General features: G+C 35.7%; 1 pseudogene; it reads left to right on the top strand.

Annotated features, from left to right (window-relative positions):
• Positions 1–24352: 24352 nt before the first annotated feature.
• LOC118975714 (U2 small nuclear ribonucleoprotein A'-like) lies at positions 24353–136219 on the top strand (annotated as a pseudogene).
• Positions 136220–144179: the final 7960 nt, after the last annotated feature.

Here is a 144179-nt window from a genome sequence, read left to right as displayed (position 1 = left end):
TGAATTAGTGGCATTATGCTATGAGGATTCTTAAGCATTTATTATTGAACTAGTTACTGATGACTATTCTGCACAATATTTCAGACAAAAATATGAAATGAGAAACAGAATAAACAATTTTCACATCTAGATACAAATTGTCCTTGGAATTTATTTAACCATTGTATTAGTGTAAGTCATTTCATAGCTTTTCTGTGTCTAAAGTTCCTTATACCTATCTGTGGTCCCCAGAGGATACTCAAAGAAACACTGAATACAGCTGAGGAAAGTTAGGAAAATATCTGTCCCAATAAACTGCTCACTTTTTCCGAAAGGGACAGTCCATGAGCTCGAATCAAAACAATCAAAGGAAAAGAACGCAGGTATGTAGTAACGTGAAATACTTCTTTTCTTCTCCTAATTTCCCTTTCTGTAGAGACAAAATCCCTTTCTTTAATATTCTGACCTCTTCTAGCTCCTTCTTCATTCCTCAGAGAAAGGGGTTTATTGAATTCACCCATTTAGGAATAAGTACTGAATCCATCCTCTTCCTCTTGAAATTGAGCTCCTTCAGCCCTGGCTGGTGTAGCTCAGTGGATTGAACGCGGGCCTGCAAACCCCACGATGACAGTTCGATTCCCAGTCGGTGCACATGCCTTGGTTGCAGGCCAGTTCCTGGCAGGGGACTCACTAGAGGCAACCATACATTGATGTTTCTTTCCTTCTCTCCTTCCCTTCCCCTCTAAAGATAAATAAATAAAATCTTAAAAAAAAAAAAAGAAATTGAGCTTCCTTCAGAGACTAGGCATCCAACACCACTGCTTCCAGGAGGCAGCCTCTTAAACTGCTCTGCCTGGTGGGTATCAGCAAGCCAATCGGACTAAATGAGTTAAGTCCATGTTCTATTTGGGCCTTTATTACTAATTAAAGAGAACATCAGTCACTCTTTGAGTCTTTTCTCACCTTTTTCAGAAAGAAGATGGGGAAAATTATATTATTTTTATATGTCTTTCACTTTTCATATTTCCTGCACTATGTATCAATAAAGCAAAGGAGACACAGAATCTCTCGTGGACTGTTGATGCAGTATTAGGGGATACAGCCATTTGGGAAAACAACACAAAAGCAACTAGTACACTTATATTTCATTCCCTAGGGATTCAAATAATAAGAATAGTCTAGAGAAACATTTATAGGTCCATAAAAGGACACAAATAAGATTTTTTATCACAGCATTGTTTGTATTAATGAATTTCTGCGGATTATTCAGTGTCTATTTCAAATGAAATGCACTCACATTCATTGATGCAATGCTTTTTAGAGGCCATAAGTAAAAATATTAGAGAGTATACAGCTATTTGGGTAGATCTCAAAAATGATATGTAATAAGAATAGTAAGAAATATAGTGTTATATTATATTAATATATTATTATATTAATAAATATCAGTATACTAATAAATATAAATAAATAACATTTTATTTATATTAAAAGAAAATTAAATAACATTAAATAAATAAATTTTTGTAAAATTAAAATATGTACCTTTTAAGAGTGTAACTATATAGTGGTGTGTTTTAAACAACTGAAGTAGATATATAGTAGTCCACCTTTATCTGAGATTTCACTTTCTGTATTTTCAGTTTCCAGTGGTCAACTCAGGTATGAAAACATTCAATGGAAAATTTCAGAAATAAACAATTCATAAGTTTTAAATTATGCACCATTCTGAGTAGAGTGATGAAATCATCAGGTCAACAGTAGCCTAAGTCTACGCAGCAATTCCTGTGTCATTCACCTCATGTCATCTCATCACACAGGTATTGTACCATCTCCCCTGTCACAAGAAGGAGGTGAGCACAGTACAAGTAGATATTTTGAGAAAAGAGACCACATTCACATAACTTTTGTTATAGTATATTATTATATTATTCCATTTTATTATTAGTTATTGTTGTTAATCTAATTTATAATTTAAACTTCATCATAAACTTTATAGGTAAGTATGCATGAACAGGAAAAAACATAGTATATATAAGACTTGGTACCATCTGCAGTTTATAGGCATCCACTGGGGGTCTTTGAACATATTACCCACAGATAAGAAGGGACTAGTATACATGGAGAGTAGGTCCATATGAGATGAAAGATTGCAAGAGTGTCAGTTTACAAAACAGATCCCTGTACTTCACACTGAGATACATATTTAATTGCATTATGACTAGAAGGGTCTAGTCAAGGAACAGGTATAGATGACCCATGGACAAGGATTGACTGTAGGAGCTGATTGGGGGAGGGGGCACAGAGCAGAAGAGAGCAACAGGGGAAAATAGGAACAACTGAAATAGAACAACAATTAAAAAAAGAAAACATACCAATGAAAAAAGACTGAAATTTAGAAATAAGCATTTTTGTCAAATATATTTAATAGTTTCATGAACTTTCTTAGACTGGGAATGATGATAAATAGATTGTTCAATTAGGAAGCTGAGTTCTTCAAATTACTCAAGATTTCATACTACTGCTTAATATACCTTTCAATATCTCTTTTCAAGTGAAATTTTACCCATTCCTCAAAAGAAAGCTCAAGACTATCTCATCCATGAAGCCAGCATCACTTTTCCCAATTTAAGGGGGAATTGCTACCTCCTACCTTTCAACTCTAACTGAAATTCTAGAATATTCTCTTATGACACATTTCACATTTTCAATTAATTTTATTTGTCCCAAGTCTTTCTAATTTTCTTAATAGGAAGCTTATTAAAAGAAGAAAATCACTTCAATATCCAGCTTCTACAATACTTTAAACATATTAGTTGTTCAACAACTGTTTATTGAACAGATTAATGAATTCACTAATGCCTATATGTGGTGCCTAAACATATTGCTTTGGTATTTTAGTCCTCTAAAAAATTACTTGCTACTGACAGTGAGTAGGAAATAATTTGTGTTATTTAGTATTTTGTTTGTTTGGTTTGCTATTAAATATGTTATCCTAAAAATGCCAAATTTAAGTATGCATACTTTGAAATAAAATCACTTATTTTCAACTAAATATCAATCTAAATAATTTATATGTGAAACGTTTATATTTTTTCTTAAAAACATAGAGAACAGGCTGACAGTGACCAGAGGGGAGAGGGGAGAGAGGAGGGGATTTCAGGGGAAATAGGGGAGGGATTTAGAGGAACATATATATAAAGGATACATGGACAACAACTGAGAAGGGTGGAAATGGGAGGGAGGGGGGAACATGGGAGGGTCGGATGGGATGGGAGTAATAGACAGAAAACTGTACTTGAAAAATAATTAAGTAAGTTTTAAAAAATCATATGCTCCTTGTACTGCCTTTTTTTAAGGAAGAAAATACATTTATTCACAAAGGCAGTAGTAAAGATATTAACATAAATAGAAACTATGAGAAAAAATGGAAATTGCTTCACAATTGAAAGACACAATTAAAAAATAGGGAGAACAACATTTAGAAAACTTAGTTTGGTTATAATTTGAAGTAATGTTCAAATATTTAAATAATGGAATGACACAGGTAGAAATCAATCAGAATGAGGTCAGTCCACAGCACTGAGTCCAGATCTTGAAGCCTTTTACTGTGCTTGGCATTAATGTAGTGTGAATTCGTGTATTGGTCAAACCCCGGTTTGACCCAAGCAGGACCCAATGGAGGAAACAGAGATCAGACCAGTGGCTATTTACCAATTGGTATAAACAAATGCCCTTATTTGAATCATTTGTATTGCTTACTAGCGAACATGGGCTAAAGAGTAAAACCTGTTATGATTAATAATATATTTTCATGGTGGAGCTAAAATATTACAAATACCATATGATGTCACTCATATGTGGAATCTAATGGAGAAACTGAACTAACAAGCAGAATAGAGACAGACTCAGATGGAGAGCAGGATGACAGCTAAGGACTGGGGGAACGGTTGGGGGAAGGATTTAGCAAAAAGCAAAAAACATTAAATTCTTAAATATTTTACAATCACATTGTTGCAAGGTTAGTGAAATTTTGGGATAAGCCTCTTCGGATTGCACTCTTCCAATCTGTTCACTCCCAGCTGCTGTTTCATAACACTTTATGGTTCTTGACTACTTTGAATTATCTATCTTTAGGGTCTTTATTCGGTATCTGACTGGGAATTCTAGTCAAATGTCAGTCAGTCCAAGAATTTTTCTGTTACTGGCCATCCATTTTTTTTCAGCTCAAAATACGTGGGGAAAATCAGCTTAAAATATACTGGGGACATAGATACTCACCTCCTATCATTCAAACTCCCAAGATGAATTTGTTCTTCTATCACCCCACATCTTACCCACGTCACTTCTCTGGGAATATATGGACTTCAGCCACCACTCTGGGTAATGGAGTCTGGGCAAGGAATGGCAGCCGATCAATAATAGCTTTTTCTACATTCATATTACTGTGGGGATGGTGGCTAGACAGTACACTGAGCCCTTGTGCTTAAATGATACTCTGAGTTAAAAACCTGACCTGACATCATGGTATAAAATAAAGAACATAGTTAGAATGGAGACTGGTGTCCTGCCTAACATTATCAATTTGAGAATGACATTTAAAGTCTGTATACTTTAGCTTCCTCATTTACAAAATAATGAATTTGAATAGCAAAATCCCCAAGGCTTTTTTTTAATACCAAAATATTATTATTTATATGATTATTGTTACAATACTAAAAATAACTACTTGTTTTTTATCTTAGTTGCACAGCACAACTAAATGTATTTTAGTGGACTAAGATAAATAATTAAATTTATATTTATAATACATATAAATGTAAATTTATTTATATTTAAATTTCTCTAGTTAGATAATCTTTTTTAAAAAGATTTTATTTATTTATTTATTTATTTATTTATCTTTAGAGGGGAAGGAGAGGGAGAGAAACATCAGTGTATGGTTGCCTTTCGTGCGTCCCCTGCTGGAAGTTGGCCTGCAGGGAACAGACCTGCAACCTAGGCATGTGCCCTGACTGGGAATCGAACTGTGCTACACCAGCCAGGGCCTAGTTAGATAATCTTAAAATCTGCACTATTGCCTTTTTTTAATGATTTGTAATATTATTATTATTATTTTCTTTAAATTGCTTTCAGTAAAACTACTGCAGGTCACTTTGCCACCTTTGAAACATTAAGGAAAGACAATTCAACAGTAATAAAAACTACATCCAAAATATTATATTTTGAACTAATCATTTCATCTATGTAAATTTTCTCCAGACATTAAACCCACCAAATTATAGCTTGTCATATTGCTGACCAGAAAAATGATTATTTCTCTGCTTCACTAATCTCTAAAGATGGCCAATGAAATAGAACCCCAAATCATCCAGGCAACTTCCAAGTGGTAACTGATGTTGGGGAAGCATCACGCTTTCCTCTCTTACCATCTCTGGGGGATGAGATGCAGACATGCCTTGAAGTTTCCTTAAGTCACATGGATAAGAATGACACCCTAGGACAGTTGAGGTGCAAGACAAAAGAAGATTAGATCTATAATAAATTTACAGAATCTCCATGTCATTCATAGGCTTAATATGAGAGAGAGAATGAAACTTGGCATTTCAATGTCGATTGCCTTTTAAATAGTTTTTATTTACTGAGCACTGAGCTGAATTCATGAGTGTGGTGTATCTGGAATAAGTTGCAGATTGTGTGTGGCAAGTGTTAAGATAGAGACAAACACTGTGGATAAGATATGATCCACCGTCAACAATGGGGAAATGACATTTAGAATGAGGGGAGACAGCAGCCTCAGTGAAGATTGTTTTCTGCAGAGCACTTTGGAAATGTCAACTTTCCTTGGAGCAAATCTGAAAAGGAAGGTCTATAATATATTTTGGAGGTTTCTTTGTTTGTTTTAGTATTTAAAATTCATCTATTTTATGTTATTAAATATTTCTAAGAAATCATTTAAATCATTTCATTTTGATATTTAGCACACATTACATATAGCCAAAATAGAATACTTTTTATAAGATTGTGATGTACTACAATCAGAAAAAAAAGTGACTTTTCTAATGCATTTTGGTATTTAAGAACTGGGTGGCGTTACAGAACCAAATGTGGATTGAATTAATATTACAGTGACTTATCCTCCTAAGTCTTTTCAAAATCTTTTCCTCTCTTCATATATCTACTTCAGACTTTTGTTCCTTGGGTCAGAAGAATCTGGGCTAGATTTTATGCTTTGTCTGGAGAGTGGCTGTACCCCTTCTCCAGGTCTGCACTAAACCCAAGAAGCCTTCTGTCTTCAACCATTCCCTCAACCATTCCCTCAAATTTTTCCCTCAATTTTTCTGGTTCTACTGGGTGTTCACCCCAGTAGAACCAGAAAATTGGTAGAGTCTGAAAATTGGTGAGATATCTTCTTGTGTTAGTGGATCAGAGATTCTATACTGTACTGTGCGCCCTACATTCATTCTTTAACAATTCACTGAAGATTTTAGCAAAGTCCCTACCCACTAGCACAGTGGTTTCGCCCTCCTCCCATGCTGGCTATGGTAAGTCAATATTCACAACTTGCTCTCCTTGGAGAAGTCTGACTTCCTGTGTATTCTAGCCAGTGGCTTCTCCCAAAATTTCAGCTCTCTATGGAGTTTAATAAAGATTTAGTTTTATAGATCATCTGACTTCATATTATTATTAGGTTGACATGTTAGATTTTCAGCCTTCTATGTCCAAGGCAGCAGATGGAAATTTCTGTAAGTCATTGTTTAAGATATTGTTGATTGCATGCTTCAGCTATTATGAAGTAATTTGGACATATAAATAATTTGAGAGGGATTTTTTCATATCAGAAACTTTTATATTTTTAAGAAAAAGAAAATCTGTCTCAATCATTAATTGCATTATACCATTAAAAACTAACCTGTCCCTGCAGCCATTTACTAATTTTAACCATTTATTTTACATGCATTCATGAGGCAGCAATGAACTTAGAATTGTGTACCGTCGTGTAAGCCCAGAACGTGCACGCATGCTCATCCAGTCACAAACTTCACTTTCACGTGCATCCATTCTGTATGAACGGAGTTGTTTTATTATTCTAGTTTCTACTAAGAGTTGATCATTTCACTACAATGAAGCCTTATTTTAAAAACCAAGACCACTCAGCTGGAGCTCTGCCTTCGTGCCTAGCATATATCCGTTACTTTTCCCTCAGAGTAAAACACAGTTCTCAGATCATCTCTCTGAGATTATAATCATTTAGTATTCTTCCTCAGATCATGGATAATTCGTCTCTCTTAATTTAAGCATCACTTCATACTACATACCACTTTGGACATGTTTAACCCAGTATATATGATTGCTTTGATACCAGTTTTGGCTAAGAGGGTGTCTTCATTACTGTGTATCATTCAGTATTGAATTCTTTTGCCACCTATGATAGGAGCACAGCAAAACCCACCATTTGGGTTAGTCTCACTTTTAGGGACATTTCAAAAACACTTCTGGAGCATGCGTATGAGACTTTTACAGTACGTACGGGTTTTATGGTGGTGCTGGGAAGCTAACAGCAGGGCTCTCTGAGTCGTCCCACTTCACGCATCTTCAGCCCCTGTGTAATCAAAACAAATTATTTTACAATAATATTTAACTCAGATCTTTTACATCTGTGTTTATGATTTCTAATGTTACCTTAGTCATGGAGGGGTGCAAAATGTTTTTTTTTCCTCCAAACTTTAAAACTCTGGTTGAGTTTATATTCTACTTTTCCTGCATTCAAAAAATACTTATTTCAGTAATAAAACCTTCGAAATGTATTGATTTCTCTTTGCTTTTTCTGCAAAGAGACACGTTAAAACTTGAAATTCAAAAAAAATTAAATAAAAATACACTAACTTATAAGGACAAATTACTAATATTACATAGTAGCACTATTTGTTCTCTCACCTTAAATTATAATATTTCTTAAATTAATGGCTTTGATGTATGATAAACTTTCATACTCAAACCACCTCATTTCCCTTAAGTATTTAAAAATTTATTTCTCTATAACTTATTTCCCCCAAAACATACCAATTAATCTTTTTTCTCAATTAATTTCTTCATTCATCAAGAATGTGTTAAGAGCAAATATAAAATATGGTAACTAGAATGAACTGTACACAGCAGTCTACTTGACTTTATACAGTAGTATAATCTCAGTTGTATCTAAAAGTAAATGTGAAAATAAGTATGCTTTATTTTAAACTTCCCCAATTTAAACTATATATTTGAATATGAGAGATCCATAGTAGTATTAGCTTGTTGATCAGACTTTAAATCTAGTTTTCAGTGCCCAAAACACATGAATAAAATGATTACTGATGGACCAAATCCACCACATTACAGAATATTTGTCACATATCTTCCATGTATAGTTTTTCAGAAGAGTTAAGAATTATGTGAACTTTTAAATCTTTGCATAATGCTTGACATCTTGTCCATTTCTCTCTCTTAATAAAGGTGTTAAACATCACTGTCCCAACTGTTATATTTCTCATTAAACTAGAAGTATGATATTATTTGCTACTTATTTTATGTTTGTAACTTGAGTTTTACCACCTAAGTATAATGCTTACATGTTGATTTCTACAATAAATATTTTTGTTAGGAAAAAAAGAACATAGTAAGTGGTTAATATACACCAAGCCCTGGGAAATGTTCAAATGCACAGTGTGAGGAAAATATACATTGCCCTTGCCCTTATGGTACTTACAAACTGTTAATGGGAGAAACAAGGAGACATTATTAGACGGCACATTTTTTCCATCTTTCTACTTCCATAGGATGAAGTCTATTCTTCATGCCTTGTGTGATTAGTGTGTTTAGGAGAAGAGCTTAGCATGTTCCACTCAATTCTTTTCTTTCTTTTTTAGGGACTGCATTATTTACAACAAGTTAAGAATTTCTGCTTCTACGTGTTGTCAATCTGGCAAGGGTTGACCTTTGTGGAAGAAGCCCATAATAGAGTAATATGGCCTATTATTCTATAAGCAATTTTGTCTAATTGAGGAGCAAAATGTTAGCACACCCTCTTGGTCACAGACTAAGTGATCTTCATGTACATCTATCAGCAATAATGTTAACACTTTTATATCCATCTCTCAATTATCTCTCAATTGGTTTTATATAGAAGATAAGAACATTTTCTTTCATTATTTGAATACTCCATGAACAATACTATTGTTTCATCCACTAAAAAATTTACAAAATGTTCAAGAAATAGAACTTAAAAAAAATTGAAAGGCCAGCTTGGGTGACCTTAGTCACTAGATTTTCACTAGGAGGTTGCCTTAACTACAGGAAGCTGCAGGAGAGTTTAGAAAGGAGACAGTTGCACGTCTACTTTGCAATATACATAGAACTCACAAGGATTAGATATCTCCCGAATAAAGGCTCACCAGGAGCTAAGCAGAACTTCAGTAACAATTCTCTTTTTCTCTTACTGTTTTTTTAGTCAGTTCTACATACCAGACCAAAACTTTTTAAAATTTAAAAACTAACTGTCTTCTCTGGGTGATCCATAGGCCCAGTAAATACCTAGTTTTAAATTGTTAAAGATAAGTATACGGCATGCAGTAGAAACACACCTTCTTCAGGTTCTGCTTTCCTTTCTAATGTTTTGAATTGAAATCCCCATTCTGTCCAACCAGCAGCAGTGATTTTGTTTTCAAAGTGACTGCCAAACTTACAAAGCACAATAAACTTCACTGGTGTGAAGTTTACTTACCATCGGTGTTTTTTTAAAAAAAACATAGGAAACACAGTATGCAATACTGGTAGGATAGTGATAGCACAGTGAAGGTCATAATAATAGTTTCTGACTATGCCCAAGTCACTTCATTCTTAGAATACCTGTGTTACAGAAAGCAGGAATGACTTGGCATGGACCAATATCACTTCCGGGGTTTTTTGGTGTTTATTTACACTTGGCTAGTCATTTGCTGCTTCAAGGATATCTCCCAGTCTCCAGTGCAGCTGTACCTCATTGATTACATGTTAATAATTAGAAACAGGTTATCAGTAAACAGTTTTGACAAGTATATATCCTTGTTTTAATATACAGTATTTATCTTGGACACAGTATATTTCTATAAAGCCCTTGAATTAGTCTTGCAAGGTTTTGATATAGCGTTTATTAATATATAATATTTGAACGTAACCTAAGGCTTCAAAGATTTGAAATTATGGTATATTGACATTTATATTTAGTAGTAATTGAACAAAATATTTTGGAAGTTTGTTATAAAAATATGCCATCAAAGATCAACAAATAAAAACTAAGAAGAACAAAAATGCAGTGAATTATCTCAAACCCAAAGGAGCAGAAGATACAATAAAATGCTTATGAGAGGATCACCATATCTATAGAAAATAAAGTTTTATTTTCAGGTAAAAAATGAAGAAGTGGCATGATTTGAAATGTACTTTAGTCTCCAGTTCTTATTATCAAAGGAGAAGTGTTGGCAAATTGAAATGAAAGAAGGCAATCCGGTTACGTTGAATAAAGAAAGATTTCCCCAGGGGAATGATTGAGATCTTACAAGAGAGAGTAAATACATGTGAAGGTCAAATGATTTTGAAAGTGAGGATAAAGTAGATATAAAAGTACAAAAATGTACTAAGTCTAGTTGTTCTTAAAATAGGCCTTAGGAAATGGGGAGGCACTTTAGTGATTATCAGATCACAGTGATGATTAACAGAAACCTGACAGGGCTGACAAAGATCACAGAAAGGGGTCTGGAAGGACCCTCTGAGAAAGCCAATATTCTGAAAAGGTTGAGATGTGACCTTTTAGAACTCTGGACGGAGTCCATTCTAAGAGCAATTGAGGAGCTACTCAATAGATTAAAACAGCTATTCTAAGATGTTAATGACACTGTGTAGGTTTGAGATACAAATACTGGAAGACTTATGTAAGATCTTCCAAAAAGTTTCAGTGTGATCTTAAAAATAACATAATTTTTTTAATGGGGGCACTGTGTTCTTCGAAAGCATAGGTCTCAAAATTTATGTAACCAAGGCTCTACTTAAGGACAACACAAGACAGAGAAGCTACAGGGGGAAAACTTGAGACAATCAGAGAACAAGGTTGGATTAAATGCCACTTTAGTGGAAAACATAATCCAGAAAGAATTATCTAACTCGGCATGGAGATGTGCAATATTTGTTATAAAGCTTTGGCGACATGGAGTATTTCTTCATTTGCTGGCTCTCCTTATGAGAAAACCAACAAGACAAAATTGAGAGATTATGCTAAGTCAAATGTTTGGATCAGGAAAGCAGAAGGTACTCATTTATAGCAAATGAGGAACTGAATTTAGCTTAAAGAATGCAGTTAGGCTGTTACAAACACAACAAAGCCCTGTCTTAAAAAAAGAAAAGAAAATACTAGTAAATGAATGAACACTAGAGTCTTACTTTATTTTGCTACTGATGTGAAAGAATGACAGAAATTTTACCCCAGGCCTAGAAACTCAAAAGCTGATAAAAGAGGATGCTTTCTTTTAGGCATTTAGTAGAACAATCTTTAGTAGAATTAAGGAGGCACACCCATTAGAGACAATAACTGTAACTTCAGTTTCCTTTAAACAACGATGGGCCTCAGTTGTACCAAAGATGTATGGTAGAGGCAGGTTTCACTGGTTTAAGCAATTCATAGGAAAAAGCAAATTTCCAAAAGAGCTGCTAGGGTACAGAGTTTTTAAATGTTCAATGAAAAAGAAGGTGTATAAGACTAGATAAGAGTTGATTTTCAAAATACCACTAAAGTATCAAAACACAGGGTTCAAAGGAAAATAAAAATTAGATTTTACTCAGAACGAATGAAAAAGGGGGCCCATCAAATAAAACTTGGTGATGAGTACCACTGTTGCCTATTTTTTTCTAGACAAGAAAATCCTGTGTTAAGGGTCTTACTCTGAGACAAGATACAGTAGCTCTAGATGTTCTCTCACCCCATTGGAAGAAACCATGACAACTTTGGAAGTGAGGGGCATTTCTATCATGAATATTTAAGTTCAAAAGTAGTAAAAACTGGAGAGCTGGCATTGACCTGTTAAGACTTAAACAAGTATGATTTCTCCCTACAATTTCTTTTCCTTAGAAATTGTTGAGTTAATGCTATAAATTTTTGACAATATTAAGTACTTACTTTGAGGTACTATACTTTCATTAGGGGTAAATTTTAGGGGCTAGAGATCAACTTTTAATTTGTTAAATACAGACCTAGTGGTATGGGCATCTGCTGAGTATCATGAACTAGTTTGGATCTTTAAAAAGTAAAGCACATCAGACTTCGTATGCATAGTGCTAGCAAAAAAAAAATTAGACTGTAGTTTTAAAAGTGAAGGACAGTTTATTTAAGCAAAAGAGAGGGTTGCAGTAATGGGGAACACAGATTCAAGACCAAAGTTTAACTGCACTCTGGGAAGAACAAGAAAGGCCAGGTTTAAGGGCTAGGGCTTCCTGAGCTGTTCTCAATTCAATCCTCTTTATGCAAATGCAAGATTCTGTTAAATTAGTAGAGGTTGTTCAAGCTCAATCAATACTCAGATGAAAGATGCTGGTCAGCAAATCAAGTTGGCTAATTTCAAATAAAAATAAAATTAAAATAATAAAATGAAGCTGCCTGATTGTCTTGGTGAGGAAGAGATAAAATTCAGGCACAGCTCAAAGTTTCAAAAGTTCATGGAGAAAAGTGCTGGATGGAACCTGGGTAAGGCAAACTTCTTAGCTTCCTTGTTTCCTTTTGTTGTTCCTTTGACATAAATGACTCCACTTTCACAACCTTGGCTCTCTAGAATCAGCATTCTGGTAGATAGCCACAGAGGTTAGACACTTTTATTCTTTCTAAGTATGGAGATCCCAGATTGCTGAAAATCCATAGCAAAAAATAGGAAAGGAAAGGAAAAATTTGTATTTAATTTAAGCAGAAGAATTTTATTTCGAACTTTAATTTATTTGGATTTTTAAGTTGTAATATCTCCTCAGGAAATTAATGATATGAATGTCTCCCTAGGAAATTAATAATGCATAAAGCTTATAATCAATTTAGAGAATTTATACATTATATATATATTTTACTGGTGTATCTCATTGTCGCTGTTCAGTCTCATTACAAAACCTCTGCTAAGTCATTTTGTGTATAGTAGCAGAATATCATTTGGGTTGACATAGAGAATAAGAAATGGATTTTCAGACTATGGTACAGAGTAGTAATGAAGTTTATTTGATGAACATTTAATATTCTGATCCAATTCATCAGTTATTTGGGTGATAAAATCAAGAGCACTTGGAGTTGGATTGGAGATGAGCTATGAGAAAATTGAGGTAATAATGATACACCTCATCTCTGAGTTCTCTGATATGCAGAAACGAATGGATGTGAATGATCTGAAAGAGAATGTGATTTTGGACAAAAGTCTTGAGTTGCATTCACTTTATGAAAAATTTAAGAGATATCCAAGTTAAATTGTTCAGGAAAAAGTTGGGTATGACTTCGGGAGCTCAGGTCTGAGTCCTTTGATGGAAATACTTAGAAGTTTTGGGTATGTAAGTAAGCATAAAAATTTTGTAAAATATGTATGCTTAAGGGACATTTCTGGCCAAGATGGAGGTATAGGTAGACATACTTTGCTCCTTCTCACAACAAAAAGAAGGATCACAACTAACTTCAAAACTAGAAACAACCAGAATTGCTAGAATGTCCAACTGTATGGAAGTCTGACAACCAAGGACTTAAATATTCATCCTGATGGGTAGGAGGGGTGAAGACAAGGGGCCTGGGTGAAGAGGATATATGTGGCAGTGGCAAGGCAGTGTGGGTGAGGCATTGGTGGTGACAGCCCTAGGAATGGGTGGTCCCACTTTCACATGTGGCAGATTAAAAAGAGGAAGGACACCTGAGGAGAGGGCAATCCCAGCTTGAGGCCAGACTGCGCAGTCCAAGGTTCCTGTGCTGGGAAAATAGAGTCAAAACTCTGGCTGTAAAAACAAATGAAGATTGGGGCAGTGGAAGAAACTGCTGGTCTCTCAGAAGAGTCCATTTAAAGGACTCCCATAGTCCTAGAATATATGCAAACCCACCCACTCTGGGATTCAGCACCAGGGTAGCAGCCAGAAGAGCACCAGATGCATCTAGGAAGTGGGTAAAGTGACTGATTATGGGGCAAAGGTGAAGCAAGTGGCACTGTTTCCTCTCCAACCTACCCCCTGCATACATTGCCGTAAAAGCAACCAAGTGGGTTGAACTGCCCTGGTGAATACCTAAAACTTTGCCTTTTACAAACTAACAGGTGCACCAAGGCAGGAAGTAAAAGCAACTCTACCTAATACACAAAAATAAATACAGGGAGGCTGCCAAATTGAAGAGACAAAGAAACATGGTCCAAATGAAAGAACAGATCAAAACTCCAGAAAAAGAACTAAGTAAAATGGATGTAGCCAACCTATTATTTGGAGAGTTAGAAACACTGGTGATAAGGATGCTCAGAGAACTCATTGAGTATGGCAAATGCATAAGGGGAGAATTAAAGGCTCCACTAAGTGAAATAAAGAAAACCCCAAAGAGAACCAACAGTGAAGGGAAGGCAGCTGGCATTCAAATCAATAATTTGGAACATAAGGAAGAAATCAACAGTCAACCAGTACAGAATGAAGAAAGAAGTATTCAAAAAATGTGGCAATAATAAGAAGATTCTGGGAGATCTCAAAATGTGCCAACATTTGAATCTTAGGGATGCCGGAAGGAGAAAAGGAAGAGCAAGGAATTGAAAACCCATTTAAAAAAATAATGAAAGAAAATGTCCTTAATTTGGCAAAGGAAATAGATATACAAGTCCAGGAAGCACAGAGTCCCAAACAAGTTGGCCCCAAGGAGGAACACATGGAGATGCATCATAATTAAAATGCAGAAGGTTAAGGATAAAGAGAACCTTAAAAGCATCAAGAGAAAAGAAGAGAGTTACCTACAAAGGAGTTCCCATAAGATCATCAGCTGATTTCTAAAAAGAAACTTTGTGGGCAAAAAGGGAGTAGTAAGAAGTATTCAAAGTGATGAAAAACAAGGACTAAAAACCAAGATTATCTGGCAAAACTACCATTTAGAATGGAAGGACAGACAAAGTGCTTCCCAGACAAGGTAAAGCTAAAGGACGAGCTCATCATCACCAAGCCCTTATTATATGAGATGTTAAAGGGACTTATCTAAGAAAAAGAAGGTTAAGGCTACGAAGAGTAAAATGATAACAAACTCACAGCTATCAACAACCGAATCTAAAAAACAAAAACAAACTAAGCAAACAACTAGAACTGGAACAGAATCATAGAAGTGGACATCACATGGAAGATTATCAGTGGGGAGAGGAAAGGGGGACAATAGGGAAAAATTAAAGGGATTTAAAAGCACAATTGTTAGGTACAAAGTAAACAGGGGGGTGTTAAGAATAACGTAGTCAATGGAGAAGCCAAACGTGTATGCATGACCAATGAACATGAACTAAGGCTGGGGTTTGCTGGAGGGAAAGGGGGTATGAGGTAGAGGGGGGCAAAGGGGAAAAAATGGGACAACTGTAATAGCATAATCAATAAAATATATATGTTTAAAGTATGTTAAAATATATACTTAAAGCATGTTAAAAAGTTTTTAAAAAGCAACAACTTAAGACTAAGAAAAATAAGCATTTAAAAATGAGTTAGTAAAGCTTCCAGAAAGAGAGAGAGAGGGAGAGAGAGAGAGAAGGAAAGAGAGATGGAAGAGAGGAGTTTAAAAAGAGAGAATGGTTTAAGAGGAATGGGTGAAAGTGCTACATACTTTAAGAGATCAAGTGCAATGAAACTATTAAACTCTCTTCTGATGTAAAGAGATAGGCTTCATAGGTCACCTGTGTAGGAGTCATGTAAATATACTTACAGTAAATTTAGACTTAATTAATGAGTTTGGGGGAGTTGAGGTAATTAAGATTGATGATTTTTTGAAAAGTTTGGTTGTGAAAGAGTAAGAATTTTGAAATATTAATCAATTTATTAAATGTAACTAGGAGAAGTAAAAAGAAAAAAGATAAATAAATGAGTCCTCTTAACCCCATATATAATTGAAAAACACATGCAAATAGTGATGGCAATGCTGAAAATGAGAAGAAAATGTTCATAATACAAAATAATGGGTAAGAAATAATGTAAATGTTTTGTAAATGTTCATAATAGAGAAGGAGTAAGAAGTAATATAAAGTTTGCAAGAATAGAAAAATTAAATATATTAATTTTAGCAAGTGATAACAGATTAATAAGTTGATTTTTAATAACATTCTCATTTTGTTTATTTTTAATGTTTTATCGTTTATGGTATTACAGTTGTCCCCATTTTTCTTCTTTCTCCAGCCAGCCTTTCCCCCACTTCCATAATCAGTCCCCCCACCATTGTCCACGTCCATGGGTCCTTCATATATGTTCTTTGACTAATTCCTTCACCTTCTATCAGTTAGTCCTCAGTCTTTTGCTAAGATCAAGTGTAGTGCCTGTTCTTTCAGTTTAATTAAATTTCTATTTTAAATGTAGCTCTCTTTAGAAAAAAAATCCTAAAATAGTATCTCAATTGTTACTTTAGGATTTGGTTGCTGATCAGTGAGGAAAACAGTGAAGGTTAGAGACAGCATAGAGAACCACTTGAATTATACTCTGTAAATTGTCTTCCATGAAAGTAGCCAAAGATGGCTTTTATTGTTCTTCCCCATTTTAGGCTGCATTTTCTCCCCCTCAGTACCTCTAATTTAACATGTTCCTTGATTGGTTTATATTGCAGCTGTAAACCTAAACTTATTGCATCATAAACAGGCTAAAGTACATCTTTTCAGTATGCTATTAATGCAATAAATATGGAAGATACTACTAAATAATTATATTAATTTTGTGTCAGTTGTTAAAAACTATAATTTGCTAAACTGATAGAAAATTTAATTTATTTAATTATTTTACTCATATGTTCATATTAAATGTTTAGTGTAATTTCTCCATTTACTTATTTGAAAAGTAGACAATTTGAAAGGACAAAATTAAAAGAATATATGTAACCTGTTTTGTGACGACACTTAACATTTTAACTAGGTTGTTTGTATACACCCCGGTACTGTCAAAATCATCTTCAAACAAACAAAGCTATTAATCACACAATATTTTTGTACAATGGATAGTTGGATATTTTTACCTTTTTTAAGAAAGATGGGCACACTGATTATCAAATTTAAGAGACTTGCCTAGCACTTCCTGTTAATGAATAGGGAAGCCAAAATTAAGAATTTAGTCTTAGGGATCCACAAGGTAGACTTATGGTAAGCTAAATGTATAATGTGTTTACCTTCTTTCTTTATAATTTTAAAATAATTATCTATTATTTTATTGCTGAAGGTGTGGGTATACTGGTTTTTAAAAATAAAGGTAAAAAATCATTAATGATATCCTTTAGGGGAAGATTTAAGTGTACATTTAGGCAGTCACCATACCAGTTGCTCTTTGAACTCTAGGGACACAGATCTATGACAAAAGTACAAGATACTAAAGATCAACACCTCAAACATCAACATTGAAATCCTCAATTTAACTTAGGAAAAATTTACTTAGTAACATTCCATTTTACTCAGGAAAATTCTAGCTCCTTAATATTACCAATAAAACTCTTTATTTCAGATGCCTGCATACCTGTATTAATTAGACTTAGCTTTGGCACTTACAACAGAAAATCACAAAGTATTATAGCAATGATTTTAATAAATTAAAAAGTGTTTATCTCACTTAAAAATATCAAGATAGGTAGCACAAGGTTGGAATTACAGATGTACACATTTATTGGCAACTCCTGTTTTTTCTAACTCCCATCTCCACCACCTCTTTATAAGGCCTTCAGTGTAAGGGCCCAAGAGGGCTGTCAGAGTTCTTTTTTTTTCTTTTTTTAATACAGTAGAGTGAAATAATTAGTCAAGAAAAATCTTGGAATTCTGTCACTAGATGAGAATAAGACTGTTTGAGGGCAACTAGCACTCTACGTTCTCCACTTGTATTAACCACCTATATCATCTACCGATACTTTTTCCTAACCATTCTGTCCTTATTTGGTTCTTTGAACACATTCAGAAACATTTTGCCTTGGCTTTTCTAGCACTACATAAAAATATGTTTCATAGTTAGGGCTTATTTTTGTTTATCATTTTTAATATCAGCAAAAGTATTATTTTTAATGTTTTATATCATGTTTGATATATTTTATATTATTCTGATATTTGACATTTAATGTAACATCACCTGCCACCCAGTCATTCACTTTTGATCATCTTGTTTTTATTTTTTACAGTATTTATTTATATTTATTTTTATATACACACATATATCTGCATATATATTTATCCATAGGTGTGGACAGAAATACAGATAGGTATAAAGATGTTACGTAAAGAGCTTAAGTCAGTTGTGAGAAAATCTGGCTCATTATTCTCTCTCCATCTGTCCCTCTTTTTTTTCTGAAGGAGTTTAAGTAAAGAGAATTAATATCTGTGTGTGATCGTAAACATATACACACATACACAATTGCTTAGTTATAGAATAGAGTATCAGATTTCTCCACCAGTTCACTGAACCTTGATTTTCTCAGGACAAAGTAATACCAACAAAGTGATATTTGAATATGCAGTAAATCGTATGACAAAAAGGAATCCCGGCCTTAAGGAGTCTATATCTTTTGTAACAAACAGTAAGCACGTCTGACCTTTGGGGTGCCCGACCTTTTGGCGTCCCTGGGGCACATACCTCCTGCATAGAAGAAGAAGGGTTGTCTTGGGAAACACATTAAATACACAAACACTAATGAAAATCAGTGAGAAAAAAAAGGTTGTAAGTAAACTTAAAATTTTGTGTTGGGCTGCATTCATAGCCATTCTGGGCCTCATGTGGCCCATGGGCTGTGGGTTGGATGACCCTGTGTAGAGGGAGACCTTTCCCTCATTATGCCATCCAGTTATCATGCCTTCGCCTTCCTGCAAGACTGTCCACCCTTTGGCACCCCTGGGCCATATGGGAAGAAGAAGAGCTGTCTTGGGCCACATATTAAATATATTGCAACATACAATCTCAAAAAATTCTCATAATGTTTTAAGTAAATTTACAGTTTTGTGGAGGGCTGCATTCACAGCCATCCTGGGCTACATGCAGCCTGCAGGCCACCCCAGGTTGGACACCCCTGCTTTAAGGAGAGATAGTCTCTCTTCCTTGGCTGTTTAATATACTGATATCCTTGAAAAATAATTTGTATCAGAGGGCAATCAATGTCTCCTTCATAAGGTGTGCAAAAATAGGAGAACTAGAAGAGAATTATCTAACAGTAATATATAAAGGTAATTAGTAAAATATTGAGATAAGCATAAATATTATGTATTAAAATAAATCAAATAACTGAATTTGAAAAATATCTAAATTGAGGAGCTTATTTAAAAAAAAATGAAAGAAGTTACAGACAATGAGGACTAGGGGTCAGATACTTCCTTTTACGGAAAACAATGTAGGAGACAGTTTACAGGATTAGCAGAAAATCTTTTCTTTGTCTACCTAACTGACACCACTGGGATTTTAGTCCCTTCCTTCTCATCTTTCATTTACAGCCACATGTCAGTCAAAAAAGCTGTCATGTTTTTATATGACTCCTCACTACTGGGCTATAGATGATTGTCATAAGCATGGTAGTCTAGGCTAAGTTGAAATAATCACTTCTCCCAAAGAACTCCTCTAGTTCAAGGATACCCATTAAGACCCAAAACAGAGAACTATTTACTGTAAAGAAGTGTGTCCTGAAGGAATAATGAGAACTAACTCTGAGCATTTGGATGTGTCAATTAGAAATTTCCCAGTTCTATAGGAAAAACTGCTTAGTAGGTAGTGTAGGTCTGACTCCATGTTCCAAGTTTGACTGCTGACAGCTTGTGGGTCTCATTCCTGGCCCACAATTGCATTTCGGGGTAAGCTGCATCTTGAAATCTGATAGAAAAGCCATTCCTTCATTTCATAAAGTCATCGAGGATTCTTAGCCTCAGAAATGCTAGCCGCATGAGAACCCTAATACCAACAACTACTGCACTCTAATTATATTTAAAAACAAAATGACTCTTCTTTCACTCAAAGCACAAGTTGCCTGCTTTGGTCCTCCTCACTCCACAAGAACATCTCAGGGTTATCTTTTTTAACTCTCTTGGTGTGTGGGTGATGTCACCAGTCTGAACATCTGAACCAATTTTGAGTGGTTAGGTGATCCTGTCTTCCTCCTAGCAACAGTGAGATGAAAGCCACATTACTAGTGAAGAGGTAAAGAGAATTCTGGAAATAAAACTTGAAGTGCATGATAGAAGTAGCTATCTTACAGGGATCTGTTTTAAGATAGAGGGAATTATAAAGACAGACCTTCATCAAAAACAGTAATTTCAAAAGCTATTTCTGAATGTGACATTTAATAGATCTTTAAATGTCATTATTTTCTATCTAAAATCCTTTTAAAAATGCAAAAAAAATTATCCATAGAAAATGTTGGTGGTGATGGTAGGTTTTTCAGTAGAAGTGTCTGGTGTAGGGTTTATCCTTTTGTGTGAGAAATAATCACTTGTAGCAAGTTTCACATGCTAAAACTCTCCACATAGTTATTTTTTTGTCATTGTTTTGGGTTGTATTTTGATTGCTTGCATGATTGGGTGGGGTTTTTTGGCTTTTAAGAAGTGTTCAAAAATAATCCATTTCTATGGTTTCTGTAGATTTCCTCCACTAATATTTGCTTTCTTGTGTACAATATTTTACAGGCATTTTTTACTCACTCAGCCACTACATGCCTGCAGAGCATTTCCATAAGCTGAACTCTTTCTGAAATCAGTGGGAATTAAACATCTCTAGTGCAGCTGCAGGCATGTGAGAGTGTATAATTTTAGTGATCATAATTTTCACAATCCTTTTGTATTCATATTTTTCATAGGATAATTCTTAATTGACTGTCATTGTGAAAGTGTCATCTTAAATGACACCTAGATAAAGAATTATGTTAAGACAAAATGATGAATGGGCTCATTGTGATTGTTGGTAATAAAATCTTTTATTCGGTTATCTTTTAAATCACTCTTGTATAATGCCTGAAAAAGAAAAGAAAATCTTTGGTTTAGTGTGGCAGACTCTGGCCAACAGCATCCACCTGTTGTGGCTTACCATGCGAATGAATGCACAGGCGACAACAAGCCTGTGGAGAAAAAGGGAACAGGCACTCCCCTGTTCCCTCTCAAGGGGAGAGTGCCTATGGATGCCTCGGGCACTCCCTCAAGAGGAGAGCGCCTTGACCCTTGCTTAGACAGGCTTTTATTGTTTTCCTTGGGCCTTACATCAGAGAAAGATTTATTACCTATTACATAGAATATTATAGTCTACATTTTAGGTACAATAAAGGAAATAAAAATAACATGCAGAGAGGAATGGCAATGAGCTGATTAGCTCTGTCCTTGGGAGAGCTCACACAGGCTTTGGAAATTACCTTGAAGATAGATAATACACATTTGTTGCTTTAGACCAGGGTGAGGGAGTTTTAGCAAGAGCAAGCCATAACAATATGTAAGCGTTTTCTAGGCCTGATTCCCACAGGAAAACTCAGTTTGAACGTCTGGCTCTTGCCCACCACTTCGATTCTGTAGGTTTTCCATACAGAACTGAGTCACATTTGCCAGACCAAAACAAACCAGTCCCCTGCAGTTTAGTATTTTGAAATAATGAGAGTGACATTGTATTTTGGACTTTTGAGACTAAAGAAAAACATCAAGACGGTTTTAAATTAGCATCCCTAAAACATAAAGATAGTAGCTTATTTATGAATTCTATGACCTTATAGCTATAAGATAATTAAAAATCATGAATATTACGTTTTGCTTTGATCAGGTCAGGTTAAGATTATGTTTCTGTACATTTTAGGATGTTTCAATAGACTACCAGGGAACTGAAAAAAGGCAACTGATCAAAATTAGTAAGCGTGGTTTTTCAAATGTTACAAACCAATGACAGGGGGAATATTATTAAGCAGCATTTTAAATCTAATGGATGCAAATTATTCTCCAGAGGCCATTAAGCTATTTCTAGAATATAAGATTTTACAGTGAACTTTGTGGTGAAAATCATAAAAAAGTTGATTCAATTGATACAGGGTGCAGCCAAGGGGGGGCCTAGAAAAGATTTGGAATGGTGTCCAGAACTCAAAGTGTACAGAAATATTGGAGGAAATATTAGGATGTCCTCACCCCCCCCCCAGGTGTCAGTTGGGGGAAGGGACGAATGGAGCAGGGCCATTGAGAGCTGTTTTGCATAGCAACAGTTTTGCAGCTAACCTCTGGAATGGTATTTAACATATCTATAACCTTTAACTGGTTTCATAGATATGTTAAATAGCTGTGGCCAAGTTTTGGGCCAGGGAGAAGTGAGTGGCTGCTACCCAGGCTAGAATTGGGAGCTGCTTCTCTGAGAGAGGGCCTGCTTGAGAGCCATGTGGCTTTAGCAGAGTGGGGGCTAACCAGGCTGGAATTGAAAGCTGCTTCTCGGAGAGAGTGCCTGCGAGAGAGGCATGTGGCTTTAGCAGAGTGAGGACCACCCCCCTTGGCCAGGGGAGGGGGAGAGCCATGCTGTTTTGGAAAGATGTAGACCCCTGTAGCCATTAGGAGGGAGAGACACGAGGTTTCAGCAGAGTGCAGACCCCCTCTTGGCCAGGTGAAAGGGAAAACCACGCAGCTTTGCCAGAATGAAGATCCCTGCGGCCAGGTGAAGAAGAAAGACGCGATTTCGGTGGAGTGCGGCTTTGGTAGAAGAGGCCCACGCAGCTTTGGCGTGCTCCCTTTGGCCGAGTGGCCTGGAAAGCAGGAGAGACTTTGACTAGGACTTGGTACAAAGAACGCTTGCTGGTGAAAGGTGCCGCATGACTTTGGATTACTTGGAGATCCTGCCTGGACAGGCAGGCGACACAGCTCACGTGCCAGCGACCTGAAAAACGGATGTGTGCTCTTTTCCTGATTTACGGTACCCGGAGTTGGGACAGTGGGAGAAGGGAGCGCTGTGCGTGTGTGTGTAGGTGTATACCCTTAAAGACTTTAATATTTTAAGGAAGGCATTAGGCCTGAATAGCATTAAATAAACATTTTGTTTCCTTTTCACAAATCTCTGGCATTGAGAGATGTGTTTCCAATTGGCGGCGGACAGAAGAGCCCTATAGATATTAGTGTATCGTCCTTGGGAGGGGCCCCTGTTTTCTGCAGCAGTTTTTGGGCCAAGTATTGCCCCCCCCCTTGGACCCTTTGTTCGGTAACACAATGTTACCACATGCCAGAGTTAATTTTTAATCACTTTTATCAGTGGATAAGGGTCTTAGAAATAATAGATGCAAATTCAAAATGATAAATAACATACATAAAGAAAAATAATGCAGACATTAAGGTGAGAGCAATGAGTTTCTGAAAAATTGTTATAAATTTTGTTTTAAAGGGTATTCAGATATCAATTAGGATTTGAAGAAGATGATTACTCTCATAAATTATATAATTGCATAATATGGGTGTGTTCAGTTTGATAGAGAGAGAACTGACAAACAAATATGGAGAAAGTAGAAAGCTGGATATTAATGATTTTCTGTGAGCAGTATAAGATGATTTGAAAATAGAAACAGTGCAAGAAAATTCAGAGTATATAGCTACCTTCAATGATACATGATCTAGATAGGAACTTAAAAAATAGTGCTTTTGTTGCATCTGGGGTTTATTTAATTTCTTCCTGAGAAGATTTAATAATTTCTGATGAGACGAAGAGCCACATGCTCCGTGTTGAATGGCTGTAGCCACCGGTCTTCTCTAAGGAGTCTAGAGTATATTTCCTTAGGGTTTGCGGATCTTGAACACAGTCCTTTTGGAACTCTGCTCTGTTCATTGTTTCTGGTAACACTGGTCATTAATAACTCAGATGGTTATTAAGCACCTGCTATCTACTAGAAGGTTCAGTGGTCATGCAGTTGCCTAGCATGAACTTTTGGGAACCAGCAGGCTGACTCTTCCCTGAAAAAGCACTGGTTTTCTTCTATATATCATTAGCACCAGGAAATTGAGAAAAAAACCTATAAATAAATCAATAAGTGTTTCCTGTTCTTAACTGGGATTAAGCTACTGATGAAACTGTAAAACTCATCGGAAAATTGGGGCATTTTAAAATTGTATGCTCAGTCTCAAGTCCCTGGGAAAAATAGTATCTAACATGAGCTTTAATAATAAATAACCAAGAGCAAACAGATTATCTTTTAAACAAAGTGAAAATGGTCCTCAGCCTTTACCTGTCTTCACTACCTGCACAGATACAGGCACAGAGGAACACGGATCCAGGTTCACACAGAGCCAGTCACTCGGATCATTCAACGGATGTCAATAAAACACTCTCCCGAGGGAAGCCCCGTCAGCGGAGTGTCACAGCTGCCGACAGCTGTCTAAGTAATCCAAAGGTTACAGGTAAAAATGCAGTTTGCTCAAGAATTCACTATTAAAATAAGGCAAATAAACTAAAACCTCAGTAGGAAATCTGAGCAAAGCATAAAAAGAAAATTTCAAGTGTCTTTTTATCTATTTCTAAACAAAAGAAGTTGCAAGGAAAGAAGTCGCAGAGCTAGTTTCATTGTTGAGTTCTAGCTGGGCATCTAAACCTGTCATCAGCTTCAAAAGTGGAGACAGAAAGATTATATAAAGTGTATTTTTCTAATAAGTGAAATAGACAAGGGAGTAGTCCAGGGAAGTCTGATCTGAGCTCTATGTAGTTCCGAAACAATACTGTTTCAATGCCCAGGATAAAGCCAATTTACAAAATTATTTTAAGAGTCAAGTCTCCAATTTCTAATTAAGAGACCTGAAACAGGATGTCTTAAAAACTAGTGTATTTCATTTTGGCAAGAAGTTGTTATGGAATGTGTGAAAATATTACACAATTTCCTGGGCCAGGTAAATTGAAGCAAGCATTTAAATAGGTGACTATTGTATTTTCTTAGCCTCCATTTAATACAATTTCTAGTTTATGAACTTCAGAAATGTACTTCGTTGTTTGTGGGTTGTGTAAAATAAATGTATGCATGTTCTGTTTTTGTTTAGTAAGTGATGATACTTACAACAGGAGGTTCCAAACTAGCAGTGCAAGCATAGAGACTGGACACAGAAATCAAGGATTTAATAAGCCCCTGAGTAACTCTGAAGGGGGTTGCCCCTACACCACATCTGAAGAAATATTGTTTATAGGTTTGAGATTTTTAGATTAAGCTGTTTTTATTTTCACTTTACAAATGAGGAAGCATTTATTTTTCTCTTGCAATATTTCCGGCACAGACTCATCACATAATGCTCAGAATTTCAGTTTAGATTTGTCATCAGTTTTTCATTTATTCACCCAATAAGCACATTTGGAGAATCTATTATATTTCAGGAACAGTGACAGGCACTGAAAATTCTGTGATGAACAAGAGAAGTTACCCGTACATTTGCTAAGAGTAAAATGTAATTTAAACTGGTAAGATAATAAAGGTTAAAATACAATAAAATAGCTAATATCAATCCAGAGCTCTGTTAAGGATCAATAGTATTAATTTACAGCAGAATAAATTAGATTATTAAAAACATAACTACTTAAAGTAACAAATAAATCTAAGAAAATATGTGTAAGACATCTGTGGAGAAAATAATACAACTCTATTGAAAAATATTCCGGAAAACCTAAATAAATGGAGATGTATACCATGTTCATTAATTAGAAAACTCAGGATGTCAATTTACACCAAATGAAAATACAGCTATATTGCACAAACTGTGAAAATCTCTATGGAGTTTCAAGACAATGTTTATCCAATTTCATTTCAAGTGAAATTTATTACTCAATCAAATACCTATCATATGTTATTTCCCACCTATTTAATATCAGAAACATTTTCCAATTACAAGAAAACTCAAAATATATTTTTGTATATTTTGGGAAAACTCAAAATATATTTTGGTCAATCTTCAAATAATATTTGTTCTCAAAGCCTCATAGATATGAGAGGTGGACCCAGAAAAAGAGGAATTATCTTCTGAAGGGGGCGTCCCTTGTAGTGTAGGCTTCCCCACTAGGTGAGTGTTCTAGGAACCCATCTGTATCAGTGTACCAGCTGGTGCTGTTTTGAGAGGCTGCATTAGCCTTCAGTGATTTTTTTTTTTTTTAATTTGAAGACTCTTACTGCTGTAGGAGACCGTTCTGCATGGTGTGGGCCCAGCTCCCACTCGGAGATGTACCAGACCCACTAATACATATTATTCCCATGGGTAATCAGGTCTGCAATGTACTGTGCCACTTTGAGACTTGCTTTTGCTAAAATTCCCTCACCCTGAATTGAGGCAGAAACATTTACTGCAAAGTAACTTCCTAAAATCCATTCTAAACCTTCCAAGGATGAATGTAACCAGTCCAACCACTTTTCCTTTTGCATTTGCAAATATCCTTCTTCTGTGATGTGATTAGCAGCATTGGCTCCTTCGTTTTCCATAAAAGGTAACCACCTAAAGCAAACTTGTGCATAATAAAAGAGGACCATCATGTAAAGTGCCCAGAAAAGAAATAAAGGCCTGTCATGGCGGAGACCGCAGGTTTTTCTCCCCTTGAGAGAAAAACCATGCCATCTCTTTAGCTCCCCAGGACTCAGGAGTCCGTGTGAATTTCTCATATGTCATCCACAATGTGACAGACCCCAGGAGCCAGGATCCAAGTCATAGTGCATTTGCCCATTTCATGATGGGTGACTTACGAGTGCACCTGCCCATAGTGTGCTGAGTGTTCAGCAGTTTTTGACCAAAAACTGCCTTACTCTCATGCCCCACCTTTCCTATTCACCTGATCTCACAGCAAGTGACTTTTTTCTTTTGTCTGTTTCTCAGGATGAAAAAAGCTCTCAAAGAGAAATGTTTTGCCAATGTAGAGGAGATGAAACAAAAAATGGCAGAAGCACTAAAAGGCATACAAATTGACAAGTTGAAAAACTGTTTTGAGCAGTAGAAAAAAATCTCAATAGGTGTATTGCATCAAATGGAGAGTACTTTGATGTTTAAAGTACTGAAGTTTAAATATGTAAGAATAAATATATACTATTTTATAAATAAATTCCATTTTAGGATGTTTCCCCCCTCAAATCTTGCCATCACCATTTGTGACTTCCAATATTAATATTATTTAATCCTATTCTCAGAAAATATATCAATTCTATCTGTAATAGATGTTGAGTAGCTTGACTCAGCATAGTAATTAATGATGAATATGATAGACATCTGATAAAAATTAAACCTATAAGTATAATATAATTTGATGATTGTTAAATTGTTCTTAGTTTTTCACTGCATACCCAGTTAAGAGAACAACTTTTAGAAAACCCAGTGGAAATTTAAACACATTAAACTAATGTTATTCAGTGTGGTATGAATATAACCTTATTAGCAATTGGACCTTTCATTTATTCATTCATTTATTCACCAATCAAATATTTCTTCAAAGTTTTTAATGTGCTTGACACTGTTCTAGGAATTGTGGATACCGAAATTAATCAACATAAAAGTCTCTTCTCATGAAATTTATTATTCTATTTATGAAAGACAAGGAAAAAACAATTACAGGATATATCATAAGGTGATAATTGCAATGAGAAAAATGTTAAAGTGTACAAGGCACAAAGAGTGGTGGGAGAGTGTATTTTAAGTAATGAGTTCATAGAAGGTAATAGCATTTAAGCAAAAGTTTTCATCAAGGTGAGTAGGTTATAGTAAGTTAAAGAAAAACTTAAGTTATGTAATTTGTGAGACACTGCAGACAAAGAAGCCAAATGTTCATACTGGAGGAATGGCATATCAAAAACAATAATAAAAAATGAAACTCGAGCACCAACTTACATCATACACCAAAATAAATTCAAGGTGGATAAAAGACTTAAATATAAGCCATGACACCATTAAAGTCCTAGAGGAGAACATAGGCAGGAAAATCTCAGATATTTCACGCAGCAACATTTTTACTGATATGTCCCCTAGAGCAAGGACTATAAAGGAAAGAATAAACAAATGGGATCTCATCAAAATAAAAAGCTTCTGCGCAGCTAAAGAAAACAGCATTAAAATAAAAAGACAACCAACTGTATGGGAAAACATATTTGCCAATGATACCTCAGACAAAGGTTTAATCTCCAAAATATACAAAGAACTCACACAACTTCACTCTAAGAAGACAACTAACCCAATTAAAAAATGGGGAAAGGACTTGAACAGACACTTCTGCAAGGAGGACATACAGAGGATCCAGAGACACATGAAAAGATGCTCGATATCGCTAGCTATCAGAGATGCAAATTAAAACTACAATGAGATACCACCTTACACCAGTGAGAATGGCTATCATAAACAAAGCAATAAAAAACAAATGTTGGAGAGGTTGTGGGGAAAAGGGGACTCTGGTCCACTGTTGGTAGGATTGCAGACTGGTACAACCATTATGGAAAACAGTATGGAATTTTCTCAGAAAACTAAAATTGGACCTGCCTTTTGACCCAGCAATTCCACTGCTGGGATTGTATCCTAAGAACCCTAAAACACCAATCCCAAAGAACCTATGCACCCCAATGTTCATAGCAGCACAATTTACAATAGCCAAGAGTTGGAAGCAACCTAGGTGCCCGTCAGTAAATGAATGGATCAAAAAACTATGGTACATATACACAATGGAATTTTATGCTGCAGAAAGAAAGAAGGAGCTCCTACCTTTTGCAACAACATGGATGGAACTGGAAAGCATTATGCTGAGTGAAATAAGCCAGGTGTTGAAGGACAAATACCATATGATCTCACCTCTAACAGGAAGCTAAACAACAAAACAAACAAGCAAGCAAAATATAACCAAAGACACTGAAATAGAGAACAGGCTGACAGTGACCAGAGGGGAGAGGGGAGGGAATTTCAGGGGAAATAAGGGAGGGATTTAGAGGAACTTATATAAAGGATACATGGACAACAACTGAGAAGGGTGGAAATGGGAGGGACGGGGGAGGATGGGGATGGGATGGGAGTAGTAGATTCAAGGGTGGAAATGGGAGGATGGGGATGGGATGGGATGGGAGTAATAGACAGAAAACTGTACTTGAAAAATAATTAAATAAAAAAATTGGAAAAAAAATTTATAAGAACCAAGAAAAATTAAGCCCTGCTGAAAGAGACACACAAGGTATTTTAAAGACCTTGAAAACAGCAAATTACAAATACTAAGGACTATTATATTGTATATATTTTATTCTTTATTAACTCAATAATTAGAATACTGCTTTTCAGAGTTTACATAATCTCTTCTTCCCATCATGAGAACTTCATAATCCTGAATATGTTATTCAAGTATTAAAGTTTAAATTTTATAGTTTTGAACATATATATTCTAATAATCCAGGCCTATAACATCATGTATTATAAGAATTAAGGTGATAAACTTAGGAAATATCCTTTCTTTGAATATTGACACAATTAATGAGCAAAAAAACTGTCATCTACTTACTTCTCATGTCTAAGGATAAATGATCCTATTGATTTAGCTTTTAATTTAACAGTGTTTTTATTTGTAAAATAAGAAATGTATAGAAAATTTCACTAGATTATTTATCACATTTTTTAAAAATTTTCACATTTTTAAAATTTCAATGTTTTATTGTTTATGCTTTTACAGTTATCTGAATTTTCCCCTTTGCCTACCTCCACCCAGCCAGCCCCCATTCACAGTCAGTCCCCCACACTGTGACCCATGTCCATGGGTCATGCAAACATGTTCTTTGACTAATCCCTTCACTTTCTATTAATCAGTTCCCACCACTCTTCTCCTCTCTTGCAGCTGTCAGTCCATTCCATGTTTCTGTTCCTCTTGTTTTATTTTGTCTACTAGTTTATTTTGTTTGTTAGATTCCACTTATAAGTAAGATCATATGGTATTTGTCTTTCACCAACTAGCTCATTTCGCTTAGTGTAATCCTTTCCAGTTCCATTCATGCTCTTGTGAAAGGTAAGAATTCCTTCTTTTTATTGCTGTGTGGTACTCCAGTGTATAAATGTATAACAGTTTTTTTATCCACTTGTCTACTGTGGGCACTTAGGCTATTTCCAAACCTTGGCTGCGTAAATAATGCTGCTTTGAGCATAGGGGTGCATATATTCTTTTGAGTTGGTGTTTTGGGATTTATAGGCTATATTCCCAGCAGTGGAACTGCTGGGTCAAAAGGCAATTCCATTTTTAATATTTTGAGGAAATTATGTACTGTTTTTCATGGCAACTGTACCAGTCTGCAATCCCACCAACAGTGCACTAGGGTTTTCTTTTCTCCACATCCTCATCAGCACTTGTCCTTTGTTGATTTATTAATGATAGCCATTCTGACAGGTGTGAGATTATATCGGTTGTGGTTTTAATTTGCATCTCTCTAAAGCCTAGTGATGTTGATCATTTTTTCATATATGTATAGACCCTCTGAATTTCCTCTTTGGAGAAGTGTCTGTTCAGGAACTTTTTTGCTCATTTTTAAAAAATTGGATTGTTTGTCTTCCTGCTGTTGAGTCATTTAAGTTCTTTATATATTTTGGAGATTAAATCCTTATCCCATGTGTCATTGGCAAATATGCTCTCCCATCAATGGGTTCCCTTTCTGTTTTGATGATGGTTCCTTTAGCTGTGCATAAGCTTTTTAATTTGATGTAGTCCCATTTGTTTTTTCCTGTATTACCCTTGCCCTAAGAGATGCATCAGCAAAAAATATTGCTATACAAGATATCTGAAATGTTATTGCTTATGCTTCCTCTAAAATTTTTATGGTATTATAAATTGTATTTAAGTCTTTTATCAGTCTCTAGTTTATTCCAGTGTATTGTGTAAGTTGGTGGTCAAGTTTCTTTTTTTTTTTTTTTGAGCATGTTCCAGTCCAGTTCTCCCAACACCATTTACTGAAGAGACAATCTTTACCCTGTTGTGTACACTTGTTACCTTCATCAAATATTTATTGACCATAAAGACGTGAGTTAATTTCTTGGCTCTCTATTCTGTTTCACTGATGTATTTGTCTGTTCTTATGCCAGTTCTAAAATTTTTTTATACAGTGTCATTTTAGTATATTTTGATGACAGGTATTGTGATACCTCTAACTTTGTTCTTCTCTCTCAAGATTGCTGAGTCTTTTCAGGGATTTTTTTGATTCTATATACATTTTTGCAATACTTATTATAGCTCTGTGTAATATGCTATTGGTGTTTTAATAGGAATCATGTTGAATCTATAGCTTGCTTTGGGTAGTATGGACAATATAATGATGTTAATTCTTCCAACCCACAAACACAGTATGTTTCTACTTATTTGTATCTTCCTTATTATTTTCTTTCTCCAATGTCCTGTGTTTGTCCAAGTACAGGCCTTTTACCTTTTTGGTTAAATTAATTCCCAGGTACCTTTTTTGTTGCTGTTGCTGTTGTTGTTGCAATAATAAATGGCATTGTTTTCTTAGTTTCTCTTTCTGATAGTTCATCTGAGTATTGACTTTTTATCCCACTATTTTGCCAAAATCCTTTATTAAGCCTACTAAGTTTTTGGTAGAGCCTATAGGGTTTTCTATGTACAATATCATGTAGTCTGTGAATAATAACAGTTTTCCTTTCTCTTTTCCAATTCCAGTGCTTTTTGTTTTTTCTTCTCCTCTGATCGCCATGGGCGTGACTTCCAGTACTATGTTGAATACAAGGGGTGGACGCAGACATTCCTTTCTTGGTCCTGATTTTACAGGAAACTCTTTTAGTATTTGCCCACTGAGCATGATGTTGGGTGTAGGTTTTTCTTAAATGGCCTTTATCACTTTGTGGTATGATCCCTCTATTCTCACTTTGCTGGAGTTTTTATCATAAGTGGGTGCTGGCCTTGCATCCCTGGGATAAATCCCACTTGGTCGTGGTGTATGATCTTTTTAATGTAGTGCTGGAATTAGTTTGCTGATACTATGTTTAGAATTTTAGCATCTATGTTTATCAGGGATATTGGCCTGTACTTTTTTCTTTGTTGTGTCTTTACCTGGTTTTGGCATTCCGATAATACTGGCCTCATAAATGAGCTCTCCCATGAGGGGGAAGTGCCAAGGTCGTGTGGAATGCCTGCACCCTAAACCCAGTCTCTAACACCTGCTGAGTCTGTGCATGTTGCTGTCTCCTCAGCAAGGGTTAAGATGCAGGATAGGGAAAGAGAAGGGAAAAAAAAGATGCAGGGTGTGGAGAGCAGGATTCGAGAGTGTAGAGGGAACAGTATCCCACAGGTGGGGTAATTGATTTTCCCCTGGGCGGTGATTGATCTTCTCAAGAAAGACACCTGTATTGAGGTACAGTATTGAGGTATGTCCAGGCACAGAAATCCCTGAAGCTGTTCCCCTACATTTCTCCCCAATGCCTGCCACTCCACACTTAGCCCCTCCCGGACTCCACTCCACTCTGCCCTTCCTTTGCTGAAGCCCTAGGTGAGTTTCTTTGAATTAGTAACATGTGCTTTGGTCCCTTTAAAAAGAAAAAAATAGTGGTTTTGTCTCTAGTGGGATCCAGCTTTTCCTGATAGACAAAAACCCCGTGGCTTTTACTCACTGAATGCTATGTGGGTGGCCCATCCTGGCCCTGGCACCCTGGGCCTGATAGCTTGTTCTACCTATGGGCTTCACTGGGGCAGACTCCCACTGCAGTGCTGCAACCTCGGCCCACTGCGCGTATGAATTGGGCCATCTTCTTTTGCGTTCCCGCCCATCCTTCCAGTCTTGAGTTGGTTTCTGCCTGTCCTTGGCCAAAAGTCTCTACTTCAGTCAGTCTTTGTCTATTTCAGATGGCTGTTCCCCTCTTTATGTTTACTTCCGGTTTGGTTCTGGAAGGAGGTGCGAGAAAGATCCTCCTACTTCACCACCATTTGGTGATCCCCACAAATCTGATGTTCTATGTCAGTGACCCAGTGACCCAGGTTACGCAACACTCCAAGAGGACCACTTTGTTTCGTCCCAATTACAAAGCCCCCCTATTCCCCAGAATTCACCATCTTGCTACTTCTATGGTAATCACTCCTTTGAATTAGTTTATACTTTTAGTAGCTAAATATGTTTTCTAGACACCATAGCAATGTCTTTTTTAAATATATAAATGGAATTATAGAGTATGTTAATTTGCATATATATTCTCTTATCTTAAACATTGTAAGATTAAACCATATTGTTGCTTGTAGCTGTACTTCATTTATTTCTATTGCTAGTGTTCCTTGTATAAATATACCACAATTCATTAATTTATTCTAGTATTTATATTTATATTATAGTTTTTAGTTGTTTGTTATTATTGTTGTAAATATGTAAATCTTCTTGTAAAAATACACCTAGGAATGGATACTATCAACTTTTAAAAATTATGAGCAGTATGTAGTGGTATACATTAGGAATTAAATTGGTATTTTTCTAGTTATTATTGAAGTGGAGCACTTTTTACAGCATAGTTGGAAAAACTTTTTGTATGAAATTACAATCAATTCATTTAGATACTTTTTGGGGTTATTTGTCTCTTATTTTTAATAATTATATTTTAATGTATTGCTTTGACTGCTAATTGCTTTTTAACACAAATTTTCTCAAAAAAAGTTTTAAAATGCTCTTTTGTGGCCCCCTGAATTTCCCTTGAAATTTCACAGTGTTCCCAAAATCACTCCTGTTAAACTATGATTTTAGGTGAGATCAAATATAATCATTTTAGAAAGAATTACATCTTTATGGTATTTAATATTCTAATAAACAAATTAAACCACAAATTTATATATTTATATTTATCTTTTCAATGTTTGCCATGATACTGTCTAATGAGTATTTTTAATGATTTTTAGAGAGATAGAGGAAGGGAAAGAGAGAAAGAACCATTGATTTATTATTCCACTTATTTATGCATTGGTTGTTGATTCTTGCATGGCCCCTGACTGGAGAGCAAACCTGCAGACTTGGTGTACCATGCTCTAACCAATGCTCTAACCAACTGAGCTAACTGGCCAGAGCCTCCACTGAGTCTTAATGTTAATAAGATCATAGAAATACCTATACAAAATCATCAGCATAAATTGACTTCCAAAGGCATAGTTTAATGTACTGACGTATAGATATCCAGTAACTCAGTCTTATCTTTAAAATAATGATGAAGGTGAATAAAATATACAAACTTCAGATATAAAATAAATTAGTTGTGGGAATGTAACATACAGAAGAGTAGGTGTAATTGATAATATCATAATTTTGTGTAGTGACAGATGGTTGTTATACTTATGGTGGTGATCATATCATAAGGTACATAAATTCAAATCACTATGTTGTATACTTGAGGCAAATGTAGTATTGTATGTCTATATCTCAATAAAATAAATATGTAAATAATACAACTTTGGTTCATTATTTGCATGAATCAGGCATTTGACATGTATTTAAATGTTTTATACATATGACTTAAAAACTATGTGGACCTTATAACTGATGTTGCATATTTATTCAATAACTAAATTGGTAATGTAGCTTCATTATTTCCCAAAGAAAAGAGATTTTTTTGCAATTAAAAATAGCCTTTCTATTGAAAAAATTTACCTTTAGAAAGAATTACATAGTATTTTATATGTACTTTGGTACAAAACTTAAAATTTTTTAAAGTGCTGCAATTCAAGTGCAAAAGTTATCTCAAGTTGAGAAGTTATGGTGCAGGATTTGCAAGAGATTTTTTTTTAAACTTCTTCGAGGCACATTTATTCTAGAATCATTTTTCAAATTTTTATTTATACTTGTAAAAATAAAATTCTCTGAATTTTTAATGAGCTTCAGATAAGAGGGATTTCAATCATTTCATTTTGACAGATGTTTATTAAACACTGAGCAAAGCACTGTGCTGGAGATATTGAAGAAAACATAAAGGTTAAAAAACAAAGCTCTGCTGTAACAGACTTTTGTAGAAATGAGAGAAACTAGCTAATTTAAGAAAAACTAAGCAGGAAGTGTTTCTCATATAATATTAACTACTCATAATTTATCGACTTGCTTTCCTCACCCCACCCCTTATTTCAATAAAATGTCAAATAGTAAAGCCTCTGGCAATGTAGTTGGATCAAACTTTTCCCCAGAAACTGTATTCTAAGCCAGACAATCATAAATTTAATCATCTGTCACAAATGTTTTACTTCTAAAAATTACATGTGAAATATTTTATAATTATTGCATCCTTAACATAATTTTTATTACTTTCACATAATTCAGAAGATCATTTAGAAAAATTATATAGATGGAGTTGTATATCTTGTTTTATTACTTTGTTTTATTTAAGATTTTTTCAATTACTTTTGACATCCACTGTCATACGAGCTTTAGGTGTAAAACATAGTAATTAGAAATGTATACAATCTATGAAGTGAACACCCCAATAAAACTAGTACCACCTGCCACCCCACGTAGTTATTACAATGTTATTGGCTGTATCTCCTGTGCTGTACTTTACATCTCTGTGGCTCTTTTTATTACTGGCAATTTGTACATCCTCTCTGTCTTACACCCATCCCTCTACCCTTATTTTATTTTTTTTAGATTCCACATGTAAGTGAAATCATGTAATATTTGTCTTTCTCTCTCTGATTTATTTAACTTACCATAAAACCTTCTAAGTAAAATATAATCTAATTCCATTTTATAAACTATTCTAATGATATAATCACAGATGTAATAAAATTTATGCTGTGATAGTTATGACAATGAAATTTAATTTACTAAATATTGGAAATAATATGTATGCCAATTATATGTCAACATAGTATTGATATCCTAGTGCACTTTTATTCTATAAAAACTAGCATTACCATGTACTAAAATATTCTGCAGTCTTTAAATTCATATATTCAAAAATAATTTAATATTATGTGAAGTATTCATGATATAATTTTAAATATGAAAATAATGAGAAGTTTGATGATAATCTTTATAGGTTTTCTTCTTTTCCCTGGCTGCCCTGACAATTCTTTCTTTGTCATTAATATTTGATGGTTTTAATACAAGGTACCTTGAAAAAGGCTTTTTCAGATTGAAGTAATTAGGTGTTCAGCTGGCTTTTTGAATTTGAGAATCTAATTTTTTCCTCAGGTTTCAGAAGTTCTCATCAACTATTTATTTGAATAGGCTCTTTGTTACCTTCTTGCTGTCTTCTACAGGTATGCCTGTTACTATATTGCTCTTTCCAATGGGGTCATATAATTCTTGTAGAGTTCTCCCATTTTTTTTTTCACATTGAGGTCTCTCTGTGTCTTTTCTAGATTTCTGTCTTCAATATCAACAATTCTTTCCTCCATCTGGTCAATTCTATTCCTTATGTTTGCTAGTTCATTCTTGAACTCTTTTACTGAGTTCTTCCTCTCCAAAATTTTTATTTGGCTCTTTTTTAAAGTCTCAGCCTTTTTGGTAAAATACTTGTTTTGTGCATTGATTTGGCTTCTGAGTTTATTTAGCTACCTATCTGTGTTTTCTTGCATTTTGTTGAGATTTTTTATAATTGTAATCTTGGATTCTCTATCATTTAAATAATATATTTCCATGTCTTTAGGCTAATTTTCTGGATATTTAAAATCTTTTCTTTGTAAACTGTCTCATTACCTTGACTATCCATATTTGATGAATCTTTTCTCTGTCTAGGCATCTATCTATGAGTAGCTCTTCTCTGGTATATACATTGATAAGAAGTCTCTATTATTTTTCTGTAGGTGGTACAAAATCACAAGTTTTTAGCTCTCTCTCACTTCTCTGACTTTTCAGATCTCCTTGGGGTGGTAGAAAATGTACTGTGTTCCCTGTGAAGGTGGGCACCTTCACTGCGATCTGGTCATTCTGGTCCCAGGGCACCAACCCTACAGAGAAACCCAGTGGAAAATGGGGCTCCAGGTCTGTGAAATCCCAGTGCTGTCCAGACACTGCAACCAGATGCCACTGGCAGTGCGATCTCCATGTGTGGAGTTGGGGAATTGGGGTGACTGGGGGAGCCCAGCAGGCTCCTTTTATCACTTTGCCTTTCCAGCAGTATCAACCTCCACAGCATCCCCTCTGTACTTATCTGTGATGCTGGGATTAGTCACACAGTAAATTAAAAAACAAAACTCAAGAAATATGCATTTCTGTAGTACCAGTTCTCAGGTTCACAGATGACGAGTTTTGGAACCCAACAAGAAGAGTGGGGAGAGGTGAGCTATGTGAGGTAAAAAGAAGGTGGCAAGATTCCATGGCTTTGTTTCTCTGTCTGTGATACCATTGCCAGACAACCATGGCCACACCTCTGTGCTTCACCTATGTTCTAGTCTCTGGGCTCAGCCACAGCTCCCACAGCTCACTAAATCAGTTTGCTCCTCCAGACACAGGGATTGTCAGCCACAACCTGATTCCTCCTCTCTCCGAATGAGCCCTTCAGTAAACTTCCGGAGGAAAGACTCTGTCCATGGCTCCTTTGAGCTCTCCTCCCTTCTCGTCTTCCTGGTTCACTTCCACTTGCCCACCTTTAGATGTTTCAATGCATGGATCTCTCACACGAATTTGTGCATTGAACAGGGTATCCTTTGTTGAATTATAGCTGTTAAAATTGTTGAAACCCAAGAGAAGAGACCAAAGAAATTTTTCACACCACAATTCTTCTGACAAAGTAAAAGTATCACTTTTTTTTGGATGACATGATTCTTTATACAGGGTCCAGCAGGAGTAAAGCCTGCTTGAATATGTTTGGTGAGTAATAATTTATAGTTTTAATTTGAACATTTCAACTAAAGTGTCATATGGTATGCTTGAGTGTGATATTGTAATGTTACAGAATTACATGCTTATGGTTTTGTAATAAAAAGGGGCATTATTTGTGCCAGACCCTGTATATAAAACCCCAAGGATTCTACCAAAACCTATTAGAAACAATAAACAAATATAGCAAACTTGCAGGATACAAAATCAATCTACAAGAATCTACTGTATTCCACTCTGGCTGGTGTGGCTCACTGGATTGAGTGCCAGACTACAAAGCAGAGGGTTGCTGGTTCAATTCCCAGTCAGGGCCCATGCCTGAGTTGCAGGCCAGGTCCCCAGTAGGTGACGCATAAGAGGCAACCACACATTGATGGTTTCCTCCCTTCCTTTCTCCCTTCCTCCTCCTCTCTCTAAATTAAATAAATAATTTTATAAAGAATCTACTGCATTTCTACATACTAAAAATGGAATCTCAGAAAAATAATGAAAAACAATTCCTTTTGTAATTGCAACAAAAAGAATTAAATACCTAGGAATAAACTTAAGAAAGGATGTGAAGGACCTGTATGCTGAAAAGTGCAAAGCATTATGTTTGAAAATTAAAAAGACAAAATAAAATGGAGAGATACTCTGTGTTCTTAGATTTGAAGGATCAACATGGTTAAAATGGCCCTATTACCCTATTACAATCCAGCAATCATCCTCTTAGGTATTTACCTAAAGGAGCAGAAAAGTTCTAGGCTCTTTAGAGCCTGTATATTTAAAATTAAATATACAAAAATTAAAAAGACAAAATAAAATGGAGAGATACTCTGTGTTCTTAGATTTGAAGGATCAACATGGTTAAAATGGCCCTATTATCCTATTACAATCCAGCAATCATCCTCTTAGGTATTTACCTAAAGCAGCAGAAAAGTTCTAGGCTCTTTAGAGCCTGTATATTTACCCAAAGCAATATACAGATTCCATGAAATCCCCATTAAAAATCCCAATGACATTTAAAAAATAACTAAAATTCATCAAATTTGTATGAAACCACAAAAGACCCTGAATAGCCAAAGCAATCTTCTGAATAAAGAATGAAGCCAGCAGTATTCTACTACCTGATGGCAAATTATACTGAAGAGCAACAATAGTCAAAACATCATGATATTGGCAGAAAAAGACACACAGACTAATGTAACAGTACTGAGATCCCACAAATAAAACCACATGTATACATGCAAATAATTTTTGGAAAAAAAGCCAAAAACATACAATGGAGCTTCTTCAACATACAAAAGAAAGCCTCTTCAATAAATGGTGCTGGCAGAATTAGAAAATTGGAAAGTCACATGAAAATGAATGAAACTCAACTACAGTTTGTCCTGGTGGATAAAAATCAATTAAAATGGATCAAAGACTAAATATAACATCTGACATAATAAATTACATAGAAGAAAACATAGGTAATAAACTTATGGTTCTTGGTCTTAGAGAAGATTTTATGAATTTACCCTCAAAGTCAAGGGAAATAAAGGCAAAAAAAATAAACGTATGGGGCTATGTCAAACTGAAAAACTTCTGCACAGCAAAAGAAACCAACAATAGAACAAAAAGGCAATCAACCAAATGGGAGATGTATTTGCAAAAAATACCTCTGACAAGGGGTTAATATCTAAAATACATAAAGGACCCATACAACTGAACACCAACCAAACAATCCAATTAAAAAACTGTCAGAGGACCTGAACAGATACCGTTCCCAGTTGGTCAACAGATATATGAAAAGATGCTCAACTTCACTAGCTATTAGGGAAATGTAAATGAAAAATACAATGAGATACCACCTCATACCAGTTAGAATGGCTATTATCAACAAGACAAGTAATAACTTGTGTTGGAGAGGTTGTGGAGAAAAAGAAATCCTCGTTCTCCCCTGGTGGGAATGTAAACTGGTTCAGCCACGATAAAAACAGCATGGGGTTTCCTCAGAAAAATTAAAAATGGATTTACAATAACACCCAGCAATTCCTCTTCTACAAATCTACCTGGAAAATTCGAAAACATTTATTTGCAAAGATATATGCACTTCTATGTTCATTGCAGCATTATTCACAGTGGCTAAGACATGGAGACAACCAAACTGTCCTTTGATAGATGATTGGATAAGAAGATATGGTACATATGTATAATGAAATAGTACTCAGCCATAAGAAAAGATGACCTATTGTCAACTTTTGCAACATAAATGGATCACGAGAATACCATGCTAAGTAAAATAAGTCAGTCCAAAACAGCTAAGAACCATATAAATTCACTCATAGGTAGGATTAAAATAGAAACCCATAGACACAGGCAACAGTAGGCTTGCTACCAGGAGAGGAGGTGAGGGGACTAGTAAGGGTAAATATAGGGTGACATAAGATAATTGGACTTCTGGGTGGTGAGCACACAATGCAAAACACAGATCATGTATCATAGAAATGTACACTTGAAATCTATATAATTTTATAACCAATATCACCACAATAAATTTAATTTTAATATAATATAAAATGAAAAGAATTAAAAAAATACTAAAACTAAATAGAGAAGATGAAAGAACAGTGATAAATATAGGTGATGATAGCAAGGGCAGATAATTGGCTTTACTTTCTCTGGTTGAGCATCCTATGACTTACAGGAGAAAGAGCAAGAATGTTATATCAGCTTAGATAAACCTATTATCCAGTTTGTTGAGTTCACTGGGGTGCATGGGCTTCATGTTAGTCAACTGGACATACCAAAAGTTATCTGGGTTTGATTGAGTTTGGTTTTAGCTCAGTGACCCCAGCAGCAAAGATTATGGGGTATGGCCCTAGGAGCAGCTGTTAACAGCAGTTAGGGAAGGTCAAGAAAAAGCCAGATAACCCATGTCAGAGAAGTGTGAAGGGCAAAAGCCCTTGTATATATAGCCCACCGAAGAATTAGATGTTCTTTTGACATGTCTCTATCAATTTCCGAGCTCTTCTTCAATTTTTGGCACAAGAAGAGGTTCCCAGTTCACCTTTGTAACTCTCGTGCATCAACCTTGAAATTTGTCATTTTTTCAGGAAGTTCTGTTTACTTTGATTTGAAAAACAAGATGAGGATACAAAAATAGTAGGTGTCTTATTACATTTGAGATTCTATAACAAAAATATCATAGACTGAATGACTTAAAGACAATAGAAATTTGTTTCTCAGTTTTGGGAGCCTGGAAGCACAAGATCAATTGTCAGCAAATTCTATGTCTAGAAAGCACCTGCTTCAGGGTTCATAGGTGGCCATCTCTCACTGCAACCTCACATATTGAAAAGGGTAAGGTGGCTCTCTGAGGCAGGTGTTATACTGGTAATAATCCCATTCATGAGGCTCCACCCTTATAACCTAGTGATCTGCCAAAGACCCCATTTCTACATACCACCGTACTGGGGATTAGGCTTTAACGTATACATTTGGAATTACACAGATGGTACTAGGCACGTTCATTTGTTATGGAGCTATCTTATTTATTGTTCTTTTTGGCAGAAAAAAAGGGAATTAGATGCATAGCTAGATTATTTGTATATATATATATACATTCTATATAATGAGCTTCAGTATAAAATCATTATAAATATATACATATTTACACATACATATATATAATTCACATACATACATATATAATGTATATACACACATATGTATATACTTTATACGTGTGTATGTATATCATATACATATATAATTAATTTATACTGAAACTCTAAATTCCATTTCATTACCTTAAGTTTCTTCCCTTGTAATATTCCCAATACACTTTGTAGGCCCTCCTAGCACACTGAGAATTCTATATGCCTTTGATATCAATGTATTTACTCATGTATGCAAACTATAATGTATAATTATAAAATTGATACATCTATAACATTAAAATCATTCAAGATACTAAATAATGTTCATGACTGTTTTGTAGTTCTTTTAAATTTTATAGGCTGTGTGTATATTCACTTGGATTGGTGAAATTTATTTGTATAAGTTCTACTTTCTCAATGGGTTTGCTGTAATTTGATATATGGTTATATCAATATATTTGTTTTTAGAATTCAAAAGCCATATGAAAAGATATGCTTTAAAAAGTAGCACTCATTTCTCTTAATGATACTATCTACCTACTACTCTAGGCAACCAATTTTGATGGTATTTGTTTCATTCTTTTTTACAAAATAAACACTTTTCCCCTTGTTCCTTACCAAATGACATGTCACTGGCTTTTTAAAAAATAAACCTTATTCCTGGCTGGTGTAGCTCAGTGGATTGAGCGCAGGCTTGCCAACCAAAGCATCGCCGGTTTGATTCCCAGTCAGGGCACATGCCTGGGTTGCAGGCCAGTTCCCAGTATGGGGTGTGCTAGAGGCAACCTTACATTGATGTTTCACTCCCTCTCTTTGTCCCTCCCTCCCCCATCTCTCTAAAATAAATAAATTAAATCTTTTAAAATAAATAAATAAACAAACAAACAAACTTTAGTTTTTAGAGAAATTTAGGTTCAAAGCAAAACTGAATGAAAAGTACAGAGAGTTTCCAGATGGCTCTATCAATATCCTGGACCAGAGTGGAACATCTGTTGCTATTGATGAACCTACATTGACACATCATTATCGCCCAAAATCTAAAGATTACATTAGGGTTTACTCTTGGTGTTGTACCTTCTATGGGTCTTGACAACTGGATTAAAGCATTTTTTACCATTACAGTGTCATACCTAGTAGTTTCACTAACCTTAAAATTCTCCTGTCTCCTGCCTATTTTCCCAACCTCCCACTTCCCCTGAGACAACTATAGATCTTTTTTTATCATTTCCATAGTAGTACCTTTTCCAGAATGGCATATATAATCGTATAGTATGTAGCATTCTTCAGACTGGTTTCTTTCACTTAGTAATATGCATGTAAGTTTCTTCCATGTATTTTCTTCTATATTTTTTCATTGCTTGATAGCTCATTTCTTTTCATCACTGAATAATTTTTCCATTTTCTAAATACACCACAGTTCATTATCCATTTACCTACTGACATTTTGGTTACTTCCAGGCTTGGTAATTATGGATAAAGCTGCTCTAAACATCCATCTACATATATTTTTTCTTGCAGATAGAACTTTTCTGCTGCTTTAGGTAAATACCTAAGAGGATGATTGCTGGATTGTGGTAGGAATATATTAGTTTTGTAAGAAAATGCTCAAGTGTCTTCCAAAGTGGCTGTACCATTTTATATTCCCATCAGTAATGATAGAGCGTTCCTATTCCTCTTAACTTCGCCTTCTTATTTAGCAGTATATTCTGGAAATTACTTCATATCAGCTTTTAGAGATCTATTCTTATTTAATTTTACAGGTACATAATAGTCTATTGTGAATGCACCATAGCTTATGTTTGTTTACCCACTCTAATATAAGTGTGTGCATGTGCGTGTATGTCATATGTAGCAAAGTAAATGAGTTTAAATGCCAGAGAAATGGATAATTGAAGGTACTTATCTTGATATGAGATGAACCTCTCCACAGACTCAAAAGCTACCTGAATCACGAGTTCATTCCAGGAAGATGTTTGTATGTTTCAATTGTGCATCTTCTCCTATTATAATATCTGTAAGACTTTATTGATATTTCTTATTCTATTTCAATCTTCATCAGATGTTTTTTACCATAAGTAACAGTTTTCCTTATATGTTTGAACATTAATATTTCTGTAGATAATTCTGTGTCACTGAAATTATGTTTTCTTTGTCTTTTCATTAGTTGCAGAGACTTATTTTTACACTGATTTAAAGTATTTAACTGATGGCCAGTAATCTGCTGGACTGCACTGCCCTGAATGTGTGGCGTTACCTCTGAGACATGAGGACCTTAGCAACTAGGCTGGGTATTTTTAAGTAGAAAATTAAATATATATTTTATCTACTTTATTATATTTGTTAATTTTGTTATTAGAGTTGTTCAAATATTTCCCCTTTGCCCCCCTCCACCCAGTACCCCACATTACCTCTGCTAATCCCCTTTCCTTAGTTCATGGCCATGGGTCATGCATACAAGTTCTTCAGCTACTCAATTTCCTATACTGTTTTTAACATTCCCCTGCCTATTCTATACCTACTAATTTGTACTTCTTAATCCCTGTACCTTTCCCCCCATTCTCCTTCTTCCCCACCCCAACTAAGAACTCTCCAAATGATATCCATATCTATGATTCTGTTTCTGTTATGCTTTTTTTGCTTAGTTTGTTTTTTAGATTCAATTGTTGGTATAGATAACTTTATTGCCATTTTAATGTTCATAGTTTTGATCTTTTTTTCTTAAATAAGTCCCTTTACATTTCACATAATGATGGATTGGTGATGATTAACTACTTCAGCTTTAACTTGTTTGGGAAGCACTTTATCTGCCCTTCCATTCTATTTTTTTAATTTAATTCTTGTTCAAGCACAGTTTGCTGTCTTATATTCCCAGCCCTGCCCACTCCCCCCAGCAAAGTGCTACCCACCTCCCTTCCATTTCCACCCCCCACCTTAGTTATTGTCTATGTGTCCTTTATTCTTGTTCATGTGAATCTTTCCCCTTTTCCCCTGTGATTCTAAATGATAGCTTTGCTGGATAGAGTAATCTGGATTGTAGGTCTTTGCTTTTCAGCACTTTTAATACTTTTCGCGAGTCTCTTCTAGCCCTACAAAGTTTCTTTTGAGAAATCAGCTGACAATCTTATGGGAAATTGTTTGTAGGTAACTCTGCTTTTCTCTTGCTGCTTTTAAGATTCTCTCTTTATCTTTAACATTGGCATTTTAATTATGATGTGACTTCATGTGGGCCTGTTTGCATCCATCTTGTTTGGGACTCACTACGCTTCCTGAACTTGTATGTCTGTTTCCTTCACCAAATTAGGGAGGTTTTCTATCATTATTTTTTCAAATAAGTTTCCAATTTCTTGTTCTTTCTTTCAGTTTCTAGCACCCTTATGATTTGAATGTTGGTACATTTGAAGTTGTCCCCGAAGCTCCTTACCTCATTCTCATTTTTTAATTCTTTTTTCTTCTTGCTATTCTGATTGGAAGTATTTATCTTTTTTATGTTCCACATCATTGGTTTGATTCTTGACTTCATCTATCCCACTGTCAGTTTCTTGTAAACTTTTCATTATTTCACTTAGTATAAACTCCATTTATGCCTGGTTCTTTATTATGCTGTTGAAGTACCTAATAAGTTCCTTGAGCATCCTGATAATCACCGTTTTAAACTCTGCATCTGATAGTTTGGTTTTCTCCATTTTGTTTAGTTCTTTTTCTGAATTTTTGTTCTGTTCTTTCATTGGGGTCATATTTTGTCATCTCCTCATTTTGGCAGCCTCCTTACATTTGTTTTTTATGCATTAGGTACAGTTACTTTGACTCCCTGTCTTAGTAGTATGGTCTTTTGTAAAAGAGCACAATCATAAGCTAGATGGGGCTTAGCTTTAGATAATCTCCAGGATGAGGGAACCCTGGTGAACCAGGTTGATGGAGTCTCAGATATGGTGCTGCCTCTCTGTGGCTCTGTGTGTGGGAGGGCTCACAAAAGGGACAATGGCTGCTGCCTGGCCTCTGGAGTTCTATACAGGAGGAAGCTGTCTCCTGGCATTCACCCTGATACTAGACACTTCAGTTTCTCCCCATATGCTACTGGTGCTCTTCCAGCTGCTGCCTTGGTGCTGGACCCAGAGGGAGTGAGTCTGAATAAGTCCTAGATCAAGTGCAGGTCCTTTAATAGGAGACACCTGAGACTCCCTAGATTTCTTCTGCCTCTCCTTCTCGCTGTTATTTTACAGCCAAAAGTTATGGGGACTTATTTTCCTGGAACTAAAACCCTGGACTGGGTGATCTTCTGTGGAACTGGAATTCCTCACTCCCGAGGAATCCTTCCTAATTTTTATCCACCACATTTGGGTGTAGGACTGCCCATTCTATGTCTCCACTTCTACCTGTGTTGATGAATGTGACTTTTTAAACTCCTTGATTGTTGGACTTCCACTGAGCTTGATTTTCTGGATGATAATGTTTTTTGTAGTTTAGCTATAATTTTTGCTGTGGTTTGCAAGGAAGTGGGCCATGTTTGTCTACAGCTTTGTCTTGACCAGAAGTGTGAGGCTATTTTTATTGTTTGTTGATTATTTTCCTTTTTTTGTTTCCCTCTTTTGCCTAAGCAAATAAAACATCATCTATAATTTTACTCTCAAAAATATGTTAGTTACATTTAAGACTTGCCTGTCACCTTACATGTGTATTTATCATCATAAACTGCTAAAACTGAATGAAAGGGCGACTTAAATGTCTGCCATTTTCCTAAACAAGATATTGTTTGGTTTGGTCTTAGTTGTTGTTATTTTAGGTGTTGTGCTAGGGGAGCTAATGTGTTTAATTGCTCCAAAATGAAATAATGTGGAAAACAACAAATGATATTATTTGTATTTACTGAATACTGTATATTAGAGTGAGATACTGAAATATATAAAATCTGTCTCCATCCCTTCCTCTCTCCTTCCCTTTCTTCTTTTCTTCCTTTTTCCCTATCTTGCATGTATTCATTATTTACTTTTATTTCCCAAATATATACTATGTACAAGACATTTAATAAAGTAGCTCAATTAGCTAATTTCTACATATGCTGAATTGGGCAGAAGTAAGACTTGCATGGTGGGCATGGGTGTGGTAGGGGGAAGTGGTGGAGGAAAAATGGAGACAACTGTACTTGAAAACAATAAAAATAAAATAAATAAAAATAAAAATTTTAAAGAAGAAGTAAAGCTTGCTTGAGTGTGGTTCTTAGGGTATGTGAATGTCTTGCAAGAGATGGATAGTGATTTGAACATTTCACCTAAAATGTCACATGGTGTGTTTGAGTGTGATATTACTAATTACAGAATTACCTACTTATGATTATGTTACAGAATATATTATGTTACAAAATTACATGCTAAAATAGGGTCTTTCTTTGTGCCAGAACCTGTATTTTAGGCCCCCGTGTTAGATCATTTTCAACATTGAATGAAAGAAGTTTACAGCGCTCTGTTCCTTAGAAGGGTTTAAGTTGAGAATATAACAAATCATATTTATTATCTATTTCAATGAAGTTACAGACTTTGACGTTATAATGGAATTTTTATTTGGCATTATAATGCAGAAGAGTACATGAATTATTAGTGTAAAATTTAGATGCATATATTTCTCACACAATGTATGAACATTTTACTTCAGTGGAAATTTACTATAAAATTAAAATGTATTTCCTGAAATCAAGTTTGTTAAAGCAAGTTCAAATGTGCTTGCTTCGATTTGCATTTATTTTCTTTATGGTACCATCGGCAGCAGGAAAAGAATAGCCTATAGGCACAGGAACATTGCATTAAAAACCTTTCATTGAAAAACCTGTGCCTGCAAAAGGAGGGTCTGGTCTACAATGTGGGTGTCTATGTTGTTAGATGACTGATCTCCAAGTTTTAGTACAGTGAACTTTATATTCTTTATATAGGAATTCAAAACTTTAAAGAAATAGGGAGCACCACAATAAGTCAGAAAAATAATACCGTGAGGCCTGAACAGTTTCCTTCTTACCAGGAGATCAACAAGATTGCGGCGTGGGAGATCGGGTTACACAGAATAGCATAGGCTTTTTCTGCTTCCTATACAGGGTTTTAACCAATTCCCTTTATTTATACCAAGTCACACGCAGACACACACGTGTAAAAGGTTCCAAATGCCACCAAGCTGTATGGTTTAGGGGGACGATACAGTGTAAGTCAGGTTGGTGCTCTGCAGCCCCCTGGACCGCTGCGGAGCCAATTTCCTTGCATCTGTTCCGTCCTTTACCTTCCATTTACCCACTTTCCAGATGTCAAAACTGCTTGGTGGTGTCTCCGCTCCCATTCTGTGTTTCCTTGTAGATTTACGTTTTAATAAATTATTGTCTTATTATTTTGTGGAATTGTTTTAAAGAGAGCAAAGTGGGTGCAGCAGTTTAATCTACTAGCTTTATAAAGAATATAAAGTATCCTATTTGAGTGACATTACTCTAAACAAACAATTTCATTGACCATAGTCCGATGCCAAAAATCAAAATTTGAATTTGAGTTCTTATCTGAATCTAAATTTTATCTTGAATACCCATTCCACTGTGGTGGCAAATCGATAATTTCCATTAATGTAGTGTTTGCACAATCGGTTGAAAGATTTTTACAATTCCTGTTGTTTTTTTTCCCTTTGGTGCTTGAAGGTATCTGCTAATTACTACAATTTCAAGAACTCTAGGGGAACCTAATCCACAAAACAAACAAGCAAGCGAAACACAACCAGACACATTGAAATAAAGAACAATCGGACTGTGATCAGAGAGAAGAAGGGAGAGGGATAATGGTGGGGGGCGGGCATCAAGGAACATGTATGAAGGACATATGGACAAAGCCAAAAAGGGTGGGTTCGAGAATGAGAGGTGGGGATGGGTGGAGTGGTGGGTGTGGTGAGGTGAAAGTGGAGACAAAGGTACTTGAAAAATAAAAAAAACTATTAATGCCACTGTCTCACTATTAACTGCATGGAAAAGTGGTATGCAAGCCCACAGCACTGCGTGAGACAATATGACTAAAACTCTATATAGATACGGGATTTATCTACTGCTTTTACATCATGTTCAAGGGGGGCAAAGATATTGATAGAATCTCTCTAAAATGTAACAATGTCTCAGTTGTTTTCCTACAAACTCAGCAGAGAATCTTTTTGATCTCAGATTTCCATGTCTGTCTGGGTTTCTAACTCTTTTATTCTTTTTCTACTCCTCTTGTCCAGGTATTTTTATTTATCTATGAGGAGAAAGGAGAATGAATTAAGATGGATCCTTGAGTTAGTATGCAATTACCCTAATGTATTATTTAGGTTACAAGCCAAGGGGCCTTTCTTTTCTTGTGTCACTAAGATGAAGATTAGTTTAAATAGACAAGGGCCAAAGTGTAGATTCATATGTATACTAGTGCCCAGATATCTATACAAATCGATATCTGTGTCTAGATATCTATATCCACATCTATATCTATATCTATATCTATTTAACCAAATAAAATTATAGGTTAACTACATGTTTTATTGTTTATACCAAAAAAACTACCATTAACATTCTAATTTGTACACCATAGGTATCAATTTATATAGAATATTTTTTACTTAATATAACATCACTGGCAATTAAATTTTAATCATTATTTTTATTTTCTATTATCATTATTGAATAAATATTCTTAGTTAGAAAAACTATGTATAAAATTTTTGTGAAACTTTTCAAGTATTTTGTTAGCCCAAATTTGTAGATGGGTATTTACTGCATTAAAAGTAAGAGCATATATATTTTTTAAACTAAACAGGACTAAATGATTTCAAGGCAGGTCTCATTCATTTGCACTGAGTGGTTTACAAGAGTCTCTTTTTTTGCTGCTTCCTCACAAAAACTTGTGAGAGTCAGGTAGATAGCTTCAAAGATCAAAACACTTTCTTTGCTTCAGAAAATGTATTGCTTGTCTGATAGAAACAAATTAGACAAATACTAGGAAATTTAAAAATACAAACAACTTGCAGAAATCTTTGTCAATTAGTAAGGCAAAATACAAACAAACAATCCAGAACATGTCTTCTGTCATCAGTCTATGACGAAGAAATAGATAAATGTAAATATTCTATTTTTTGGAGATTTGCTCATGAGATTTAGTAATAAGGACAGATTTTGGTATGTGATTGCTATGGACTGAATGTGGTAAATGAAGTTACTGTGTCTGGCCTAATTGACATTCAAGAAGCTCAATCTTTCCACCCTAACAATATGATTATGGAAGATAAAATTAAGTTTTAATTATCAGCCATCATCTGAGTAAGGTAAAAGAAGGAACTCTGTGAAGTATCTGAGGCAGTTTTAAATGTCATGAGGAGAGTTTGGAGCACAATATCATAAAAAGAGCTTTAAAGTCTTCCTTCTTATTATTCTTTGTCTTCAGTCGTTCATCAGTCTAATAATAAAAGATGATAGAGAGGTGCCTGGGCTACCAGGACAAAAATTAAATAGGGATGGAAACTGATTCTTAAGAATGAGTGTAAAAGGGCAGGGTCTTACTGTGATATAATCCACAAACTGCACCCCAGAGTAGAGATACTTAAAAAAATCCGTGACACCTACTATGACACAAGCATTGTTTTAAGTGCATTACATATGATTAGTCCTACTAATGTTTAAGCTAACCCTATGAGATAGATGGGATTACTATCTTAATCTTATAGATGATGAAAATAAGCACAGAGTAACTTGCCCAAATTCAAAATCTAATGAAATTCCAAAAGGCCTAGGTTATCTTCTCTAAGCAGTCTCTTATGTTGACACATTATAATGATAATGGTAAAATATGTCCCTAAACATGAAAGTGTTTTACAAATTTATGTGTGTTTCCCCAGTGAGATTTCCTCACTAGAATAATGACTACATTGACAGTCGTATTGGCGAACGGGCCTGCACAGATATCTGTCAGGACGGCCTGTACCTTCACAAACCCATGTTGTTTTAACAAGTGACATCCACCTGGCTATGGAACAAGTTTAGGGTTGGAGAGAATTTTTGTCATATGAGTTGTGGGGAGCATTTGATGCCCACACCACGCCATTTCTATTTTGAATCCTCAGCCATTCATAGAAATACATTTTAATGATTGTGAGAACAGATAGTAGAAAAAATTCTAGATTTTTAAAAAACGTATAAAGACTAGTACTGTCTTTCAGCTTTATTCTCTTTTCACAAAAATAGGCTTCAGTTTACTTATCCTACATGTTGTAAGTTCCCTTCAGCCAATCAATACAAATTAGAGCATGTTTAACCAACTAGTCGCTAGAAATATGAGAATCCGCAGGGTCTTTCAGGAAGTTCATCTGAGATGGATGCAGGGGGCCTCTATGTAGGACATTTTTAAGAATTCACTTGAGATGGCGTGGTTAATAGAGAGATTTTAATTTCTAAATTGAAAGAATTCAGTATAGATATAAATGTTTGAGAATGGCTGAGAAATATAAGAGCAAACAAAAATAGAACCAGTCCTTGCAAGAAAGCATTGTGCAAATGCTTTCCCATTGATTGAATTCTAGTAAGTGCAACATCCAACATGAAAGCAGATGAGAGAGAATTGTTTTAAAATAATATCACGCTTGCATACTCATATGCGAAGATTGATTACGTGATTTTTTAAGGTCTCTCGAAGATTTTTTTCTCTAGAGGCTGGAGATGGGCAAAAATGTCCCAAATAAATCATCTAGTTCTAGGTACCATTGGGCTTTACCGCTGGTTAGGAAATAATGAAAGAAGAAAGTCAGAGTATTAATCAGGTCTCTACTCTTAATATATATATTGTTTTAAATAGACCCTAGATTTTTCAAAAAAGATTTAGAGAGTTGTCCTGAAAATGTAGATCTTACTTCATAAAATAACTGAAACTATTCAGAATGTATTTTATTCCAAATTCTTCTTGGCATGAATGATCCTTAGAAAAGAAAAGATCAGAAAAGTAATGCACTAGATTTTATTTATTCTGGATATGTCAAGGTGGAAGGTGATCTTACTTGAAGAAATGTTCAAGGCAAGCTGGGTATATGCGTTTCAGAAGAATGGCTGCGGGCACGGCATGTGCCTTGTGAGCAGCATCCCCTGAGGCCTAGGCTATTGACTGTCCTTTCTAGGTTGCCTCTTGCACATGACTGTCCCTCCAGCTGTTTGCAGAAATACTTCCAAATAAAATGTTTACAAATATCTAACATAATGGAGTTTGAAAAACAAAATTTCTTGTATTGATATTGTGAAATGTCAAGAAAGAATGCAAAAAAAAACACGAAAACTATACACTTTACAGAGAGAATCATTGTTAGCTTTTAGAAAATTAAACCTAAACCTAAACCTAAAGCCTGGTGAAAATTTTGGGCAACCATATTACACCAATATCATAATTCAAAAATATGCTTTGTTGAAACCACTTACAATAAAGAATTGACTCTAATATTATTATTCAGTGATATTTACTAAATCTCCCATTAACATATTTGTGCCCATAAAATATTGAACATTTAAGATTTTTTCTATTTACATTTCCTGTTAAGTAAAAAAATCATATAAGTACCATGTGTTACCAGACCCTATGAAAAGAAATTCAGATATATATTCTAACCTAATCCACAAAACAATCTCATGTGGTAAATGTTATTATTTTTATGTTGCAGTTGAAAAAATGAAACAGAGAGAGCATTGTGAAAGCCTTGAAGGACCAAGGCTCAAAACCATCATGCCAAATTACATAAACCTAAATTGAAAGTGTTTGCTTAAAAGTCCTATGAGTCAATTATTTTGGCTCTGTGTATATGTAGTATAAAATTTTTAGTATAAAGTTTTTATACACAAATTACTCCTTAACAATTTATTTTGTGGCACCCCATTATGATGCCACAATGGTCTTAACAAACATTATGCTATGTACCTCATATTTACTTCATAAAAATATCAGATGCTAGGGAGAAATGTAATTTTTAGATTAGTGATTATGTATAAATTTTAAGTAAAGTCAGGTTAAAGCATTTCAGCTTGGTAGAATCTGTAATGTGGTATAATTAACATAATTTCTTATTATGGTTTCACTTTAATGTCTTCATGACATGTAAATAGTTTAGCTATCATTCTATGCAGATGTTCATGAATTATTGATCTAATCTCTATTTAACCAAAATCACTTTGCTCCACTTTTTCCTTAAAAAGCATACCTTATGTAAAAAATACAAAGAACTCGATTATTCAGAATTAGAATGATGCTTTCAAAATATACCAACATTCCTTAAAATAAAATCAAGCAATGATTAGTGGTATAAGCATTATTTAACTTCTAAAAATATTCACGATGGTATATTAGCCATATTTGGTGACTTAAAACAAGACAATCACTATAGAACAAATAAATTTTGATTACCAATTTAAATAAATCATACTCAGTTATCAGGTATGAGTTGTTATGCTTTCCTTCCAGTTTATCTCTATATAATATTTAAGGTAGAATGGGATGAGTTGGTAGTTCAAAGATTACTGTTCTTTAAAGTAAAATATGCAAATGTTAAAATTCAACTCAAGTAAAATGTTAATTTTGAGCCTTTGCCATAAGTCTATTTTGGGAATGCAAAAATTAGTTTTCTTGTAAACTTTTGTTCCACTTGAAGTCCTCCAGAATATTCAAGGACAAAACTGTGTCTCTTTAATTTAAAAGGATATCTATTTTTTATGCATGTGAAATGTTTCATGCAGCTTTTTTTTTATCTAGTTCCTCAGTATGCTGCAAAAGCAGTTTGAAAATCCTTCTGTCTTCATATCTCACTGAAGGTTGTTTTCAAACAAAACCTCCTAAAAAGCAAATTTAAGCATTCAGGAGAGGAGAAAAGCATTGACTAATTGATTGGATAAGAAATAAGTGTGACACACTGTTCTGTCTTTTTATTTAGATATGCGATTTTAAAAAATGCCATGTACAATACCGGCCACAAATACTGGTGTGTATATTGATGCTTGAAAACACATTTGATGAGAAATTAGGAATTCCCTCCTATTTATTGTGCTGATAAAAATAAGCTTTAAATAGTAATGCAGCTGAGAGAATCTGTGAGGATTAACATTGAGCCTTTGACTTGAAAACCATGAAATGGTGAAAGCAGAGAATACTGAAAAGGGATGAGGACATACAGTGGAGGGGGAGAAAAGAAAGCATGTGAGGAGAGAAAAACCAATTACCCATTACTGAGGAACTGACTTATTCTTGAACGAAAGGATGAAAGAAATTTTAGTAGATTGAATAAACCAGTTTTTAACTGTCCTGCAAATAGTTGACCTGATCACACATATTTTTTATCTTGATTTTTTTATAATGTTTTGCTATTTATGCTGTTATTGTGGTCCCAATTTTCCTTTTCACTCCCTCTGCCCACCTCGCGCCCACTTCCACAGTCAGCCCTCACACCATTTCTATGGATGTGGGGGTTGTACCTTCTTCATGTACCTTCTTTGATGAGTTCCTTTACATTCTTTCAAACTTTCAAACAGTCCCCACCTACCTTCTTATTTTCAAGATTTACTAATGGATTAATTTTTGCATAAAATGTGAATATTTTCAATAAAATATTTTCCTTGAATTATCAAATATTTTTCACTATACCTCACAAAGAATCAAATTGCTTACATTTGTTGGCATTATTGAAAATTGTAATCTCAATGGAAAACTTGTATATGAAGAATAAATGATAGTTTGCTTTTCAACCATCTATTGTTCACAGACTCATTATTTTGCTTTAAACTGTTGTAGAGAATGTAATAGCAATAAAAAAGACTAATAATTACTTGTTTGTAGTTGTCAAGTAGGATTCACACAAACATTTGTAAATGTTCTAAGTCAATTTACTTTGAAAGCTTTAATTTTCTCATCAGTAACATGAAAATAGATTCTGCTTTAGATCCACAGATTTCAGGTGCTTATATATAAAATGTATTCATGATAATGTATGTTAAAAATATGCAATTACTATGCCCTGGCCAGGTGCCTAAGTGGGTTGAGGCATTGTCCCATACACCAAAAAGGTTTGGGGTTCAATTCCTGGTCAGGGCACATACCTAGGTTGCAGTTTTGATCACTGGTTGGGGCATATAGGGGAGATAACCAATTGGTTCTTATCTCACATTGATGTTTCTCTCTCTCCCTCTCTCCCTTCCTCTCTCTTTAAAATGAATAATCATATCTGCAGGAGGATTAACACACACACACACACACACACACACACACATATATATATATATATATAATATATATATACAAGTGTATATATGTTAAGCCTCAACATTGTTAATATAATGACAGTGTTTTTTGTGACACCGATATAGCCTAGCAGCCAAGGAGGATGGACTTGAATGTGCATGCATGAATAATAAAAACTTCACTGTACTAGTCGGTGGGGGTAATAGGTACCAATGAGTGAGCATGTGTACTGTGTGGCCATCACATTCAAAATGACTGAGAGAAATGAATAGAGCAATGAATCCACATAAAAGTTTGCCTTAATCTTGAACATTCCTCTGCAGAACTATTTGGATTACTCCGAAGGCCATAGCTGTGGGTAACTGGTAATTGGCAGCTCCATTAGGACAACACGCCTGCTCCCTGGTTATGTATCATGCACAGTTTTTTGCTGAAACATCAAAGCACCCAGGTGATGTAGCCTCCCTACAGCCCAAATGTGACACCCTGAGACTTCTGGCTTTTCCCGAAACTAAAAATTACCTTTGAAAGGGAAGACATTTCAGACTATCAATGATATTCAGGACAATATGAAGAGGCAAATGACGGAGACTGGGAAAACTGTGTGAGGTGTCAAGGTGTCTACTTTGAAGGGGACTGAGGCATCATTGTCCTATGCACAGTGTTTCTTGTGTCTTATATATTCTTAAACACATATCTCTATTTTTATAGTACACTGTTGGATACTTTCTAGATATCTATATAGTATATAGATATATTATATTATACAATATAATATATTATATAATTATATACAATAATAACATTATAAATAACATTATACAATATACTATAATATAACGTGATATAATGCATATATAACATATATTACTATTGCTATGAATACATTTTACTTTATAAGGAAATAATACTTTACTATATGAAACCAAAAAGAAAAATTATTATTTATAAAATCAGCTTTTTCTTGTGTGTTTGTCTTCATAAAATATAACAATTCTATATCTAAGTCTCTGAAAGAAACGTTGGAGGGAAATATTTTTTCTAAGGTATCTAAAGGTATCTTTTCTGCATGAAGTAAAAAAGAACAAGTTATACTAATAATAATACATGATAAAAATAAACTCCTACTCAGGGTCCAGGGACATATGAAAAGATGCTCAGTATTGCAAGCTATCAGAAAGATGCAAATTAAAACCACAATGAGATACCACCTCACACCAACCAGAACAGCCATCATAAACAAAGCAACAATGAACAAATGTTGGAGAGGTTGTGAGAAAAGGGAACCCTAGTACACTGTCGATGAGATTGCAGACTGGTACAGCCAGAATGGGAAACACGGAATTTCCCCAGAAAACTAAAAATGGATCTGCCTTTTGACCCAGCAATTCTACTACTAGGATTATAAGATTCCACTACTAAGAACCCTGAAACACCAATCCAAAAGAACCTATGCACCCCAATGTTCATAGCAGCACAATTTACAATATCCAAATACTAGAAGCAACCTAGGTGCCTATCAGTAAGTGAATAGATAAAAAATTTATGGTACATTTACACAATGGAATTTTATACAGCCAAAAGAAGAAGGAGCTCCTACCCTTCGGAACAGCATGGAAGAAACTGGAAAGCATTATGCTGAGTGAAATAAGCCAGGTGGTGAAAGACAAATACCATATGATCTCACCTTTAACAAGAACCTAATCAACAAAAGAAACAAACAAGCAAAATATAACCAAAGACATTGAAATTGAGAACAGGCTGACAGTGACCAGAGAGGAGAGGGGAGTGAATTTCAGGGTAAAATGGTGAAGGGTTTGCAGGAACAAGTATAAAGGACACATGGACAATAGCAAGGAGAGGGAGTGGAAATGGGAGGGAGGNGAAGAAACTGGAAAGCATTATGCTGAGTGAAATAAGCCAGGTGGTGAAAGACAAATACCATATGATCTCACCTTTAACAAGAACCTAATCAACAAAACAAACAAACAAGCAAAATATAACCAAAGACATTGAAATTGAGAACAGGCTGACAGTGACCAGAGAGGAGAGGGGAGTGAATTTCAGGGTAAAATGGTGAAGAGTTTGTAGGAACAAGTATAAAGGACACATGGACAATAGCAAGGAGAGGGAGTGGAAATGGGAGGGAGGTGGTGAGGGTTGGGGGTGTGGGCTGGGATGCGGGAAGAGGCAGAAAACTGTACCTGAACAACAATTAAAATTAAAAGGTGAAATGTATAGAAGCACATTAAATAATTAAACATTAAATAATAAAATTGAAAATTAGTACCCAATCAAATTGGTAATTATAGTACTTTAAATATTCTGGGCACTCTGATTAAAACAAAAGATAGATGGATAAAAATACAGTTCATAAATTTAGACAAAAATCTGCATGAATATAGAACTTGGGTAACACAATCAACCAACTTAAATTGAATAATTATAGAACTTCTCACTTAATAACAGAGATCATATATTATTTAAATGTGCATGGGATATTCATTAAGATAAGCTAACTTATTGGCCACATTTAGAAATACTGAAATTTTAAAATACTAAAGAGATATGTTTTTTATCCACAAAGGATGTAACCTAGAAATCAGTGACAAAATGAAGTCATGAAATTCTCACAATGATATTTTGGGCCAAATATCACTGTTAATTGGCATTTGTATAGAGGAAGGAAGGCTAGGACTTTCTATTTTGCCATCTTTCTAAGCATGTAAATTTATAAATTTACATTTAAGCTTTGTTTCAGATGCAACCCACAAATTTGAGTATTTTTTTTATTTTTCTTCAGCTGAAAATATTTTCTACTTTCTAGTACTTTTCATCTCTTGTTTGAATCCTTTTAAAATACGGAGTCTGGCAAAAATAACACCCCTTTTTATTACAAAAATATTTTATTCCAAAATCATTAGCATATAATTCTGTAACATAACAATATTACACTCCAGCACACCATAAGACACTTTAGGTGAAATGTTCAAATTAAGACTATAAATTATTATACCTAACCCTACTAACCACACTCAAACAGGTCTTACTTCTGCTGGAACCTGTATATTATTTAATATCCACTTATTCTGAACTTCATTTTGTCACTGATTTCTAGGTTAGGTAATTTGTGGTTAAAAAAACATATCCCGGAATCCAGTGTTGAAGTTGCAACATCCCAATTGAGCACAAAAATGAGAAGAAGCACTTTGAAATGGGTAAAAAGTGGAGTTTTACTTTATCCATGTCAGCCTCTCTCCAAAGCTGGCACAGCTCAACGTAAAGGGAGATTCACTTGGCCTAGTTTCTTTCTTGGGGGAAAGAGTGAATGAGTGCATTCAGCATTCTTAGGTAGGTCAAAGAGCCCCACTTCTGTCTTAACTCAAATCATTAAAGCAACCAGCTTAGTTAGAACGCCTAGGGGCAGATAAGAGCAAAGAAAGAGGGTGAGGGCTCTCAGTAGCTGCATGGCTCTAAGAGATTAAGTGAAGGGTCATCATCCAGATACTTCAGGCGTGGAGGGTAAGAAGTGGAGCCTGTACCCAAACTCCTGGTACTTCAGTGCTCTACCCCAGGGAAAAGGGGTGGGCAGCTCTTAGTGACCAACCCAGTCCTGCAGGATATAGAGAGGGAACTCCATGAAGAATCTTTTTCAGGAGGAAAAGAGAAGCCCTGGCCAGGTATCTCAGTTGGTTAGAGCATCACCCTGATAAACCAAGGAGGAAAAGAGAGTAGGTATTGCTCCTAGCATTCCAGATTTTCAGTGCACTGCCCTAGAGAAAAGGGACGGGAGGTTTATGGTGATCACACAAGAGAAAGAAAAGGTGCACGCCCCAAGACTTTTCCCTTATGAAGGAGGGAGAGAAGCTAATACAGTGCATCCACTGTCCCAGCCTATTAGTGAACAGCTCTAGGGAAAAGAAGAGGGTTGTTTATGGTGGCCAGCACAGCTCTGTGAGATTAAGAGTTATCATGCAAAAAAAAAAAAAAAAAAAAACCCCTGAAACTTCTCCTCCAGGAGAGACTGAGAGGAACAGAGTGTGGGCATCCACAGAAAACATTAGAGAGCCTCCCAGAACCTCTAGCCGGGATGACTGGTGACAGTCTTTCTCTGTCAGTCAGTTTTAAGAACTACAAATGCTGGCTGTTACTTAAAAAAAAATGTACACGCTTATATAAGCAAAGAGAGGAATAAAAGTAAGTATCTAAATTTTTACCTGATGAGACTAGATGAAAAAATATTAAACCTGTGCTGAGCAACATGAAGCAGGAAATAAAGATAAATAAAATCAATGAAACAGAAAGTTGATCAGCAAAAGAAGACTGAAATAGAAAGTTGTCAAGGGTTTTTGAAAAAACTGAAAATTCATAAACATTTAGCTAGACTGCTGAGGAAAAAAGAGAAAAAATTACCAATTTAAAAATAAATGAATAAATAAATACACATCATTATCCTATAGAAATTAATAAAATGATAAGGTCCTATTAAACAAAACTTTTACTATGGTAGATTAGCTTTGCCTCTTTCAGATATACACTGAATTAAGCGATGTGTGCTTTTTGGTACTCAGCTTATTTGGCTCTAACACTATATCCTAGTTGCCCATCAGTGCTGTTGGTTGTATTGGTAATTTATTTCTTCTTATGGTTGAGTAGTATTCCATTGTATAAATGTCCCACAATTTGGTTACTCATTCTTTATTAAAGGGCATTTTGAATGTCTGGGTTGTTTTCAACAATTATTAAGACAGAGAGAGAGAGAGAGAGAGAGAGATGCTTAGGGACAGTTTTCCCATCATTATTTCAGATGTAGATGTGTAACTGGAGTTTTATCTAGGCATGTGTCCACTCAGTCAGACTACATCTCCAGTTCTGAAGTTACACACTGTCATTGTGACTAGTTTTGAACAACGAATGCACGCAGAATATGTGAGGCATCTTTTGGATGACATATTTATGAACATTTTGCTTGCTCTTACTTATCATTTCTCTTGTTCTTTAATCTGAGACATGAGCATCACTCTAGTGAGCTAGCTCTTGTCATTTGTGCTCCAGAACAGCCCTCCTCCCACACTCAAACCTTGGAACTCTTGTGTCTGGGTTTTTACATAAGAGGAATAAAACGTGTGCCTTTCTTGAGCCTCTGTATTTTTTAAAAGATTTTATTTATTTATCTTTAGAGGGGAAGGGAAGGAGAGAGGGAGAGAAACATCAATGTATGGTTGCCTCTCGTGAGTCCCCTGCTGGGAACTGGCCTGCAACCTAGGCATGTGCCCTGCCTGGGAATCGAACCGCGATCCTCTGGTTCACAGGCCCACACTCAATCCACTGAGCTACACCAGCCAGGCTCAAACTTATACATTTAAAAAGTTTATTTAGGTATCTTTTTAAATAACAGATGAACTTATTTAAAATATGAATTCCATATATATATATACATATATATATATATATATATATGATCATTCCATGTTGGAAGGCTTTTTAAAAAAAGCTATATCTTGTAATAGAGTGACTTACATGCAAAGATACATATAAGAAAGAGAATACTGTATATTTGCAAAAATAAGCAGACACCTAACATAGTTCAGCAGAAAAATGCCAGTGACAGTAAGTGACCTTGTGTGATTGCAAAATTCACAAATTCACTGCACAAATTCAACTCTTCCTAACTTGTTTTACTCAATTCTTGTCATTCTTGTATTTTGATGACCACTTTAACCATGGCATCTATTCCAAACTATACCAATATTTTTTTCTCAGTGCTCAAACCAAAATAATTTGCTTAATTTTTCTTTGCACAGTGGTGACATACTAGGATTTTCAAAAATACTCATTACAAGCTAAGAAGAACACAATGGAGAAAGTTATAGAACCTTCAGATATCGTGGTTCTGTTTCATGTGCTGTTACAAGCTGAATTTTTTCTCCCTTCCCCCATCCATTTGTGGAAGCCCTTATTCCCACTAATTCAGAATAGGAGTCTATTTGGATTAAGGCATTTAAAGAGTTATTAAGTTAAAATAAAGTCCTTAAGGTGGGCACTAATCTAGTATCACTGGTGTCATTATAAGAAGAGAAGCTTAAGAGGCAGATGACACACAGAGTCATCGTGTGAAGACACGGAACAAGACAGCCATCTACAAGACAAGGAGAGAGGTTTTGGAGGAACCTGAACATGCCAGTGCCTTGATCTCAGAGTTCTGGCCTCTAGAATTGTAGGGAAGAAAATCTCCACTCTTTAAACAACTTGCACTGTGATATTTTCTTATGAGAGCACTAGCAAAGTAATACGTGAGCCTAAGAAAAATATTCTCAGCTTCAAAGATCTGATTACATCGCTTGGCATCATCTCAGTTTCCTTCTGCTTTTTATTTTCTGCCACTATACATGCACCACTGCCCTCTTATTTCTACAAACAAATGGTGAATAATTTTACACGTTGTAACTTCTTTCCTTGCAGAAAGATCATGTTCCAAGTACTCAAAGTTTTAGTTCTAAGCTCCAAAAAATCATAGATAATTGGAAACTGGGGTTACATAGTTACCCTGTTTGATTTCAATCTACTTTTGACACATTTCTTGATGTTAGGCTTCAGCTTTTTTAATCTTTAGAATGGTAGTAATAATAGTGCCTACCTAAAATGTTAAAATAAGGTGCAAATAAGATAATAAATATTCGCATATTGAACTGTGTATGCGAATTGTCAGTGGGACCACATAATGTATTGTCCAACCAGAATCCTTTGAGAATGATAAAGTGTGCTCCTCATAATCAGGCCAATAGTCATATACTGGTACCATCTTGGCAAAAGTAAACATAGTAAAAATGCAACAAATATTACTTGTTATTATTATTAATTAACTGAATATTAAGAATGTTAAAATAAATTTAGTTAATGCCACTTTACTTTCTGGTCCAGATATAGGTTTCATTCACTTCTGTATAATTTGATGACACTTCTCACCCATTATGTAACATGATCACGTTTATTTCAAGTTCAATAAAGCGGGTAGTGTGGTGTTTTTCCTAAGTGGCCTTCCTCAAATCAATTTTGTATCACATGACAATACTCACATTGTTCCATAAATGGAACATAGCCATACCTGGAAGGATGGAAGTCTGACCCCCACACCATAAGAGAACAGATTTTCTCTTTCTTGAGGATGTGAAGTTAGATATAAGCTTGTCTGACAGGAGGTATTGGGCCTATAAGATTATGTTTACTCAGGACTAGTATGCATTGTCAGCCTTGAACACACCCAAAGGGGGCCCTGCATTAATACTTGTGTCCTTCGTTTTCTCAAACCTCACGATTAGCCCCATTTAACTGGTGTGATTTTCTTGTATGGTTTGCTTCGTCTTTTAGCCAGGAAGTACCAAAATTACTGATATTAGAACTGTTTCAGCAACAAACAACTAACTAGCACATATTAAGAATAATCATGCATGATGCAAAAGGAAGTTTAATATCAATACATGCAGGCTTAATTATTACACTATATAGGACTGATTGCACATAAAACACTATGGCGATAAACTAGGTAAACATACCTTCTTTGTATGTTACCTTAAAATTTTACTTATTCCCTCACAAAGCTTCCCAATTTAAAAGACAAACAAACAAAAAGGCAAACTTGGCTGGCTTTCAAACTAGATGTAAGAAATAATGCATTTTAAAATACTTTAAAGACACTTAGAAAGGCATGATAAATGTACAAAGAATTAACAGTTCACCTTACTTCCTATTCATTACATTGATGGTTTGTGGATAAGAAAAGATTTAAGCTCATAAATGCTATGCCTCAGTGTTTAGACAATTAATCCTTGCCAAAGCTGACATAAATGTAGATAAATACTGGTTTTTGACATATTTGGATGTGCTTCAGAAACTTTTTGCCAGAAATTGGAACAGGCCAGGTTAAAATATATATTTATTTGTAAAACAACCACCCATACCAAAATTAGACTCCTTTTCAATTTTAGTGCCTGAAAAAAATATGAACCTATAACACCTTTTCCATATTTGCAAGTAATAACCATACAATCTAATCTCCTCAAGTAGTTTTACTTTTATTTTTTCCACAGGCACGGAATGTGTCTGCATAGTAATTTCAATCAGAGGCCTCAGAAACAGTATTTCACGCGGTGAGGTCTCTATTTTATGTGACTGCATAAAATTCAGATCTTGGAAAACAGTTTCAGAAAAATCCGTTTATTTGGAAAAGAGTGTACCCCTCACAAAAAAATCTTTAAATGAATTATCTTTAGCTTTAAATATCTGAATGTTAACAATCAATGATCGCCCTCAAGTGCAATTACGATTTTGACTCATCTTTAAAACCCTCAAAGACATGCCAGTGTATAATTTATATTTTTTCATATGTTCATTGTAAGAAAACTGGCACAAATGACTTCTAATAAAAGTTATGGATGACATTGTGGATAATAATGATAGGTAAGTGATCCGAGAATTTATGCTGTAACAATTGACTTGTTTCTTCCGAGTTCTTCCTGGTACTTTTCTGTAAGTGCCACTTGCAGTGAACAGACGCGATGATGGGTGGATGCGAGTGTCAGGCGTCTTGCTCTTCCTTCAGTCCCCATTTCAAACTGCTAGGAACTAATCCAGTCGTGATTCACTCAGGCGGTTTGAGGACAGGGGGGGAGTGTTTCCATTTGCTTCCTGCTTTTCTACTCATCCCATTTATCATAAATAGTGTTAGATTGTCTGACTCCATTCAGAATAGATGAAAATATTAACTTCAGATATATTTTAAAAATGCAAAAGTCTTTGGTAATAACAGTAGTAACTTCTCAGGAGTCCTCAAGTTTTCGGAAATCTGTTGTCTCTCTTACCATTTAAAAAGCCAGTGTGAGCGCATAAAAACTAGCACAGGTGTCTACACGTGTATATTTTCCCAGCAACCCTGTCTCACTTTTCTAATCCTCTGTCTCATGCTTTACCTTCTGACATCCGTGTTTAAAGAATTTAAGGGCAATTATTTTCTCATAGGTAATAATCCCAACTGACTTCAATGACTTTAAATTGCTCAAAAATAAATTCTTTAGAAAAAGATAAAATACCAACCTTTTTAATCATTAATAATGTTGAGGCGCATAGCTGCTTGGAATCTCTAGCCACTGTCATGCTACGCATTAAGAATTTAGGCACCCGTGTTTGCGGATTTCTCACTGTCAGGGACAGAGGCTACACTGACGATTTTACACTGACGGGAGAGAAGCTTGATTGCTGTGCCAGGAACAGTGCAAAGAAAAGAAAGACAAAGAGACCATAATAGCAACATGTAGTACCTTTGTTGCCCTCAATAGAGAAAAGTGGACCCATGGATGATAAATTCTCAACATCTGATTAATCACTTTTCTCATGGAGGGATAAAGTGCAATGGAATGGAGAGCAGAAACGTTACTCCAAGGTTGGCCCCTTACGGGTATGGAAATGCCTTCGTAAAAACATAAGGGCTGTAGAGAATACAGTTATTTTAAAACTCTGCCATGCACCAGTCAGTGTGATGACCCATCAGTTTCCCTTAACCGGTTCACTGGCCTCGGAATCCAGGTCACCGCTTCCATTTGCGGGCTCTCTGCATTTCACCGTTCATCATGTTTTTAGTGCCGCTTCATTCTTCAGCCTCGATTTCCTCAAATCTGTCTTGGCCCGGGAATCTAAGGCCTAGCAAATGAAGAAGGCATGAATGTGTGTGTGTGTTTTATAATTTTTAATGATTTTTATTATGGCCTTTAGGTCAGCCGCATAACTTGCATGGCCAAGTGCAAATGTAAATGCAGGGGTCTTTGTTCCAGAAACAGAAATACAGTGCCATTAAACATGCTCAAGAAATAGTATAAAGATATGTTCTTATCTACAAATAGCAATAGGTAGTTATAACCAAATATTTTGTTTTGGAATTTTCATTCTTAGTCATATTACCTATACCACTTAAATTTTTCTCAGTGTGTCTCAGTGGTTTGTGGATGGAAGAATTAAACAACTTTTAAAGTATTCCTAAATTTCAAAAATGTATTCAGATTTGATGTGTATTCTGGAAAGTTGTATCAGCTTCTCTGAATCATCTGTATGTTAAACCTTAAATTAGGCATTAGCCCAAATGACTTGGAGCTTGAGACTTACTACAATACATGCACTGGTCTGCCCACCCCTCTGCCAGATTGTGCTGTGGGAGCTGAAGCTCAATGATCAATCATGAAAGTCATCTTTGCTTCCTTATCTTGTTCTTCCTCTGTTGCCTATTAGCTCCAAGAATGATAATAGGCTTCATCCAGTTGTTCAAGCCTGAAACCTAGTGTCTCCCTAAACCCAAGAGACTCAAGATCTCTTCCCAAATCAAATCAATCACATTGCCCTCTCAGTTATACATTATTAAATATCTCTCATGTTTTATTTTAAATTTCTTTGCAGGGTTTACATCTCTGGAAATTCAAGCCCTTGTCTACCAATCCATGCTCAGAATGGACATCCTTCCCAAGCTATTTTTCTTTATCTTTCAGGTTATCTTAAGTTATGTTAGTCCCCTGGAAAACTATCATGATTCTCTAAATTTAGCTGTGTTCATTTAAAATCTGTATTTTTACTATTGAATGCATATACTCTCTTTTAAGTAACATTGACTCAGTAGTGTGTTGGTAAATGTTTAAAGAACTGACTCTGGAAAATAAAGGTAGGATTTCCTGTACTTCTTTGAGTTAGCTAATTTTGGGCTACTGATGTGATATTAACTGACTTGCTAGATTCAACACACCACAAATTCTACACTCTATTTACTTATTGTATCTTCAGTATTTCAGTAATATACTATAATACTATAGTATAATGATAGAGCGAAGAATTATTAAATGTGTATTGACTATAATTTCAGATAAAAATGAGGTAGTGAATGATATTTCCCTTCCATAAATATTTAACAAAATCACAATAAAAAAGAAAGATAATAAAGTAAGAAAGTAAGTTAAGCCCTGGCCAAGTAGCTCAGTTGCTTAGAGCATCCTCCTGATACATCAAGGTTGTAGGTATATCTCCATATATTGTACTCTTTTTTTAAAGTTTGTACAGAAGAAAAATGTAGAAAGGAGCTATAATAAAGCAAGAAAATATATTTACTAAGTCTGAATGACTCTCTCCTCAAGATATCTTTACTTCTTTTACGGAATGTCAGAAATATACTCCACCCCTTATACTTTTCTTGTTATCCCACATTCAAATTGTTAATCGGAGATGGCAAAGAACCAATTGAATATGTCCTCTCATTCTTTGGAAGTCTACTTCTTGTCCCTTCCACGAGTCTTGTTAACAAAATGAGACTTTTATTTACTGCGGTAGGCAACTATGATTTATCTGTCTAAAATTTATGTGGTCTCTTTAGAAAATGAGTCTCCTCTGACTTCAACTTTAGAACTTCAGGTGATATAAGTTATACTGACCCAGATGCAAAATTGGAGAGGAATCTTATATTTTAAAGCATAATACTTGGTCTTACTACATAGGAGACAGATATCAAATACAAGTTGCATCTCCTGGTTGTATTATATTCTTATTTAATTACTGCATCATAATTAAGGAACACTGTAGAAAAATCTATTTCATTAGTAGAATTTGTGTTTCTTGAGTAGGATATCTAAAAATATGTTGAAAAATACAATCACTTTCCTCAGTTACTAAGCTAGTTATAAATGTCATTTTGTTAGAGTTCTTAATCAAGAATAAAACCAAGAGATCAAGAAAATTAATTTAAAATAATTAAAAAATAATATCGCCATCAATGCTCAAATTGACGGATTTTTAAAAATTATTTCTTACATGAATTTACTAATCAATTACATTATCCATCAAGTTAGTTTTTTAGTCTATTTGCAAATAGGGTAGGAAGGGAGAAACTGTATTTCAGGCTAGAGCCTCTGAAAAGAAAACCAAAGTACAGAGTTGTAAACAAACACGCTTGCAAAAAAGCCTTAGTCTTGAAATCTCTAGCAACAAGTCACTGGATTTTTATCTGTCAGGGCACCTGTCAGCTGCCCAGGAATAAACTGACAGGAAGAGGTGCCCACTTGCTGGCAGGGCCCAGCGCACTCTGATCTAGATTGAAATGTTTAAGGTTGATTCTGACCTGGGATACACAGCTATGTCGTGGGTCACTCAGCAACCTCAGATTTCTGAGGGGAAAAAATAAGAAAGGAAAAAAGGAAACAAAAGAAAAACTATACACTTCTTTCACTATGATGACTGATGTAAAAGAAAAAAAGGAAAACTGAAAGCTTGCTCTATCACAGGAATGAGCTGCTGTGATCCATGAAGAACATTCCATGAAGCATGTTTTAAAATCTTGTTATTATAGGATAATAATAAGTTTTGGGGGTGATCATGGTACATTGAAATTCCTGTGATTTCCACTCGACTGCTGTTTTGAACAGTCTGAATGCATGCATTTAAAGCTGAAGGACAGTCTGCCATGGAAAGCCAACATGGGTGCTCAGCAGTGATGAGACCTGGCTACTCCACTGTCAGCTTTAGACACAGTTTGTGCAACAGACGTCTCCATATAACCTTTGGAGAAAGGTTATATGTTTTACAAATGATTCTACTGTCTTATATTAAAAAGGACTTTGGACAGGTGTGCTGTTTTGTCTCCTCTGAGCTCATAGCATGAGGATTTCATAGTTGTTATCAGTAGTGCTAATCCACTGACACAGTATGTGCAAATTCCAGGCGTGGTGACATTGTGTAAGTGTGATCAGATACAACAACTCCTGACAGAAATTGAGAAAACTCACAGAACATTAGACCTGATGACTAATGGTATCTAGTCTATGTTAAGTTTGTATTTTTAACTAATGGAGCATTACAAAGTGAAAAATTAAAATAACAACATTAATGTTTGGACAACGTTGTTTCATTGAAAATGTGTCATTGATATCAAATATATTATCGGTGGATGGTGTAGCTCAGTGGATTGAGTGCGGACCTGCAAACCAAAGGATTGCAGTTCGATTCCCAGTCAGGGCACATACCCGGGTTGCAGGCCAGTTCCCAGCAGGGGACGCACAAGAGGCAACCATACATTGATATTTCTTTCCCTTTCTCCTTCCCTTACCCTCTAAAGATAAATAAATAAAATCTTAAAAAAGATGAAAGATAAGATTAATTTAAAAAGAAAAATAAAATTTATTTGTGCATTTATGGTTTTCTTATTTTTTACATGATTACTTTTATTTCGGCATTGCGTACCTTAATTGAGATATTGCTAATTTACACGTTCTTTTGGATTTAAGTAGCTAGCTATGTACCATGATGTGGTTTGATTCCACCACTGTTTTCCTATAGTCAAAGTATTGTGAGTCATCTACTGATACACGGTGCCAGACATTCAGTTTCGTTTGCTGATGTTGCTGTTATGAACACAAATGCAAATGCTGGCAAGATCTGATAACTACACTTCATTATAGCAGCGGTCATGAAGAAAGAATGCACTTATTTTTTTAGTTAAAAATAAGCACAGAAGTGTTATTTAACCTGAACAACTTATCTACAGAGCTCACTTTGAGATATAAAGAACAAAGACTATCAGAAACTAGTGTCATGGAAACAAACAAGTATGGAGTAAACTGACAGGTCAGTTCATTCAGGGAAAATACTGGTTTGGGCTGCGAATGTTGGGTCAAGAGCCTTAGTGCCAGAATTGAGGGCCAAGTATGTGATAAGAAAAGTAGTTGTGATAACAGAAAAAGGAACAGAATAAAAATGCTGGTTGAAATGACCTAACAGTATTTGTAGGTAATAGAAGTCTGGCTTTAGTGTTTTGTTTTTCAGCTTCACAAATACTGCTTTATTTTTTTAAGTGTATTTTATTGATTATGCTATTATAGTTGTACCACTTTATTCTCCCCATTATCCCCCACTGCCCTGCACCGCGCCCCCACCCCACACACTCTTGCATTTCTTCTCCTTAGTTCATATCTATGGGCTAAAAAGCCAAAGACATATAAGGTCTTATAAGTCTTATATGCCTTATATGTCTTTGACTTCTCCATTTTCCATTCTATTCTTAACCTCCTCCTGTCTATTTTGTGCCCTACCTATTAGGCTTCTTATTCCCTGTACCTTTTCCACCCATTCTACCCCTCCACCTCCCCACTGATAACCCTCCATGTGATCTCCATTTCTGTGATTCTGTTCCTGTTCTAGTTGTTTGCTTAGTTTGGTTTTGTTTTTTAGGTTCAGTTGTTGATAGTTGTGGGCTTGTTGTCATTTTATTCTTCATATTTTTCTTCTCTCTTTTCTTAGATAAGCCCCTTTAACATTTCATATAATAAGGGTTTGGTGATGATGAACTCCTTTAACTTAACTTTATCTGGGAAGCACTTTGTCTGACTTTCCATTCTAAATGACAGCTTTGCTGGATAGAATGATGTTAGATGTATAACATCTGTCTTTTGTGACTACCAATGCTTCTATCTAGCCATTTCTTGCCCACAGGGTTTTTTTTCTTTTTTTGAGAAATTAGCTCATAGTCTTATGGGAACTCCTTTATAGGTAACTCCCTGCTGCTTTTAAGATTTTTTTCATATCTTTATTTTTGGGTAAATTAATTAAGATGCATCTTGGTGTGTTACTTCTTGGATCCAGTTTCTTTGGGACTCCCTGAGCTTCCTGGACTTCCTGGAAATCTATTTTCTTTGCCAGATCGGGGAAGTTTTCCTTCATTATTTGTTCAAATAACTTTTCAATTTCTTGCTCTTCCTCTTCTCCTTCTGGCACCCCTATGATTCAGATATTGAAGAATTTGAAGTTGCCTCAGAAGATCCTTAGCCTCTCCTCATTTTTTTGAATTCTCGTTTTTTCATTCTTTTGTTCCAAATAATTGATTTGAGTCCCAATTTCCTTCCTGTCACTGTTGGTTCCCTATATATTTTCCTTCATTTTACTTTGTATAGACTTTATTTCTTTCTTCATTCATTTTGCAACCAAACTTAATCAATTCTGTGAGCATCCTGATTACCAGTATTGAACTGAGAGGTTGGCTATCTCCTTGTTGCTTAGTGCTTTTTCTGGATTTTTGACCTGTTCTTTCATTTGGGCCATATTGCTTTGTCTCGATGCACCTGTTAAGTTGTATGGCCATATTGCTTTGTTTCAGTGCACCTTAGGTATTCAGCAGGATGGGACAAGCCACTTTGCTGTGCTTGGCACTGTATGTGGGAGAGGGGTCAGAGAGGGCACAAGGCCACTTGCTGGGCTTTCACCAAACGTTCTGCCATTTCCTTTGCTTTCCACAAGTGGACTATGCCCTTCAGTAACTGATTCTCAGGTGGATTGGCTTGTGTATATTCTAGGACCCTGTGGGCCTCTCTGACAGACTCTTCTGTGAGACTGGGAGTTGCTCCAGCCACCACAACCCCCACAGATTTTTACAGTCAGAGGTTTTGAATCTTTAGTTTCCTGTGCTGAAACCCCGAGTTGCGCACTGTCTCACTCTTCAGTTGCTCCTCCCAGCTCACCCATGCGCTAATGTAGGACCACCAGGTCAGCCGGCCCCTGCCTCCCCCACTTGGTCTGCTGCCTTGCTGCATGTCCTCTCTGCCCCAGCTGCATATCTCTGCCCCTCCTACCTACGTGGACAAATGTTTCTTTAACTCCTTGGTTGTCGGAATTCCATGCAGTTTCATTTTATGACAGTTTTGGGGTTTTTTTTTTGTTTTTTAAATTGGTTGTTATCCTTGTTTTGGTTTTGCGAGGAAGAGAAGCATTTCTATCTACACCTCCATCTTGGCTGGATCTCCTCTATTTTTAATTTTAAATCACAGTAAGCATGCAACTGAAACTCTTTAATGTCTTAATGTGACATTGATAGAAGAGACATAAATTCTTATATTTACTTCATCTTTAAAAAACTGAAATATTTTATAAAATTAAATAATAAAGGTTAGTAAAATTCATGGATATTGTTGAATTTTTTTAAATCTATAGATAAATTAATTTTTTCTTTCTGGAAAGTGAATGCACAAAGCAATGGGGTCAAGAATATGGCACCAGGCTAGTCTTTCACTGGCCTCCCACACCATTTCAGACCTGTGCAGCCAATGTCGTGGTGGCTGGTCTGTTTACACTAAACTGACCCCATTACCATTTTTTTCTGACAATAGGATAATATGTAAGGTAATTTTGATGAGCACTGGAAAGAGTTTTTATAAACTACATACTTATTCAAGGTTTAAAAGATAGAATTAGCTACAGGAAATACCAAATGCTCTTGATTGTGATTCTACACTTTCCAAATAAAAACAAAAGTTCTCCATAAAGACATTTAAAAAACACTTCTGAATAAATAATCTCCACTGCAAGTTATTGTTCAATTCAACATTAGGATATTAGTAGTACTAATAAAGTAGTACTTTTGGAAGGAATATGTAAGGCAATTTTACACTTTCAATAGGGAAAATTATTAAGTTTATTAAAAGTAGTATAGTCGGTCATTACTATACTGAATTTTTTACTCCAATGTAGTTCATATATTTAGACATAAAGATTTATTATTTATTTTATGTGATTGTTCAACACGTTTTGCAAAGATTAACTAGGTTTTTATGTACCCAATCATATAATAGATGCTCTGAACAGTAGGCAAAACATTTCATATATTTTTTTTAAATTTCATGCTGCAATTATCAATATCAAAATACTAGCAATCAAAACTTATACTTTCACAAATTATGGAAAATGTATTTATGATAAAGGGTGAAGCAAAAATAGATTTACAGCTGTGTGGAAAATAATACTATAATTAATAAATAATAATATAAGAATAAAGACTGTTTCTCGTATTCACAACAGTAAACTACTTTTTGCCCCACACTATATAAGGAGAATCAGGTTTTGTGACAAATAATTATTTTCTTAAATGACAATCAATTACTTAAAAAATTATCTCTTTTAAAACAAAATCCAAGATAATTTTATTCTCTCCCCTACAGACAGGGAGACAGACACAGTTATGCCTTCCAAAAATTTTATTTCTTTTTTTATATATATTTATATATTTCTTTATCTAAAAATGGTAACAATAAAACTCTAGTTTATATACTGTATAAATTAGCCAAACGTTAGTAAATAGTTAGGCATATGTTACAGAAAAACTCATGGGTATGTGTCTTAACACACAAAAAATCATGCTTAAGATATCTTGGAATTATAAATTAAGTTTTTCTGTAGTTATTAGCATTAACCTCTTCTACCTTGGTGAAACCAAAATATTATGTATTTTTTAAATATATTTTATTTTTAAAATTAATTTAATTATTTTTCAAGTACAGTTTTCTGTTTATTACTCCCATTTTATGCCCCCCCGTGCTCCCCCTCCCTCCCATTTCCACCCTTCTTAGTTGTTGTCCATGTATCCTTTATATTTCTTATAAATAAAAAAATCTAAAAATATGTCTTCTGTTAAGTATTTAAAAATTTACTTGTTCTATAAAATAAAATGTTGACTTGACTAGAGAAGAAAATAGAATATTTTAAAGATTATATAAATAGAACAAAAATTCCCACAGTCTTTCAATGAAAAGGAAATTCAGAATTTTTACCCAGAATTGATACAGTATATGCCTTTTTAAATTCTATTTTGTTTTTCTTGCTTTCTCTGAATAGATATTTATTAATAACTAGGTAGCTGATCAGGAGGGTAAAAATAGATGGAGTATGGGGCTTAGGAAAAGGATAAAGAAACTATATTATCCTCTCAAGTAACTTACTCAAATGGTGAATGATGGTGCAGTGAACAAAAATAAGTCCAACAAGAGGATATATAAATTTGAGGCATAAAAAAAGAATGTAGTTACTTTTGGGTATGTTTAGTTGTGGGATACTCATGTAAGGTTTCTATCAACTCTTGAAAATCTCATTTTGAAATTTTGGATTCAGTAGAATTGAGAGGCCTCCAAACATGCCGACTGTCTAGGAACAAATAACGCCAGCCCACACAAGTCAGCGAAAGAAGAGCACTGGACAATGCTAGTGAACAGTGCTAGGTGGCCCTAACTATTAAAGCAGTGCAGCAGAATTATCTGAGTAGTGTTTTGAAGATACAGGTTCCAGAAACATTCTTCAGATTTGTTTTGGTGACTAGGTTCAGGAATCTGCTTTTTTTTTTAATGGGCATTCCAGGTGATTCAATGTATAATAAATCACCCTTGAGGATCCTTGACTTGATGGGACAACAGAAAACAAGAACAAGAATGAACACAGCATAATATGAAGGTTAGAAGGGATGCCAAGAAAATCATCATGAGTAGCAGGGAAGTAGATCATTGAAACAAGATAATGAGTAGTGGGGTTAATGCTACTCAGAGGTCATATAAAAAATGAGCTAAAATTTTTATACAGGATTCATGAGCTGGCAGTGATTAGTGATCTCCTTACAAGGAGTATCAGTGAAAGAGTTGGGGGATGGAGCAAAAATGCTGAGAATTAAGGGATAAAATCGTGGAGAAGTTGAAACAACAATTAAAAATTCATTTTTCCAGAAATTTTACTATGAAGAAAATATTTAAATAAGATAATATGCAGTGATGTTTTTCTTTTATTTTTAGTGGTGAAAATCATATTCAAGTAAGCCAAATACTATACATTCTTCTTGTCAGTATGAGCCCAAAAATGATAATTAACCAATTTATTACTTTTGTAACTAATGGTTACACACCATGATCTTTTGTTCATAATAATATACTCGAATTAATGTGTAATTTCATCTCATTATATGGGTAGAGACTGTAAGAGATGCAGAAATTTACATATCATTGAAAAACAAAATATTAGAAAGGGCTTAATTTTATAGGATGCTGACAAATATCTAAGCAATCACCACCACCAGTTTCCTGTAAATCGAATAATGGACCAATAATGTTGAGTTTCTGGATGTGTTAGTAAATCCTTATATGAGAGCAAGGTAAGTCTCAGAAAGGTAGCTACAATACAAACATATGTCTGGTGTCTCTTCTTAATGAGGGTAACAATCTCCTATACACATGAGTCTTTTATGAAAGGTTCCACTGAATGCCTTATGCTATTGAATTTTTTGCTCAATACAGACAGTGTGGGAATAAGCAAATAAAAGTTGATGTTGTCTTCAAGTAATCATTTTTCTGGTGCTTTATTCCCTCTGCTACCATGTTTTTATTGTGTTTGGGCATTGAGGGTAGAAACAATTAAAAGAATTTTCATCATCTGTGCTCACTGTGTCTAGAAAGCATCAAATTAATGTTTTAAAAACAAGTGTTTTCAGAGTTCATCTTTTATGGAGAAGCAGGGGAGAGAGGTTTTGTGGGAAGTCTCATTGTATCTATTATCAAAATAATGACAAAGACTCCATTGTTTTGAACACTCGACTCCCCATACTTAAAGTATCAAACATATGCAAGGCTATTTAATCTTGTGGAGAAATACTTTATTTGAGATCTCCATGGAAGTTAATTGAAAGCTTGGCTGGATTAATTATCATACAACATTTTTTTTTGCATTTTTTTATTTAATTCTTGTTCAAGTGCAGGTTTCTGTCTTATATTCCCAACCCTGCCCGCCCCCCGCCCCATGCTCCCCGCCTCCCTCCCATTTCCACCCCCCACCCTTAGTTATTGTCCATGTGTCCTTTATACTTGTTCATGTGAGTCCATCCCCTTTTCCCCTATGATTCTCTCCCCTCTCCCCTCTGGACCCTGTCATACAACATTTTTATATGGATGAAGCCAGGGAAACTAAACTGCTTAAATATGAAGGTTTTTTTCCTTCCTGCAGTTCATTGTATATTTGGCGTTCACTGAAGATTTTGGAAAACTATATTTGCCATGGTGGGATTCTAATGGCCAATAAAGTGAATTTGGTCATCATATATGCTGTAATTGTTAACTGAAAAATGCTTATTAATTTAATTTTATTAGTAGTAGCAGTAGTAGTACAGAAAACTCATGCTTATTGGACAACGCTATTCCTGGTCATTGTGCTAAAATGTTTTGTTTAGTTTTTAATTCTTGCAGCACCCAATTAAATCTTTTGTTTTACTAGTGAACAAACTGAAGAACAAATATGTTAAATAACTTCCCCAAGATACACAGCTAATATCAGGCAGAACAAACTTTGAGACTGATTTTTTTAAAGTTAATCTCTATTGTATTTTTATTACCAATTAGTCTCCTTATACCTCCCTACCTCCAGCAATCAACAAACTGTTGTTCACGTTCATGAGTCCCATTTCCTTTCTGCTCAGTCTCTCTACCTCCTAACCTGTCATCTGCTCTCCATCTATGAGTCTGTCTGTTTTGCTTCTTAGATCAGTTTATTCATTAGATTCCGCATATGAGTGAAGTGACATGATATTTGTCTTTCTCTGACTAGGTTATTTTACTTAGCATAATGTTCTCCAGGTCAGTCCTTATTGTCACAAAGGGTAAAATTTTCTTTTTCTTTCTCTGCAGCCAAATAGAATTTAATTGTGTAAATGTCCCATAGTTACTTTATCCATTCATCTACTGATAGACACTTGGGCTGCTTCCATATCTTTGCAATTGTATATAACTCTGCAATAAACATAGGGATGCTTATGTTCTTTCAAATTAGTGTTTTGTGTTCCTTTGGATTTATTCCCAGAAGTGAGATCACTGGGTCAAAAGGCAGATTCTCATTTAGTTTTCTAAGGTATCTCCGTACTGCTTTCCATAGTGGCTGCACCTACAGTGAGTGCATTCCTACCAACAGCACAAAAAGGTACCTCTTTCTCCACATCCCCACCAGCACTTGTTTTTTTTATTTAATTATTTTTCAAGTACAGTTTTCTGTCTATTACTCCCATCCCATCCCACTCCCGTGCTCCTCCCCTCCCTCCCATTTCCACCCTTCTCAGTTGTTGTCCATGTGTCCTTTATATATGTTCCTCTAAATCCCTCTCCTATTTCCCCTGAAATTCCCTCCCCTCTCCCCTCTGGTCATTGTCATCCTGTTCTCTTTTTCAGTGTCTTTGGTTATATTTTGCTTGCTTCATTGTTTTGTTGTTTAGCTTCCTGTTAAAGGTGAGATCTCAGAAAACTAAAATTGGACTTGCCTTTTGACCCAGCAATTCCACTGCTAGGATTTTATCCTAAGAACCCTAAAACACTAATACCACAGAACACTTGTTTTTAGATTCATTGATGATAGCCATTCTGGCAGGTGTGAGATGGTATCTCATTGTGGTTTTAATTTGCATTTCTCTGACGATTGAGCATCTTTTCATATGACTATTGGACATCTGTATGTCCTCTTTGGAGAAGTGTCTATGCATGTCCTTTGTCCATTTTTAAAGGGATTCTTCATTTTTTTGGTCTTGGGTTTTGTTAGTTCTTTATAACTTTTGGATATTAACCCTTTACCAGATGTATCAGTGAATATGTCCTGCCATTCTGTGGGTTGTCTTTTTATTTTGTTGGCAATTTTCTTTCCTGTGCAAAACCTTTTTAGTTTGATTAACTCCTTTTTGTTTATTTTTTTCTTTTGTTTCCCTTGCCAGGGGAGATATATTAGAAAAATATTGCTACAGGCCATGTTTGAGATTTTGCTGCCTACATTTTCATCTAATTTTTATGGTTTGGGGTCTAACATTTAAGTCTTTGATCCATTTTGAATGTATTCTTGTGAGTGGTGTTAGAATGTGGTCTAGTTTCATTTTTCTGCACCTATCTGTTCAATTTTCCCAACAACATTTATTGAATAAACTTTCTTCATCCCACATTATGTGCTTGCTTCCTTTATCAAACATTAATTGACTATAAAGTTCTGGGTTTATTTCTGGGATCTCTGTTCTGTTTCATTGATCTCTGTGTTTGTTTTAATGCCAGCACCAACCTGTTTTGATTACCAGGGCCTTATAGTACAGTTTGGTATTAGATGGCATGATTCCTCCAACTTTGTTCTTCTTCCTCAGGATCGCTGTTGCTATACAGGGCCTTCCTGGTTTCATATGTATTTTTGAAATATTTGTTCTAGTTCTGTGAAATACTTCATTGGAATCTTGATAGGGATTGCATTGAATCCTATGTTGCTTTAGGTAGAGTACACATTTTAATGATATTAATTCTTCCTATCTCTGAACACAATATGTGCATCCATTTATTTGTATGTTCTTCAATTACTGAAGCAGTAATAAAAAAACTCATAACAAACAAAGCCTTGGACCAGATGGCTTCCCAGGTGAATTTTGCCAAACATTCCAGGAAGAAGTATCATCTTTCCTTGTCAAACTCTTTCACAAAATTCAAGAGGAGGAAGGCTCCCAAACTGATTTTGCAGGGCCATCATTATCCTAATTGCAAAAACACTATAGATAAACAAAACACAAATAAAGAAAATTATAGGCCAGTATTCCTGTGAACATCCATGTTAAAATCCTCAACAAAATGTTAGCAAACTGAATACAGCAATGCATCAAAGTGACCATACACCATGATCAAGTGGGATTTAGTCTGGGAATGCAAGGTTGGTACAACACTCACAGATCAATCACTGTGACTCACCACAGAAACAAAATGAAGGATAAAAACCACATGATCATATAATAGATGTAGAGAAAGTTTTTAATAAGATCTGGGACTAATTTTGCCTCAGATTTGAGCTTGGGCTTACTCCTGATGCTTTCTGTTTCTTATTGTGTGTGGTATAAATTCCAGTCTGGCTTGACCTTGTGAGATGCCTCTACAGGTAGTAATTCAACACCATAGTCTTTTATGTATGACAAGGAACATCGTTAGCTTAGGCTGTTTATAAAAGCTAATGTACTTTTGTGTATATTTGTGTAAAATGTGTGTGTGTCTAAACGCATACAAAGCAGAAGAAGTTTAGCAATTTCTAAGCCATAATTAACAAATATAGACTGATAACAAAAATTAGATAAAAATTAATAACAGTATGTGGATTCAGTTTTCCTGAGAAACTTACATATAACAATGAGTGTGTGTCGAGACCTGGAGCCTCAAGCACAGAGAATAATAGGTATAAAGGTTTTACACTGAGGTGGAAGAAAGAACAGACTCATATCCTGGGTTAATTATCTTATCCCTCAAATTGAAAGTCTAGATTCCATGCTGGGTGGTGTGGCTCAGTGAACCGAATGCCGGCCTGCAAACTGAAGGGTCTCTGGTTTGATTCCCAGTCGGGGCACATGTCTAGGTTGCAGGCCAGGTCCCCAGCTGGGGGGCATGCAAGAGGCAACCACATGTTGATGTTTTTTTCCTCTTTTTCTCCCTTCCTTCCCTTCACTCTAGAAATTAAATAAATAAAACTTTTTAAAACAAAAAAAAATTTAAAAGTCTAGGTTCCTAGCAAGCCATCCACAGCTCAATTAAAAAAAAAAAACAATAAGCAATTAAAATACTGCAACTAACACCAAATGAAGAAGCTTAGTAGAGTATTTTCTTCTAACCTATCACCTGCTTGTATTTGACAGCTGTCATGATTTCTTTGGGCTAATAAAGAAGGGGAAAGTATTCTTGTTTTTAGTCTTTACTTATTCTTCTTTCCTTCCTTTTTTTTTTTGTTATGGAGGAAGGTGGAGTAATTATGCTTAAATTTGCCTTTGTGTAGGATGGATGCAAAAACTGTGTTTAAGAAAAATAAATTACTAAGATAAATCAATTAGTGTTTTGGTATAGGTATCTTCGGAAGTAAAGATTCAAGCAAAAATGGTTTACTTGGGAAACAAAGGAAAACAATAGGAGAGTAGAAAATGAGGCAACATGGAAAAGGTAACATAAAAGTGTTAACAAATCAGCTACCATTGTGGGCACCTGGGGCTTAATCCTGCTGGAAACCTGCAGGAGTAACACATAAAATCTTTGTCTGAGATTTCTCTTACCTGGAGCATGAAGGAACATTTATCCACTAACTTTCTTCAGTTACTGGTTAAAGATTGGAGATGGGGAAAGGTTGAGGGAGGGGCGGGCGTGATGGTATTAATAAAGCTGCATCTATGCTGTCATTCCTGAAGGAGGATTTGTTCCTCACAGGATTTGTTTTGTGATTGCCTTTGTGCATTTTACTTATAAAAACTAAATAAAAAAAAAAAAAAAAAAAAAGAAACACTGGAGATACAATGATTGGTGTCCTCAGCACGAGGCAAAGGAGATCCAGTATCAAGAGAAAGCCTTAGATGAAGGAACGCTAGAGGTAAGAGTTAGGTTTCCAAGTTGCCCTGAGGTAGTAAGGACGGGAGGAGATGGAGCAGGAAACCTCAGTTTCTGTTGCATTTATGTTAAAATGTTATATGCAAAACATTAGTTTATAGGGTAGTTTTTTAATTACAATATGTAATATATGTTAAGAATGTGGAATTTAGAAGGTGATCAATGAATATAGTTTCTTTCATCACCCTTTTTTCCCTCTTAACTCTGCTCTCATAAAAATGAATGTAATTAGCCAACATTTTCCTAATTGATCCCCAATTCCTTACGTCTTTATTCCCTTCTCATTTCCTAACATAAAATAAGCCAGTGTCTAAGAGCTTAGAGAACTGATAACCCAGGCAAATCCTTATACTAATGAGGAAGCTACATCTTTTTTGTGAAGCTCATATTCTCCTCTATTTGTGATTCAAATGAAAACATTATGATAGGAAGATGATGCTAGGAGATTCAATTATGGCAACTATGATTGCATTAATAAAAAAGCAAATAGTCTATTTTTAGTTAACTTATTCTTTTTTATATTGAATATTTTATTTTTTATTGTTCAAGTAAAGTTGTCTCCACTTTAAGTATTAAGAGAATTTACTGTTTAAAATATTATTGCTTTCACATCTTTCCTTTAAAAGTTTATCTTAGAATGTGTTGCATACCAGAAAACACTTGGTGTGACGTTCAAGGGACCAGTGAGTGTAAGGCATTGTGAGGTAAATTGTGCAGGTACCTTTAAGTTACTATAAAAAAGTGAAATGCTATGTAGTTGATCAGGCCTTGTCATACGACCTCTTTGTCTTTGACCCTCAGACAGTCAAATCATCCATGGGGGACATAATATTTTTGTAATGGAATATTGCTTGATGTTTGATCTTTAATCACAATTATGAGACAGTTAAGCTATAGCTATTTCTGCTTAGATAGTGAATATACTGTATACTATATTCTATATTTAAAAGGTAGTTTGGTGGAACCTTTCCAACTAGATTACTTGCTAGTGAAAACTATTTCTACAATGATAACAAAATGTAACATGAAAATGTATTTGTATGAATATATCTTTTCATTTCTTTATCTAAATATTTTCTTCTGATGAAAAAAATGTCCTAATCTGATGTGTGCAACTCTTCTGTTTGTGTGTGTGTGTGTGTGTGTAAAGCAGTCATAGAGCTGCATTCAGGGTAAGAAATCAAGCCTTTTTTGACATACTTGTAAAAGATGCTTTATTTTCCTGTGCTTGGTGTTTTACTGCAAAAATGTGAACGGTTCTATACTATTGTGAACTTAAACTGTGCAGGCAAAGTTGAAGTGCTAGGCTTTTAGTTTATATTTTAGGAGAAACTAAAGGTCAAGAATTAAAACCAAACAGTGGCATCGTTTCCAGTCAAACAATGGCATAGATTCCAGGGGGAAAGGTCAGTGTTTTACTCTTTTATACTCACCCGGTGATCTTGGTATTTAGAAAAACTTTCTTTTTTTGTAATAAAATTGCCTTATAGTGCAAGTGTGGATTAATGGTATTTAATTAAATGTTTTATTGCAATTTAATTAAGTGAGCCATTTCTAATAAAGTCAGCTTTAAATGTTTGAGCATAAGTTAGCAACTCTGAGCTGCACAAACTGGAGCTTTGCATCCTGAGGGGCTCTGGGAATAAAGTAAGCACCCAGTAACTGTGCTCTATAATAACAGTTTAGGTCAGAAATTACTATATTCTAGCACAGGACCCACCTGTACAATGTCTATGCATTTAAAAATCAAATGAATGAATGATGGAACAGTTTTGTTTTGGTTTTAATTTGCCAAAAATGAAAATACTGACTTTTAGGGATTTTTATATTATATATCTCAATAAAAATAACCTTTTGAAATATTCAAATTGCACTTTCCCTAGTTCTGCGTTTTCCTCACCTGTTAGTAAAGAAGCTATGATGAAGATAATTTGGAGTCATAAAGAATCATGGGTTCGTCAGTGAAAGAGCAGCAACTATAAAAGGCAGACAGCAATTTGGTGGAATAGCTAAAATGGCAGACTTTGAAGCTGATCTGGCTTGTGACCCTGAAGATTAATCTATCAGTTGCTGAAAAAATATAATATATATGTATATTTATGACTTTATATGAATGTATAAAAGTATACGAGGCATGTCCAGAAAACGTCCAACCATTGTTAGTATAACCAGAACGGTTTGAGTGACACTGACGTAACCTGGCCCGGCATGCTCATGCACGAACAACGGCGACTTCACTATACTAGTCAGTGGGAATGGTAGATGCCATTGAGTGAGCCTGTGTACTGTGTGGTCATCACATTCAAAATGACTGAGCAAATAGAGCAACGAATCTGCATCAAATTTTGTGTTGAGCGCTCTGGATGGTGTTGCTCAGTGGATTGAGTGCTGGCCTGTGAGCCAGAGGCTCACCAGTTGGATTACCAGTTAGGGCACACGCCTGAGTTGTAGGCCAAGTCCCCAGTAGGGGGCACTCAAAAGGCAACCACACATTGATGTTTTTCTCACTCCTTCCCCCTCTCCAAAAATAAATAAATAAAATCCTTTTTAAAAGTTGCATTAAGCTTGACCATTCCTCCACAGAAACTATTCAGATGATTCAGGAGGCCACAGCTATGGGCAACTGGTGACTGGCAGCTTTATCAGGACAGTGTGCCCACTCATGCATCACATCTCATGCACATGGCTTTGGTGAAACATCAAATCACCCAGATGACTCAAGCCCCCTACAGCCCAGCTTTGGCGCCCTGCAACTTCTGGCTTTTTCCACAACTAAAATCACCTTTGGTAGGAAAAGATTTCAGACCATCTGTAAGATTCAGGAAAATATGACAGGACAGCTGATGGAGATTGGGAGAACTATATGAGGTACCAAGACAACTACGTTGAAGGGGACTGAGGCATCCTTTTTCTATGTACAATATCTCTTGTACCTTTTTCAATAAATGTCTCTCTAGACTATTGCCAGATACTTTCTGGATAGACCTCGTGTACATATACACACATGTATATACACATCTATGTATCTACATATCTTTATTAGAACACATGGTAAGGTGTGAGAACGGTGTTTTGCTTTATTTTGTTTTTCCCCAAATATTTTTTCTATTTATTTCACCCAAATTTTGTCAAGTGCCTTGTTTGTGCCCTCTTAAATGTGTGTTTTGAGAAGATTTCTGTCTTGGCAGAGGGCAGAGGTAGCCCTAGGCTCTTGCATTTCTGGCTTTTGTTTACAAATTGTAGGGCACTGGTTTGTCTTGGCCTGGCAAATGTGACTCAGCTCTGTATGGAAAACCTACAGATTCGAAGTGGAGGGCAGGAGCCAGACCTTCAAACTGAGTTTTCCCGTGGGAATCAGGCCTAGAAAATACTTACAAACTGTTATGGCTTGCTCTTGCTAAAACTCCCTCACCCTGGTCTAAAGCAACAAGTGTATATTGTTTATCCTCAAGGTAACTTCCAAAGCCTGCGTGAGCTCTCCTAAGGACAGAGCTAATGAGCTTATTGCCATCCTCCTCTGCATGCTATTTTTATTTCCTTGATTGTACCTAGAATGTAGACAATAATGTTCTGTGTGATAGATAATAAATCTTTCTATGATGTAAGATCCCAGGAAAACAATAAAAGCCTGTCTAGGCAAGGGTCGGGGTGCTCCCCTCTTGAGGGAGTGGCTGAGGCATGCATAGGCACTCTCCCCTTGAGAGAGTAGTCGTGCCTGTTCCCTTTTTCCACACAGGATTGTTGTCACCTGTGCATTCATTCTCATCGTCAACCACAACAGGCAGATTCTGCTGGACAGAGTCTGCAACAACAAATGTTTAAGCCATTGAGGCGATTGGATCAGGTTTGATTTGTGTTCAAAAACCTAGGAAAATAGATTTTGAGAAACAGAAAAATTTAACGGTTAAAGTAGTATAAAGGAAGAGTAATTCATACCAGATTAAAAATATCCACACGGAGTCGAGATAGAGATAGGATATCTTAGGAATCAGAGGTGGGATGCTAGGATTTAAGGTTCCCAGCAACACCAAAAAAATTTGATGCCTCAATTACTGGTGAACTTGATGGGACCATGTGGGCCAAAACATTTGTGTCCCTAGAAGTTTAATCTGATCATCAATGATTATGAAATTGGAATGGAGAAAAGCGGTCTCAAGTGATGAATGAAGAGAAATTCCCCATATGCTTTTTAAACACCAAATATATATATATATGCATATGTGTGTATACATATATGTGTATGTGTGTATATATATATATATATATATAGAGAGAGAGAGAGAGAGAGAGAGAGAGGGGTTTACAGTCAAATATAATTTCACGAGGATTTTATTTCTGTTCTGTCCTAATAATCTGCTTCTTCCACTCTAGTGAATCACAGTTAGCTGCATACAAACATTTATCTACCATTTTTTATATCTTAATCATTTTTATTTTTCAATGACAGTTGACATAAAATATTATATTAACTAAAGGTGTATTTTGCGGTGCTTGGACATTGTATAACTTTTTAAGTGATCATCCCAATAAATCTCGTACCCACCATGCATAGTGATCAGAACATTGCTGACTATATTCCTTATGCTGTACTTTACATTTCCATAACTATTCTGTAACAACTGATTGGCACCATTTAAAATCTCTTTATTTCTCCCAGTTCCCCAGTTATGTCACTAATTCCATCCAAAACAATATTTTCTAAAAGAATCTCTATTTGTTTTCTTCACAATCCATCTTTCTTTGGGTTGCAACTTACTTCAGTCTGACTCCTGTTCATTACCACTCCTTCACTTTCCACATGTCAGTCACTGGGCGTTTTTTTGTTGACAAATGCAATTTTCAATTCTCTCTTTATCTGAACAGATATCTGAAGTCCATTCAACACATTGAACCCATATCCTTGTTTGAAATACATTGCTTTGTTTGTGGACCAATTTTAAATTCTTTTATTTTACTTATTTATTATTTACTATAAAGTGCATTATTTCTTTTCCCTGTGCACATAGTCCAGATTCAAGTATCAAGAAGGCTCAGTTCCTTACTAAGTAGCAGCTCAACTTTTAAAACTGCCCCAGAATTTTCTACAAATTCAGTCCAGGGGGACAAGGTATCTTCAAAGAATTCACCTGAATCTAATGCATTCAACATGAAGGCAACTTGAAGATGAAAAACTTCAAGGCAAGATCAATGATAAAAACAAACAAGATCCTTAACAAGTGCAATGAAATCATTGACTAGATTAATGAGAACCAGACTGTAGAAAAGGAAGAATTTGGAGGTCATCAGAAAGAGCTGGAAATGTTTGCAAGCCCATCATTATCAAGCAGTACCACAGTGCAGGAGGTATGCCTGGAAGATGCCTGGAGATACCCTGGTGGTAGGGCCCCTCCATCTCTTGGTGCCTCCTGGGCCCACCACTGAAGAGCTTGGTTAAGCTGACCTTGAGCATGGATTTAGCATAGGTCCACACAAAATACTGAAGGGCCCAAACTTGTAGCTTTGCTTGCTTTTTTAACACCAAATACCCCTGGTTTTCTTCCTTTCTACTACATGCCCTCTCAAATTATTTTGTTATTTCTTTGAATTATTGTAATTATTCTTGGGGTTTCTTCATTTTTAAAAATTGTTGAATCATAATACTCTGTTGATATTCTTGTTAAAAGGTATTAGTTCCTGCTTGAAGTACAGTAGAAATATGGACCTTAAGCTATTGCTGCCACCCGACCTCTGCGGGATTATTTTACCTTGTAGCCACTAGGCAAAGAAAGGTGTTACTGTGCCTGATTAGAAAGTGGAAATACAATAGATGTCTAACCTTTGGAACAGAGAGGATTCATTCTAGGCTTCAAGAGTTCTCCTTAAAACTCTTATTCCAGCCCTGGCTGGTGTAGCTCAGTGGATTGAGCGCAGGCCTTCAAACCACACCATCACAGTCAGGGCACATGCCTGGGTTGCAGGCCAGTTCCCAGCAAGGGACTCATGAGAGGCAACCATACATTGATGTTTCTCTCCTTCTCTCCTTCCCTTCCCTTCCTCTCTAAAGATAAATAAATAAATAAATCTTAAAAAAAAAACCTCTTATTCCAGGAAAAGTTATAAAAATATCACATAGCAACCTAATTAGAAAGGATGCTTAATGACTCACACCCTCACATCCTCAGACCTTGTTAGAATGCTAGTATCACTCCAGTAAGACAAACACCCCAAGCACCAGCACCCCAAACACCAGCAGGATCGCCTGACAGCGTCCAAATGCAAATGAGACTGCTATAAGAGCTATGCAATTTTCTTCCTTGACTTTTTATTTGTACTTGAACATATCAAGCAATTTCCCTCTCATCTTCTTTCCTTACTGTTTTATATAGTTGTTCTAATGTTAGTTAAGCTTACAATTTGGTTTTTAAGTTAAAGGATCTCAAGTGGAATTGTGACTAATCTAGTGAAAAATTACTATCATTCAGAGATGTATGCAGTGATTTATAGACCACTTTAGGTCTCCCTATATCCCCCCTTTTTAATAAAAGATTTCATTCATTTTTAGAGAGAGGGGAAGGGAGGGAGACAGAGGGAGAGAAACATCCATATGTGGTTGCCTCTTTCACACCCCCTACTGAGGACCTGGCCCACAACCCAGGCATGTGCCCTGACTGGAAACCAAACCTGTGACCTTTTGGTTCCCAGGCCAGCACTCAAGCCACTGAGCAATGCCAGCCAGGGCAAGCTCCCCTTTTAAGGTTGGGAATATAGTCCTATTTGTTTGTCCAAGAGGTAGCAGCATTATTAGGCTAAGATATTAGATTGTTTCCTTTTCCCTTAGCTTTACAAAGAATGATGTATATAAAGCAAAATTTATTTATTTAAAATATACAATTAACCCATGTTGACAGTTGTACACCTGTATGAAACTCATTGTATATTCTCTAGCCAATGTTTTAAGAAGTTTAATCACAACCAGAATACTTTTCGTGCCTGTTTGCATCAATTTCTCTCTCTGCCCTCGGTTCCAGACAACCATTGATCTGTAATTTGTTGTTATACTTTATTTTAGTTAACATCTTCTAGAAAAATGTAACAATTGAATATATAATTTCTATATCTAACTTTTTTACTTAGCATATAATTTGAAGTTTATCTATGTTCCTGTGTATCAGTAGTTTGTAGTTTTTGTTTCTAAGTTTTTATTTATTTTTTGATGTTTTTTTTTTCTTTCCAGGAAATCACACAATACAATGTATAGATGATGTATTATAGAATTATGCAATTGAAGCCTGTGTAATTTTGTTAAGCATTATTATCCCAATAAATTTAATAAAATTCTTAAAAAGACACATTCCTGACCTCAAAAAAATAAGTAATTGAAAACACATTTGATGCCTTGTCCTAAAGTGATTTTGGTTCTGGGGCTTTGTCTAGAACTAAAGACAAATGGAGTTCTCATCCTGGTAATGATGTTACAGAAACCATCTGTTTTATCTGGAAATTTACATTGTTTTTCTTTAGAAGGTGTTCTGTCATTCCTAAGTGGCATTCTATTGTCTGGATTTTCCACAATTTGTTTTTCTTTGACCTGTTGATCAACATTTATTTCCCAGTCTTTAGCCACTAAAAAAAATTGAATAAAAATTTCTATCAATATTTTGGTATAATTCTATATAATGACGTATGCTTTAATTTCTCTTGGGGTACTTACCAAGAGACTAAAATGTCTCAATCACATGGTAGGTTTATATTAAAACTTCTGAATTTTACAGACATTGTGAGAAGGAATACCAGAAAGAGGGCTCTTTGCTGGAGACTGAATCGACTAACACCGTGCTCATGGACTCCTGGGCCTCCAGAACGGTGAGAAATAAATATCTGTTGTTTAAGTCACAGAGATGATGGCACTTGGTTACAGTAGTCCGAGCAAACGAAAACAGGCGAGGCAGAAGAAAACATTATTTATTGGCAGGCATTATGGACGGGTAGCTGAAATCATTGCTGGCTTTCAGCAGCTGCAAAAAGACTTGAAAATCCTTTCCTTTGGGCATCACCGGTGGGATCCTTGTGGTATCATCCCTAAGCTCTCTGCATTGTCAGATTTCCTGAACGCTGCTTTGCTCTCTTTGTTCTCTCGGCCTTCTCACTGATTAGCTAAGTTTCCATTTGCTCAAATTAAATCTCTTTGTACTGAAAATATCTATGAAATTTAAATCCTCCTTTTTCAGTGACATACTTCTGCAATAAAAGGTAGCTGGAATGTTCCCTGTCTTCCATCAAGCATAAACTTCCTAAATGATATACAAGTTTCAATGTGACAGAGTTCTGAGTCACTTTAAAAGATTCACACCTGGACATCTACAGATGACCTTGATTATGCCTTGTTGGGTATAATTCATCTTTGTTGCTGTTATTTGCTTTGGGAGTAGGGGAAGGGAGAGGCATTTCTAAGTTTCTATCATCTATTAATATAGTGTTTATGTATTAAAATGCAAATTTAGATTATAAATAATGGACTTACACATTTTTTAAAGCATGCTTTTTAAGTAAACTTGAAATAGACTTTTTAATAGTCTAAGTAATGTTTTTGTTGGACTGTTCAGTGCAAACTAATCCAAGTCAGTCTTTCAGGAACCCTTAATTGTACATTATTTCATAATTATTCTTTTTTAAATTAGTTCTAATAATGGTATTGCTCATACTCCCAAACCATAACTGGATTTTAATTCTATAAATACACACAATGTCCAAACTAATTGGCTTGATCAATAAAGTGTTATGTTATTTAATAGTACTTAATCCAACTTAGTTTTTTTCAACTTTTTAAAAATCCCCACCTTTATTTATGTACTCCCAGGTGAAAAAAGTTTTTTTCAACTTTTTTAAAATCCCCACCTTTATTTATGTTCACCCAGGTGAATGGCTGACTAGCATGTCTCCTTATACTTTTTACTCTTCTCTAGCTTTGAGCGATTGCTCATGCTATTTCTCAATATGATATGATCATATCTCAATTCTGCATGTGAAAATTCCACTTACTATTTTTGCTCTAGCATCAAAGCCATCACATTTTCCTCATTTTCACTAAGATGTGATTTATCTTTCTTTTCTCTGAACTCTCACAGCCATTTATCAATCCCTCAGAGAACACTTAGCAGTTTGTATCTTTATTTTTTATATAGGTAAAGGGATGTTACATGTGAATGCCTTCCTGTTATCCTGGCTCAGCTAAGGACCTATAGCTGAGAACCAGTCGAGATACTAGACCATCTACACGTGACTTTCTGTGGGATAATCTCAACTCCTGCCTATCCTCTTTTTGCTCAAGATTGATCAGATAATTTGGACAGGCTAAAATTTTGGAGAGTTGTGAAGGATTTATTCATAATCTCTAGCAGTAAAGATGATAAACAAAGTGTGAGGAGAGCTTTGCCTGATCTAACTACAGGTTTTATGTTTAATAAAATAGGGAATTCTGCTACTTCTATTCTGGTGCTGACAAGTGACTAGAATGGTCCACAGAGAGAGGCTGCTTGAAGGAATCTGACATGTGTACACTGCATTTTTTGGCTTCTGAATACTTGATCCTAACAATAGACTAAAGAAGATGAAAGAAGGGCCAGCTGGAGCCACCCTGATGGGTGGTTGAATAGAGAGGACTACAGCAAAAGAAATTGTATTTCTACTGTTGACAGGTGAAGATGCATGCTTTTTCATGAATAAAGTGGGATTTCAGAAGACAGCACTGGACTAACAAATAAAATAGAGATGGACTCACAGAAAATAGCCAGACCAATTAGGGTGGGAGTTGGGGCAGGGGTAGAACGATCAAGCAAAAAAGAAAAAGCACAAAAGCACTCATGGACATACGCAACAGTATCGAGATTCTGGTGGGGCACGGGTGGGTGGTTGTGGAAGAGAATATGGGGAGAAAATACAAAAAAAGTAGCTTTTTAAAAAAAGGAGAAAAAGATAGCCAGGTTTGAATGGGTTTCAAAAGAACCTCACGGAAGATGTCGTTCTTTAAAGAGTAAAGCATCTCCAGTATATCACAGAGGAACACAACCAATAGGAAATTATTATAAACATATATAGGGATGAGAAAATATAAGTTTACAGTTGTATATCAAACAGAGTACATTCTTTTCTTCTGCATTGAAAATTATATTTATTTCTATATTTTATTTTTTAATTTTGTTTTCCTTTTTAAATAGTTTTATTTTAATTGGTGTTCAAGTACAGTTTTCTGTCTTTTACTCTCATCCCAGCCCACCCACCCATCCCTCCCCACCCCCCTCCCATTTCCACCCCCCTAGCTTTTGTCCATGTGTCTTTCATACTTGTTCCTGTAAACCCTACCCCTTTCCCCTGAAATTCCCTACCCTCGGCCCTCTGGACACTGGGGACATACAGAGGATCCAGAGATACATGAAAAGATGCTCAATATTGCTAGCTATCAGAGAGATGCAAATTAAAACCACAATGAGATACCACTCCACACCAGTCAGAATGGCCATTGTAAACAAAGCAACAAACAACAAGTGTTGGAGAGGATGTGGAGAAAAGGAAACCCTGGTGTGCTGTTGGTGGGATTTCAGACTGGCACAACCAGAGTATATTCTTGTATTATTATTTTCTAATGTTTGCATTACTTATTTGTATTACAACAATAAACCTGCTTTTTTCTACCTTTGTATGGGAGAGTTGTTATAAGCAATGAATTCGCATGCTTGTGGATGCTGAGCTAGTCCGAAGATCTGCTGGTGAGGTGTGCTGACACACTATGGACCCACAAAAGACAGTGCTACTGTATCAGTCGGAGTCTGAAAACTTGAGAACCAGGAGAGCTGATAATGTAGTTCTGGTCCAGAGGCCAACAGGTGAAAGAACCAGGAAGAGTCAATGTTTCAATTCCAGTCTGAAAGCAGAAAAATGTTTAAGTCCTAGTGCAAAGGTCATTAGGCAGGGATGATCATCTCTTATTTTGGAGAAAGACTAACTTTCTCTTATATTCAAACTTTCAATCGATTGGATGAGGCCCACGCACATTAGGGCGAGCAATCTGCTATATTCAGTCCACCCATCCAGGAGTTAATCTCATTCAAAAACACCCTCCCAGAAACATCCAGAGTAATATTTAACCAAATATCTGTTCACCCCAGGGCTCTGCCAAGTTAACACGGAACATTAACAATCATACTCGGTAAGCGGAGAGAAAGGTTTATTTCTGGATGCTGGTACTGACTGGTCAAAGAGTGAGGCATGGCGAGAGACCTCCCAGAGTGTGCTTCAGATTCTTCAAGTCAGAGAGACCCCTCAGAAAACCCAAAGCATGCAATTGGCAAACGAGCAGACATTTAGACATCTGGTGTATTCAGAGAATACCTACACTACATTATAAGTTTAGAGCCAACTAAGAATTGCTCTCCTTTATTCCCTAATGCCATTCTATGCAATTGTGCAAGTACCAGAGGCGGCATTGTCTTGCTTATTTTCAGTATGACTGAGACCCTAGTTGGAAGAAAATAGAGATTTTAAATGAGACAAGGGTAGAAAATATTTCTGATGTCTAGAGTTGTTTGAATCACTGAAAAACCAGACAGTTGAATCACAGAACGAATCTCAGGACAATAGGAAGTCCATTATATAGTGTATTGTATCTAAGTCACCCCAACTTAATAACAATAGCACGTGTTTATTTTTTTCTCATGTTGTGAAGGGTAGGAGTTCCTTCTTTCTTTCTGCTGCATAGCATTCCATTGTGTAAATGTATCACAGTTTTTTGATCCACTTATTTACTAATGGGCACTTAGACCGTTTCCAGCATTTGGGTATTGTAAATGGTGCTGCTATGAACATAGGGGTACATACATTCTTATGAATTGGTGATTAGATATTCTTAAGGTACATTCCCAGCAGCAGAATTGCTGGGTCAAAAGGCAGTTCCATTTTTAGTTTTTTGAGGAAATTCCAAACTGTCTTCTGGCTTCATTCCGCACTAGGCAAGGACTGGAATCATCTGAAGGTGTCTTGCCTAGGGACACACACACATCTGGTCCCTGGATCAGTGGGTGCATCTCAGTCATTCCTCCTTATCTCTATAATATCTCCAGTGTGGCCACTATGCAAGTTATGCAAGGCAAACTTCTTATGTATAGACTCAAGACTCTTAGATACACATCACCAAGAGAGCTAACAAAGCTGTATTGTCTCTCATGGCCCTGCCTCAGAAGACATCAGTGTCACTCTCAGCCTAACCCTCCAGCTTTCTCAGTAAAAATTATAGACCTCACCTCACAGTGGATGAGGTTAATGTCATATTGTAAGAACATGGAGACTGGGATGCTGCACTTGTTAAATGCCATTGGCTACAGGTGCACAGAGAAAAGGGATCTATTTCAGACTAGAGATTATAAGGAAGTTTCCAGCGATAACAGCCAGATATCCCTGGCTGGTGTGGCTCAGTGGATTGAGTAGCAGCCTGAGAACCAAAGGACCCCTGGTTCGATTCCCAGTCAGGGCACATGCCTGGGTTGTGGGCCAGATCCACAGCAGGGGGCACGTGAGAGGCGGTCGCACATTGATGTTTCTCTCCCTTCCTTTCTCCTCCTTTCCCCCTCTGCCTATAAATAAAATATTAAGAAGAAAAAAATCTAGGTACAGGGACCACCTAGATATTCCTGCCTCTAGTCTCTCTGTCCAAAATTTCATTTCTCATGTGGTCTACTAAAAAAATTATCTAAATGCAAAATAGATGGCATCCCCTGTTCTAACACCAAGTACTTATTTCTAAATTTCAAACACCTATACCAGCACCATATATGCCATATAGAACTTATTGTGATAATGAAGATATTTTCTGTGATGTCCATTAAGGTAGCCACTAGCCATTGTAACTATTGAGGATTTAAAATGTGACTATTTCAATTGAAGAACTGAGTATTGAATTTTATTTAATATAAATTAACTTTAAATACCAACATGTTGCTCATGAGTAACATCTTGAAAAGTACAGATAAACTCCAAAGTCCTTAAAGTTATCTTTTAAAATCCTTGAGCATCAAGGTGCTGCATTATGATAGTTTTAAAGTTAATAAAACTGAGGTTAAAAAGAAAAATTTTCTTTTTAAGATGGTACTTTATGTCTTGTATTCTGAAGATGTTATTTCAACCTAGGACAATGTGAGTACAGTATACCTTGTTTTATTGTGCTTTGCTTTACTGTGCTCCACGGATATGCTTTCTAAAAATTGGAGGCAAGACCCTCCACCAGCAAAAAGATCGTGATTTGTTTTATTGGGATACTTGCTTTATCACTGCGGCCGGGAACTGAAACCACACTATCACTAAGGTATGTCTGTATTAGGAACTTCTATGTGCAACATTCAGTGTTATTTCAAAGAAACACTTTTATTGCGATCTGCTTTACGGGCATACTTTCTTGTAATGTGGCATTTTAATACCACACATACTCCAAGAAGTGGACTAAGCATGAAAAAAAGAAAACCAAGATTGGGCTTTAAACCTCTGTGCACTGTTGCTGATCTCTAAATGTTGCTAATTTAATGTCACTGCTGCAGAGCATTATAAGTGATTATATTGTTCATAATCTACGGGTTTTGCCTCACTTGTTAGGCCTGTGCAGTTGGTCTTACGCTCAGTGCAATTTTCAGCACTGTTAATTCTCTTTAGAGAATTTACCTGCTCTAAAAAGGGGGACGCAGCAGTCCCCTTACAAACAAACCTTTAACAATATGGTAATTTATAAATCCTTTCTATGAAACAAACTTAATGGAATTTTTCTCAAAACAAAAACATATGGCAAAATATTTCTAATGGAAAGCAAAAATGTCACATAGACTTTGAGAGTCCTAATATACATACGAAAGATAACATTTATTACAACATCTTAAATTAACAAAAATGAAGATACCCAATTGAGTTAAGAATGGACCTGGAAGAGATCTGAGTGTTCACTTTTAAATACTTAATGTATTCTCTTTTCTATTTTATATAATGTGATCCATACATTTGTCATTTTATTTTCAGTCTATGATTTCCTTTTACATTTTCTAGACGAGGGAAAAAACTGGCAGGCAAGATGAAAGGAGCAATTAAGATTCTGTGTATTCCTGAGCTGTAATGTACAGTCCCTGATGATTAGCAGTGAGTGCTATTTGAAAGGTTGACTATTATTTGGTTGCTTGCTTGCTACACTTAGGACTAGAAAAACTTTTTCAGTGAATGAAAAGTACCCATTTTTAAAGGAGAGAGAGAGATCCTGGTAAAAGCCATAAATCTCAATATTCAAATCTAAATTAGCCGTGCTTTGATGAGTTCCCATTTGTTTATTCTTTCCTTTATATTTCCAAAGACACATGAAGAGAGGCTCAATATCGCTTGCTATCAGAGAGATGCAGATTAAAACCACAATGAGATACCACTTTACACTGGTGAGAATGAGTATCATAAACAAAGCAATAAACAACAAATTTTGGAGAGGGTGTGGGGAAAAGGGGACTCTGGTCCACTGTTGGTGGGATTGCAGACTGGTACAACCATTATGGAAAACAGTATGGAATTTTCTCAGAAAACTAAAATTGGACCTGCCCTTTGACCCAGCAATTCCACTGCTAGGATTGTATCCTAAGAACCCTAAAACACCAATCCCAAAGAACCTATGCACCCCAACGGTCATAGCAGCACAATTTACAATAGCCAAGAGTTGGAAGCAAACCAGCTGCCCATCAGTAAACGAATGGATCAAAAAACTATGGTACATATACACAATGGAATTCTATGCTGCAGAAAGAAAGAAGGAGCTCCTACCTTTTGCAACAGCATGGATGGAACCGGAAAGCATTATGCTGAGTGAAATAAGCCAGGTGTTGAAGGACAAATACCATATGATCTCACCTTTAACAGGAAGCTAAACAATAAAACAAACAAGCAAACAAAATATAACCAGAGACCCTGAAATAGAGAACAGGCTGACAGTGACCAGAGGGAAGAGGGGAGGGAATTTCAAGGGAAATAGGGGAGGGATTTAGAGGAACATGTATAAAGGATACAGGGACAACAACTGAGAAGGGTGGAAATGGGAGGGAGGGGGGAGCACGGAGGGTGGGATGGGATGGGAGTAATAGACAGAAAACTGTACTCGAAAAATAATTAAATAAAAATAAATAAATAAATAAAAATAAAATACAAACCCCCCAAATCTAAATTATTCTGCCATTTGTTTTTCATTAAGAATTTCCCTGTAGAGGGAAACGAAACACACCTGTGGAGGTCAGGCCACCACTTCCATATCCGGATTCTCCAGGTGCCCAGATTCACTGGAGCACTCAGCTCCAAGGGAGAACACAGAGGGAGCCAGAATGTCCTGGCAACCAACAGGGCTGGTGTCTGGAACAGGGTACTGGCTTTCCCTGCTACATCCAGCCTGAGAAAAAAAGGAAGTAGAGCAAGTGAAATATATTTCAGGTAGGTGGAGTTGGTGGGCTGCATGTTGGTTTCTGTATTCTTACTAAGTTGTTTAGTTCATGAAACTGAGTACACACTCTATAAAGTGATAAAAATAAAATTTCCATTCAACTTTGCCACCAACTCTGAGAATTATCCAACACAAGTCAATTCCCCTGGAGCCTTCTATTTGGAATGCATAAAGAAGGAAAAATGTTACCTAAAATATTGGATTGTCTCAAGAAACAAATGGGTAATGCAAGTGAAATCACTTGTTACTTTAAGGTAGTGCTTCTCAAACTGTAGTGAGTACCAGGGTCACCTGGAGAACTTGGTGAAGCAGCCCTTTGCAAGCACTGTATCAATGTCAAGGCTGTCGGACACTTCAGTTGACATCCTTCCAATAGGAAAAGTACAGCCATACCTTGTTTTGTTTTATTGCACTTCACTTCATTGTATCTCACAGGTGTTGCTTTTCTTCTTTTTTTAGAAATTGAAGGAAAAAAGATTATAATCTCCTTATAATCTTTATAAGCTTTAAAGATTATAAAGATACTAGCTTTAGTACAGGAGTCTGAGACAAAACCCTGTCTTAGGTATACCTGTAACACCCACCCCCCACAGGATTCAGTAAACAACTTTTATTAAGAAAAAAATAGATTTGGTAAAAATATTTAGTTTTTCTGAATTTGATAACATAGAAACAATACTTCATAGTATTAGTATAGGTAGTTATAGGACCATTCTGATGTCACTTGATTAAAAATAATGGTTCATATAGCATAATATTTTATATTATCAAGTAGTTTATATTACATAGCTCTTGGTTATGAAATATGGAAGAATTTTTTTCTTTATGAAATCTTAAGAAATAACTGAATGATCTGTTTGTAGACTTTGAAAAATATCATTGTAGTAGATTGAGTCATGTTTCCCCAAAGCTGATGTCCACCCTGGAATCTGAGAATGGATCATATTTGGAAATAAGGTCTTTGTAAATGTAACTGCAAAACAAGACACCATCATAGTAGAGTAGGGCAGACCCTAAACCCAGTGAGTATAACATAAAAGACATAAAAGGATGGAGACACAGAGAAGGTGATGGAGGCAGAGATTAGAGTGTCTACAGGCAAAGGGATGCCAAGATTGCTGGTAATCGCCAAAATCTAGAAGAGAAGCAAGGGAAAGAGTCTCTCTCAGAGCTTCCAGAAGGACCCAACCTTGATTTTGGATTTCTGGTCTATTGAACTGTGAAAGAGTAAATCTGTATTGTTTCAAGCAACTAAGTTTGTAGTGATTAATTATGGCAGCCATAAAAAATGAATATATCACAGTAGAAATGAAATAAACATGTAAAAAGTTTAAAGTGTGTAGCATCTGTTTTTTAAATCAAGTAATGTGTTACATACTAAAATTTTCAGTGTTCTGAATACCCTTGGAAATTGTGCCAGTCCATGCTTCAACTGGTCATCATTTGATCCTGAAAAGATGTTCCAGTTCTCTACATTCAGTTTCCTTTGTCACTTGTGGCTTCCTGTATCTCTTTGGCTGACTCACCTTACCCTTGGATCCTCTGGTCCCTCTTATGCTATCTGCTCTGCCGCTGCTTTGTTAACAACAAGGCTGTACATGCATCTTCCTTTTTCCTTCCATGCTAAGCAGACGGGCCTTTTTATCTCCAGCAGCCAGCACCAGTACTGTGGTTTCTATCTCTGCTCAAGCATGAAAGCAAATCTGCAGGCCAACAGTGGTGGGTGAGAAGTTTGTTAAAAACAGCCAATCTACAAACTACAGATACATATTACATATAATATGTAAATATAATGTACATTATGTATAATATATATATATATACACACACATGTGTATCTTCTACATTCTAAAAAATTGTTTTCACAGTATGCCTGCTTAAATCATATTGTAACAATTTTTTGCTTTTCAAAGTTCCAACGAGAAATCGTTCTCTTTGCACAGATGCTCCCCCAGCAAGAGAATAAAGAAGAGGTGGCTATAACATATGCTAGTCAACATGGTGCTGGTTCAGTGTGGGCTACAAAACAGGCAATGTTACAATTCTGAACTGCTCTACTAAACAGCAATTACTAAACACTTTAAGGTCATATCAAGGCTGTCTTTCCTGGTGGACTGTCAATACAGAGTCCTGTTCGTATCCATCAGAAATGTGTGATTTATGCTATTTCAATTAGCTCATAAATAATTCATAAAAGATGACGCCTGCTAACCAAGATGTGAAAGCTAAATTCCTACAGCTTATATTCATCATTTGCCTCTTCCTTCATTATTTTCCATCCCTTTAAGGAATAAATGACCATTTAAAGAGGGTAGTGTATTCTTGATTTAATCTTCATTTAACTTTGTAATTATGAGTCAGAGCTAAAATTTTTACAAACTGTTATAGAAAAGATAAGATTTATCAGAAAATCATTGATATATCAGAGGCTGCATTATGTTACCTGAGAATAGTTAGACCATTATACCAATGTCTAAAACCCCCAAATTTCCAATGTATTCATTCAGTAATACAAGCATTTGTTTTTCCCTTAAAAAAATCTCTAATTCAGGAGCCTCACATCTGTTTAACATATGGCACTCAACATGCTAATAATCTAGTACAGAAATTGCAAAATGTTGTTTGTGGGTTAAATGAATATGACCTACAGGCCTTTTTGTTTTATTTGCACAGCACTTTTGTTTTTTAAACTCGTATTATGATATTTTTCAAAATTTAACAATTGGCAGTTTTCATGTAATAATTCAGAATTCTGACTTTTCTTGATTAATAAAAATATCCTAAATACTGAGGCTCAGTATAAGTTGTTGATTTATTAAATATGTACTTAAGTTTTGCTCATACCTTTGAGCGTATATATATATAAAATAAACATATATACACACAAATACAGCGATACAATATACTGTATTTTTCAGGCTATAAGACACACTTTTTAAACACTTTTTTTGCTTCAATTTTTTTTCTATTTTCCTCCTCTACAACCTAGGTGTGTCTTATGGTGCAGACCCCTGATGCACCTAAATTTTACAGGAGGAAAATGGGGAAAATTTTGAAGCAAAAAATGTGGTTAAAAAGTGTGTTTTGTAGTCTGAAAATACAGTATCTTTTATAAGGTACTAAGATACCATGCTAATACACTTCAAAGATCTATAAAATTGCTACTCAAATTTGTTTTTTGTGAAAAATAGCCACACTCTACCAACTGTTACTGGTTATAACTCAGGAGCTCCAAATGGGGGAGCTGGACTTGTGTTCATAATATTCCAAAAAGACCACCCAGAGGACCGGCAGACATGGACATGCTGTGGACATGGCATTTAATCCTCACATTATAGGGCAGTGCACTGATGGACGGATTGGTGCCAGACAGACTGCACCCCGTCTCCAGCCTTGGGGCTACTTGTAGGGTTAGGGAGGGGGCAGCGTGTGAAAATTCTACACTTTCGTGATAAACACAACAGCCTTGAGACACAGGGGCCTTGAGAGGCCTGGGACATCCAGACGCAGACTGTTTCTTGCTCCTTGTGGCTGCTGGCCCGGCAGCCACCTGTTCCCTGAGGTCATGGAGGGGCTCTCTGCGCTGAGTTATGCGACATTGTTCTATGTCAAAGTAATATGAAGCGTGTTTATCTAATGGTAATATTTTGAGAATTTGAAAGCCTTTATTTTGTTTATGTATCAGGATGCAGTGGATCAAGGAAGAGACTGGTTCTTACCACAGACAAGGTGGCAAGCATGGATCGAAGCAGTTGCCCTTTTAGGCGTGCAAGTCTGTTAACTCTTCTCTGCAGTATAAATACAATGGGTAATAAATCATGATAACATATTTATATTATGTATTTGACATTAATAATAATATCTGTTAAACATATATCTCTTTTTTAGTTAGGGTGGTCATTCTTTGCATATAGTTTCCTTTGTGTTTCTCTCACGTGTATGAGTTGATAAATGATAAATAATGTAGCATAATTCAACTTTATTATGGAGTAACCCCAGCAGAAGTCTATGAAACTGATAAATAAGGGTATTTCATTGCAATCAGCTAAATTCAATCTATAAACAGTGAGTATTTACCTCTATAGTTACTTGTATTTCCTCAATGGTTATGAACTCACGTCCAGAGTCAGGAACATGTCTGCCATAGATACGGGAGGAAGGAGTAATGGGGCATATTCTTGGATACCATGGTCCCTGCAGTATAGAAAAAGCCGTAACAACTCTTTTTGACTTCCTAAATCCAGGCATTCTTCTGAAAATGTTTGAACAATAGATAGTTGTGCTGTCTCTAAATGACCTGTTTTCAGTATAGATATCCAGGAAAATCTGAATGGTTCAAAAAGACACATCATAATCTCTGGTTATTTGATCATTTTCGTCATGCAAAGGGCTCATCCAGATGATCTCTTGAACCATTTTGCATATGTAAGATGTGCTATTGATTGTTCTAATCAGTCATTTTTATTCTTAAAGCCTTTATAGTTAGTCTAAAAACAGCTAAATAAATAGAGACTATCTATTCATGAGACTATAAATAAGGTAAGAGAGGGATGCGACTTTACAATATACTTTAATGCAATCAAAAGCAGTTAGATGCTGCTGAGTTACTTTATTTTAGTTCAACATAACGACTCCCCTCTTTCACTTCATGAAACTCTCAATCACACAGACCGGGCTTCCATTTCACAGGAATGGACATAGAGACAAAGGTGAGCCAATAAGCTTCCTCCAGGAAAAAAATTTGCTGGAGTAATCAGAGTAAGAAAAAAAAGGCATTCTCTTTTCCACATGATTGCGAGTGTTAAGGATACTGTGTTCTTTATTCACATAAGGACAATATACTTAAATAAAGCCAGGAGAGAATAAGTCAGAGCCAAGAAAAGGGGAAAGAACTTTGAGCTGGAGAATTAGGCACATTTGAGATCTTGGACTTTTTAATTTATGTAAGCCAGTGAATTTTGTAGCTAAGTGAATTTTGTAAGCCAAGTTTTGTGTTACTGTTGTTTGCAATTAAAGTATTTTAACATAGTATATTCCCAGAATATTATTTTATATTCTTAGGAGTTAGAACATGGTTTTTATCTTCTAATGTATATGAATTCCTGATTGAGAAACTTATAAAAGACTTGGAATCCTTAAAAATATGATATGTGTATAAATAGAATATATTCCACATAAAATTAGAGCATTTATAGAAATCAGTTGGAATTTTATGAAACCCCAACAAATAACTAATTCCCTAGGGGGAAAATAGATTTTAAACAATACTAGGAGATTAGTTTCAGACCAGAGAAATTACAGTGGGAGAAGGAATTTTTAAGAAATGGAAATAAAAGCTTGTACCCTGGTTATGAAAAGTATATACATTATTCCATTTTTACCCTTACATCAAGGTATTTGTAATCAGTTTCAGAGAGAGACAGACAGACAGACATCAACCTGAGAGAGAAATATCTGTTGGTTGCCTTCTGTATGCAACATGAGCAGGGATCCAACCTGAAACCCTTTTTTAAATTTTATTTATTTATTTATTTATTTATTGTGTACAGGACAACACTCCAACTAAATGAGCCACCCCACTAGGGCTATACATGTTATTCTTTTTTAAAAATATTTTATTTATTTATCTTTAGAGGGGAAGAGAAGGAGAGAGGAAGAGAAACATCAATGTATGGTTGCTTCTCCTGCATCCCCTGCTGGGAACTGGCCCCTGCCTGGAACTGGCCTGCCACCCAGGCGTGTGCCCTGACTGGGAATGGAACCACGATCACCTGGTTCGCAGGCCCGTGCTCAATCCAGGCAGGGTTATACATGTTATTCTTGAAGGCCGTGTCCTCCAAGTACTATGTGGGCCCCACAGAAAGAATCCCCTTGGAGATCATGCTGACTCCAGAGTGAAACTGCCAATGTAGGATTCACTCTACGGACAATTACATCCCTGAGAGGCATTCTTGGTAAGTCTAATCTCCACTCAGAGATCCATGATTTTGCTATCAACCACTGTGCGATTGACTCAAATTGGGATATAGTAATCTGAGTACTAAACCAGGAGATTTTCTCTACTGGGTTTAACACATAGTTTTCTTTTGCATTTTCCCAGAAGTGTTCTCAGAGTTGCCTGGATTTCCACTTACAATAGACTCCATCATTCTACAAAAAGCAATTAGAAGGGCAGTATCACCTGGGAAAAATCATAAACTTGTACACAGTATTCCATGGAGTGATTTAAGGAGCTACTCTGAACTTTGACTGCTGATAAGTTTACTTAATTACTGTCATTCTATCATGATTTACATGCCTTGTCCATAGACACCTTGACATTAACTTCTTCCTTAGCAAAAAAAGTCAGTTTCAAGGTTCATTTGCTGTTTTGGGTTTATTTTTTAACACGAAGGTGCTTGTGTAGTGTCCTTACTTACCAGCTGACCTTGACTCATGGCCTTCCTTTGATCTCTGCAACTTGTTACTTCCTTACCATCTAATTCCTCTTTTCTACCCTCTGGGATCTGTGCCTGGAGTAACTCTATTGTACAGAGATTTGATTTTATGCTCCCAGTTATACTTGATTATGTTGTATTTGTAATTCTAAATTGCCCATGGGTTCAGTGTGACAGGCGTACTTTTCTAAGCACAAAGTTTCTGTCTTTATTAGAAAGCTAGCCTCATGGTCCATCATGATGGGAAACTCTCCTGCTTAGAAAATAATAGTCTAATACTTGAACTTTATTGGATTAGCTCTATTTTTGTCATTGTACTAGTACCATCCTTATGTCAAAAACTGTATAAACTGATTAGTCATCTCATTTTTGACAGAAGAAGCAATGGCAATGCTACTGGATTAATTCTCCTGAAGCCTCCATATATAATAAAAATTCAAATGAAATTGAACTGGATAGTCAGTTTCAATGGGGAAAATATAAGTCAGTATTGTCCATGCCACTTGGCATGTGACCTTTTGAAATACCATTCACCTTCATGTTTCTGCAAGTAAACTTTGCTATGGCTCAGACTTTAGACCAACTGGCATGATAATTCAGACAAGGGTCTTTGTAATAATGAATCTTTTGAGTTGAGGAAGTCTTAAATACTTCCTCTTAAAAACAAGATATTCAGCTTTTGCTGAATGGCTAATTAGTTGGAGCATCATCTCACACACCAATAGGTTGTGGGTTTGATTTCAAGACAGGCCACATACCTAGGTTTCTGGTGTGATCCCGGGTTGGAGTGCATACAGGAGGCAACTGATCAATGCTTCTCTCTCATATTGATGTTTCTCTCTCTCTCTCTAAAGACAATCAATAGACACATCCTTGGGTAAGGATTTAAGGGGAAAAAAAGCAATTCAATGTGTATATTTTTTCCAGACTCACCGTTCATATTCACATTGACATACTCGAATAGCTTTCCCCACATTAAAAAATAGAAATATGAACATTTAATCATTTCATAGATATCAAAAAATGTTAATTTGCATACTAGCACTTAGCTTATATGTGCTAGTATGCTCTACCCTGGGTAGTGCTGGGCCAGCTCTGTTGGTTTGCATTCCAATGAAGGAATCATGCCCCTTGTTTTCTTCCTTTTTATTAAGTCTAACATGAGAATGCATGTTTATAATAGTATAATATACAGAGTTTGGAGTTAGTTGAATTTTATAGGTGCATGGGGTTTCACAGTGCCTTCTGCTGAGGTAGACATGTGGATGGAGAATGGGGATCCCCCAGTGCAGGGGAAGCTAAGCTTGGATACATCATTTCCTGTTGCTGTAAGAGAAAGTTATCTTCTCCTCTACATGTGTGTTTGGGGAACTCAGAGAGAGCTCCTAGAAACATTCTCAGATAATTCGTATTTTCTCCACAACTTCCTGAGCAAAGCATACTATCTTATTAGGATGACAATCATGATTAAAGTCTACACAGAAGCCTCACTGTGCCATTATGAATAGTCATTTCTGTAGTAATGAATTATAGTTTAGAGTCATGGCATAACAAGGATGTCTTCGATTCTACTGGTAACCACCTTGGAGAGAGTCCAAAACAAGCTAGCATTAAACTGGCTGCTCATTTTGAATTTGCATTATATATAGAGGATCCAGCTATGCTAATTTTAACTCATCCTGGGCTTATATCCGGGGTGATGGTATTTTGTTTTTTTTTTTAGTTTGAACTTTCTACCTAGAGTCTAAGTATCAAAAGCTAACTTTCTTTTAATGTACATGGATGTAAAGTCTGGTATTAATTCCCTCACTGTGTATTTACCAGATGCTGAGGTATGTCCATGACATTGTGAGTGGGAAAAACATGTGACCTGTATTAAATATCATTAGAGTTCTAAGCAGAATGAATTTTGGAATACTGAAATCTATGTTTTTGTTTCAGCATTTTGAAGAACATTATTTACATTTTGAAAGACATAAATCACAAAATTGCACTCAATTTTTGTTTTTGTGAAAGTGACTGTACCTCAATAAAAAGTTGATTTTAGAGTTGAATGTGAGCCAAAATAATGTTACTGACTAGTGTTTTTATTATTCTTGATTTTACCCAATGCAGGTAATATTTCAGTTTAATACACTGTTTGAAGAATTATATTAAGGTTTTATTTCAAATGGCTTCCATGAATTTTTATTATAATGCCTATGACTACACAAATATAAAGTGCTTCCAATATTCAAATGTTCAACTAGGGGATTAACAGCTATAAAATAATAAAATCTGAACAAAAACACTTCATGTAAGGAAAACTAGACATATAAGAATCTATGAATAAAACATCAAATAATAATCAACCATTGACTGACAGTCATAGACATTGTTATGTCTACTGTGAATGAAACTTTTATGATGACAGAATATCTTTTCACGTTTGATCTGTAAACATGCTAAGAAATAAAAACTCTATCAGAAAACTATTTGTAACTACTGGACTTCCGCCAAAATGGAGGCATAGGTGGAAACACTGTGCCTTCTCCCACAACCAACTTTGAATACAACAAAGGTTTGGAGAACTAGGACACACCCAAAAACCAGAAAACGGAATTATACGGAAGTCTGACAACTACGAACCATTCAACGGGACAGTAAGAGAGACAGAGCCAGCAGCGGAGCTGGGTCGGGCAGGACAGATCCCCCGACCTAGGCACGCAGGCAGCCCAGAACCAGTCAGGGTGTGGGGCAGACTGACCCCGGTCCCACATTCGCGCATAGTGAGACGGACCACGCAGGCCCCAGGGGGCGAACCCAGTGGTGGAGGGCTGATGGCGGTGGCACACTCGAGTGCAGTGGAACGAAATGCATGGGCCTGGTGACAGTGGTGGCTGCGGCGCCGGTGGGGGCTGAGGTGGCAGGCGGCATATGGGAAGCCATTGTCCCTCTTTGACCCCGCCCCCACATACAACATCACAACCCAGCGACTTAGTTGCCCTGCTCTACTGAACACTTTAGGGCTCCGATCCTGCTACGGAACAGGCACGAACAGCCCAAAAGATGGTGCAAGAAGAACTCAAAGTCCCAGAGCCAATAACTCTAAGCGACCGAGAAATTGCCAGCCTCTCAGAAGCACAATTCAAGACACTTTTTATCAGGATGCTCACAGAACTGGTAGATTATAGTCACAAATTAGAGGAACATATGAAGGCTAAACTAATTGAAATAAAGGGAGATGTCCAGGAAACCAATAGCGATGGAAAGGAAACTGGAACTCAAATCAATGGAATGGACCAGAAGGAAGAACAAAACATCTGACCAGAAAGGAATGAAGAAATGAGAATTCAAAAAAATGAGGAGAGGCTTAGGAACCTTCAGGACACCTTTAAACATTCCAACATCCGGATTATAGGGGTACCAGAAGGGGGAAAGAAACAGCCACGAGTGGAAAACTTATTTGAACAAATAATAAAGGAGAACTTCCCCAGTCTGGCAAAGGAAATAGACTTCCAGGAAATCCAGGAAGCTCAGAGAGTCCCAAAGAAGTTGGACCCAAGAAGGAACACACCAAGGCACATCATAATTACATTAGCCAAGATTAAAATGAAGGAGAGAATCCTAGAAGCAGCAAGGGATAAAGGGACAGTCACCAGAAAGGAGTACCCATCAGACTGTCAGCAGATTTCTCAAAAGAGACCTTACAGGCAAGAAGGGGCTGGAAAGAAGTATTCCAAGTCATGAAATCCAAAGACCTACAGCTAAGATTGCTTTATCCAGCAAAGCTTTCATTTAGAATGGAAGGACAGATAAAGTGCTTCTCAGACAAGGTCAAATTCAAGGAGTTCATCATCACCAAGCCCTTATTATATGAAATGCTAAAGGGACTTATATAAGAAAAAGAAGATGAAAAGTATTAACAGTGAAAGGACAGCAAACACACAGTTATTAACAAACACACCTAAAACAAAAGCAAACCAAGAGGACAGCTAGATCAGGAGTGGAACAATAGAAATGAAGAACACATGGAGGGTTAGCAACAGGGGGGATGGGAGGAGGGGAAGGGGGGAGAAGGCACAGAAAATAGCATAGATGGTAGGTAGAAGATACGGGGGAGGGCGAGAATAGTGGGGGAAATATAGAATCTAAAGAACTTGAGACACGTAGTTATAAACTAAGGGGGGAGAATGGTGGGGGAGGGAGTGTGCAGGTGGAGGGGAATGAAGGGGGGAATAGAAGAACTGTAATGGTATAATCAATAAAATATATTTTAAAAAAAGAAAACTATTTGTAACTACTTAATTTTTCCATAGTGAAATGACATTATTATATATATGTGCTGGAAAAGTCACTCTAAAGTCAGGGTTAATGATTTATAGAAAGGGTGAGCAGAGTGAGCTGTCTTGTTCTAAATGCTCTTTTTCTTTAACATTTTACAATTTTTATTTTTTATTATTGTTCTGTTATAGTTGTCCCAATTCCCCCCACCCACTGCTCTCCCCTGTCCCCCACCTCCAGCTCCCACAGTCAATCCTCACCTTGTTGTCCATCTTCATGGGTCATTTATACTTGTTCTCTAACTAGGCCCTTCCTCTTCTTTCTTTCCTTATCCCCTGCTACCACTCCCATCTGCTATCTGTCAGTTTGTTCTTTATTTTTATCCCTCTGATTCCATTTTGCTCACTTGTTTGTTTTGTTGATTAGGTTCCACTTGTAGGTGAGATGGTATGGTATTTGTCTTTCACCACCTGGCTTATTTCACTTTGCCCTCCAGATTGATCCATACTGTTGCAAAGGGTAGGAGTTCATTCTTTCTTTCTGCTGTGTAGTATTGCATTGGGTAAATGTACCATAGTGTTTGATCCACTCATTTACTGATGGGCACTTAGGCTGTTCCTAACTCTTGGCTATTGTAAGTGATGCTGCTATGAACATTGGGGTGCATGGTTCTTTTGGATTGGTGTTTCCGGCTTCTTAGGGTATAATCTCAGGAGTAGAACTGCCAGATCAAAAGACAATTCCATTTTTAGTGTTTTGAGAAAATCCCATACTGTTTTAAACACTTTTTAAATCCTACTCAACAGCTAATTTGCTGGTATCATTTCGTATCTTCTATGAACATAAAACAATGTGTAGGGATTAATCCTAAATTTGTAAGGAAGTTTTGATTAGATAGTATACAGTTTAGGCTTTGTGAGCAATGACATCTCTGTAACAAGTACTCAACTGTGTCAGCATAGTGCAAAAGTGGTTGTGAACAATTTGTAATCAAATGAACATGGCTTATTTCAATGCAACTTTATTTGCTCAAACTAGCATCTTTCCTAAGGACTGTAGTTTGCCCATTCCTGGTGTAGAAATTCCTGTTAGTCGAAAGTTACTAGGCAACTACTGGGCTATACAGCTCCTTCTGTCTTGATATATATGGAGTGATTAAAGAAGAAATGCAATAATTATTATGCTATCAACTGTTTTGATTCTATAATGCCAGTGATAAATGCAATTCTCAAGTTGTCAATTTGCTCAATTTTAACATTTAACTTTTAAGTTAGTTATTTTTAAATGGAGGAATTATAATTGTTAAAAATATAATGCCTCAACTCGATGAAATATTATTGAGCTGGCAAATAAGACAAAGAACTAGGTTGAACAATTTTAAATATTTGAAATGTAAAATCAATTATAATGGATAAAAGGCAAAAGGATTTTATCTGTGTGAAAAAGTCACTTAGTAGATGAAGACTATTTGTAAAGTTTTTTTAAATTAAAAGTAACTTTCCCTGGCTGGTGTGGCTCAGTGGATTGAGTGCTGGTCTGGAAAACAAAGGGTCAGTAATTTGGTTCTCAGTAAGGTAAAATGCCTGGGTTGCAGGCCAGGTCCCCAGTAGGGAGGCACACAAGAGGCAACCACAGATTGGTATTTCTCTCTCTCTCTTTTTCTTCCCCTCTCTCTAAAAATAAATAAGTAAAATATTTTAAAATAATATTATAAATAACTTGGTTACTTGAAACTCAAATAAATTTTTAATAGAAATGAGCAGACTTTGGCAAACAGAACATATTGTTTTGATAGAACATAAAAGATAAAAATTACAAAAAGAAAAAACCCACAAAACAGATGGTATAAGAGAACAGCATGACAAATGATTTACCAATACTGAGATTTGGTATAGACTAAGAACTAATACTATTCCTTTCTACTTACAAGATTTATAGATAATTCGACCAACACTCTGTCCTATATATCTACCTTCAATTATAGAATGAACATAAGAGAATTATTTCTGTTCTGTGTTTAGATATTGTACTAATTTTATTTGCAACAATTTGGTGCATTAGTAGTTTGTTGTGATAAATAAATAATGGCAAATCAATATTTGGATAGCATATGATGTGTTGTTGCTTTCTCAGACAATCAAAACACACAAGCACATCTCCAATGTTTATCTCTTCTTTCCTCCAAACTGCTTCCTCTATAAGGTTATCAAATAGCCCCTGTTACATATTTATTTCTCAATATGAGTAGCTGAGATTCTAAGATAATTAACCTGGAGGGTATGGGACAGGTGGATAAGTGCAGGAAATACCTATGGTGCGGAAGTCCTGATTCTACACTTGTCAGCGAAGACGCAAGACAAGGAAGATACGGCTGAGCATCCAGTCAAGGGAAAACAGAAGAGGAATGTGTGTGCTGCTGCTATACAACAGAGGGGGCAGAGACACAATGAATTTGAAAAATGACCTCCATTCTTTTGTCAAGTTTAAAAATACTTTTAAATCACACAAAAAAATTCACTCAAGTTCATCAGACGGAAACATTGTTGAATGTTTCGCACAGTGAAACATTCACACAATGAATGCTTCATTGAAAACATTGAAAATAAGTTAAAATGTTACTTTTTTCAAGAGTTGAAATGTTGGTGTTTTTCATTTTATCTCTCATTTTAATAGTGAGCACAAGTATCTATGAGGAAAGAACACACTTTAAAAACCTTAAGTGCCTGCTTCTTCATCTTCTTCGTTTTCTAAAACAAATATAGCTGTTATTTTTTATTTAGATAAACTATTTAAAAGTGTTTAAATCTAAAGACATTTTGTGTGGGGAAAATATATTGGCATTTATATAAATATCCTTCATGTTGCTTTGAAATTTTTTTCTAGTTGGGATAATGCACTTGCAATTTGGGTAGGGGAATATAAAGTATAAGAGTATTTAAGTGTATTACTAGTTCTTCAAGCTGCTTCTTATAACTGCTTTCCTACTTAATTCTCTAATATTCTCTTCTTGACACATTCAATTTGTTTTTTGTTGTGCCCACTCAACTGAAGTGACAATGCCATTTACCTCCTTTTGGCCACCCTCCCAAGGCTACATCTCTGCTCTTCTTTCATTCTTCTGACCTCAGTGTTGTTATCTGTTCAATATGTTCCTCTGAAGAAAATAATAGCATAAATTAAGTCAAAGAGTATTCTCTTCTAAACCATTGCACTAACCAATTAAATGGACACTATGGAAGCATTTGCAAGAGACATCATAGGTTTTTCTAAATTTTTTCAAGACTATTTCAATTAAAAACAATATTTATTTGAAAATTGTATCCATCTATCAGTCTATCTGTGTGATCTTTGACATTTTAAACTATTACTTTGTGTGCTATAATAAGAATATACCCTGATTTGGGTTTCACTTTATTCCTTTAAAATATGTTCAGCATACTATGTAGGCTTGTTTTCCACTCTGTGGGCATGGAAGTCACTTACAACTGACATTTTAGTTTCTCAGCATATTCATGGCTCTTCAGACATTTCCATAGCTCAGTACCTTTTCTAAGTTCCTTTGAACAGGTGAATGAATGCCATTCTGGTTAATCAAGACAGCTTTCTCTTAACTCCTTGAAATTTACTGCACATCACCGACTTCCCTGCCACTGTCTCCTACCCCTCTAGGCCTATTGTTCAAGGCAAATGTTACCCCACTCTGGCTCTCTCTCTCTCTTTTGTAGTCACAGAATATATTCATGTATCATTTCACTTTACAAGCTTTGGGAAAGCAGACTTATCCCATCAAAGACTGAATCAAAATATATCAAAACTCTCTCCTGGCTTAGCAAATCAACACATAAGTTGATCGCTCTCTCTCTAGATTTGGTAGTTCACAATGGTGCTACCATTCAGCATACCCTTGTCTACAGGGACAAGTATTAATGTGTGATGGTGCTCACTACTGATGCCAACTTGCCCTAGAATTAAGGCAAAGGACTTACCTCCCTAGACTCTCCAAACCAAAAGGAAGGAGTCATGGGTCCAGAGTATCAGATATCTTCCTAAAAGTAATCTTTATACATTTTTTAAAAAATTTTATCTGTTCTTTAATATGGGTGAAATACTGAGGGATACAATAATTATGAGATATATTACCTCCAATTTTTTATTCGAACCAGGGTGTTTTGGGAATGCATAGAGGGAATCTAATATCTATTGTAGTAGTACCACATTAGAAATATAACAAATAGCATAATTTCCCTTCAGACATACAAACAAAATTGAGGATGAATTTGATCAAATTAAAAAAGCTTAAACACTGGGAAATCATACAAAAATTATGGCTGGAAATCCTTGAAAAATTGATACTTAGCTGATAAACTTGATTTAGGGTGTTTGCATATATAAAGGGAGAGAGAACATTAGATTAAGAACTAAGATCCTATAAACAAAGTAATTTCTGTTTTTAGGAAATTCCACAGTAGAGTAACAGGAAGATACAGTTAATGCATTATTGAGGTGGTATATAAGAACAGGACAGTAAAGTAAAAGGAGTTATCAAGCAGAGATACATATGTCTTACTCAAGGACTGTTTTACACCTGAAGGGTAGAGACTGTCATGTTTGTTCTTACATTAAAGAAAAACTGGTAAATTTCTTTTAGTTCTACAGCTCTTTTACTCCAGTGAGAAATCTCATTTACTCTTCACCCAGTTTTCCCCAGGGGCTATATCTTATATAACTCTCGTACAATACCCAAACCAGGCATGTGTTGTGTATATAGTCTTGTCCCATTTTCTCACATGTGCAAATTTACATAACTACTACTAGAATCCAGATACAGAACCTTGTTATAACTACAAAGTTACCTCTTGTGCTACTACTTTATAGATAACCTTACCCTGTAAGCACAGTCAGTCACTAGTGCGTTCTAAATCTCCATAACTTCATTTTAAGAATATTACAGAAAATGGAATTATACAGTCCATTACATTTTGGGATTGGCTTTTTATTCAAAGTAATACCTGCATGCAAAATTGGGTCATGTTGTTAAATTTTATTTTATTATGTTTTTACACTTCAAAATTTTGTATTTTTAATTTTTAATTTTTATTTTTTCCACTTTTTATTGTTGTTTAAGTACAGTTGTTTGTATTTTCCCCCCACACTGCCCCACACCCCAGCCATCCCCAACTCCCACCCTTGATCCTACCCCACTTTGGTTCTGTCCATGTGTCCTCTATAGCTGTTCTTGAAAACCCTGCCCCCTTTTCCCCCTTCTCCATTTTCCCCTTCCACCTCCCCTCTGGTTACCATCACTTTGTTCTTAATTCCAATGTCTCTGGGTTGTGGGTTTTGAATCATTTTACCAATATCTTCTTTTTAACTTGTTCATTTAGTCTATATTTGATGTAATTATGGATGTTTTAAAGCTTAAGTCTGATTTTTTTTCATTTTTTTCAGTACTCTTTATTTTTCCTTCTTGCGTTACTTGGAAAATTTTTAGAATACTGTTCTGATTTATTTATACTTTTGGTGTATATTTTATATAAACCTTTAATGGTTTTTCTACATATTGCATTATATATATACATAACTTATCAGTCTACTGATAAGTAGACATTTTAATAATTTAGTACATTTAGTACATTTTAATAATTTGAATTTAGTGTAGAAATCATTCATCACTTTGAGTGTCTTAATTCTCTATCTTGTGTAGTAATAGTAAGAACTACATCAGAAAATATACTTTTAATTCAAACATTAAATGTAATTTAGGAAGCTCAAAGGAAAAACAAACCATTTGCTCTTTTCTTATTTATTTATTTATTTTTATTGTTGTTCAAGTATAGTTATCTTCATTTCACATAACCATGGCCCTCTTCCCCACCCATCCTCGCCTCTTACCCTTGAACCTACCCCCTTTAATTTTTTCCATATTCCTTCATACATGTTTCTCGATGGCCCTTCCCCTATTTTCTGCCATTATCCCTCTCTCTCCTCCCCTCTGGTTACTGTCAGTTTGTTCTTTATCTCAATGTCTCTGGTTATATTTTGCTTCCTTTTTCATTTTGTCAATTAGGTTCCATTTATAGGCGAGATAATATGGTACTTGTCCCTCACCGCCTGGCTTATTTCTCTTAGCATAATGCTCTACAGCTCCAAGCATGCTGTCCGAAAGGATAGAAGCTCCTTCTTTCTTTCTACTGTGTAGTATTCCATTGTTTAGATGTACCACAATTTTTTATTTACTCGTTTACTAATGGGCACTTAGGTTGCTTCCAGCACTTGGCTATTATAAATTGTCCTTTTACTCTTTTCATTGAGTTTCTTCCATTCTGATGTTCTAAGATGCCATATTTTATCATTCTTTTCTATTTATTACTCCCTTTGGAAATTCATTTTTTTAAGATATTTATTTTTTTAGAGAGAGAAGAAGAAAAGGAGAAAGAAAGGGAGAGACGCATCAATGTGTTGTTGCCTCTCACATGCCCCCTACAGGTGACCTGGCCGATAAACCGGGCAGGTGCCCTGACTGGGAATCAAATCCACAACCCTTTGGTTTGCAGGCCCCAGCTCAATCCACTGAGCTACATCAGCCAGGACAAGGACATTCATTTAGGTTAGACTGACTGGTGACACATTTTCTTAGTTTCTTTTGTGTGGGAATGCATTTCTTTTCCTTTTACTTAATGTAGAATTTACTGTTGACCATTGTTTGTTTTTCAGAATTTGAAAAATGTGCCACCTCCTTCTGGGCTCCATGACCACAGAAATCTTCTCACGTTTGATTTTCTCCTAAATGTGTCATTTATCTCTCATGGCTTTCAAGATTTTTGTATTTAGTTTTCAGAGTTTGATTATGGTGTGTCTTCATGAGGGTGTTTTGGGGTTTATATTATTTAGGGTTCACTCAGCTTCTTGAGTCTGCAGGCTTTTGCCAAATTTGGAAAATTTTCACATTATATATTCGAAATTATTTTCAGCTTCACCTATTTTATATCTAGAACTCCAAGAAGATAAACATTAGGTCTAGATCTACAGATCCTTAATATCATCCTTATTTTTTATCAATTTTTGTTTAGGTTAAGTAATTTACTTTTTCTATCTTTAAGTTTATTAAATTTTTGTCACAGAACTTTTTCCCAACTTTATTGACATATAATTGACATATTATCTATGTAATTTGAAGATGTACAATGCATCAATTTGATTTGTATGTAAAATAAAAAAGGATTACCAAAATAATATTAGTTAACATCTCCATCTACTTTCTTAATTACCTTTTTTTTTGGTGTATGGTGACAACATTTAAGATTTATTTTCTAATCTCTAACAATTATCAAATAGCATTGTTAGTTATAGTCATTTTACAGTACATTAGATTACAAGTATTTATTTATCTTATAGAGAAAATTTGTATTCTTTGTCCAATATCTCCCTATTTCATCCATTTCTCAGCTGCTGGTAGTTACCATCATATTCTCTGTTTCTATGAAATCTAATTTTTAGATTCCAACAATAAAGTCAGAACATATACTATATGTCTTTCTCTGTCTTACTTGTCTAACTTATTATTATGCCCTTAAATTTCATCCATGTTGCAACAAATGGCATGATTTCCTCCTTTTTATGTCTGAATGATAGTCTGTTGTGTGCATGTGTGAGTGTGTGTATAAGTGTACACATTTTCTTTTTACAGTCATTGATTGATGGGCTGGACATATAGGTCCCTTCCATCTTGGCTGTTGTAATTAATGCTGAATAAACATGAAAGTACAGATATCTCTTGAGATACCAATTCTATTTTATTTCAAATATAGCCTGAAGTAAAATTGCTAGATCAAATGGAGGTTCTATTTTTATTTTTTTTAAGGAAATTCCATAGCTTTTTCAATAATGACTGTACCAATTTACATTCTCATAAATAACATACCTTTTTCTTTAGTCTTATCAACAAATCTTTTTAAATAGCCATTGTAACAGGTGTAAGGGGATATCTCACTGTAGTTTTGATTTGCATTGCCCTGATAATTAATGATAGTAAGCATATTCTCCTGTAGCTGTTGGCCATTTGTATAACTACCTAGGAAAATTATCTACTGAAGTTTGTTGTCCATTTTTAAAATGGATTCTTTTTTTTTTCTGTGAAATTGTATGAGCCCTTATATATTTTAGATATTGGCCTCTTTTCTAATAGGTGGTTTGCAAATATTTTCTCCAATTTTGTAGTTTGCCTTTTCATTTTGCAGGTTGTTTCTTTCTTATGCAGAAGCTTTTAGTTTTGATGTTGTCTGCTTGTTAATTTTTACTTTTGTTGCTTTCACTTTTGATGTTATATCCAATAAATTATTGCCACGATCAATATCAAGGAGATTTTCCTTGTTTTCTTCTAGTAGTTTTACAATTTTATGTCTTTAATACAAATTGATCTTTGTGAGTGGTATAAGATAGGAGCTCAATTTTTATTTCTTGACCTGAATATCCAATTTTCACAATGTCATTTATTGTAAAGTCTATCCATGCCCCATTGAGAATTCTTGAATTCCTTGTCAAATGTTAATTGACCTTATATTTATGGGTTTATCTTTTCATCTCTTGATTTGTTCCATTGCTCAATGTATTTGATTTTATTTGAGTATCATAATCTTTTGATTATTGTAGATTTGTGCAAGGTTTGAAGGAATTGTGATGCAACCAGCTCTGTTCATCCTTCTCAGGATTTTATTGGCTATTCGGCTTCTTTTGTGGTTTTGTATAAATTTTAGGACTTTTTAATATTTCTGTAAAAATGCTATTAGAATTTTCCAAATATTTTATTTATTTACTTTTAGAGAGAGGGGAAGAGAGGGAAAAAGACAGAGAGAGAAACATCCATGCAAGAAACCTCAATTGGTTGCCTTTTGCACCTGCCCCAACTGGGGACAGGCCTGCAACCCAGTCCTGAATCAAACCAGAGACCTTTCGACTTGTGAGGCAATGCCCAACCAGCTGACCATGCAGGCCAGGACAATGCTATCAGAATTTTGACAAGGACTGCATTGAATCTGTAGTGCCTTCTACAATTTTTATCATTGTTTTATAATTTTCAAGGTACAGATCTATCACCTCTCTGGTTACTTTTATACCTGCGTATTTTATTATTATTGATGGTAAATAGAGTCATTTTCTTTATTTTTTTTCAAGTTGAAAAACAGTTTATCAATATCATGTTTCAAACATAACAGCACTCCAAGTAAAACTGAAATTACGGCAAGCTCAAATTAAGCCACACAATTTTATGCATTTTGACACATTGGCTAAACACAGTCCTGTGAACAATGAAAAGCACGCAGCCTTGCTTTTCAATTTGGTACAAGAATTTGTACCAGACAGATTTCAAAATTTCCAGAAAAATAATCAATATTTTGCTATATTTGCAACTCCATTTTCAGCCAACATAAATATGTTACCTGCCATTTTTCCAGTGGAATTCACACAGCTGACATTTGACTTAAAGAAAAATTTGATTGTGTCTCTTTACTAGACTTTTATAGGTCCCATTTTCCGAGACAAATACCTCTTGCTTCACAATCACGCCTTATTCATGGCATTGCTATATGGCAGCATCTACATTTGTGAGTAACTATTTTCAATTTTTTAGATAATTTATTATAATGTATAGGAATGTAACTGATTTCTATATCATGCCCACAATATTGGTACCCCACAATATTACTGAATTAGGTGATCAGTTCTAACAGATTTTTGGTGGCCTTTAGGATTTTCTATATAATAGAATATTATCTGCAAACTGAGACAGGTTTACTTGTTCCTTTCTGAGTTGAATGCTTTTTATTCCTACTTCTTGTGTAATTTCTCTGAACAGGAGGACTTCTAGCATGATGTTGAGTAGGAGTGGAGAGAGTAGGGACTCTCATCTTTGTTACTGATCTCATTAGGAAAGCTTTCAAACTTTCACCATTAAGTATGACGTTAGCTGTGTATTTGTCATTTATGGTGTTTTATTATTTTGAGATATATTCCTTCTATACCTGATTTTTGGAGCACTTTTATTAATGTAGGATATTTAATTAGTGAACTGATGTTCTACATATACTGAGATGACCATAGTTTATCTTTTATTTTATTAATACATTTATTGATTTGTGTATGTGAAACTGTCCTTGCATCCAGGGATTTACTCCACTGGATAATGGTATATAATGGTATTGTTTGTTTGTTTGTTTTAAGTGTCCTGTCTGGCTTTGGTATCAGGGTGATGCTGGCCCTTGTAAAATGAGTGTTCCTTCCTCATTAATTTTTTTGGAAGATTTTGAAGATTAGTGTTAATTCTCCTTTAGATATTTGGTAGAATTTACCAGCTATCTATTCCTAGGCTTTTCTTTGCTAGTAGTTTTTTGATTACTGTTTTAATTTTCTTATCATTATTGGCTTGTTCAATATTTCCCCATGATTTAGTCATGATACATTGTACGTTTCTAGGAATGTACCCATTTCTAGATTACCCAATTTGTTGGCACATAATTGCTCATAGTAGTTTATTATCACCCTTTATATTTCTGTGGCATCAGATGTATTGTGTCCTCTTTCAATTATGATTTTATTTATTTTATTGTTCTCTTTTCCTTAGTTGAACTTCAGATTGGTCAGATTTGTTCATCTTTAAATAAACAGCTCTTTTATTCATTGATCTTTCTATTGTTTTTCTGGTTTCTATTTCATTTACTTCTTTGTTTCTTTTCTTCTACAAGAAAGGCTAGGCTGCTTTTTTAAATTTTTGAGATTCATAGTTAGATTATTTATTTGTGATCTTTCTTTTTTTTCTTTATGTAGGCATTTATTGTCATAATCATCCCTCTTAGAACTACTATTGTTGTGTTCCATAAATTTTAGGATATACATTTTTATTTTTATTTGTTTCAAAATATTTTTGATTTCTCTTTTGATTTATTCTTTGTCACCCCAGTTGTTGTTCATCAATGTGTTGTTTAATTTACACACATTTGTTAATTTCCTGTTTGTTGTTGTTCTTGTTGTTTTCTAGTTTTATAGCATCACGTTTGGAAAAGATACCTGGCATAATTTCTATTTTCTTAAATTTTCTAAAGCTTGTGTTGGAGCCTGTCACATGAGATGTTCTGGAGAATGTCCCATGTATGTTTAAAAAGAATGTATATTCTGCTGCTGTTGGGTGAAGTGTTCTGTACATTTCTGTTAGCTCATTTGGTCTAAGGTATCATTTATGTTCAGTGGGGTTTTTTTTAATTTCTTTTTATTAAATTTATTTAATTATTTTTCAAGTAGTTTTCTGTCTATTACTCCCATTCCATCCCACCCCCTGTGATCCCCACTCCCTCCCATCTCCACCCTTCTCAGTTGTTCAGTGTTTTTTTTTTTATTGACTTTCTTTCTGGTTGATCTATCTGTTGTTGATAGTGGGATATTGAAGGTCTCTATTATTTTTGTACTGCTGTTTAGTTTTCCCTTCAGATCCGTTCGTATTTGGTGAATATAGGTCCTACAATGTTAGGAGCACATACAAATATATTTCCACTGTTATATGCTCTTGATGGCTTGAACTTTTTATTATTATATATTGATCTTCTATGTCTCTTGTTACAGTTTTTGACTTAAAATCTATTTTGTTTGATGTAAGTTTAGCTATTCCTGCTCTTCTTTGGTTTTTATTTTCATGAAATATTATTTGCCATTATTTTACTTTGAACCTATGTATATATTTAAAATTGAAATTAATCTCTTATAGGAACCATATAGTTGGGTCTTGTTTTTTAATATATTCAGTAACTCTTATGCCTTTGATTGAAAATATCAATCTATTTTCATGTGAACTAATTAGTTATAAGTAAGGACTTACTGATGCTATCTTGTTAATTCTTTTCTAGCTGTTGTGTAGTTCCTTTCTTTCCTTCTTCTTCTTATGTTGTCTTTTTTAATTGATGTTCTGTGATGGTATGCTGTGATTTCATCCTTGTCCTTTGTGTAGGTTGTTGCTTTGTTGTTTCCATGAGGCTAACACAAACCATCTTATTCTATATATAATATCCTTAAGAAATGAAATGTTCTACTTTGAGCTTATAACAACTTAGATTACATACAGAATTCCTACCCATTAAGATCTCCCTGCTGTATTTTATGTTTTGATGTCACAATTTACCTCAATGTATATTGTGCATTCTTAACATTATATGTATGGTTATTTTTTAAACTTTTGTTATTTAAACCTTTGTACTAGATGTAATTTATTAATAGGGCACCACATTACAGTATTACAGCATTCTGAATTTAACTATATATTTACCTTTATCAGTATGTTTCATATTTTATATGTTTTGTATATTAATGGGAATCCTTTCATTTTAGCTTGAAAATCTCCTTTTAGTATTTTATATAAGGCAAGTCTAGTGGTGATGACCTTCTTAAGCTTTTGATTTTGGGGGGAAAGACTTTATCTCTCATTCAGTTATACAAAACAGCTCTTTTGTGTAAAGTATTTTTTGGTTGGCAGATTTAATCATTCAGTACATTGAAGATAACATTTTACTCCCTGCTGGCCTGCATGATTTCTGCTAAGAAATCTACTAGTAGCCTTAAGGAGACTCCTTTATGTGTGAAAAATTATTTTTCTCTTACTGCTTTTAAAAATGTTTTGTCTTCGATTTTAGACTGTTTTATTATAATATGTCTTGGAAAGGCCTGTTCAGGATTGAAAGTTTGGAGCTACCCATTAGCTTCATCAACTTGGATGTCCAAATCTCTCCCCAGATCAGAAAGTTCTCAGGTATTATTTCTTCAAATAAGCTTTTTCCCCTTTTTCTTTCTGTCTTCTTTTATCCATTAATGCATGGATGTTTTATTTTATTGGTTTCCATAATTCACGTAAGCTTTATTCACTGTTTTTATTTTACTACTTTTTTCTACTCTGACTCTATGAGTTTAAATGACCTTCCTTTTTATTCACTAATTCTTTCTCCTGCTTGTTTAAGACTGTTATTGAAGCTCTCTATTGAAGTCTTCATTTCAGTCACTATATTCCTCAACTCTAGTATTGCTTTTTAAAAAATAGTTTCTGTTTCTTTTTTTAACTTCTCATTTTGTGTTTGAGTTCTTTTCCTAATTGTATTTAGTTGTCTAGCTTTGTTTCATGTAGTTTCAGTAAGCAAATCATATATATACCTGCACTTGAGGGATGGTTAATGAAGGTATTGAATCTATCTTTCGGTTATTTTATTTTTCAGTTTAAAATGTTTTATGTTCCCTTTTTATATCCACTGTTTTTTTTCTGCCAAGACCTTCATTCTTTTTAATTTGTGCCAAGTATGTTTATAATTCCTTGTAGAATTTTATTTAGTTTTATCTTTATTGCTTATGCTGTTCCAGCTGTTCAGCTCTTTCTTCCTTTCCCCACTCTGCCCAGCTCCACACTCTCCCCACCCCAAGTCAATCCCCATGTTGTTGTTCACGTTCTGGGTTGTGCACAAATGTTCTTTGGTTAATCCTTTCACCACCTTTCAAACTGTCCCCACCTCCTTTTTGGTACCTGTCAGTTTTCTTTTATGTGTCTAAGCTTCTGTTATTACTTTGATATTTGCTTTAAAATTCTTATCACAATGCCAACATCTTTGTCATCTCCATGTTTGCTTCTGTTGGTAATCTTTTCAAATTTAGTTTGTAATTGCACATTTTGAAAGGACTAATGACTTTTTATTGTTTCTTGGACACTGGGAGTATAGTATTAAAAGACACATGGTTAGCCCTGGCTGGTGTAGCTCAATGGATTGAGCGTGGGCCTGCCAACCAGACGATCGTGGTTTGATTCCCAGTCAGGGCACATGCCTGGGTTGCAGGCTATTTCTCAGCAGGGGACTCACAAGAAGCAACCATACATTGATATTTCTCTCCCTCTCTGCTTCCCTTCCCCTCTAAAGATAAATAAATAGAATCTTTAAAAAATATTGGAAAAAAAACACACATGGTCATATTTAAATATTCTCTTTTAGATATATGAAGGGGCAATAATACTGCCTCCTTACTTCTAGATAGGGGTGAAAGTGAAGGGTCCCTACTAAGCCTTCTTTGGTGCTATTGGTGGAAGAGGGTTTCTTTACTGTATGAATGGAGCTTGGATTTTAAGCTCCATACCAGGCCTTCACTACACTAGCCTGGCCATGAATAAGAGAAACTCCTGGTACTCTTATCTGGGTGATCTACACTGACACCGTAGGAAGGAAGAAGACTCCTGGTCATGATTTGACAGTGAGAGTTTCAGCTTCCCACTCATCCTTCTCTGAGACAAGGCATGGGAAGAGAGTGGCGACTTAAGATGGTTGAACTTGTTCTCCACTAATACTGTGGAGGTGTCCTTGTTACTACCAAACTGGGATAATAGCCCAGCTCCTCACTCAGTCTTCTCTAAAACTTGCAGAGTAACAGGCTATAAGGGGTGATTCATTGTTGTCCAGAAATAATGAAAATTTGGAGTCTTTACTTGTCCTTTGCTGATGGGGGTGGTATCATGGATTTCTTCAGTTTGTCTGGGGTAAGATGGTTTTGTCTAAAGTTTCTGCCTTTCTGAGTTGTCTTTTTTCCTGGTGTTAGGAAGAGCAGAGTTTTCTTGGGTACTTTTTTTCCCCATTGGCTTTTCCAATATTCTGTTTTTTTGTTTATTGGTTTGTTATTTTGTTGTGAGTGCCAAGACTAGGATATATGAAGCAAAAAATAAATCCAGGTACAATAGTGAGGTTTATGTGTCAACATGGCTATGCTATAGTCCCCAGTTATTGAAGCATTTAGCTCAGTTACTGTGAAGTTATTTTGTACATGTGATCATAGTATAATAACTTTACTTAAAGTAAGGAAAATTATTCTAGATAATCTGAAGGGTGTGGGTTCAATAAGGTGAAAGGCATTAAGAGCTACATTGAGGCCTCCTTAAACAACAACAAAAATTGTCTGTGGATGTTGCTTCAGCTTATGTCTGATTATTCCAGTCTGCCTTTCCTGGTGAACTTTCCAAGCCAATCTCCATAATAATATAAGTCAATTACTTGCAATAAATATTTTGGTGTAAGAAAGATATATACTACTGTAAGCAATGCCTAAAAACATGGAAATGGCTTAGAATTGGGTAATGGGTAGAAGCATGAAGTGTAATAGAAAAATCCTAGCTTGCCTTGACCAAACCATTGGTAGAAATATGTATATTAAAGACTGCCAGTGAGGACTCAGGTGAAAATAAGGAGCATGGCAGAGAAATCCTGTATTGCCTTAGAAAACACATATATTATTATAAGCAAGTGGTTGCCAAAATAAGAATGTTGAAGATTATTCTGATGAAAACTCAAAAAGACATAAAGTACGTGTTATTAGAAACTGGCGGAATGGAGATCCTTATCAGGAAGCAGAGAAAACTGAGCTGAATTGTGTTATATTTACTTGGAAGCTAATTTTGTTAAGTAATGAACTCAGTATTTAGCTGAGAAAATTTCCAAGAAAATTTCTAAAGGTTGAAGTCCTAACTGCCAATATTTCAGAATGTAATCTTATTTGCAGATAGGGCCTTTATAGAGATAATTAAGTTAAAATGAGATCATTAAGGTGGACCCTAATCCAATATGACTGGCAGCCTTATAAAAGAAGGAAACTTGTACATAGGCATGTACATTAAAAAAATGCCTATGAGACAACATAATAGGTCTGAAAGAGATCCTTCCCTCACACCCTCCCAGAAGTAACCAACCAACTCTGCCAACACCTTGATTTTGAACTTCCAGCCCCAAGATTGTGAGACAATAAGTTTTTGTAGGTTTACCATAAATGACTTTACTTTGTGATACTTTATTGTGGAAGCCCTAGAAACCTAATTGCAAAGTGAATGAATGGAGAAGGGGATGTAGTAATTAGATGGCCTCTTTCAACCCTCTGATCCCCCTAGTCAGTATCTACAGTGTGTCTGAAGTCCCTATTCTCCCAACCTTGTTGCTATTCATTCAGTCTAGCATGTCACTGAAAATTAGTAATCTTACTATTTAAATTATTTTCCGCAATGGAGACAGTAGATGTAAACAGGCCCTGAGAGTCAGATTACCTGGGCTTGAAACCTGACTCTGACACCTACTATATGTGTGTGCCATTTGGTAGGTAATTTACTGCCTGTGCATCAGTTTCTGCATCTTTAAATAACTCATACTAATAACCTAACGCTTAATATTCTAGTGAGAATAAGATTAGATCATCCCTTTCTGCATGCAAACAGGCCTAGCAGAGGGAGCCACAAACTTTGGATCACTGATAGCTCCAAACAGGTGGCCCAGGGTTAGTCACAAGCATCATCTGACAAAGTCCTGCACCAGAGTCTTTGCAGAACTACCTAATAATATATAACAAATACAAAGGGGCCGCCAAAATGGGAAGACAAAGAATCAGACCCCAAATGAATGAACAAAATAATTCTCCAGAAGAAGAACTAGATGAAATGGAGACAAGCAATTTATCAGATAATGAATTTAGAGTGCTGATCATAAGGATACTCAACAGCATGAAAAACAACAAAGAAGCCATAAAAGGGATTATCCAGAAATAAAGAATGCAATATTGGAAATAAATAATACACTGGAAGGAATAAACTGTAGATTACCTGAAGCAGAAAATTGCATCAGGTAGAAAGGTAGAAAGAAAAACAGTCAAATCAGCAAAAAGAAATTTAAAAAATTAGGAGAGTTTAAGAAACCTATGGCACAATATGAAGCATAACAATATCCACAATGTGGGAATACCAAAAGAATAAGAGACTGAGCAAGAGATCAAGAACCTATTTGAAGAAATAATGACTGAAAACTTCTCTAATCTGAAGAAGAAAAAAATCACACAAGTCCAGAAAACTCAGAGAGTCCCAAACAACTTTTGCCCAAAGAGGCATACACCAAGACATTATAATTAAAATGACAAAGCTTTAAGACAAGGAGAGAATCCTAAAACTGAAGAGAAAAGCAGATAGTTACCTACAAGAAACCACCAATTAGAATGGCATCTGATTACTCAAAAGAAACATTTCAGACCAGAAGAGAGCGGTGTGAAATATTCAAGGTGATGAAAAACAAGACCTACACCCAAAGCTACTTCACCCAGCAAGGCTATCATTTAAAATTGAATGAGATATAAACAGCTTCCCAGACAAAAATAGCTATACAAGTTTGTTAAAACCAAACCAAAATCGAAAAAAAAAGCATTAAAAGGATTTCTTTACAAAAAAATAAAAGAAAGAAAGAAAAACAGAAGAAAATAGTCTAACAATAAAATGGCATTAATCACATAACTATTAATAATCACCTTAAATGTAAATGGCTTAAATGGTCTGACCAAAACCAGAGGGTAGCTGAATGAATAAGAAAACAAGACCCATATATATGCTGCCTCCAAGAGATCCATCTCAGATCAAAAGATACACACAGGCTAAAAGTAAAGCATTGGAAAAGGGTAGTTCATGCAAAAAAAAGAGGGGAAAAAAGCTGGGGTAGTGGTGCTTATATCCAACAAAGTAGACTTTAAAACCAAAGCTACAGGAAGAGACAAAAAAAAGGACATACATAATAATAAAGAGAACAATCCAACTAGAGGATATATCCCTAGTAAATATTTATGCACTCAACATAGGAACACCTAAATATGTAAAGCAAATTGTGATGGACATAAATGGAGAGATAAACAGAAATAGGGTCATAGTTGGAGATTTTAACACCCCATTGAATTCAATGGATAGATCTTCCAGGCAGAAAATCATCAGAGACAGTGGGCTTAAATGAAACACTGGATCACTAAATTTAATTCTGCAAAGCAGCAGAATATAGATACATTACTGTCCATTTCTGTGCATGCAACATTTTCTAGGATAGATCACATGTTAGAACAAGTCTTAATAATTAAAGAAAATTGAAATCACATCTTCTCTGACTATAATGCTATAAAATTAGAAATCAAACACAAAAAGAACAAAGAAAATCACATAAACATGGAAGCTAAATAATGTTATTAAGCAAAAAATGAGTCAACACAAAGATTAAGAAAGAGATGAAAAGATACCTTGAAACAAATGAAAATGAGGACCCAACCATCCAAAATCTGTGGGACAAAGTGGCAAATTCATAGAATCACAAGCCTATCTCAAAAGGAAAGAAAAGAATGGGGAAGAAATGATAAGAAAAAAGCTAAACTAAACAATCTAACTTTACACTTAAAGGAAACTGTAAGAGAACAACAAAGACCAAGGTTAGTATAAGAGAGAAAAAATAAAATTTGGAGCATAAATGAACAAAATAGAGTCTAAAAAAATGATGCTAAAGGTCAATGAATCCAAGAGATAAACAAGATTGCCAAACCTTTAAACAGACTCACCAAAAAAAGAGGACCCAAATAAATAAAATCAGAAATGAAAGAGAAGAAATAACAACTGACACCAAAAAAAGGATTGTAAGAAAATACTATTAAGAACTATATGCCAACAAACTAGACAACCTGGATGAAATGGAGAAATTCCTAGAAACATACAATCTCCCCAAAATAAATCAGGAAGAATCAGAGAATCTGAACAGACAGAATACCACTAGTGAGACTGAGCAGTAATGGGAAAACTCCCAACAAACAAAAACCCTGGACCGAATTGCTTTACAGATGAATTTTACCAAACATTCCCAGAAAAACTAATATCTGTCCTTCTCAAACTATTTCACAAAATTTAAGAGAAGGGAGGTCCCCCAAACTCATTTTACAAGGCCAGCATTATTATTCGAATTCCAAAACCACAGAAAAACATTACAAAGAAAGCAAATTATAGAGCAAAATCCCTGATGAACATAGGTGCTAAAATCCTCACCAAAATATTAGGAAACTGAATACAGCAATGAACAAAAAAAGATCATACACCAGTATCATCTGGGAGTTATCCCAGGAATGCAAGGTTGGTACAACATTTGCTAATTAATAAATGTGACTCACCACATAAACAAAATGACAGATAAATACCACGTGATCATATCAATAGATGCAGGAAAAGCACTTGATAAAATCCAGCATGCATTTATGACAAAAACTCTCAAAAGTGAGATTAGAGGTAGCATACCTAAACATAATAAAGGGCATATATAACAAACCCACTCCCAGTATTCAGTGGGCAAAAAAATATAGACAGGGATGTCCACTTTCATTTCTCTTATTCAGCATAATACTGGAAATTCTAGCCACAAAAATCAAACAAGAAGAAATAAAAGGCATCTGAACTGGAATGGAAGACATAAAACTATCTTTATTTGTAGATGACATAATACTGTATATAGAAAACCCCAAAGATTCTACCAAGAAAGTATTATAACTCATAAATAAATTCAGCCATGTAGCAGGATACAAAATTAATATCCAGAAAGCAGTTGCATTTTTATATGCCAATAATGACCTAAGAGAACAGGAAATTAAGAAAATAATCCCATTTACAATTGCTTCAAAAAGAATTAGATACCTAGGAATAAACCTAAGTAAGTATGTAAAAGATCTGTACTCAGAAAATTATAGGATGCTGAAGAAAGAAATTGAAGGATATATAAATAAGTGAAAGCACATACCATGTATATGGACAGGAAGAACTGACATCATTAAAATGTCCATACTACCCAAAGCAATCTATAGACTCAATGCAATACCTATCAGACTCTAATAATGTATTATAAATAACTAGAATGAATGTTTCAAAAAATACAATAAAAAATGCCCCACATAGCAATAGTGATGTTGAGAAAGAAGAACAAAGTTGGAAGAATCACTACCAAATGTGAGATTATATTATAAAGTGACAGTAATCAAGAAAGCATGGTATTGGCATAAAAATAGACACATAGATTAATAAAACAGAATAGAGAGGGCAGAAATAAATCTACATCTTTATAGTCATTAATATTTGACAAAGGAAGCAAGCACATTATATTGGATAAAGATAGTTTATTCAATAAATGGTTTTGGGAAAATTGGACAGATAGGTGCAGAAAAATGAAATTAGACCTTCTTATACCACACACAATAATACACTCAAAAGGACCAAACTCTTAAATATTAGGCCTGAAACCATAAAAATTCTAGAGGAAATCATAGGCAGCAAAATCTCAGACATTACTCATAACAATATTTTATCAGATCTATCTCCCTGGGCAAGGGAAACAAAATAATAATAATAGTAGACAAATGAGACTATACCAAATTAAAAAGTTTTTGCATAGCAAAAAAACACCAACAAAATAAAATACAAACCACAGAATGGGAGAACATATTCTCCAATATATCTCATAAGGGATTAATATCCAAAAGTTATAAATTATTTACAAAACTCAATACCAAAAAAAACCCACCCCAAACAACCCAATTAAAAAATGGACAAAGAACATGAATAGACATTTCTCTAAAAAGGACATACAGATGGTCAATAGGCATATAAAAAGATGCTCAACATTACTAATCATCAGAGAAACACAAATTGAAACCACAATGAGGTATCATCTCTCACTTGTCATAATGGTTCTCATCCCTAAATTGACCATCAACAAGTGTTGGCAAGGATGTGTAGGAAGGAGATGTTGCAGTGTTGCTGGGAATGCAGATTGGTGCAGTCACTGTGAAAAGCAGTATAGAGATACCTCAAAAAACTAAAAATGGATCTGTCTTTTGATCCAGTGATCCCACTTCTGGAAATATCGCCGAAGCTACCTAAGACGCTAGTTTGAAAGAACATAAGCACCCCTATGTTCATTGCAGCATTGTTTACAATTGCAAAGATATGGAAGCAGCCCAGTTGTCCATCAGTAAATGAGTGGATAGAACATCTATGAGACATTTACAACAATGGAATTCTTGCAAAAAAATTTCATCCATAAAAAAAGATAATTTTACCCTTCGTGACATTATAGATAGACCTGGAGAATATTATGCTAAGTGAAATAAGCCAGTCAGAAAGGGCAAATATCATATGATTTCACTCATATGTGGAGTCTAACAAACAAACTGAATGATCAAGGAAAATAGAGACAGACTCACAGATAGAGAGCAGGATGCCAACTAAGGCAAGATGTTGGACAGGTTTGGGGGTGTAGGTATTGAGTAAAATGGAAAATGAACTCAATGGACAGCATTGTGGGGGTGGCAGGGGGAAGGGGGAATAAATGGACTAGATAATGAAAAAACGCATTAACAAAAAATACTAAAATAAAAAAAAATGAGATCATCAAATTTAAAAGCTAAACATAGTTTTCTTTCATGTCCCCTATTTTTTTAGTCTTTATTATACTCTCCTGGAAAAGAGTCAAGCTCGTTTCTGTAGATGTTCCACTTGGTGAGCAGTAGATTATAATAATTAAGAGCATAGAGTTTACAGAAGATAAACAAGTATTTAAATATCGGCTTTACTACCTACTCGGTTTGTGACCAAGAGTAAATTATTAAATGTCAGATTTGTTGTTGGGACTAGGTTAAAATAATTATTATAACCTACTCAGCCCATTGCTTGGCACACAGCAGTATTCATAGTCAGTAAATATTTGGGATATATCCTAAGCTTTGCTCCAAAGTTGGTTCTTTCTTACGATACATCATACATAAAGCTGGGGTGGGCTCTTTTTACTGCCTTCAATTTTGATATCCTTCCTCCAGTTTTGGATCCTTTAATTTGTGCTTCTCAAAATCCCACAAGAAACAATCATTCCTCTTCCTGTTTGTCTGCACCATTTTCACTGCATCACAAATTAACCACAAGTTCTCAGTTTCCATCACCTGTCTCTGTTCATACCTGACCCTCTTCTTCCAGAATCCTGTAATTTCCTGGCTTGTTCTTATGTCACAAGTGAGCATACTTTCTTACAGAAATGTTTCTAATGATACCTTCTCCCATATCTTCTTGTTTTCCATTAATTTATATGTTTGTGTAGTTTCAAATAGCCTTCAATTTACCAATCGACAATATGTGTCTTCTGTGTCTTCTATTCCAACAACAGTTGGAACAGATTTCTCTCAGAAGTGCTTCTTTAGGCTTATTACATGAAAGGATTTAGAAACTATTGTTTTTTCATTCGTGTTTTATGCCACCATTCTTAATATGAGCCTTACAAGTTTCAAATTCAAGTTTTAAATATATTTTGTTTTTGAAGTATTTCTAGCAGCTGAATTTTGTTCTTCACCCAGATTCACATATTAAAATCCTAACCTACTGCTATTGTTACAGTACAGACACACTGGAGCCGGACTCTGGAGGACAGTAAACTGATACCACCCGGACTACCTACTGGGCTCGACTGTCCGTTGCCAATTGGAAAGACATCTCTCAATGCCAGAGATTTGTGAAAAGGAAAGGAAATGTGTATTTAATGCTATACAGACTTAAAGTAGTGACCTAACATCTTCATTAAAATAGCAAAGTCCTTTAGGATACCCACCTATGCACACAGTACTCCCTTCTCCCCCTGCCCTGATTCAGGATACCTTAACTCAGGAAAAGAACACACATCCATTTTTCCAGGCCGTTGGCACCATCAGCTGTGTCACCATCTAGACAGGATCTCTAATTAATCCAAAGTCATGTGGCACCTTCTCATGGTCTACTGGCAAGAGTTCTTTGTACCCATTTTTCCAGGCAAAGTCTCTCCTGCTTCCCAGGCCACATGGCCAAAGGGAGCACTCCAAAGCCAAATGGACCTCTTCTACCAAAGCTGCAGGGGTCTGCACTCTGGCCAAAAGCATGTGGCTCTCTTCTTCAACTGGCTGCAGGGGTACCCACTCTGGCAAACTGGCATAGTTTTCTCGCAATGGCTGCCATGTCTGGGTTTAAATCCCTGAGCCAATCTTCTTCTGTACACCCATTTCCGACTCTTCCCACAATCAGTTACACCTGCCAGCATTCCTGTATTATTCCAAGTTTACTGCACTGCCATCATGAGTCTGGGCAGGTATGGATGGCCCCATGTCCTGGAGGCAATCTTTTTCAAGCTCCCATACAAGTGCTGTGTCTCTGGGGACCTGCCCCCCCAGTTACATCTTTGGGGGAAGTTACTTCCATCCCCCTGGCTCCAAGCCTAGCCACAGGCATTTAACATATTCAAGTGACCCGCCAAAAGCTATAGATACGTTAAATGACCATGCCACGGATTAGCTGCAAGGCTGTGGCTGTACAAAACAGCCCTGCATGTTCCTGCTCCATGTGTCCCTTCCCCCAACTCACACCTGTGGGGAAGGGGTGAGGACATCTTATATGTCTCTCCAATATTTTCTAGACACCTTGAGTTCTGGACCCCATTTCAAATCCCCTTTTGCTCCCCCCTCTTGGCTGCACCCTGTCTCACTATCTCATAATGATTGTAATTAGAGATAGGGCCTTTAATATGTAATCATAGTAAAATGAAATTACATGGGTAGGCCTTAATCCAATATGACTAGTGTCCTTAAAAGAAGAGAAGGTTAGAACACAGACACACAACAGAGGAAAAACAATGCAAAGACACAGAAGAAGATGACAATCTACAAGCCAGCTGAAGAAAGAGGCTTCAGAAGAAAATGACTCTGACTCTAACTTGACCTTGAACTGAAATTGATAAACTTATACAAAAGTATGTAACCACAGCCCTGGCTGGTGTAGCTCAGTGGATTGAGCGCAGGCCTGAGAACCAGAAGACCGTGGTTCGATTCCCAGTCAGGGCACATGCCTGGGTTGCAGGCCGGTTCCCTGCAGGCCAACTCCCAGCAGGGGACGCACGAAAGGCAACCATACATTGATGTTTCTCTCCCTCTCTCCTTCCCCTCTAAAGATAAATAAATAAAATCTTTAAAAAATATGTCAAATTAATAAGCTCACTGCGTGTTAAAGAACATGTGAAAATGTTTAAAAAAAGTATGTAACCACAAAATTTAGAGAGTATTTTAATGGAGGTATACTTGCAATTTTTTCTTTTAATTTTGAATATTATCCTTCTTTTAAATTAAAGAATAAATAGGACAATATCATTTGTTCTATGCTTAATATTTTCTAGAAATCCTGGTTTATCCCTATGTACAAATTGTCTATCATAATATATAAAAATGCTTTTCAGGCTTTTGTTTTTGTTTTTTGTTTGTCCCTTGCAAAATTTGGGCTTATGTCCTAAGAAAAATAACCACCCTCCCAGCATGCTGTACTTCTAGTTTTGGTTTTATCACTTCCAATTAATCTTGTAAGTTCAAGTTTTTCTATTTTTGGAAGGTATTTTTTCTATAATTATCAAAACAATCTATTTAGAGTATAAATCTAATATGTGATACTGTCACGTCTCCTACTTAAGCCTCATTGATAGTGTTCTCTGCTCATAAACTTCCTACTCTAATTTAGCTGAGCTTTATCTGAGTAACTTGATACAGTCTATAAGCTTGACACCCAGTTTTTCTTCTCTAGTGTAAGAGGAACCTCAAAAGTCCTCATTGTAATAAGACTCAAAGGTAAGTCTAATGAAGGTAATGTATAGACACATTGAGAAATACCAGATAAATCAAAGCTCTCATAGTCTATTTTTTCTTACATGTTTTGTTGCTATTCCCCATTTCACATTACTTATTCTCAGAACAAAACCACTGATAGTTCCCGCATAGCCTATTCCAAACAAAGCCTCTTTGAATCGGCTAATAGTATTTCCAGTGCTAAATTTTTCCCCTACTCTTCCTATTTGTTTAATTGCTATTCATCTTCTTTTTATTAATATACAAAAATGTTAAACATGTAACTATTTCAGAATTTCAGAATATGTGTCTTCCCTCAACTATCCTTTGTGGGTTAGGAAACCAACTTAGTTTTCTTCATTTATAATTTTTTCAACTTTTACTAATTGATCTTGCAAATATCCATATACTTGTCTGTCTCATTTACCAGAACTCTACTTTGCTGAAGATAGTGATATTTAAATGTTTGTATCTCTAGTGCTTGGTATAACATCTTACATAGTAGGTACTCAATATATGTTTGTTGAAATACACTGCTTTTGTATTTAGTAAATTATATAGACCATCATACACAAATATTCTACCACATTTTACAATAACAACACTCTCTTAATCTGCTACAGATTATAAACCATCTTGTAAAACAAGATTTTATATCTTCAAACACATTCAGTTTACTCAAAGAATGGGCACTTATGGAGTGAAAGTTGGCAGCAGTTTTACAGAAAATAGTCATAACTTTTCAGTTTGTGGCATAAGCATGGAGAAGTAACTATTTCTTATTTGTATGGACATAGAGAATCTAGGTCATTAGATGCTCCTTACCTAAATTGGAACTGGGCCAGGGTGCAGGCCAACCAGCCTGCTCTTTAGCAAAATGTGCTGTGGGATGCTTAATGACCACAAATGCTCAGAACTTCAGTTTCATGCCTCATCCAATAAGATCTCTTGTCTCTCAAGACATTAAAATAAAGAGTGAGTCATAAGGAAATCAATAGTGTTGTATTCAAACAAAGCTATTTAGATCAAAACACATTCCATTTTCTCATTAGCCATGGAGCCAAAGTGGATTGGGGGTGAGCAGGGGAGGTTAGGATTTTCATTCTTTTAAAACTGCACACAGACTCCAAAGTGTATGCAATTGAATGAACTTTATTAAAGCTAATTTTAAAAAATGCATGTTGCTTCCTCCCATTTATTCAATAATTGATTAATTATAGCCTGGTTCACTTCTTATAGTGACATTTTTCAGTTTCATTTGTCCTTTATATTTTTGAAGTTTGGTTGGCTTTGGGAATTGTATTAACTGAATTTTTTAAAGATTTGAGGGAATTTAATTTCCTTTTAAAAATGGTAATATATCAATTTTCTAAGTCATTAATTGGGATATATGGATTTATTACCTTTCATTTATTATGCTTTCCCCACACAAAACAGGGGTCATGTAACTGGAAAGGCAAGATGATTGTTTCTGTTCTTTCCTTCTGAATGTGTTCATACCTACTTCAGTGTTATGCAGTAGAAACATAATGTCACACATATAATTTTAAGTTTTATAGTAGCCATGTTAAAAATATGAAAGTAGTAGATAAAATTAACTTTAGTGATAAGTTGTCTTTAACCTAGTATACCCAATGTGTTCTCATTCCAACATGCACTGATGTAAATATTATTGAGATATTGAACTTTTTTCTTTGTAATAAGTGTTTGCAATGTGGTGTGTATTTAAATTTGCAGCACATCTAAATTGACACCAGCCTCATTTCAAGAGTTTGACTGTCATAATGGACATCACAGCTCTCCTTGACCTAACTGTACCACCAAGATAATGCTACCTAAGTCCTTTTGGAAGTCGCCTCATTGGATTTCATTATAGTCCAAATTTTTAAATCTCTCAAACATTTTTCTCTCTCAACATTAGTATCACCATCAAAGCAACAACAAAAAAGTATTATTTATTTTCTTAAATGTCTGCCGATTTTGCAGGATGTGGTAGGCTTATGATCAGTGCTCAGAGAGCAATTAGCATTTGAATTTAGCCACACGAAGATAACAACATGAGATTATTCATTTTAACAGCTGCTAAGTGGTGTTAATTGCTGGCTGTAGACCACAAGCTGAACAATTTTCTGTGTATTGTACAAACAGAACAAAACAAAATAGAAGTTAAAAGAAAAATATTATCTTCATTATAATAAGGTACAGTATTTGATGGTGTAATGTATCCTTATAATTGTCGACATTAAGAATGTCCAAATCTGTAGAGAATTTCTAATAGAATTTACTAGAGCCAAACAGAAGATATGCCTAGAAGCAAGATCTCCACAGACTGAGAAAAATGCTTCTCAGAATGGCTGTTTGCAGTTTCTTCTATGCACTGGGAATTAAGGAGGGAATTTAAGAAAGATAACAGAAAGATGGGATAAAGCAAAGCAGAGAGTGGATTATAGGATAGTTAACAAGATTATGTGCTCTCTTAGGATCGTAAGCTTCTGAAAAGAGATATTCCAATGGTTGTTAACCTAGATGCACAGAAATAAAGGGCAGGGCTTTCTTAAGGCAAAGATAAACCTTTCAGTGAAGTTATATGTGGTGGACCTGAGTACCCACCATGACCTGCCCATTTAAAAATTTATGATTGGGACACCCTGTGAGGTTACTTTCAGTAGAACCTCTTTTTAATCCACATAATATATCATTTATGAAATTGACCATAGACTAGTAATATTTATGAGAAACATGTTATGATTACCCATTTTTATTTTCAAATAATAAATTTGGAAACATACACCTACATACATACATACAAGTAGATATTTTTTAAGTTCTTTTTCTTCCTTTTAAATATTTTTTTAAATTTATCTTTAGAGGGGAAGCGGGGAGAGAAACATCAATGTATGGTTGTCTCTCGTGTGTCCCCTGCTGGGAACTGGCCTACAATGAGAACTGGCCTGCAACTCAGGCATGTGCCCTGAGTGGGAATCAAACTGCGACCCTCTGGCTCACAGGCCCGCACTCAACCCACTGAGCCACACCAGTCAGGGCCATACAAGTAGATATTTTGAAGGAAAAGCCCCAAAAGTCTAAATTCGGGATTGATTCTGAAGAACTGACATGAAGTCTTACACAAATTCATAGAGCTTTACCAGGAGAAACTTACATACATGGCAAGGCAGCTATTCCCAGTAGTGGCTGGTAGGGAAAAATGCACACCTTCCCAGGACAAGGTCTCTTTCTTCTAGGGAATGATAGTAAAACCATATGTTGAGCAGTCACATAGACCACCAGAAAGAATGCATCCCTAACTTAACGATTAGTAACATACAGTTATTACACTGTATACACTCATTAACCTCTTTCCTGGGGGCATGAGGTTCATCTTTGGGTGATATTCTGGTTTTCTGAGTGGTCCTCTCAGCCTGAGGCTACAGCAAGTTAAGAGTCTAACATTTCCTGGCTGCCTTTGCTGCTGGAGCCATAATACATCTCAGTAAGTTCCCCTACATGTGCTGTAAGCATTTAAAAAGTTTATAAAACTGTCAATGGATGGAGTCTTGATCTTTAAATTAATTAGGATGATATGTGGTTGCAGAAATCTAGAAAACATAAGGCCTGATTAAATTAATTCCATTGAAAACTGCCCCAAAGAAGTGGCATTTATTAGATCATTAGACTATGCTGACTGAGCTAAGTTCTACCAATATTTATTGATACCTTATCTTTTGGTTTTCATTCCTGAAATGATGGCTAGAATATATAATTGGATTCCATTTTCAATCAATGAGACTAAAAGAAACTGATCACATGGAGAAATTAAAAGTATTCAGTTATTTAAAATGGTAAATGTGATCATTATGATTTATCCTATTAATGCAGTTTTTATTTTTATTTAATTCTTATTCGAGTATAGTTTTCTGTTTTATAGTCCCAGCCCTCCTCCCCCCAGTGCTCCCCACCTCCCTCCCACTTCCACTCCCCACCTTAATTATTGTCCATGTGTCCTTTATACTTATTCATGTGAGTCCCTCCCCTTTTCCTCTATGATTCTCTCCCCTCTCCCCTCTGGACCCTGTCAGCCTGTTCTATATTTCAGTGTCATTGGTCATATTTTGCTTGCTTGTTTGTTTTGTTGTTTAGATTCCTGTTAAAGGTGAGATCATATGGTATTTGTCTTTCACTGCCTGGCTTATTTTGCTCAGCATAATGCTCTCCAGTTCCATCCATGATCTTGCAAAAGGTAGGAGCTCCTTCCGCCTTTCTGCAGCATAGAATTCCATTGTGTAAATGTACCATAGCTTTTTCATCAACAGTGAGTAATCTGGCTAGGGTTGAAAATATGAGAAATTCAGGACACTCTCTATGTGAGTAATCTGGTCCAAATGATATCAACTTTTATCCTAAACTAGACCATGAAACATTCTACATCAAATCAACATTTCCATTTTAACAAAACTACATTAATAGTTTTGGTCAATTTTACAAACTCTGGTAAATTTTACAAACTCTGGTAAATTTTGCAACCCAGAAATGTCTTTCTGAAGGACATAGGAGGCATTTTTAGAAGACAATGCATCAAGACAGATAAGGCCCACAGCTGGCCACATACCAGATAGGAGGTATCAAGATAGTAGAACTATTGGAGAGCTGATGGAGAAGGTGGCAGAACACATCAGTGCCATGTGGGACCATGAGCTAGACCTCCAGGTGTACAAAATTTGTTGACAATAAAGAGGCCACATTTTAAATCTGACATGGTCAGAAAGACCAGCCTGGTGGCCTTACAAAGTCAGAGACAAAAAGTGCCCTTATAGGATGGTATGAAATTAGCAGCTAAAAGTGAATCACGACAGGCAGTCATTTCCGAGGCTGGCATCTTTCTTAGCAATGATATTTTTCTTAACAATGATTTTTGTATCTACAACATACATTTGGAATGTCAGGTTAATTTCCTTTTCCCAGACCCCTCAGGACACAATCTCCCACCAGAATAGGAGATCACAGAGCCCTTCGTTGTTATTTTTTAAGATTTTATTTACTTATTTTTAGGGAGAGAAGAAGGAAGGAGAAAGAGAGAGAAAGAAATACCAGTGTGTGGTTGCCTCTCATGGGTCCCCTACTGAACACCTGGCCTGCAACCCAGTCATGTGCCCTGACTGGAAATCAAACCAGTGACCCTTTCGTTCACAGCCTGTACTCAATCCATTGAGCTACACCTGTCACAGTTATTGTGTTAATTCTTTTTTATAGAGTTATGCAACCATCACCACAATCTAACTCCAGAACATTTTTTAAAGATTTTATTTATTTATTTTTAGAGGGGAAGGGAAGGAGAGAGGAAGAGAAATATCAATGTATGGTTGCCTCTCCTGCATCCCCCACTGGGAACTGGCCTGCAACTAGGCATGTGCCCTGACTGGGAATCGAACTGTGATCCTCTGGTTCACGGGCTCATGCTCAATCCACTGAGCTACACCAACCAGGGCCTGTGTTAATTATTAACTGTTTGCTATCCTATACCAACCTATGTAAAAGAACTATGTGTCTATTTGTTTTACTTTTTATTCAATCACAGAGCTTTCTTGCTTTGCTTTCTCCAGCCTCCCTCATCTATTGCCCATGAATTTCATGTCATTCTCCTCACCTCTTCCCTTTTGATTCTAATGTATAAAATGGCAGAATCAAATTTGCCATTGAACTCTTCTTTGCCGACACCAACACTCATTTGGTGGAGCATTTTCTGGAGCCATTTGCTGGAGTGTTTTCTTAATCTGTTGAGATTTTGCTGTTCAGCAATTGTCATCAGTTTGGCTCAAATAAATGAAAAAATTCTCACAGGTTTCGATGTGTCTTATATTGACAAATTTCTGTCATTGAAAATCTGGGTATGACCTTAGACCAGTTTGATGCTATTGATTTTTATGGCAATGAAATCATAAAACTGGATGGTGCTTCTTTGTTGAGAAGACTGGAAACTCTATTGGTGAACAATAGAATATGCCATATAGGTGAGAGACTTGATTAGGCCCTGCCCTGCCTGACAGAACTCATTCTCACCAACAATAGTCTTATGGAACTGGGTGAGCTGGACCCTTCAGCATCTCTCAAATCAGGGACTTACCTAAGTATTCAGGATAATACTTTTTAAAAGTAAGAAGTATTATATAGACTTATGCAATTTATAGAGTTCCACAAGTCAGAGTACTAGATTTCCAGGTGAAACTAGAAGAATGTCAAGAAGCAGAGAAAATGTTCAAGGGCAAACAGGGTGCGCAACTTGCAAAGGAGATTGCCAGAACAAGCAAAATTTTCAGCCCAGATGCTGGTTTTCCAGCTGATAAAAAGAATGGTGACCCGTCACCAGGGGATGTAGAAGCAGTTAAGAATGCCGTATCACGTGTATCAACTCTGGATAAAGTGGAGCAGTTGAAGAGCTTGCTGTACTGGGGTCAGGCACCTGGCAGGGAATGCAGATCAGGCCCCACCAATGATGGTAAGGAGGAGAGGGAAGAAGACACCGTCACAAACCAGTCCAGAAAGGCGGGGCCTGAGTGCCCACAGGATATATAACATGTCCACTTGGCACAAGTGCTGCTTTTTGAACATGGGAAAATAGCCTTGTTGGTGTCAGCAAAGAAGAGTTCATAGGCATTGTTGAAATGCTTCAAATGGTTTCTTGTCATTTTGTACTATAAATTTTAAAATCTAATGCTAGATTTTTACAAATAATAAAAATAAGGACACTCACTGTGGAAAAAAAGAGAAAAAGACAGATATGGTGTATATATACCAGTCTCTGGAGAGAAGATCAATGCTTAACTTTGATACATTTCCATCAGCAAATGCATATGACTTAATTATATTGAACACCCTCTCCCATAGTGTCCTCCAGGACATTTTCACTAATTCTTCCCAGTGTTTCAAATTCTTCTGCCTTTTGTTTCAAGAGAATAGGAGTTGAGTTCACCAACTCTCCCATGCAGCATTAGTCTTTACTACTAATGCAGTGGTCTTGAATACATTTTTTTATCTTGTTTAACTCCATCCTGTTTTGTCCCATCTAGTGCAATTTTGTTTGACACTGTTAAAAGCCCCACAATTGGGAACAGAGATGGAGGGTCTTAAAAATAAACATCATCAAATTAACTTTTACACTCACTGCATTCTAAAATCATCTCTACTTAATCTAGTACTACACAGCTTGCAAGGATGTTTTGTATGGAATTATAGGGCCATGGAGGAATGTATGGGAATGAATGTCAAATGGTTGCCTTGGTCACATCACAGAAATAGAGATGCTGAGTATTGAATGAATGAGACAGTAGGGCTTAACTACTTTTATGCTCGTCCTTGTATTCTTTTTCCTTTTAAAACTTGTATTTAAAATCTTGTAATTACAATGTGTGTACAAGTAGTAGGACAAAAAAATAAACCTTCTGGAACATAAAAAGAAAAAATTCTGATTTACAAACAAATATCTCTGTGACCGGTGATTTCTAAGAAGAAAAGATAATTATTAATGATAGATTTTAAAATGTATTTGGGAAGGATTTTGAAAGTATGTATTATTGGGGGAACATCTTTAAAAATAAAATGTCCTCGCATCCAAGACCTCTCTATGAAAATGGAAGAGAAAGAAAACAATTTTATTATTGAATGTCCATTAAACCAGAATATGATGTGCATCACAGGCTGTCTACAAAATGATTGCAAAGACAAAAAGAAATATTACACTTCTCTATACCTTAGCAGATACATCAACATGTACATTCTTCAGATAAACACTAGCTAGTCCTCAAGTAGGAGGACTTGACTCCATTTGTCACACACAGGTTATCTAACATTAACTTTATGATTGATCAACCTTTGGTGCTAGTCAATTGGTTCTATACAGAGTAGAATAAACTTCTGATATCTTTATGACTGGGAGCAGTTTTTCAAATTAGAGTAAGAAGCCTGCCAAAGTTAGGCTTCTCCCATCCCACAGAGGCTGGGAGGCAGGGGCGCTCTATTCCTTGGATGTTTACATTCCAAATAGATAGTTCCCAAGTCTTTGAGAAAGACAGTCCTGTTTCATAAGGTTGGCAAAAGGAATTAGTATTAGGAAGATTTACATACTTTTCAAAGAGACAGAAAGAACTTACACTAAAAGTTTTCTAAAGTAGGCAATCTAGGAAAAGTTAGAGCAGAAAAAAACCCTTTACTTATTTTCAACAGGGAGAATTAAGTCTCTTATTTTTAATATTTTTGTCTTTATAGAACCACTATTTTCATTAAATAATTTTTAAGAGTAAGGAAAAAATACAAGAAAGCTTTAGAGTCCTCTATTTACAAGTTGAAGGCAGAACCAATGAGATGATCGTGACCTTGTTGACTTTATGTGTATATATATATGAAGGATCAATGCTGTGGATTAAATAATGTATTTGTGTCCCACTCACCAAAATTTATATATTGAAGCCCTGCCCCTCAATGTGATGACAGAAGAAGGTGGGACCTTTAAGAAGTGATTAGAGCCCTCAAAATGGCATTTGTACCATTGTAGGAACAGACATAAGGTAGCTGATTTCCTCTTTCTCTCTGCCATGTGAGGATCCAATCAGAAAGCAACCAGCCGCAAACTAGGAAGAGATCTCTCAACAGACACGGGATCTGCTGGCACCTTGACCTTGGACATCCCAGCCTCCAGAACAGTGAGAAAAATTTTGTGAGGCACCTAATCTGTGGTGTTTTTGCCAGAGCAGAGACAATCAAGTCAGGAGTTTTGTTGTCTGGAATACAGCAAAGGAGTCACTCCTCCACTGATCTATGCATTGATGGTCTAAGTAATATAATTCTCTTGTTTTCCTATTTATTCCGTAGTATTTTATGGTATTTTTCTAAAAAGTAATATATCTCTAAGTAAGGAAATACCAATAATTTGTAATAAAAACTGCTAATATTTTGTTGTATTTTCCAGTAATATTTTGTATGTATATATTTTAATATACCTGGAACTATAGGGTCCAAATATATTTTTGGTTAGACTTTTAAAAGTATTGTTATAAGACAGAAAGCTGTACTTGAACAAGAATTAAATTTAAAAAATTAATAAATTTAAAAAAAATAAAAGTATTGTTATATGTGTTTTGATCTTTGCAATTAACTTTACAATCCTTCAATGTAGTCAATGGTTATATTGTATGAGGCATACTCTGGGGATGGTTGGTTCCTAAATCACCAATTCACTCTCTAGGTACAGTCAGCTGGCATTTATCAGAAACACCGCACTCCAGAGGCTGCTGCAATGAATAATCTAGCTATCTCTAGGCCCCATCTGTACCAGCTGCTCAATATAATGCATGTTAGAACTGGGTCTTGGTGAAATTAATTAGCAAAATGCATGTCAGAAATGGTATCGATGAATACCATTTCTAACTGAAATGGTATTTCATTCATAACTGAATTATCTAGGGTATTTTAAAAATACTTCCCCATTTTAGCATTAGCATAGTATAAAAATTTAGGAGGTACCTTAAAACACAATGTTGAAAAGCCTCCCTCTGCTTGGTCCCTGGATGGGCAATTAAAAAGAAAATAATCCTCACCCAAGTATATGTTTATTGATCTGAGAGAGAGAGAGAGAGAGAGAGAGAGAGAGAGAGAGACATCTACATGAGAAACATGGATCGGTTGCCTCCCAGTCAAACCCACAACCTTTTGGTGAGTGAGACAATGTTCCAACCAACTAGTCAATCTTCTCACCTTTTTTCTGAGAATTCTTGGTCACATGACCTCTGTTGATGGTTGTTTATAGATGAATTCTTCGGTTGAGATATGGCCCCATTTACTGCAGATGAACCTTTAATAAAGGATGTTTAGAGAACTCCTGAAAAAAGTCAGAGCTTTTAAAACATTGGGTGCCAACTTTTAATTAAATGCTTGCAGAATGACAACTAAGTTGGGGGAGGTTAGGGGATGAAGGGATTGAGCAAAAAGCAAAAAGGGCTCTGGATATGGATAACAGTGTGGTGGTTACAGTGGGGAGGCAGGTATAAGGGGACTAAACGGTAATGGAAAACAAGAGGCATGGAGACGAGGAACTCGACGGGGACCAGAGGGAAGCGGGAAGAGGGGTAAGAAAAGAAGTGTAAGGGCCTAGTTAAAGGAAAAGTGTAAATGACCCATGGACGTGGGAAACAAGGTGGGGATTGACTATGGGATCAGGGGTGGGGGACAGGGGAGAGCAATGTGGGGGGAATTGGGACAACTGTAACAGAACAATTTTTTTAAATATTTTATTTATCTTTAGAAGGGAAGGGAAGGAGAAAGAGAGAGAAATATCAATGTATGGTTGCTTCTCATTGACCCCTGCTGGGAACTGGCCTGCAACCCAGGCATGTGCCATGACTGGGAATGGAACTTCAATCCTCTGTTTCCCAGGCCCGTGCTCAATCCACTGAGCTATACCAGACAGGGCAGAACAATTTTTTTAAAAAAGAGAAGTACCTGAGCTTTGACTTGAAACGCTTTGATCAAATCACTTGACTACAATGAATGTGAGAAAGAATGAATGCTGAAGAGCTGTGCAGGACACATTGTCCATGACTATTCTTAAGGTTTGTCTCAGGAAAAAGGTTTCCATTAAAATCCATTTCTTCTTGGCATTAAATCAATCAATCAATTAATTAAAATAAGTTGGAATATGTGGTGGAAAGAGTCAGAGACTTGCTTTCACTGCAACATTTTAGTGGATAATTTTGAAGGAGCAGCAATCCCTCATCACCCAGGGCTACTGGTGAGTACTGAAAATGCCCAAATAACTTACAGTTGTCTAAGACTAAATTGGCTTAGGCCAGTGTGGAATGTAAATATGTCTCTTACTGCATTTCTTTTTGAACACTCTTTTATGGACTGACTCTTGCAGAGGTATACCACAATTGACCCAATCAGGATCAGTTGATAAGCATTTGAGTGAGAAACAATGTAGCAAACACATCTTTGTTTATAGCCCTTGAATTTCTAATTATTTTACTGTGATATAATGCCAGAAGTGATACTACTTCTTCCAAACATGAATGTAGCTTTTTTATAGAGTGGCAATTTGTTTTCCAGAAAATATATGCTAATTCATAATCCCCTATTTTTCTAAAAGTAACTTACCTCAACTCTTTCCGAATCATTTTTTTAAAGCTTTGATTGTAATGGCAAACAACAAAAAGTCAAACCCACTAACATTTCTGGACAAACTATCTCTACAACCACATCTTTTCTCTGCCTCCTCCTTCACGCACACTGCACACACTGCACACACGCAGATAAGCAGCGACCTAGGTGGGAAGCGGGAATATGGGGCACTGTTTCCATCACTAATGGGATCAAGGCATAAAATCTGATTCTTTTGGTTTAGAAAAACCTAAACAAGAGTGCAGAATATTTTAACCATCTGAAAATGGCAATAGCTAGAGGAAAGTAGCTTTCTTAATTTGTCTGGATAATAGTAATATCATAGAACTTACTAGAAAAACAGCAATTTTATCAAAAATAGATATTTTATCAGAAAGTGTTTGTACAATGGGAGTTGTCATATAAGAAAATGAATTTAACAAATTTAGTTTAAAATTGTGGTCAAAGTATGTTTTCATAAAAAAATTAAGCAGAAATAATTTTGTTTATATATAAAAATTGTTTGACATGTTAAGTGAAAAGTCAGGCTATAAAACAATATACAGTAATATCCCAATTATAAAAACTATCTTTAAATGTAGAAATTAATGACTCACAGTGTATATATATATTGCAATGTTAACAATTGTTACCTTTAAGTGGCGAGTTTATGAATGACTTCTTTCTTTAGCCTTCTTATGCTCGTCACATTTTTTAAAATATTTTATTTATTTATTTATCTTTAGAGGGGAAGGAGAAAGGGAGAAAGGAGAAAGGGAGAGAAACATCAATGTATAGTTGCCTTTGGTGTGTCCCCTGCTGGGAGTTGGCCTGCAACCCAGGCATATACCCTGACTGGGAATTGAACTGCGATCCTCTGGTTCGCAGGCCCGCACTCAATCCACTGAGCTACACCAGCCAGGGCTTGTTTTTCAAATTTTAAATGTAAAATTAAAATGCTAAATTGCAGTACAGATTGACAGCTACAAAAAAGTCACAGGAATGTAAAGCGCACGTAGAAAGTGGTGTCAGTGACATTGTAAGGGCTGTGTACGAAGCCAGCTGATACTGGAAATATCAATGGGAACACTTTGTAAAGAATATGATTGTCTGACCTCTATGTTGTACTCCTGAAACTGATACAAAATAATATTAAATGTAAACTATAACTAAAAATTTAAAAAATACTAACTTTCATAACCAGAAAACAATTATTTTTAAAATTAAGACTAGCGTTCCTAGCCTAGGAAATAAAGAAACTGAATCGGAATACTTTTAGTTTTATAATTCTACTTTATATTTTTAACTATACAATTAATATTATTTTAGATGGCTTTCTATAGTATTATTGTAAATGGTTCCATGTTAGAAATATATAGAACATTACATTGTATTGACTCTAAATTTGGCAGGGTGGGTTTTGTAACTACTTTTTAAAAAAATTTTAAGTGCCAGGGGGGAAATGTGTGTAATAAACCATAATACAAGTGAAAAAAATTATCTTGGTATTAAATTTGCAGAAGCCAAGTTATCAGTCACCCCTGAAGGAAGTAATAAACAATACACACTATAGAGAAATAGACTGCAACAAAAAATACATACTTAGACCAGGTAAAAGTTGTTGAAAAATATCCATTCATGCTTATGAATGATAATTATAGATCAATTATTCTCTTTAGGAAGAGCCAATGTAATATCAAGATTTATCTATGATCAAGGCTCAGGGGGTTAGAGGCAGAAATAAGAGGACTTTTCAGGAGCAGTTTGTGTGTGTGTGTGCTCGTGTGTGTGTGTCTCATTATTTGTGCTGACATAGGGTTGGGTCTGCCATTGGGAAACAGGTGACCTCCCTGTGAAACACAGCAGCATTTGGTCATGCTTTCTTTGACATAAACATTGAGTTTGGAAATATATCCCAAAATGGTTAGTACAGAACTGGGGATAAGGACTGAGAATAAAAGGTAGAGCCTAACTCCTTTTATGTTCTTTGTACTTTTGTACATTTTACAATTTGTATTTATTAATCTTGTAATTAGAAATATTCATATAGCTCTGGCCAGTATGGCTCAGTTGGGTGGGCACTGTCCTGTAAAGTGTGAGGAGGTGGCCGGTTTGCTTCCTGGTCAAGCCAAATGCCTAAGTTGCAGGTTCTGTTCCTGGGGTGTGTGAGAGACAACAGATTGGAGTTTCTCTCTCACATGGGTGTTTTCTTCCTCTCTTTCTCTCCCCCTTTCTCCTCTCTAAAAATAAAATAAAATAAAATAAAATTAAATTAAATTAAATTAAATTAAATAAAAAAAAACAGAAAACCTTAAGCCAGAAACAACATTATTAATTATATATATATATAGTAAAATAATTGAATAAATAGATCTTTTTAATAATAATATTTTAGCTGAGTTTATAATTTTTATGATAAATGTCCAGTAAGAGGGATTTATGGTATTCAAAGTAAAAATCGCACCATAAATATCCAGAAACACAACTGATGACTTCTAGCAAGTTGTAGTTGTGCTTGTCAACCTAAGACATGACCAAATCTGTAGAGAATTTTTATAAGCTTATTGAAGCAAAACTTAGGACATATTCTGAGGAGAAAGATCTTAGGTGCTCTGGAGAATGTCAGCTTATTTTATACACCAAAGAAAAGGAGAAAATATAAGGAAGGTACCTAGAAGCCATTCACAGTAGCTTAAAGAGGCAGCAAAAGCAAAACAGGGAGATCTCTGGGACTTGATGAAAGGCAGAATGGAGAAACACATGGTTCTTTCACATTTGGTGGGTACAGGCTACTTAATAACTAACACTGATAGTTGATATAAAGATGATGTGTGAGGAATAAGATAATAACAAAATGTTTTGTAGATTCCTGGGTGATCTTATACAGTGGCACCGATGGTTAGATGTGCTAGCCTAGATGCATGAGAACAGTGAACAGAACTCACTGAAGGTGACCACTGGCCTTTGCTAAGCTGTAGGTCTGAGACGTGACTATCCTTCATGACCTGCCCAGTTAGGGATTTGTGATCAGACCACACTGTGTGGTTACTCTAGGTCCCTGAGCTCATCAGGCCTGCTGCATGCCCCACCCTTCCTGACATTCTCAGGTTTGTTGTAGCCTATTTTTTTCACATGCTATTTTTTAAAAAGAGTAGCCATCAGTTAAAAAATGTAAAGTCTCAACCACTGAGGAAAGGTAAAGAGCTGAACTATTATCAACTAATTTGATTAAAGAGTAGAGAATCAAACTGAATCAGATGGAATTTTTCAAACTCCCAGAACATGAGTTAATACTCAGTACTCAGAAAAACAGGTGTATTGTCTGATTCAATAAATTCATGGGGACTGAGTAAATAAGTAATAACGTCGCATCACCATTTTCCAA

The sequence above is a fragment of the Sturnira hondurensis genome, unplaced genomic scaffold (assembly GCF_014824575.4).
Source record: "Sturnira hondurensis isolate 20B ecotype Veracruz unplaced genomic scaffold, ASM1482457v3 Scaffold0020489, whole genome shotgun sequence".
In the NCBI taxonomy this organism is placed as follows: domain Eukaryota; kingdom Metazoa; phylum Chordata; class Mammalia; order Chiroptera; family Phyllostomidae; genus Sturnira; species Sturnira hondurensis.
The sequence above is the reverse complement of the archived record's forward strand: the minus strand, read 5'-3'. Positions and strand labels throughout refer to the sequence as shown.